At 37.6% G+C, this 121,091-nt stretch overlaps 3 protein-coding genes across 3 annotated transcripts; 1 reads left to right on the top strand and 2 right to left on the bottom strand.

Moving 5' to 3' along the window:
• Positions 1 to 2,353: 2,353 nt before the first annotated feature.
• CCDC73 (coiled-coil domain containing 73) lies at positions 2,354 to 101,610 on the top strand. The gene is given in 22 exon segments (XM_054067293.1): positions 2,354 to 2,392; positions 2,394 to 2,456; positions 2,682 to 2,776; positions 2,778 to 2,841; positions 45,971 to 46,117; positions 55,689 to 55,760; positions 58,905 to 58,976; positions 59,740 to 59,775; positions 61,581 to 61,655; positions 63,683 to 63,721; positions 71,173 to 71,308; positions 73,639 to 73,718; positions 80,797 to 80,925; positions 81,273 to 81,332; positions 83,863 to 83,967; positions 88,210 to 88,320; positions 89,428 to 89,559; positions 91,893 to 91,928; positions 93,545 to 93,713; positions 94,863 to 96,407; positions 98,507 to 98,640; positions 101,402 to 101,610. Coding segments are annotated over 22 exon segments (3,546 nt in total). The 3' UTR covers positions 101,609 to 101,610.
• On the bottom strand, positions 10,543 to 29,705 carry PRRG4 (proline rich and Gla domain 4). Its single transcript, XM_054067292.1, has 6 exons — positions 20,982 to 29,705; positions 19,786 to 19,901; positions 16,651 to 16,814; positions 15,332 to 15,380; positions 14,473 to 14,608; positions 10,543 to 13,757 (listed from the first exon to the last, which is right to left on the bottom strand). The coding sequence occupies exons 2-6, from the start codon at positions 19,889 to 19,891 to the stop codon at positions 13,532 to 13,534; spliced, it is 681 nt and encodes a 226-aa protein (XP_053923267.1). The 5' UTR covers positions 19,892 to 19,901; positions 20,982 to 29,705; the 3' UTR covers positions 10,543 to 13,531.
• An 822-nt stretch (positions 101,611 to 102,432) lies between the features above and the next one.
• Positions 102,433 to 118,345, bottom strand: EIF3M (eukaryotic translation initiation factor 3 subunit M). Its single transcript, XM_054067291.1, has 11 exons — positions 118,211 to 118,345; positions 115,908 to 116,040; positions 114,384 to 114,522; positions 113,880 to 114,003; positions 113,255 to 113,349; positions 108,923 to 109,006; positions 107,494 to 107,593; positions 106,986 to 107,067; positions 103,735 to 103,878; positions 103,118 to 103,178; positions 102,433 to 102,695 (listed from the first exon to the last, which is right to left on the bottom strand). The coding sequence occupies exons 1-11, from the start codon at positions 118,250 to 118,252 to the stop codon at positions 102,575 to 102,577; spliced, it is 1,125 nt and encodes a 374-aa protein (XP_053923266.1). The 5' UTR covers positions 118,253 to 118,345; the 3' UTR covers positions 102,433 to 102,574.
• Between the last annotated feature and the right edge of the window lie 2,746 nt (positions 118,346 to 121,091).

The raw sequence follows: 121,091 nt of genomic DNA, 5'->3' as shown, positions 1-121,091 counted from the left end.
ACTGTTAGAGCACCCTCCTCTCTACAATCTCCTTTCAGGTAGTTGTAGAGAGCAATAAGGTCACCCCTCAGCCTTGTCTTTTCAAGGCTAAACAACCCCAGTTCCCTCAGCCCTCGTAAGACTTTTCTCCAGCCCCTTCACCAGCTTCACTGCTGGGATGGGAAAGACCTTGGAGATCATGAAGCCCAACCATACCCATTCACCACTAAAACGGATCCCTGAGCACCAGATCTGCCCGTCTTTTAAACACCTCCTTGGATAGGGACTCAACCACATCTCTGCACAGCTGCTGCCAGTGCACAATAACCCTTTCAGCGAAGACTGTTTTTCTAATGTCCAATCTGAATCTTACCTGGCATAACTTTAGGCCATTCCTTCTCATCCCACCACTGGGAGAAGAGACCAACTCCCACCTCTCTACAACCTCCTTTCAGATAGTTGTAGACAGTGATAAGATCTCCCCTCAGCCTCCTTTTCTCCAGGCTAAACAGCCCCAGATCCTTCAGTTGCCATAACACTTGTTCTCCAGCCTCTTCACCAGCTTCATTGCCCTTCTCTGAACACACTCCAGCACCTCAACGTCCTTCTTGTAGTGAGGGGCCCAAAACTAAACAAATTATTCGAGGTGCGGTCTCACCAAAGTCAAGTACAGGGGCAGAATCACTTCCCTGGCCCTGCTGTTTCTTGTACAGGCCAGGATGCTAATACAAAAAATTCTCCAGTTTAGTCTGGAGAAGAGGAGGCTGAGGGTGTTAGCGTAGAGATTTCCAATAAGGGGAGGTCTTATCACTGTCTATAACTATCTGAAGGGAGGTTGTTGTGACGTGAGTGTTGGTCTCTTCTCCCAAGTGATAGGTGATAGGATGAGAGGGAATAGCCTCAAGTTGTGCTAGGGGAGGTTCAGATTGGACAACAGGCAAAATTTCTTCACCGAAATGGTTATCAAGCACTAGCACAGGCTGCCCAGGGAGGTGGGCCTCCATCCCTGGAGGTATTTAAAAGATGGGTAGATGAGGTGCTCAGGAATAGGATTTAGTAGTGGGCCAGTACAGTTGGAGTCTATGATCTCAAAGGTCTTTTCCACCCAAGCGATTCCATGATGATTCTATGGCTATGTTTCCCTCAGGGCAGCCCTGAGCCCTTGCTTTGCCGCTTTGAGCTCCTGCATGCTGGTGGCTTGGGTTGATCATTGGATGCTGTACAAAGTTAAATAATAATCTGTTGTGGTTTGAGTTAAAGTAGGATCAGTTCCTGACTAACTCAATCTCACCTAAGTAACTTCATTTACAGATTTGGTTTCTGAACAAGCACTGTCTTTTTAGCAAAACTAACCTTGAATTGACACCATAAGGCAAACTGAAGATCAGATACATCCTGGTAACACACAATTTGCTTTCAGAAAATGAAGTTACTTAGGCAAGACTGAGTTGGAGTCAAGAACTGATCCTACTTTAACTCACACCACAACATAATCATAGAATTGTAGAATGTCACGTTGGAAGGGACCTCAAGGATCATCTGGTCCAACCTTTTTAGGTGATTGATAGTTTAAATGAGGTGGCCCAGCAGCCTGTCAAGCTGAGCCTTAAAAGTGTCCAGTGCAGACTAATCTACCATTTCTCTGGGCAAGTTATTCCAATGTTTAACTGTTCTCGTGGTGAAAAAATTTCTTCTAGAATCCAATAGGAATCTTCCCCAGGAGCAGTTTATACCCACTACTCTTTTTCTTTCCACGTGACTCCTTGTAAAAAGTGTCTCCATCCTCTTGATAAACATCCTTTATGTACTGATACATGGGAATAAGGTCTCCTGTAAGCCTTCTCTTCTCAAGGCTGAACAAACACAGTTCTCTCAGCCTTACTTTGGTAGGTTTCCTAGTCCTCTGATCATTTTAGCGGCCTTTCTCTGGACCCTCTCCAGCCTGTCCACATCTTTTTTGTATAGCGGGGGCCAAAACTGAATGCACTACTCTAGGTGCATGGATTTGGGGTTTTTTTTTTTTCTTTTTGCAAGCTAAAGGCCTCTAATACATATTCAAATAGAGCTTTCCAAAAGATTTGGACATTTTCTATCAATAAGTCATTTCAAGTCTGGAGTCTAAATAGGCCATAAGTGGAACAGAGAATATTTAGGTATTTAGAGCAATCTAAGCCACCTGGTGCACAGACAGAAAATTCCTATATCTTTGGCTGCCTGCTTGTTAAAACAAAGTATGAGAGAAATGGGCACCAGCTGTGCAGAGCAGGGTAGGAGCAAAAGGGAGCTCTGTGTTAAGCAGGGTGGCTGTGGAAGAGCTGTGGTGTCTTGTTTTCCCTGCAGGTTGAAAGTACTCCGGCTGAGAGGAGTAGGAGGAATGTGCCTCAGAGGTAAAGGTGAGGAATAGGCACGTGAAACAGAAGGTTGCTGCACCTGAAGGCATTGCTCAGAAGAAAAAGAAGGTGTATGCTAATGAGTAAGTCAGTCTTTTGAAGATTCAGTTTGTAGTACTCCGGGCAATACTGAACCACACAGTGAAATGAATTTTGTAGTGAAACGCAAAGTTTAGAAACTTGACTGCAGCCAAACAGATTAGGTGCTAAAGAAAAAAAAGAATGAAGAAGTGGAGTGGTCTCTTAAATGAGAAAGCAGGAAGGTGGGAGGCTTTAGGAGGTAAAGCTAGGTTCTGCTTTTTTCATGTCTAGTTTCAAAAAGCAGCAAAGCCAACTATAGGAAGAAATGCAGCCTTGGATCAGGAGAGAAAGGTAAGTGTGAAAGTCATCAGCACCGAAGAAACTGAGCGAGGCCAGGGCAGTGGGAGGAGGGAGAAGAAGAAAAGAAGCGCTAAAGCCAGAAACCAGCAGAGTGAGTTTTCCTTATGTTTGCATAAGTTAGCACCTGTATTGCTTGCAGCTGGAGGAGAGTATGTGGGGGGTGGGAGATTAGTCTTTCTCTGGGAGGCACAGAGGTTACTGTTTTACGTATGAACGAGACCCGATGACAGAAAATGACTCCAGTTTTATGCTAATGATGGAGCACTTACGCTGCTAATAGAATTGAAAGTAGCATTTCCAGCGGGCAAGGACCTACAGCTTTTATTTCCCCCGCAGGATCTCCGCTAATCTCCATTAGAATATTACACTTACAGTGCATTGTTTCCTTTAAGTGGTTCTGAGGGAAGGGCAATACATGGACCTAAGTGATACACGAATTTTATCTGTAGTGTTTGATTATCTAGAGCTAGAGCTCTGGTGTGGAGCTGCCATAAAAGTTTCTTGCCACAAATTTGAAGGAGGTATTAATAAATCGTAAAACTGCTAGTATTTTGTTTGATATTTCTCGAGTGATGGCAACATGAACTTTAAAGAGTACCATAATCTTGTGTATTTTCATTACAGGATATTTCCCTAAAGAAAAAGGTGAGTGTGTGTGTATCTGTTAATACTGTTAGATACGTGGCTATAAAATGATACTCCAGGAGAAATCACAAACAAGCACCAGGCCAGATATACAGGCAAGGAAACGGACACACAATTAATTATTTTAGAACACTAAATGAATAATTGTTGACATACCACAGATACAGTGTTTCCCTGAGCATTGTTGGAGTGTATCCTCTTTCTGGTATTCAAATAGTGAAATTGAGTGACACAGAAGTTGTGACAACTCCTGTGAAGTTGAATTTCTTTTACTTTGTTTTCACAGAGGCAGAGTAGATTGACAAATTCGTTGCTTATTTCTATACTCACCAGATAAAGTTAGTTTATGCAGTAGTTTACATTTCCTGTGTATACGATAAATCTACTTGTCCCAAGATCAGCTGGTGAGACTTCAGCAGTTTTCCCATTAAACTGATCCCTGCTGCTTGTTTTCATCCTCTGTCTAGTAAAACTAGCTTGAAGTTGTATCATTTTGTAACAACTCTCTAAAACACAAAACAATCTTTTCAAAGTGTGCTTTTGTAATATTATGGTGTCCATGATAAACAGCTTTTCTGAAATATGTCAGTGATAGAAAAAAATCCCGATAGATCCTGTTAATTATGTAAATTATTTTAATGTGTAGATTAAAGTGTACAAATTCACATGTGTATATAGAAGTCATATTGCTCATGTTCAGGATTCTGAATATTGAAAATATTTTTATTCTTCTGTTAGTAAAGAATATTTTAATTTCAAATGCAGCAATTACTTGCCGTTTAGGAACTGAGCTTTGGTGAAGTTGAACATCTTCCAAACTGTAGCTCATAACTGAGGAGTGTCCATAGGCAGCAATGTCATTGTATGTGGTTCTTTCTCAAGTCAAGAATTTGATGTAATATATTTTGGTAATATATTTTATTATTTTGTATTAGCTACAACTTGTCACTGTACTTAAGAGGAAAATCTAAATTACAGCAGTCTGTGCAGCTTGCCAGCCTGGGATAGCAATGATTTTTTGTTGCTCAGTTCTTTCCCTAGGTGAACGATCTCCACTTGATAAAATAACGGAACAAGTCCTTTATAGAGTCAAAAATGTCATGTAATCATTAGGAGACACATCTAAGTGCTTAAGGTAACCCTTTAATGGGAATCGTCTGCCTAAGGTCTGATGAGTGATCTTCAAAGCTGCAGCATGCACTGCTGCCTCCAGATGTGGCTGGTGTGGCAGGAGGGCTGGGCTGCCGCAGCTGCTCGCTGACAACCAAAGGGTAAGGCCTTGTTTTCCTCCCTTCCACCTTCCCTGCTCCACCCTCCTGCTCCTAGGGATGCACTCTGGCCACAAGGTGAACAGTAGATTCACTTCACTGGCAAAGGAACATTTACTTTTTTTTGCCAAAGGTAATTTTTCTGTAATTTTGCTGAGCTGAGTCAGCTTGCTTTGCATCAAATAAGTGCTGGCTCAGGGCAAGCTGTGGTGGTGTGCAGCCAGAGGCAGCTGGGAAGGGAAAGGAAATGACAGGCAAAAGCAGGGTACTTTTGATGATGAGGTGTTGACTTCGCCCATGGTGTATTCGGTATAGAAATCTCTGGAGTCTAGGAGCGCTTGAGGATATACCCCTCAACAGGCTTCTGTGCCCAGATGCCAGTTCAGCCAGAAGTAAGTCAGCTCTGTTGCAGAACTGTGTTAGCTAATATACACTGCCCCTTAGGGAAGCTTTCCTGTTTTCCTCTTTCTGTTTAAATAATGTAATTTTACACAATGCAATATTGCTTTTTGAGGTCTATCTTTAAACATAAATGGCAGTTTATATGATTGATCATAATTAAAACTAATATATCAGCCACAAATCCAGGGACAGAATGATGCTCCAGTTCACTCTTGGCATTGATTTATTTATTTGTAACAGACTGATTTATTTAGTAGGTTCTGTGTTGCTTACTGTGCTATTATTATTATTACACATTTTAACAGAAAAATGTCAGCCAGTTTTTGAGTTGAGTGTGATTGAGTATGTTGTATGTTGTACACGTAAAGAGTGGACAGGCAGAAGGCTTCGTGATGTGTTACAGTTTTATTAGTACCACAGATGTTAAATACCAGGATAGCACTGCTGAGGGTCCTTGTGCATGCAGTGGCGGGGTGTTATTGAGCGGGGTGATTCTTCATAGGGCCAGCAGTTGCTGCCTGTGCTTTGGCATCCTTTTTACTGCAGGTACAACAGACCTGGCTCTACAAGGCTTTTCCAATGTCTTTGTATCCCCATATGCCCTCTTCTTCCACAGAGGCCATTGCTGCTGTCTGTTGCCTTTCCATAAAACATGATGCTAAATCTTTCAGCTAAATCTGTTGGTTTTGCAGCAAAATTCTTGCTATGCTTCAGGGTGGATTTTGATGGGCTGAAAAAGTAGTGAAAGAGTAGTCCGTTGCACATGCTGGATCAGCAGCTTCAGCTGTTGTTGATTGAAGAAAGTAAAGGCCCAGAGTGTGGTTAAGGCTGCAAATCTGATATTACAGCTTGATTGTTGAAAATGGACAAAAAGGATTGTATTTCAGTTCATAATGGTACTTTATTTTGGAACTATCACAGTTTGCAGTGTCATAAATAGTTTGCTAACGTACACAAACATCTTGGTGGTTAGCTTTTGGTGGGAAACCATTTGTCAACAAAAGCTCTAGAAATACTTAAGAGTGTTGTGCCGAGAGCATGAATCTTCAGTTGTTTGAAAATAGTGTTTTGGAGCCTTGAGGACGTTGTTTTCTGAAAACTAATGCTTCAAAGATAAAACATAAAATAAATAATTTGAATGTGTCTGATCAGGAGAAGTTTGAGGAAGTTCAAGCCAAAGCTGAGCCAGGTTCTGATTTACTAACAAATTCTAAAAAGAGCACAAAATACCATTTGTGTGCAGTGTCTTTCTCTGTTGAACACTGATGGACAACTGGCATCTACTTACTGATGGTGGATGCAGCACCTTGGTTTGTGGGCTGCCAGGCTGGGGTGCCCTCACGAGCATCAATTGGTGGGTAGTTCAGCTATGGTACAGTAATAATATGAGGCTTCATTAGGCCTATTATTAATCACTGACCACTTTTTTTTTTTTTGGTTCTAATTGTGATTCTGAGCAAAGCAGAAAATTGCAGTCGCTTAACAGATTAGATTTTGCATTTTATTTGGCACATAGCCTCTTTAAACATAAAGCTAGACATTAAGAAATGTGTAAATAGGGAAGAAGGTGCTGCCTTTCAGAGACCACACTGGATCTTGGAGCCTTACAGCAAATTCTTTCTTAGCATTGCTTTACATATACAAGTCTGCACTGATTTGATAAAAAGCTTACGTGTATGTACAGACAAATGAAACAAAATCTTCAGAATTCATTCTACTGAACTAAAGTTGATCTACTAAACCACAGCACTTCTGACATGACAAGAGGTGACTGAGGAGGTAGGAAGCTGATTGAGGCAATGAGATGGAAGGCCTCATTTCCTTCACTTTACCAGTCCTCTTTCTGGTCATGTGTTCACACACCTTCCAAGGTGGAATCACTGGCACTTGTGTTGATTCAACTCGCCCTCACAAGAAAGCTGACTACATTTTTGCTGGATGATTGAAGAAGGGTTCTAGTACACCAGAACTAGCATAAGGCAAGTGGGAGAAACATACAATGACATGTAGAAAAAAGAAAACTTAAATAAAACCTTTGCACTTGAACAAACTCATGGTTTTAACAGGGAGTATTTTATTTTAACTCTTACAAAATATTTTGCTTTGTATCATATCTATAGTTGGAATTTAACATTAAATACTGGACGCTTAAGTATTCAGCACTTAGTTAGTAGTTACTGATTTTAGAGAAGTTAAACTGAAGCTGCTTGAAGAACTTGAGTGATTGCAGGTGTTTCTTATTTCCTAAATGAAGTAGACCCTATGTGAGAAATATAAAACCTGTTATAAGGCCTTTTCAAAATTTGCATTTAAGTGTACCAGTTTCTAGACCAAAATATTTTTCCTGGTCCTTTGAAGTCTGTCTGTTGCTTTCACGTGTGGGCTTCTAGAGGCTCCCAGAACTTAGGCACCAAGATGCCTGCGTCTGATGGCCCCTGCTCTTTCAGTGTTTCTGTAGTCTAGGTGCTGTGTGAAGAGCCCTGAGGACTCAAAAGCGGAAGGGAAAGGAGGAGCTAAAGGCCTTGCTGTCTCTGGGAAGAGACTAGGGAAGCTGTGCAAGAAGAGTGCTTTTCAGAGAATAGGAGGGAACCAAGTGCTTGGGAACCATGTCGAGGAAAGAAAAAAAAAAATAAGCAGCAGCAAACAGGTGAGTATGTGCAATAGCAGGTTATGAATAGACACAGAAAAAGGCATTCGAGGAGAAAAATATGTTCGAGAGCAAATTATAGCTAAAACGATAAGAAAAGGACAGAAGGAAATTAAAAGTTAAATGTAAAGCAAAAGTAGTTATTGTGGTTTTATGCATTTTCAACATGGACAAAATTTGCTGCGTCAAAACCAGACAAAATACACTTGCTCCTGTTCCATTCATTTCCATATAAACAATTAGTGTGTTTGCCAACATGAAGTTATGTAAAAGATAATAATGCATTTGTGGCAAAATGGAGGAATTGTGTCCACCTGGTGAAAAATTTGGTGAGGTTGCTCCCACAGGGGTCAACAGCAAACCGAATTGTGGTTTGAACACTAGTGGAATTACTGGTGCTTCCCTTGTGGGCACATCGTGGGATATGCTGTTCACAGCTGGAGCTAGTCTGTTACTGACATGTCAGTACTTTGCCAAATGAGTCAGGGTAGTTTTGACTTTCCAAAGTGAATGGACTGGCTTTCTATTAAATGGACATAAAGATTAAAAGTTAGATGGGAAATTGTATTAATCTGAGTTTTTGGCTAGCTTTTTTTAAAAAAAGTAAGTAATGTCAGGATGATATAGATTTGCTCAGTTTCCACAAAGTTTTCAGAATTGTTGAAATCCGGTAGATACAAGCTTCTTCTTTTGGTAGTTGTGAACTGTATGTTAAAGTCCTAATATTGTAACCAAATGACATAAAAGAGATTTTTCTGAAGAACTTTTCCCAAGACTTCTAATGAGAATGGAGCCTCTGTACCTCACCAGCTGTATGCCAAGTCTCGGTTCAGTTAACGAACTAAAAAGCTTAATTTGATATTAAAATATAGGAGGAGATTCTTGTATTCTTTGGGAGTTTTAACCAGCTAACTCAGCTTGTTTTGTGTGGTTGAGAGAAAAAGCACAAATCTGACTGTCTTCCAGTGGGCAAAGCGAGTGGCATAATTTAGTGTAATTTGCTGTACTGTAGTATTTGCTCTATCTAGCTGCCCTCAACTATCCTTCCAGCCTCTCTGCAGAAGTTTGTTCTTGTCACACAATGCGTACCCTCACTTCAGATTGAAATCACCATTCCCTTCAAGGAAGTTGTGTTCCCTGTGTTGCTTTTTCGTGACTGCTCTGGTCCTCTTGGCATGATCTTTTATGGCCACATTTTTGTTTTAAATCTTCTTACCAAAGGTCTGGTGAAAGTCAAGGAAGATGGAAGGGTACAACGCCTGATTCAGTTGGCTGGTTTGTCTTTAAAACTTCATTTCAGTGACTGCAGTTCATGGTTCAGAACCTCAGATGCTTAAGTGAACTACAGCAGTGAACTAGGAGGCTTCTGTCCAGAGTGGAAATTGCCCATGTTAAAAGAAAACAAACCATGATCCTTTTTCCCCTGTTGGTTTGTGCTGTAGGGCATGAAGAAGACTGCATGCTGTTACAAACTTCACTTAAAAGAAATAAAACTCAGCAGGGTTGTCAGAGGATTTTGACCTTTTTATCATGAGCTGAATTAGTATTTTATCTTGTCGCTACAATTAACCTGCATAAATGCTTATTTGAAAATGGTTTTGCAAAATAATACAGAGACTAGCAGAGTTTGAAACGTTGCTTCCCTGTCACCAACAAGATGACAGCGTTTAACATCAAAGTTAGCATGAAAACATAAGTAGAAGGAAATATGTTCATAAGATTTGGAAACAAGAACTGTTTTCACAGTTCAGAAATGTCTGGCAACAGTTGAAAGTTACCACCACAATAAAAAGCAAGGTATTTGTGAAGATGTGCTTAAGATTTTTGAGAGGAAAATACATTCAAGTTCTTGACTGTAGAAATGATAGAGGAGTTTGTATGTGATAGGAATTAATTGAAAGACATTTACAGTATAGAAAGAGCAGGCTTGAAGTGTTTGAAACCCCAAGTTTAAAGCCATTTTTCCTTCTCGTTCTCTGCAGCACACGGAACAAGTGTGAATAGCAGCAATAAAACTTTTATCAGCAGATAATACTGTAGAGAAAAGTGTGTTGGGTTTTTGTTTGTTTGTTTTTATAAGACTTAAATGAACTCATACTGCTGATCAAAGGATTCAAACAGTGTGGCTAATAACCTACTGGTAATTAATGTGATTTATTCACAGCTGGTAGTCTGAGGAAAGACAAGGAATTTTGCTATGCCTTCCAAATTTCAAACATACTCTTTGAGGGCAGATCAGCCTCAAACATTCTAGTTAATGTAAGCAGGTATCATTAGAACAATAGAATGCTCTAAATCAGGTTTGGCAACAGCATTGTGGTAAATAATTTGGCAGGGCATTGTATTTTTATTACCCAAAGTGATTGGTTATTTCATTTGTGTCTCCAATCCCAATTCAGCTGAAGCCAATAAAAAGCTTGCCATAGGCTTTGATAGGATCAGAATCAAATCCTTCATGAGTCATGTTTTCATGAACTGTGGTGAGGAAGTGCGCTTCCATGTGGTACTTTGATTTTGCTCTGCTAATGAATTCACAAAAAACTCCCAACAATCTCCCTTCCTCCTCCTGCTTCCCAAAAAAACCCCACAACCACATAATACTTTTAATAGGTATTAATCAGAGGATTTGATTAATCAAATAGTAGGCTTTCTTATTTCACTGATGAAAAAAATAGGTTGTTTTTCAGTTGACAGAACCAGAGCCCACTTTTCTGACCCTTAGTTATTTGCTGTAACTAATAAACTGTCCTGATTTATAAAACGTTGTGTGCTGTAAGCTCCTATAATGCTGGAAGGGCAACTCGGGAAGTTTTTGAAAAATTGTTCAAGGGAAGGGCTAGCAGTGCGCAGTGTGACATGTTCAAACCTGTTCCGAGAGAAACAATGTAAGTGCTATGTAATTTTTCCCAGTGCTTTGTTGGGACACTTCTGTTTTCAACTGCCACAGTAGATCTCTGTTAATTCACTTAAAATCCACTGACTTTCCTACTGGCTCTTGAAAGACAGACTGGAAATCAAAACACTGATGATTTACATTTGTACACAAAACAGATGAAACTTGCTGCTGCTTTGCTCCTCAAAAACTACTTCCTCCTCCTTCTCCTCCCACCTAAGGACACTTTACATTTGCTGCTTTCCATATTCTATTAACACCTGCATTTTCAAAGGAAAACGTAACGTTTGGAAATGTGGCAATGCTTCTGAATTCACAAGTCATCACCATTGTCTGCCTCTTGTTCATTTTTCCTCTGCTAATCCTGTGGAATCATAAATTCTAAAAAGAGACAAGATACAAGGTAAGAGTGTCTTGGGCCAGGAGTCAATGTCTGAAGGAAGAAAACCAAACTTGACCCAAACAACTGCCATTGAAGGGAATTTTCTCCTTTCACAGCAAGAGGTAAGTTTACCTTATGTTTCACTAATTGTTAAAAGTTTGCTCCTTATTTATGATGAGCAGAATGTGTCTTGCAAATTATGTTACATGCAACCAGTATTTGAATGTCAATCACTGCATATTTTTAGTATCTTCAAGGTCTAACATGAAGATTCTTTGAATAGATTTATAGTGTTTGTGTGCTTTACTGCCCAGAGCTACAGCATTGATAATACTGATAACAATTATACCATCTTAAGGTTTTTTTATTAATTATGAAAGTCAAGATTTTTCCTTGCATTGTGTGGAATCATTTACAAATGATTTATAGGAATAGTAGAAGAATAAAATTTCAAGTGATTAACTAGGTTTCGATACAGTTTCTGTAGTTTTTTTGAAAACATGACTTTTCCAGATGCCTACATCACTGTAGTAACAGGAAAGAATCTCCAGACTTTCACTAGCCCTGTGAAATCCCTCTCCTGGAAAGTGCTTATATCAGTCCCATTTAAATTCGTTATTTTTGAGGACAAATCTAGAGAAGAGAGTGATCCAGAGCTCAAGATACATAGTAACAAATCTTAAAAATTGTTAGCTAAATGAGAAGGAAATGTGGGAGAAGTTTTTTCAAGCTTATGATTCTATAGCTTCATCATGACTGTTGGTTAGTAACAGTGATGCCACACAAATAATTAATTTCAGTCTTATAGAACAGTAACCTCCAAGAACTTCAAACTGCTTTTACAAGCAGGGCAAAAGTGAATTGGACCTATGCCAACACGGGGGTTCTCCCATCTCTCAACAAGAAGAAAGCTCCAAAGTTTGTGACTAGCCAAAAGCCGAATCTGACGCTGGAGGTTTAGGAATAAGAACAGAGGCCTGTGTCCACTGATGTCAGCCAGGTTGTATGTCTTTTCCAAGGGGCAAGACCTCCTTGTGTAGCATTTTCAAAGTACTCTATATTCCAAGATTTTGGAGTATTTTCTCCTTTCCAAAAGCATTTACAGACTACAAATCTCAGGGCTTTCCTTGCATCTCACTCAATAGCACTGTAGGTTCTAGCATGTTAAAAACATAACATTCAGTGAAACATTAAATATCCAGCCTTTGTAATATAAAGTGCACTTTAGGTCCAAATTAAAATACCACTTGCTCCTGTCAGCACCGGTCTAAGGGGGCAGTGTGTGTATATTTTGTTGCTTCTTAAAAACCTTCACTGCACGTGTCCAACTATCTTCCTACTGTAATACAAGAGAACACCAGCCTAACATGTTGTCCAAGACCCTCTCATATGGCTTCCTGCAGGTATGGGAAGCCTTTTCCATTAGAGCCATGTGACTAGTAGGTAAAGGGACAGCCAGTATTGGTCTGACTTGCTCAGCAAGACCTGTAGGCTGTATTCTGCTTGAGATTGATAGTTTAGTAAGTTGTACAGTTAAGGGTGGCTACAACTGAAGATACAGATATTCTGTTGATACAATTAACTAGTAACTGTGAAATTCTTGACTGTTGCTTTGTGGATACCATTTATTTATCAAATATGATGCTTCATCCTACTAAAAGTCTCATTTTGTCATCACAGTAGGGTAAATACATACTTCTGCAAAGTGCTTCTGTGGGGTAGTTTGCCCTTTGATTCCACAAGCTAAGTGTCTTTTCCAACATGTAAGTTCTTAAGCTGTAAGAGAAACACTAGCTATGAAACCTAGGTACCTTTTACAAGGGACAAATCTCTAGCTATCTGCTTAACATCCCCCAACGCAGAGCACTTGTTCAGTGCTAAATACCAGGTCAAAGTGAGTATCAAAACCATTTGATAAAAGTATCCATTGTCTGAATGTGTAATGTGCTGTGTAATTAGTAGTTCCTTTTAATCCAAAATCATAATCACAAAAATACAACAGATCTAGTAGTCTGTTAACCAACACTGTCTAAAACACCAGTGTAATCCAGAAGCAGTAACATCATACATTTAAAAGATGAAACAAGGAAATCATTTTCATATTCAAATCTATTAGTAGAACAAATAGAAAACTCACGTAGCAATGAAGTGAATATCTCAAATAACAAAGTAGACTTCTTGCAGTGGTTTAAAGTATTAATAGTCACAAAAATGGTTAGTGTTAATAAAACCAATTATAATACTGTTCCTTCTAAAGAAAAACAAGATTAAACTATTAATGAAACATCAATAGTACAATGAGATGGGTCAAAGTGTACATGGAAGAGGGTGGCAGTATGAGATGTACTCTTGTGCTAAGAATACTCCTGGAGCTTTTGCAACCGATCATTTCTTTTCCCAAATGGGATTTTCACTTGTTCCTAGTTGTGCTAAAGATGTTTCCCATTTTTGTAAACTGTCTTGCAATATGCAAGGTAGCACACACTTTTTAAAAAAGTATGGTATGCGTCAGTAATCCCCCTTCGCCCAGAAGGAGGTTTGTGACTAAGGGGCAGGGAGTGACATAGACTTCCTAAACATCCGCCCTTTCGGTGGCCCTGGATAAGGGGGTGGTGGCACATCATGTTGTCCATTTGAAGTAACTGCTTGCTCATACGTTGGTAGTCCTGAATCGTCAGTTCTGAGGGGAAGTGGGTGTAAAGAAAACTCTTCATGCCTTCTGAAGATGTTAGATGAATTGCGTCTTCTATTTCTTACATAATCCAAGTACCTAAACAAAGATGACAGCATTGTAAGCGGCAGCTTCTGTTTTACAGGGCAGAAAGAAACCCAAAAAGCCAACCAAATGACCACACAAAAAAACCCCACCAAACTAAAACAAGCCACCTACCAAAAAACACTTGCCTTCAATGCTCAAAAAGACCAGAAGCCAAATATTCTTTCCAAACTACAGAGGAAGAATAGCTCAGTAAAGTGAAATTTGAAAGGAAGAGGAAGCACAGAATTCTCTTGTGTTCTCTTCCTCTTTAAATGAAGGATAAAGGAACAAGCAGGACTGGAGAATTGATACAGAAGCATTTTCTCCAACATACTTCATCTCACATCTGAGGTAGACTACCTGCCACAAAGAGCATACACTCTGCTTTAAAGATACACAGAACACACTACACTTTCCATTGCAGGCCTCGAAGTAGTAAAATGATTCCATCCTTTTAGTAAGGATATTTTGGAATCAAGAACACACACAAAAACCCCCAGAAGTACATGAGCTATGCAAGTGTTGTTTCATGGTTTTGTGTTACTAACTTCAGTATAACTACTGCTAGTGCTCACCTAACTTTCCCCCCAGGAAAGTAAGAACTAGAACTCCCATTGGATTCTCTAAGAATACAATTAGACCAACCCTCTGTGATTTTTAAATTCTGCTCTCAAGCAAGAGTTTGTTCTGGTGTTTGGGGTTTTTTTTAAGCAGTGAAATTCCTTACCCTGGTGGTTGCCTTGATTTGCATCTGCTTTTGCAGCAGTAGAAGACAAGCAGTACAATTATAACTAACAGTACTCCAGCAGCAACTAGACTGACGAGAAGTCCTGTAACGTTAATCTTTTGTAGTGTCTCATCACCTGAAGATAAAACATTGGTTATTGTCATTCTGTGTTCTTGCCATTTATATAGTATAAATAACTGTGAAATACTAATTTTGCTGTGCTGTAAGTCCATTCCTTCCAACAAATGTCTATCTTGCTGTGAGAAGCCATAAGATCTTTCCAACACAATCCAACAGTATCATTCACATTCAGCTTAAAGCAACAGTGAGTAGATACTCCCTTTGCTGTACATGAAACTGTTGAGATGTCTGTATTTTAATACCTTCCAAATATTACTTCATGTACTTGTGACCTTCATCGAGGCTGCAGATGTTTCCTCAAGTCATACTGACCATAAAACATCTGGTTTAAGACTACTCTGAACCTGAATCAGTGTTACATTAACTATTAAACATATTGGGGCGGTGGGCGGGACAGGCAGCAAACAACCAAACCACAGAAAACAGCCACAGAATTACTGCAAAGTTCACTGATTGTGTAATAAACTAAAGAAATAGAAAACAAATTTCATATTGGCTTTATCTACAAACTTACAATGGATCCCACTGCGAGTAAGATGCTTCGGTGAGTATGTTATTGTATCAGATAATACAATATACTTGCACAGTTCACAGTGAATTTCAGTAAAAAGATCAATTCTGGTTTTGCTAACTAAGTGCACAGTGTATTTTTAAGAGCATACTATTATTACAAACATAACATACTGCAATATAAGAAAACAATAAAAAGATGACCTACCTATTTTTATTTTAGGGCCTTTAGTTGAATATTCTTTCCAAAACTCCATCTACAAAAACCACAAAGGATCAGATTTATAGGAGATACGTAATTGGCAGGCTTATTGACATTTTTTTTTTAATACGGTACTGTGGGCAAAAATTAACAAGGGCATAAACAGAAGCAATGCTCACTGAAGGATTTGCTCTTGCTTGTCCCACCGTATTTTTCTCATGCATTCTAGTTTGCATAAAAATTACAATTTCACAAAGAAGACAATGCCAGCTGGTGAAAGAGAAATGTGCATTTAACTTTGTAATGCTACCTCATTTCTGCCTGATCACTGTGGAAGTTAGCATGTATTCTGACACTAACAAGTGCTTACAATTAATCTTTGTAAATCCCTACAGAAGAGTATTAATGAGGCAAAGTCAAGTTCTTAAGAATCAGACATTTGCATGAGCAGTATTTGAATTGGTATCAGCTAGGAAACATAATGGGATTCATATAAGAGAAAAAACTTTATGCTGCATGACTGTTATGCATTAAATGTGTTTAGCTATAATTTCTACTTTTGCTACCGAGCAAAAGACTCCATCAAGATTCTGATTTACCATACTCAGCTTTTTCTTATGAAAATGCTAGCAACGTCAAACTAACATTTCCGCCTTCAGAACAGGAGTGTGCTCCTTGCTCTTTCTGCAGGTTAGTGCAGAGCACACTTAGAATCACAAAGAGATTCTTGCTGTGTGCAGCAAGAGTCGGTTTTGAGACCATCATCATGTTCCATTATTAGGCTGAAAGTTTTCTTGTGTATTTTTCTCTTTTTTTATATCAGGTTTCTCCCCAACTGTATATAACTAGTAATTTAGAAAATAATGCTGTAGGAATACACAGCAATAGCTGGACTGTAGATTTGCTCCATGCTCCTCCTTTCTAAGAAAACACTTCTTTGATGTGACACAAGTACACAATCAGCCAATTAATACACAGAGCATGTGGAACACATTCAGAGTGGATGTTGAGAAGTTACTAAAAAACCCAATGAGATTCTGAAAACACATACAGGTATATCCACAAGCGCTCCTTCTGAAGTTTCACTTGTATTTGTTTGCAGAATTGGAGCCCTTATCTAAAGTCCTTAGGCAATAGTACGTATTCAGACGTTTCCACTGTTTATCAAGAGCAATAACCCCATGTAATCAGGCCTCTGCTCTTACAGTAAAATAAGCACTCATCTTATACTAAGTGCTGTTTTCAGAAGGGCTACAGGGTTTAGATACAACAATAATCTAGTCAATAACCTCCTTCAATACATTAAATTCAGTTTGAACAGCTACCGTTTTAACAGGGTCTTCAAATACTTCTCTTGCTTCTTCATAACTGCACAGCTCTTCAAGGCATTCTCTTTCCAGGTTATCTGCTGTGAATGCTTCAAAATCAAATCTGTTATTCAGAAGGTGTCGTCCAATGAATGAATTGGCCTCCTTTTCTGATGTGAACACTAATGAAAAGAAATTAAGTAGATTTAAAATAAGTTAGGAAAGCTATATTTAGTATTTTAAAGGAATGTTTAATTTCCTAAAGGAGCACATTGAAACAACGTCTTCCCATAGGGTCTCCCAACCACATACAGGAAAATGAACCATCAAAGTCTCCTCAAATGTCATCTTTGCTGCTAACTTTTCTAACTACTCAACATAAACATATTTTTGTTTCTCATAAAGCATTTCAGCTATTCCCTGTCCTCGCCAAGAGAATTTGATTCTCATGACAGCTCTTGTTCAAGTTTTGATGTTACCCCTTCCAGGATGTGGGCATCAGTTATTTACTGGGGCTCTTAAGAGCAAAGCAATAGTTGCATAAATTCAGTCAGATCCAAATCCAGCAGGACACTGACCTACTGGAGGAAGGAAGCAAGAAGGGAAAAAAGAAGAAAAAAAAAAGTCTTTGTTCTAAAGAATCCTCATTTATCAATATTCTGGTATCTGTGAATTCCAGATTTTGTTTATGGAATTTGGATTTTACGTCATGGCAGCACAGTCCTATTCATTTTACATTTGTTTTCTTTTAATAATTGTGGGAGGGACGGCTGGCATATTGCCAAGTTTATTTGTTTTAAATTAGTCCCTGATAGGCATTTTACTGACAACAGGCACTTCTGAAGACATTTAATTCTTCTCTGCTTTTGTGCTTATTACAGGCTCCATGAGGCCTCATGGACTAAGTTGTGAGGGGAGATTCCAGAAGAGTTAGTGAAATTACAGAAGGCTTTGGAATACAGGAATGCATTTTCTCACCAGGCGTTTTCCATAGTCAAGTTTTAGCCTGCTCTTGCTACAGCTTCCTTAAAAAAAAGAAAATCCTCATATGACAGAACTAGTTTTCTGGCTTAGTTTTCAGTGAAAGTCTAATCTATACTCAAAGAAATTCAGACTATTTGGTTAAGCAAAATGACTAGAGGATTATTTTTGCAACTATAATGCAGAAACAGCATTGTTACATACAAAGCCAGACAGCTAAAAAAGGAGATGAAGTTCAGAATAACATTATTCAGCTACAAATTAGCTCTGTGTTCTTGTTAGCTTGTTTGGCTAGATTATTACATCATTCAGGAATTTTTACCCTAATAGTTACTGTTAGATCTTCCAATGATATCTCAACACAGTTTGCTCTCTGAAAACTAAGGAAACTACAGTGTAACTTGCATATTCATTGTTTATATCTTTAATATTATAGTATATTGAAGGAATATTACAGTATATACTTATATATTTTATGTTTCATTACAGTAGATATTGAAGGAACCACAAATGGGCACACATTTGTGTAGGAAGGGAAATCTGTTAAAGTAATTGCAGGAAAGTCTATATCTAAGGGTAACCAGAGGGAAGGACTAACCCAGAAGCAAAACCCCCACAGATGGAAATGGAAAAGAATTAAATAGGGAAAAAAAAAAAATCAATATCTTGCTTGAGTGCGAACTGTGAGAATAACTTCAATCTTCTGAAACAGAGATTTTAATTTTTGCTCAAAACTATTTCATTCCTTACCATGGAAGTAGTATTTGCTATACTTCTGAATTAACTTAGGTAAAATAATTGATACATTTTAATTAACATGGAATGCATAAGCAAGCTGCCTAGAGCCTGGGAGCCCTAATTGTCAGAGGTACATGCTCCTTTTCTCTTTTGAAGAGTATTTATCCATCTATCTGCACTTTTTTAACTTCGTAGGACATGGTCAAAATGCACTGCTCTCCATTTCAGCAGTTATTACTTACAACCTGGTAATTAAGTTAGTTCTGGAGACTGAAATATGGATTTGAATTCTCTCCTATATGTGAGAGAACTGAATGCAGTCCTTAGGCCATGGCTCAAGAAAATAGTAAATCCCATTCTGGAATGCCTACCGTTTAATTAAAAATGCATCCATGTAGAGTGCTGAATAAAATAACTGCTGATAAAAAAATGCTAGGAAGATGCTGAAGGGGTCACCTCTCCATGCAGGTACCCCCGTACTCTGGGCAGCTCTTCTCCTTACTAAATTACTGGATAAAGAGTGGGCCCCCTCTCTTTCCACCTCAGTCTTTAAATGAGGAGTGATCTGGGCCTTTTGTCAGGTGAGGGTTCTGTGCCAGGAACTCACAGGAAAGAGGCAGCCTGACGTTTTATGCCCCAGAGCAATATGTATGGATTTTAATGAATAACCCGTCCCAAGCATTTTCTGCCAGCCAGGTTTTCTGCTCAACACATTGCCCTGAAGGAGCCTTCTGCTCAAGGTGATGATTTTTTAAAGTCTGTCTTAAGGTTTCAGCACTCCTTATCCACTGAAGAGACTGAACAACTAAGTTACAAATGCCTTTTTGAAGCCTTGAAGCTTTTAAGCATCACACAGCTTAGCACGGCAGTCTTGAGTCCTTTTGGGAAAGTTCATTTGGTTTTACCTCAATTCCTCTTCACTTCCCTCCCTCTGCTGCAGTAGCAGCACTATGTTTACCTTTCAGGGCAGTGTGATCTCAATCTGGCATTGAAAAAACCACCAATCTCAAAAAACAATTAAATACACCTTTTCAAATACAAAACAATTTCAGTTCTACAAGTAAAACTGTGATGTGCTCAGATTGTACCAAAGCTGTGTTAATACAGATCCCAGACTATTGGAATGTTGATGTTACTTAGAGGATTCTGGTTATATTGATGACAATATTCCTAGAGAAAGCTCAGCTGTCCCAAACTGCACTTACTACTGGATCTGATAAATACTTATTATTGACACTCAAGTCGATTATCAGTCATTTTGGCAAAAGATATCCAAATGTTCTAGAATTAGCCATAAAACAGCTTAATTTTTAAAATATTTAAGTTAAGAAAAGACCCAAAACATTTAATTACGTAAAACGATTTCTCAGCTGAAGCGAAGTTAGGTAGAGTTTTATTTTAGAAAGGATAAAATCATATTAAAAAATAAGTTACCATCTTTCTGTTCAGGTTGCTTCAAGTTATCTAATCTCCCTGTGCAGTGAGGAAACGCAAACACCATCCCATGCAGTTGACACAGCAGGACCAAGGCGGCAAACATGGTGTGGTATCTGTCAGACAGAAACCAACCTGGGTTAGACAAGAAGTGACGATGCAATCTCCTGAAATGTCACTGATGAGCCCTAAATGAATCATAGAATGGTTTGGTCTGGAAGGGATGTTAAAGATCACCCAGTTCCAACCCCCTGCGATGGGCAGGCACACCTCCCACTGGATCAGGCTGCCCAAGGCCCCATCCAACCCGGCCTTGAACACCTCCAGGGATGGGGCAGCCACAACTTCCCTGGGCAACCTGTGCCATCACTCTCATAGTGAAGAAATTCCTCCTTATGTCGAGTCTAAATCTGCCCCTCTCCAGTTTATACCCATTCCCCCTCGTCCTACCACTACAAGCCTTTGTAAACAGCCCCTCCCCAACTTTCGTGCAGCCCCTTCAGGTACAGGAAGTCGTTCTAAGGTCTCCCCGGAGCCTTCTCTTCTCCAGGGGGAACAACCCCAACAGTCTAAGCCTGTCAAAAATTTCCGAGGGGGAAGAACACCCGTCAATGCAGTCACCTAACGCAACAGGAATACCTGTAGCTACACGCAGCTGCGCTAATGGATCCCTGGAAGGGAGAACGGGCTCGGAACTGGTCCGGCGTGCCGGGCTGGGTTGCAGCACGCCGCCCATGCAGCAGCCGGGGAGGAGGGCGCATTCCGCCTCTCCCGGGGAAGCAGCCGGGACAGCCGGCAAAGGAACGGGCAAAGATCGCACTCGAGGTGCTGCGGGTTCGCTCGGGAGCTCCGGGCAGGGATGCGAGAGTTCCCCCACAGGAACTGGCGTGCAGGAACCTTTCAGCCGGGCAAAAGCCGCTGCCAGGCTCCCCACGCCCAGAGGAGAGCCTGCATTCCCCTGCCCGGCCTGACTGTAGGCGATAAGAATGAAACAAGACCTGAATTCTTCCGAAAGAGACGCCCAGCCCCGAGAGAAACACGATCGCCGCCGGCCGCTACCACCCGAGGGCACCGGGGGAGCCGCCGGGACCCCCGATCCGACGCGGCCCGGTTGTGGGACCCTCTGGGACTGGACAAGGGGGGACCTCGATGGGGGGAAGAGGAGCCGCTTTGCGCTTAGCCCCGCGCGTCCCTACCTGCCCGGAGACCGGCTGGCGGGGCAGCGTCCCGCGGGGCTCCGGCAGCTCCTGCCGCTCCTGCTGCTGCTCCGGCAGCTCCTGCCCCTACGCCTGCCGCTGCTGCCGCTCCTGCTCCGGCAGCTCCTGCCCCTGCGCCTGCCGCTCCTGCTGCTGCTCCGGCGGCTCCTGCACCTACGCCTACGCCTGCCCCAGCTGGTGCCGCTGCTGCCCCGCTGCTTCCTGGAGAGGGCGCGGCTGAGTGGCAGGGCTGTACCTGGGCTGTACCTTGGCTGCGCCTCAGCCGCGCCCGCCCGGGCTCCGCGGGGCAGCGGGCGGAGCCGAGGCGGTTCCACCCCAGAAACCTGCTCTTTCTCCTCAGCTCCTCGCCAGGATCGCCGTGAGGTGGAGGTAGCCGTCCTTTCGTCTTTTGGGAACACCTTTTATTGTTAAACCTTTAAACTGTTAAAGGGCTTTCCGCCGCCACCCCCGGGTTAATCGCCACCCAAACCTGGTTTGGGTGTTTACAAAGCCCCTGGACACCCGCTGAGCAGGAGCTGCAGAAGGGGTGTCTCCGTGACAGCCACCTGCTCGCTGGCCGCTCATCCACACCTAATTCTTTGTCTAACAGCAAACAGGAGTATTTTGCCTCCACCAAGATTTTCTAGCTGGGCAGCCAACCACAGGGGGAAAGGACCAGCATGGGGTTTACACAAGTGAAAACTCTGGTGGGTTTATTGTTTTTTTTTTTAACCAGTGAAGACAAATCTTAACGTAAACCTTAAGCTTTAAGGCTGGAGACTGGTAGATGTGCTTCCCTGGTCTCCACTGCTCTGGGGTCTCCTTCACTCTCCTCCCCAGTGAGAGGAGCAGCCTACGTGGAAGCTGGGTTCAAGCACATTGATCTGTGGCTGGTTTGGCTCCTCCAAGGGACAAGAGAGGAGCACCTAAGTGCTTCACATTTACTTTAGTAGTATTTCCCCAAACCGTGTGTGGTGTTTAGCAAGGACAAGAAGTAGTACTTAGAAAGCCTTATAAAAGGTAAGGCTGAGAGTGCATTTTACTGTGTACTGGTAACATTAAATGTTGGAAGAATTGTGGGATGGGTTGGGTTAAAACCCACATGTCAAATAAACTCTTGAGACACACAAGTGGAATCATTTTGTTACCAGGAAACCCAGGGACTGAGCGTGATCTGTGTCTGTGTTAGCACGTTTCCTCTAGCGATTCTGGATTGCGTTATTTATTTAAGTGCTTGTATATACGGAAGCGGGAAAGAGTGGAATGATAATGCTGGTGGAACTGATCAGATGTTCCCCAGGGAAAAACAAAAACTTCTGATGCGTGAAATAAGGAGAACTGTTTGGAGGTTTGATGACCGTAGTTAAATATTAATATTTACTTTATGACATAAACATACCAGGGTTAAGAGGTGCTGGATGAATATGTAACTTACAGGCGGGGGTGGCTCTAATGGTTTTTAGCTGGTGGAGATACCAACGAACTTTTGTAGTATGACTGTGTATGTGCCTATAACACAGTGAGGGTAACAATATCGTGTAAGAAAAGAGCAGAGCAGTTTAGGTTGTTTATTATCTAGATAATGCTAAGGACGTGAGAATGCTTGCTTGCTGCACATTGGAAAACAGGAGAAACTGCCACTACTTCATAAAGCACCTGAGAGCTTCCTCCTGTGCGCCTCTGCCCAGCCCTCACCCTGAGTTCTTGCCTGCCTCTGAGGATGGTGTCAACCAGCAGAATGGCTGAAAGAGACAGTGCAAGGGCATGAGTGCACAGGAACTCTGGTGCGTTTAAGCGTAAGTAAAATGCCTGCATGTGTGTGTGGAAACTTTTTATGTGTCATAACAACTTCGTATGAGGAACTTCTGTTGTACAAGCAACAGGTAAATCTCCATTGTGTTATGCCACCACTACGTATCATTATTAAGAGAGAAGAAAAAACGTTCTAGAAATGCTTATGTGTGTCATCTGGAGAGTGGAGGTGGAGCCTGCTGTCCTCGCAACAGTGACCCTTGTGCCCAGCCCTGTCTGCAGCAGAGGAGAAGGCGCCAGGCGTGGACTGGGAAACAGATCAGCCCCATCCAACCTCTTGGCTGGACATCACCCCTCCTCTGAAGGTGAAAGAGTAATGCAGTAGAACTCTGGCAGGAAAGGCCCTCAGATCTTTAACACTCACTGGTGGTTACTCAAATGTTTTTCCCTGTGTGGATCTTGGCAGAAAATTTGTGTCTTCTCTCTCTCTGTGCATGGGTGTAGTGGAGGTTCTTCAAAACCATACCACACAAAACATAAACACTAAGCATTATTTATTACTGAGAGATAACAATAAAAGCTTAAGTTGTTATACACCAGAAAACAGGAAAAGGTGGTCTTCACCTTGGAAAAGGCTCTCACTTTCTCCTATGTGCCCCTCTCTGAGCTCAGGCTGCATTCTCACGTGCATCTCTGGGATCTTGAGGATTGTCCGTGAAATCCTCAAGGAGGGCTAATATACAGGTACACAGATGTGTGAAAACTCTGTAACAGGTTTATATGTTAATCTTTACAGACAGATGAGTGAGAAACTAGTAACAGCAAAAGTTGTAACAAGTATACATGACTCCTCTAGTTCCTCCTTTTGTTAATGTGGTAAATATTTCTTGTTTTATGCCGTCCTTACTACAAAGTCCAACAACAAAGATGGACTCAGCGAGTTTATCGCCACCCCCCATCAGGTGCGGATTGACCCCATTATTGCCAAGGGAGGAGCCACCCGTGTTTCTGAACCGTAGGTGAATTTTGCTGTCCAAAACCAAAGACTGAAGTTTGCTGTTTAAAGCAGCATTATGGCAGGAGGTGTGAAGATGACAGCAGTCTACGCAGTTCATGCTAATTATTACATAAGGAAATATTAAAATGTTAAGAGTCTTAAATTGCATGTTATAAATTTGTCCCCTGAAATTCTCATGTTTGTTAACTAAATTTCTGTCCAGGAAGCTTGATTTAGAGATAATGCTTTTTCACTAAAGGTAATCTTTCATAACTTAGATTTTAATGATTGGCTTTGTACAGTTAATGTCAAAGGGCCTTCGTTATCAGATTCAGCAACAACCATCTCAAATGAGTGAACCGTATCAGAATCTCGGATAACCCTGTTGTCCTTTTCCACATAGCAGATACTGTGGAGAAGGGTTATTTTAGACCAGGTCATATCTGAAAAAGACAATTACTTTCTTGGGTACCCCTTGGTGTCCCTTAGACCTTTCTGAAGGAATGAATGCCTGGTTTTCCAGCTATATTGGTTGCTCTAAGAAAAGACGATAAATAATATTATGTTGTTTGACAAACTGTTGTCGATTAAATCTTTAATTGGAATCAAGATTATGATTGTAATAGTGCTACAACAGAAATTAAAAGTTTATTTTAAATATGCTTAAATTTCTGATTACACACAACACTGTGTTTTTAGTTAACCTCTCACTTTGATTCTATGATTCTTGTTTACTTCTTCCAGTGGAGCTGTAGTGATTTTTCTAATTAAAAAACCTGCTGGCACCAGAAAAAACATGAAATAATAAGTTTTTTCATAGCAAAATAATCAGGATTTTAAGGACAGGTTTGTAGATCAATGTCAGTTGTTAAATTTCAGAATGAGGGAGATTTTTTTTCCTAAAGATCTTCGAGGAAAAAAGGCCTGCACCTAATTAGAATATTTAGTTATTAACCACTAAGCTGTTGAGATGATTTTTACTGCTCAGAAATAATGGTATCCGCTTATAATAGCAGAAGTAACCATACATCCAACTAAGAAAGTTTGGTTTTGTCAGTCCTTAGGGGAAAGTTATTCAATAAAAAATGCTTACAGAGGGTCAATAAAAGCCCTGCAGGGCTGAATTTCACACATGCTCATCTCTGTATTCAAATTTTGAAAGAGAAAGGAAATGTTACCAGTGCTGGTGGGGAAGCAAACACCCACTCTGATTTCAGTAACAGGTCTGGTGCTCCAGCTGGTGAGCGCTGTCAGCTCCCACTGAAGGCATCGGGAATGCTGCTCATCTAATAGGATTAAAATTCTGCATTGTCAGTTGCTCAAAATATTTTTAGATGCAGCAAGTTTAATAAGGCCAAACTTTTTTTGTCATTGGAAGGACGAGCGTGTTGGGAGGCTTGTGCGGACATGTGCTGATGTGAGGATTCCACAAACGGTCTGTGGAAAACTGTCAGCGTAAATTAGCTTTTTAAAACAATGTCCTCCCAAATATACACAAGGTAAAAAAAATCATGTCAAAACTGTCTAACACCGTGATGAAAATCTGCTTCTGGCTTTCCTTGATAGAGTTTTGTCTTATTTCAGTGAGATTCTTTTTGAATAACAAAATCATCCTGTTTGGGTTTTGTACTTAAGGTCCTTAAGCGAGAACAAAATTTTTTGGTCTCAGGGTATGCGTGTGTGAATCTCATGGATGTGTACAAATATTTGAAGGGAGGATGTAAAGCTGATGGAGCCAGCCTTTTTTCAGGGGTGCCCAGTGACAGGACAAGGGGCAATGGGCACAAACTGAGACACAGGAGGTACCTCCTGAACATAAGGAAATGCTCTTACTGTGAGGGTAACTGGCACAAGTTGCCCAGGGAGGCTGTGGAGTCTCCGTCCTTGTAGATATCCAAAACCCATCTGGACGTGGGCTGGGCCACTGGCTGCTGGTGGGGGTATTGGACCAGATGACCAACCTGCAGAGGTCCCTTCCAACCTCAATTGCCCTCTGATTCTAGGGTACTGTCTGCTTATAATAGAGCAAAAGCCTTGTTGTTTCAATCTCATCTCAGCTTTCTAAGATCCGAGGTTAATATTTAGCTCCTTAACTACTTCTTTTGCATTGTATTTTTTTTTTGTCTCAGTAACACATTTCTCTGTACAATTGACATCTTGGACTTAAATGATTTCTTTTTCTTGTTCACACTAGAGGGAGCTCTCTGGCCTTTCAGTTTACTCCTATAGTTCTGCTTTCATTTATAATTCCGGGTGTTCTTGCAGAGAATTCATTATCAAAGTATGCAAAACAAATGTGTCTCAAAAATGTATCATTTTCTAACAAAACTGAGCTGTTCAATTATAGGTGAAATAATGTAACACCAGATCGGCCCCTCTGGCAGTTTTAATTTTGCTCAGCTGTGGCAGCGATGCAGGCTTCTGACATGCATAAATGCAATAGATATTGATGTTTCTGTTATGCTTGGCATTTATTTTGGTATCTGTGGAGATATATTTGTAAACTTTGTATTTGTTGCTGTGATACAGTCAGTTTCTGTTTGGTATGTATTTGGTTGATCCACAAGGAATTTGTGCTTGTGGGAGGGTTGCCTGAAGACTTAAGGTGAGAAAGGAATTTTTAAGAAGTTTTCTTTAGACATGTAATCTTAAAAATTCCATTTATTTCCACTGGTGAGTAGAAGCCAGCTTTAATTGGATGAGGTGCTTATTTTAGATGCTTTTATCTAAGCAGATGTAATGGTTGTTAGGGTTGACAATAGATCAAATTTTTACTGTTTTTCATGATTACTGATTTTATAGACAGTGCTGTTAACGTGTATTTTTTCCCTGCATAATTTGCCATTCTTTTTATTTTTATTACAGTTTCTAGAAAATAGTCTAGCAGATTAGAACCAGATAATGAGCCAAGTGAATTTTATTGAATTTGAGGAAGCAATTGGAGAGTGTTCAGGTTTTTAGTCCAAATGAGAGAAAGCCACATGTGTGAGGATAAGCCAGTGCAGCTCTGTTGATGATGCAGTTATTCTTTGCTATTGCCTAAAACCTGACACTAAAAACATTTATAGACTTTTGCTATAGAAGCAAAGATTTTTGTGGAAATGTTATTCAGATCAGTGCTGACAAGCTGCCTAAAAAGTCTCCCTGCCTAAGAAAATTCATAGAAAATTCAGGTAAGCAGTCTCTCCAAAGAGAGGAGGAATTTGCGTGACATAGAGGATTGCAGGGCCCTCAACAACCTCCTCCATGAACACATGAGGCATTCAAAACAGTAATAGTGGTAAAAGCCTATTGGACTTTCAATTTTGGTAAATGATTGGAAGACACTATTGGAGGGGGCTCCACTCTGTGCTATTTCAATTATGGGGTAGATCCTAGATTTTCTTCCCTAAGGAAGAGAATTTTTGGTGATAGTTCCTTTGATCATTTCACCATTGACTTATTTCCTCAAGGCAGTTGAGATTTTGTCTGCTACTAAGTATCTATGCAGACTTCCTCTTGTTCTGCTTCTTTAAGTTCCTCTATAAGGGGGAGAAGGAGTTGAAGTTTGTTTTTACTTCTCTATGATTAATGTTAGATTGTTCCTCTGGGCAAAGACTGCATCTTATTTTATCTTTGCAAATTAAGGTTAATATGTTAACAAAGATGCTTTGTGGACTCAGATTTTGTTTTTTAAACTAGCTACTAATCAAACAATAAATTATCTAAGCAAGGGAAGAACTCGTTCAGCTTCTTCCTCTCAGTTGCATTTCGCAACTTAATTGTTGGCGGTTTTGAAAGAGAAGAACTATTCCAGTGGACTGGAATAAACACGTAGATTGAATCATGATGTGTGAATGCTTTTGAAACAGTCTTGCTTTTGTTCAATGTAAACTTTGCGTATTTAATTCCTGTGCTCTTGTGTGTCTATAATTAAGTTATTTGTTTGAACAACCAAACAAGAATGTCCTCTTAACTTCCTAGTAAGATCAGCTAATTTTCCCCCCATTGATTAATTGCTTACTTGTATTCCACTTTTTCTTCTTCTCTTACAATTTGAATAATGAGCATAATCTTATTATAAAAAATCATTGGAATTCTATTTACATAAATGAAGATATATAAAAAGGAGGTAACTTGAGGAACTTCTGCAAAAATTAATCGCCTTCACCACCTAGGACATTTTGTATCTTTGATGTGTAACTTGGGCAATAATTTTGTGTTTGGATTTTTGAACCTAGGAAAAAATATTATAAGCTTTAAAATAAATAATATTTTCAGGTTGAAAATAATTTTTGAATTCTAAGTGACTATTCAGGACATTTCCCTTAAAGGACATTGTTTTTCAAGAATTGCAAAGGTAGTTTGGCCCTCTTCATTTGTGGTTTTTATTTAAAAGATAAATTACACAACAAGGTTTTTTTGGTAATCAAGACTGTCAAACAGTTATAGGTCTTAACTAACTTTGAGAGATTGGTGGCTTTCACCTGGGAATTAGCGGTAGAGGTTAGAGTACGAGTTTGGGTTTATAGTACCTGCAGTGCAATTTCAGAAATACGGTTGTCTTATGACTGGTTTAAGAATAATACAGTAACTCGTGAAAGATGGTAAAAGTTGAAAAGTCAGCCAGTTAAGTTTAAAAACTAAAAATTATGAAATTAAAATAACCTGTGTCTATATTAATGTAATTTTGGACATGATTACTTATTTGTGCATGGAGACAGAGGTCCCATAAAATAGCATGGGCTTTTAATTGTCATTGACCGAGGGATGAGAAATTGTATTTTCTCTTTAATGCATTTGAGGTACTTGAGGAAAATTAAGTTGTAGGAGGCTCTGTCATGAATTTTCTTACTCTTTTGAGCCCTTAGGCCAGAAGTGCGTGAAGGACTTGACACTTGTAAAGGACTGGCAAATCTAACTTTCCTGACATTATAAATTCTTGGATCCACTGTGGTATTCTTGTATTCAGTCCAGAGCTTATGCTTGGCCAAAGCATGCTGTTTGCAAAGGTACCTGGCACTCATCTGAAGATACCAGGAGATGGAAAAATCACTGTTGTCATTGGTAGATTTTTCACCCTGACACTTAAATGTCGAAGTTCTTTAGAAAAATGTTTATGATTTATTTTTTCGGTAAGAAAGATTTTGGATAAAATTGCTGTGCTATTTATGCAATAGAAGGCTAAATAAAAATTCCATTGGCGTAAGCTCAATTTGAGGGGATTGACTTTGCATAGGAGAATGTAAATGAAGGAATATAATGATGCAATGATGGAAATACACCTTATGAAACACATTTATAATACAGAAATAAAAATATTGAGTGCATAGGAAGTAACTTTGATATGCTTTGTGAATTCCTGACTACCAATGTATCCAGGCACCTCAAGGTGCTTTGCTTCATTCTTCAAACTAAGAGGATGATGCTTTTAAAAACGTTTGTTTCCTGTTAAAGCAATCAAAAAACCCCGCATTTTATACGAATGAAAGCATAGACACTTACGGGCATGTAAAAAGCTGCAAGAACATAGGTACAAAAATAACACAGTCAGAGTAGGAAGAACCAAAGACTAAACAATATGCTCTTTTAAGTAATACTACAAAAATTCTTTAGAAAAACTATTTTCAGATACTCTTTTCTATAGACAACTTTATTATATTGGGTTTATAGGACCAATTTTTTTTCAATGTTTTTATAACATCAGAAAATGAACCAAAAAATACCCCACATGTGCTACCAAACTGCTTTGAAAATGCCTGTTTAGGATTAATTTAGAGAATTCTTTCAACCAAAAAGTATGTGTACATATTTATCACTTTAATAAAGATATATTCAATTAATTTTGAAAACCAGAGTAGAAAATTAATTTCCCTCCCACAGACTTAATGAAGAAATAAAGAAACTAATTTCCCATTGCTGTTAAAGGGGTGATCCACTCCTTCACATATTAAGAAATTAATGTAACACATCCAGTTAGCCAGAGTCCCTGATTCTTCCCCTCCCCCTTAGTCTCTTACACCAGCTTATTTTGTATAATAGTTTTGAAAAACAAAATTGAAAGGTATTTAAGTCTTTTTATGTCTTTCAGATGTCATTATGTGCTAATTTTAGGTCTGATGCTGTTCCTAATAAAATAATCTGTTGAGTTTGACAGTACTTGCTAGTTTTGGTTTTCTTTTAAGAATAACACAAAAAATGCATGTTTAAAATAAAAACCCTACACACCCCACACTCTTTAAAAAAAGCCAGAAAAGTGTTAAGGAAGAATTGTGACTAATTTTATATACATTTGTAGCATTTGTGGAAGTCATCCTTTTTGTTTGAGTTAAATACAGAAGAAAGGTATTTTCTTTCTTTTATTTAAAAATTGTTTTGAATCTGATACCATTTCTTATGCTAGGAATATATGTGAGCAGAGTTTTATAATGGAAAAAACAAGTGAACCTGTTATTTTAAGGTCTTGGAAATGGGGTATTTGAGAAACGCTCAGAATTGCACAACTAGAAATTATTTTCTTGTCTTAAGATGGGCTTTATTTCACATACATAAGCAGCTTGATTTTTTTGCTTTTAATTTATTATTTTTTAAACAGCACTTCCTGCACAGGTGAGGCACTGGCTGACAGTGCACTTGGTGTGTGTGCAGTTTTATGTCCTTAACGTAATGAAGAAAACTGAGGCGGTTTAATTTTTAAAAAAGGGGAAGGATGGGGGACACTCAGATTAAGGTCTTGGAATTGTTATTTGTAGCAGACATTTTGGGGGGTTAATCTTTTTTTGATGCTGAGTGTTCAGTGTTGATTGTGTACATAACTAACTTGTGAATAGTAGCCTTAATAGCAAAAAGTGAAAGGTAAGTATACACTTAATTGATTCTTTGGTCAGGACTGCTTCCGCAACAAGTGGAACATCTGAGCTTTATTAGCCATCACTGGTTGGTTGTTCTGTGTGAATGTGGCATATTTCAGAAAATGGGGAGGTATCCAGAGCACGAAGCAATGAAAATACAGATGCTCTAAAGACAATGAGACCTAACACATAAAGCTTTTTGGAACGACTTCAGATGTTAGAATCTGAAAGGATTTCAAAATCAAAGATAGGAGGCGAAAGCCATTCCTCAGGTGTGCAGGGATTATGGAAAAAAATGGATCTCCCTCCTTTGCATCCACCTGCCCGTCCCCTGGTTTGAGCAAAAGTAACAGAAATAGTATAGGAAGACGTGCAGACTCATTTAATGTGCAAGGAAGAGAAGTGGGTGTCTGGTGCTGAGCTTGGCAGAAGGCAGGAGTCCCAAATTCCTGTGAATTAGGGGCCCGAGCACAAGGCAGGGGTCTTAGAGCAAGCTGGGCTGCCTCTTTGCCCAAGGCAAGGCACTGCTGCCTGAGGGGCAGCATCTCAGTGTTCCCCTCACCCTGTGCAGGGAGAGATGTCCACCGACACCTGCCAGCGCCAGAGCAAGCCCTTGTGCAGCAGCAGCAGGAACTTTCAGCTCTGAGAGCTGGCAGTTGCTGAAGAAACCTCCTGTTTCAGGGAGCCTGGCCACATGTACCACTGAACTCCTCCAGGGATCCCAAAGGGTGTGTCTCCCATCCTAGTGTCGTGACATGCCAGTAAGAGTTAGTCTGGGTGCAAAAATGAATTTGCCGTGGTGAAAGAGTTAGCAGAGGGATAACTACATGAAGGTCCTTGCACCAGACAAAGGTGTGCCTAGGCAGTAATCCATTAATTTGATTCATCTGGGCTGTCTTGATAGGACGATGTACTGTATCCGGAGTAACTGCGGTACCTGCAGACACAGCCTCAGTTTTACAGACCCAAAATGAGAACAGAGGTTAAATTCAACCCTCTTTGGTCAATTCTGAGCAAATAATTACTTCCTTGTGTACCAAACCAAAGGAAGTGGTGGCTTTTTGACTCTTACTTTCTTCTTTAAAGACAAACATTTATTCTGTCTGTTAATTAACATTTTCTTTTATGTTGGCTTCCATTCCATGTGCAACATAATATCTCAGTAGTTATATTTTATCATCTGAAAGAACCACTGACTCCAATAGAAATGCTCTATGAGAAGAGTAGTGTGTCTTTCAGAACTGTATTCCTGGTTTTGCTCTGTTGTTGTTTTGATATTTGTATTCAGCTGTATTACTTATTTTCAAAAATTAATCCAAGTGGTTAGTTATTTAAATGACTCTGGTAGATCTTGTTTGCAGTATTTCCCTCTTTTTTTTTCTTTTTTTTCAAGTGTTTCAGTATTTTCTTCTGTAGATACATTTCTTGTAAACTCACTTTACTTGGTTGAAAACAATCAAAAAAGACTGATGCTGAATTAAAAAGCAGCAGTCTAACTGCAATAATTAATAACTTGGAGGAACATGCAAAAAAAATGGTTGGGGACAGATGTTCTGTTGTGGTTCTGAGAGCTTGACAAAAAAATGTGAAAGGCCGAAGAATAGTCTGCTTGCTGTAGTCCATCTGGAGCAGAATATTCCTTCCAGATGCATTAGTCTGATCATATTAAAGATTTATGAAAAGATTATTATGAATGAAACCATCAAATAAAGCTTTGTAAGCACAAGCCAAACCAGAGGAGTGTTCCCATTTTCCCCTCTTGGACATCATCATAGTTAATTTACTCATAGAACATGCTAGACCAAGCTATAGTCCAGATTATTTTATGCTGCTTCCATACTGGGAATATAAATCTTCAATTTCAATAATCTTCAATAATTACTATTTTCTGTAAGAATTTGTGTTTCCATGCTCTAGTTGCAAAATAATATGAAGTGAAAACACAAAGGGAATGTTTTCACTTCAGTGTCTCATGTTCAAATTACCTCAGAAGTAAAAGGATATGAGTACATAAGGAACTCAAAAAAATTGAACAAACACAAACAAAAAATCCACCCCAAACCCCACAAGACAAACTGATGTAACTGCAAATATTACTTCCTAGAAATATAATGTCATGGATTCCAGAACTGCTAAATAAATGTCACATTACTATTTAATGAAATATCTCAAGTTAATAGTGTTGTCAGTTCTAATTATAAATTAACTGAGTTTGGTTTAAGCCTAGCAATAGCATCTGCTGAGAGAGAAAAGGCATTTGTAGAAACATAGCATTTGATTGGCATATTTCATTATCAAGTATACATGGTATTTAAAAGATGTGCCCTGATCTTATGTAGGTATTCACATTAAAGATGGCTGCAGATTTGAGATAACATCCGAAGATTAGTTATATAAAGACTTTGTTAGAAGCCAGGTATTGCTGAAATGATAAACTAAAGTACAAAAACGTTATTTTAAAAATAATTTGGTTTTTCTTCAGAATGGGATTTTTAAAGTATAAATTTATATGATTAACACTATCAGAATTCCTTGTGAAAACCATTAGAGCAATGCTGAAGGTTTGCTTAGTGTGTTAATCTACTTAGATTGCCAAATGTATTTGAAAGATTGGAGTGCTGTGCTGAATTGCAAACACCATGATTTCCAGCAGCCACCAGGGCCAATATATACTAATCTGGCGTTCATTTGCAGCACTGTCTATAAGCTTCAGTATGAAGGTCAGTCTTCTGCTCTCTTCGGTTTTTAGCCTTCCAGCTGTGGCCTTGACAGGAATAAATCTCGTGTTACTGGTGACAGTCCAAATTATGTCCCAGTCTAGTAGATCTAGATTACATATTTCCAAACTTCTGCAAAGGAATGCTTTCGGAATTGTACTTTGGAAAATATTACATTTCCAGGTATCATTGTTTCAAATAAATATTTTAGGTTTTGCCAAGTAAATCATAGGATTTCAGGGTAAAAAACCCAACTCATTCCACAGTGACTATGTTATCTTTCCATAAAATGTTATTTATGTGTAACATAAAATACATGTAACTATTTGCTATGAGCTTTATTGAAGGACACTTGCACTATACAATTTACAGAAATGATGCTTTCATGGAAGTTCATGCTGTTGTTGAATACAGTAATCCACATGAAATGCAAACAGTTTGGAGTAAAAAACAAATACTTTTTTGTACATTTATATTTGAAAATTAGGTTGCAGAAGAAAATAATTGAAAAGGCTTCCTGTGTTACTTTCAAATTTGTGTTTTGTTTTGTTTTCTTTTTAGGTAGGACGTGTATTTCTGCAAGTCACTTTAGATCGTTTTATTCCCCTTGTCCAGGAAACAAAATAGTTACTGGAAACTTAAGTCTCATGTTCATTATCCCATTTCTTTTAGCCTCTTTCAAGTCTGATCAAGCAAAAGTAATGGACTCTAATAGCCAGATGACTTCAGCTCGCATTCAATGTTAAATGTAAATACTCAATAAATAAGTTCCTGCATAACTTCGCATTGTAGTGCTTATTTTCACATTATACGCCTATCATGGCTCGCCTGCGTTGTATGACTTTGCTTTTTGCCCTTTCTTGCTCTTATATCTGGGTTTCTTCCATACAGCAATTCAGCATTGATTTATTAATGATATGTAGATAGTTATAAAAATGAATGTTTTGCAGAGAGCTACTTAACTGGTAAATTCATAAACTAAAGTTGCTACACAAGTAATGAAAACCAGCATAGCTTATGGGTTTTTTTATATATAAATATATATACACATACACCAAGCACATATTATCACTTATCCAATTTAAAAAAAACCCCAACTATATACGTTAAACTTGAGTGGTTTGTAAACACTAATTTTGACATAAAGTTTTCCCTTCTTCATGTGTTCTAAGAAAGTTGGGCTTTGTGCCTCCCAAAATCACCTCCTCTTTAGTATCGGGTGTGCTTTAACAAGCAGTTAAATGATATGGTTTAAACAAAGTCAAGAAGATAAATCTAATTTATTGTACCAGGAAAAACACTGTTTGAGGGGAAACCAGTACAAACTTGTGGTGAAGCACTCCTGTGCTTCAGAACTACATAGTGGCATGTACAAGGTAAGGAAAAAAGTACCAGATACGCCTTTAAAGAACAAATCATGTTCCCTTTCACAGTGAATTTAGGTGCATTGTCAGCAGAGTGAGTGGTGTGGGGTGCGTATCCTGCATTTCTGTGTTTTGGGAGTGAGCCGGGCACACAACCCTCTGCCCAAGGGTGCCTGGTCCTCTCCTCTTGTTCCTGCTTTCCTCTCCTTCCCCTTGTCCCTTCTCCCTGTTTCTTTGCCTTCTCCACCTTTGCCTTCTCCCCCTTTGCCTCAGGGGGAGCCTGGGCTAGGGGCGAGGGCCTGGGAGCGCAGCTGCCTTCAGGGAGGTTTGCATTTGGGCCTGACAGGGATCAACCTTTCTGCTCTCGGGTATTTAACGCGTGCTCAGCGGGCGCTGCCCTCCCCGCGCCAGAAGGCTCCGCCCGCCCTGAGGGGGCGCTGTGGGCGGTGAAGGGCGGGCAGGGAGGCAAGGGCTTGCAAGAGGCCCAGGCTGCCTGCCCTGGTGTTTATTACGGACGACTTAGCTTCGTCTTTTTCACAGGGATTTGCTTATGGAATGTCCCATCCAGAGCCTGGAAATCCTTATTTAAGTTTCTAGCCAGCCCACTCGCCTGTCAGCGCGAGAACAGTTTGACTGTGCTACAGGTCTGTGAGGAAAACGTGTTGGTATCCAGCGAATCTTTTCTGTCAGTGCCTGCTTTCCAAGTCTGTTCTGTATCCAAACGGTCAGGAGTTTGTATCCAAGAGTGTCTCCTTTTCCCCTGTGTCTCTCCTCACACTTGTTACCTTCACTTGGTTTATTGGATGCTCATTGGGTTGTTCGTGGCTGCCTCCCAGCCCATTTCAGCCTCCAGGCAATGACACAGAAGGGTTCCTGGTTTGGTGTCTTTTCTGGTTTAGTCTCCTCTCTCAGCCCAATGCCTGTGGTGTGTCACAAAAGCTGAAAAAAATAAGTAGACATGTAGCCAACAGCAGAGTGCATCAAGTTGAAAACTTATCCTCAGCAGGAAAGCTTAGTTCTTGTCTTTTGCTTAGGAATTTGACCGTAAAACTTCCACATTTACTGACTCTTACTCTTAAGAGCTCAGTCATATCCTCTCTCACATTCATGGTAAAGGCGAATATGAAGAAAACTCTAAAAATCATAGAATCAGGGAATAGTTTGGGTTGGAAAGGACCTTAAAGGTCATTTATTTCCAACTCCCCTGCCATGGGCAGGGACACCTCCCACCAGGTCAGGCTGCCATCTTCGGTATATTTGTGTCATCTTAAAAGTGTTGCTGTTTTGGTTTCTTACGCCTTTTGCATTCAAGTTTTTATCACTATGCCATGCAATTATGGTCTTCTATGGCATCTTTATGGAAGCATTATGTGTTCTGTTCTGCCAAACTTCTGTACCTCTTAAGCATGTACTACATTGGGTACCCAAAGAGGGGGAAGACCATCCACCTTTTTTTCTGCAGTCTCTGGTGCTCTGGAGCTGTGAGGTGCTGTGGTGTGAGGAGGAGACATAAAACTCTGTGTTCTGGTATAAGACAGCTCCTTGCCTTCTCCTGACGTTCCTCACCTCATAGAATCATAGAATAGTTTGGGTTGGAAGGGACCTTAAAGATCATCCAGTTCCAATCCCCCTGCTGGGAGCTGTTCCAAACCAGGTGCTGCAGAGTCGTCCTTAAACTAACCTGTAGCAGGATGCACGTACATAGGATTAGGAACTTGTTCTAATGATGACACAGGATTTTTTTTCACTGATACCTACATTGCCTGTGATGCTCAGTCAGAAAAGAAACAATTTTCTTGTCATATTGTGCACCACTGAGGTTATTTTCTTTACCACAGAGATCCCAAAATATTAGTAATGTTAGTGTAAGTTCTGTTGAGGAATGGTTTGTAGAGAAGAAAGTGGTATTTCTTGTCAGACACATTTAAAATAAGAGAGAATAAAAGAAACCCCAGACCAATCTTCAGGCAAAACAGTTCTTTCTGCATATAAAATAGATAATTCCAACATGTTGGAAAGAAGTTAATATCAGTAGTGCCTGAACTTGCTGAAGCAGGAGATTGCATCTGCACCTTCTGCTGCTGTATCCCTAATCTTCTGGATTAAATTTAGCCAAGAGCACAATTTATTCTCTTTAATCAGACTGTCATGTAAGAAACACTCCACTGTTTGACATGGTTCTGAATGATGCGTCCATAGCAGACAGCCTTCTTTCACTGATAAAACTGAACACCAGAGATCTTTAGGTGGTCTCTCACATATGGGTATGGTTTTCTTCAGTACTTTCCTTAGTGTAAATCTGTATAATGTTAATATATTATTTTGGACTGATCCCTTGCTTGATGGTACTGAATCTAATTACTTCCTTGTTTTACACTTGGTATGGTTATTTTACAACTATAACTACAAATAAGTAGCTAATACCATATTGGAAGGTTTGACTATATGATCTTAAAGGTCTTTTCCAACCTAAGCGATTCTGTGATTTTGCATACATTTACACTTTCTGCAGAAAGTGAGTGACAAGTTGCAAATGAGTTCCAAAAGCTGAAGTTGTTACTTGCTTTGTGCTGCCAGAGTACTTTTGCTGGATGATGAAGTTGTTTGGAGCTCCAATGGTATGGTTTCTGATACCTTAGTCCTTACACAAACATGCTTTTAGGAAATGATTTAGTTTTTATTCCATGGCTTTAGCTGTAATTGTGGTGCATTAAGTACGAAGACAGAATAGTTCAATAGGTTGTCGACTAGGTGGCAGTATGGTGTTTAAAACGAAGGTAAACTGCTTTTTTTGCTCACTGAAAGACCTCTAGATTTTTCTCTGTGTGTGAAATTTGGGTAAACCTGGGTAAACTCTTGAATAATTAATGGCCTAATACTAATAAGTAACAGGATGCAGAGTAAACCTTGAAAAATGTTTGGATTGAAAGGTTAGGGAGAGTGAGAATTTAGTCTGACATACAAACATGTAGTAAGTAGATACACATTTTTACAGTCTTAATTAGAGTGAAATTGCTTTCTCGTCTTCTCTTAATTTGAACTGAATTGAAGAAAAACAATTTTTTCTGATTTCTTAATAATCTTTTTTTTATTTGTGGTTGAAACAAATCTGTTATTGTCTATCTTACCATAGTATTGTCCTATAAAATACAGATTAAATACACCATGTAATTATTTTTTATTACAGCAGGTAAGGATCCTGAACATGTATTTGTGTTTGCTAGACCTGCTAACCAACTTGTATGATATGGAAACTTTAAATGACCTGTTTTTTTGAAAACGCCTGGGCTGGTTAGTGAAAGATTATGCACTTTAATCAAAAGAGTTTGAAGTACTGAAGGTATTCTCTTGTAATGGGGAAAAAATGCACAAGATGAGCAGTTCTAATCTCTTAAACTTCATCCGAAAATCAACAGGTAACTAACACAGAGTTTGGAATAACTGACAAAATACGCTTAAAAATGTCTCCCTTCAAGTTACGTTTACTACAGCTCTGTATTTGATGCAGTAATCTTTACTGCATTATTATCTAAAATCCTGAATTGGAGCACTGTGATAATTGCTTGAAACATCTGCTTTCCCATCAAAATAAAGTATTGCAGATGGAATAAAAAAAGACTCTTAGAGACACTTTCCCATATGCTTTCTGGGTCATCAGTTTGGTCTTCTCAGGAATGTTGTTCAGCTTCCCTTCATTTTTTTGTTGTCATACGATGAGTACACATACAGCACTTAGCTGTTACATTTAGATGGGTTTGAAACACAATAAAGATGTTAACCATATCACCATATTTAATAAAAACTCACTTATCCGTACTCCCTAACAGTAGCTTCACTAACATGTTGAAACAGAGTTGGAAATGCAGTGTCTTACAGAATAGCATATAAAAACTTTTAGGTAAACAAGGAAAATGAAACAAACAACCCAGACCCACTACTTCTTGACCCAAGAAAACCTGAGGGTTCTAGCAGCTGGGAGTTCTTTGTTCAATACCTTCCCCACAATTTTATTAAAACATGAAATTTTGAAGAGATGTGTCACCAACCAGACTGTCTCAGATCACTAGTATCTAATAATTATTTTTCAGCAAAGGTTCTAAGGCATGTTTTTAAGCACAATTGTGCTCTTTTAAGGACATAACGTTGGTCCCCTTCCTGCAAAGAACACAATACTTCCCTGGGTTTTGACGAAGGCAACTTTAGAACAACTGTAGGGCCTCCAGAATGAAAATCTTTATGCTTATCTTGAATTTAAACAAATGCTATTGAATTTAGGCTGGAAGCTTCTAATACCATAGATAAGGATGTAAGACTAGGACTACCTTTTCTCTGGAAAACAAGAAATAATACCAAGTTCACAAATTTGTTCCTTGGGTAAAATGTGGGATATCTACTATATGGAATAAATCTGTTATTTTAAATCTTCAGCTGTTAGGGCAGCACAGAACAACATCTTCTCTTTCTTTAGTAGCAGGCTATATATTATATTCAGTGTTTCAGAATTTCTGTCATGAGCCCTCTAGACAATTCTGTCCTGTGTTGTTAAGGTAACGTAGTAAAAGTGTAACCTCTCGTTTTAGGAAAGAGCATGAACAAGGGTAGATAGAGTAGATACAGCAAAGTATTATTGATCCATATACAGAAACAGAGAATATTCTTCTGCAAAACCTTTAAGAAGCAATCTGGTTCCACCAGTCTTCAAAGCCGTATATAGATTGCATGCTGATGGTAATGTTGTACTTGATGCTTACACTATAAAAAAGCAACACATGATCCAAATTAGTGCTGTGGGCTAATTTAAAAATCCTGTAGTTGGAAGGTCAAGGAAAATTACTGTTCCTTTCCATTTAGTAGAAAAATGTTACAACTGGACTTTTCTGTATTATTGATGGACTAGTGAGGTGGCAGGACCCTTTGCCTGTCCTGAGACAACTGTTCTTAGACTAAGTGTATGTTCACCAAACTGACATTTCTGTAATATATATGAACAAAATGATTCTATGGAATTTTAGTAGATATTTATTTTGAATTAAAATTAGTATAAAGGGGTCCTTTAAAATAAATATTTTGACATTACTACCTGATTTGCTGTAAAATTCTAATAAATCATACGATCTTCTGTATTCAAAAGCCACAAGTCTGCCCTATCCTTCCTCTAAATGATTTTTGGTTTAAGACAACTACAACTCCCCCAAATAGTCTATATTTATTTTCTTCTGGTTTTAGTAAAGGCTCAAGGTTTTGGTATTTTCAAGAATAACATAATTCTTTGTAAAAGAAACCCAATATACTGGTCTATTAATCTTGTCTTTTAGAAACCAGTATTCTAACAAGATTGGAAACTCACTTCAGTTTTAAAAAGGTCGGGAATTTTTGAAGAGTTAACTTCAAAAGCTTTAGAAGACTGGATGAAATACTGTGTTGTGTAATGCTATGATTTTTAGATCATTGTGATACCAGCTGACCATGAGTAGATGAATATTGTTAACAGAACTGTAGAGGTTAATCATTAAAATATGAGTTGTGTGGTGGATTATCTCCTAGGAAGGAAATATTTATTGTTAAACACCACCCCGTTGTATGCAGAGACAGCATTTCTGCAATTGCTAGAGGTGATGCTTTCTTTCTCATAACCTGCATTTTTGTGTAATGTTCAGGTTATTTGCTTTGTTTGATTTGTATGTGTGAATGAGCCGTTCTCAGGTAGAAACCAGAACGGTTCCTCAAAGACACAATTTGAAAGAAAACAAAATAGAGAATGAAAACAACACAGATCGTTCAAGAGTGTGTGTTGCATCTGCTATGTGTTAACACCTCATGGGCACCACTGCCAGCCCTCTGGGACCTGAAAGGAGCTCCTGTCATGGTAACTTGCCCACATAGCTTTGTCAAAGCTCAAAGGAGTTGTGCCTTCTGGACCTGTACAGATGAGTTGTGGGTAGGCAAATCCAGTGTGTTGGTTGGATGAGAATGGTGTCTGTTGTATTCAAAACTAGCTGTTTTTCCTAAAAGGACAGTGTATATTCCTGTTGGAAAGTGTGGGATGGAGAAGTATTATAAGCTTCTATTAAAAATTAAAAATAACTTATTTTTCTATAAATGTCTAAATTGAAATAAATTTTAACACTATAAAACATAGCCCTACAGTATTTTCCAGCCTATAAAAGTTTTAAAATAAGTAACCCTACCTACAGAAAATCTCTGAATCCAAACTAGAAATAAAAAAAGCCAGTTGTGATGGGGTGGTTGCTGTCTTCAGATTTTTCAGTTTTAATCCAAATGAGCCCAAGAACTTTAAAATGCTGAAACTCTCTTGATCCAGTAAGACTGGTGTTAACCCACTTAAACATTTACATGATGGATTCTTAAAAAATCAGTGGTTCTTACAATGTACCTTATTTCAGATTTCTTGGTTGTTGTCTCTAAATAGACAATGTACCAAGTGGTCTCATATTCCCAATTTGATGGCACTGCCTGGGAGGAACCCCATTGGCTTTATGCAACCAAGGTGTGAGACAGACGTTGTGGTTGGAATCTGGAAAATGAACACCTGCTTTTTAATCTAGTTCTTTGTGGTGAGCTCTTCCTATTATAATTATGGATTCTGGGCTCTTATGCTTCTGTTTTTAGTTCTCTCCAATAAAAGCAGATGTTTGAACAGTATAAAAAAGACATTTCCTTGGAAAGTGAAAATGTATCATTTTATTATTATCTTGCTTTTTATCTTGCTTTTTATGAACCAGACAGTGCCTCTATATGTATTTTGGTCTTTAAAAGTAACCTTATCCTGTGTGGTGTGGTTATTTATTATATTTATTTGTAATACTAATGAGATCTTTTATAAAATTCAGTCATACTATGCCTTTTTTGCATATCAGTATTTTTTAAAGATTTTGATGTAAAAGTGGACAGCATTATGTACTCTTCGGTTTAACATGACAAAAATGGAGCATACTTGTTAAACTGTGAACTGACTTGACAGTTCCACCACATCACTTGAAAATCAACATCTTGAAAATAAGGTAACTGAAAATATTTAGATTTAAATTCTAGCCCTTAACTAGACATAACTGTATGTACATGGGTGTATTATGTATCTAGATTAATTTATTTTGTTTGGATAAACTCTTGTGCTTTTTTTCACAGACGGTCACAAAATCTTTTCTTGCAGCTACAATGTCAGTTATAGTGGGCTGCATCTGAAACATAGGGGTGGTAGAGTTGATTCTTATAACTTCTCCATCTGCATCTTACGGGGATGCCCATGTTTTTACTGCCATCCCTTTGACCAGAAGCTATTAGACTTCAGCAGGTAAAGTTTCTCCACTGCTGCTTTCATTCCTGTGTTTCACCAAGCACGGAATTTGCAATTGCACTGCAGTGGACCTTTTTTGGAGGCAGAAATTGCCAACGCTTCACAACTAAAGGTCTGATTTTCTTAAGGCAGATCCCTTGTCTATTTCTTGCTTGTATGTAAGTGCCTATAGACAAATGAAAATCAATATTTATCAAGAATGATACCTGCTTAAGAAATCATTCAACCTAATTTGAAATGATATAAATTACACTGTTTCTAAAAAGTCACTCAAGGTGTTGCTAAAATGTACTTGAACGAGGTTTTGTATAAAAAACTATAGAATTCTGCACACATGCAATATTAAAATGTGTTAAATCAAGTAGTAGGAGGAAAGTATTTCAAAATAGTTTTTTAAAGATATTGCTATCAGTTGCACTTCTGGCATTCGAGTGTTTTAGTTAATATCAAAACCTACAGTTGTTATTGTGGTAAAATGATAGTGTGAAATTGATGCTGTTATACTATAACAATAAGGACGTGACTCATGTATTTTATGTACACATGCATTCAACTGTAGTGACAAATGGCTTCATGCTGTGTGATTAAATGCATATTAGCATTTGCCCTAGGCATTTGATTATTACCATCTTTACTTCATTACATTACCACACTGTATGGCCATATAATTTATAAGATAATACAGACATCACTTTGTTGCTGATAGGAATTATTCTGTTTTATGGATGGTGTCCTTTAATTTTGCCTTTCATGGATTATAAAATTGGTTAATATCTGCTGAAGTGAATCACTGGAGAAGCAAATAAAGATGTTGGCCTCGGGTCACAATGTCATTTGTGATACTGGCAAAATCTTACAGCCTCATTTATCCCTGTACATGATTGATAACACCATGGGTTAAATGGAGAAAGCTTTGCTTCCATTAAAGGATCATCATGAATGAAGACCTCCCACTTAAAAGTCAGGCGTGATGAGAAGACAAGAGACTATCTACAGGTCAAATTAAATAACTTAAATAATTTAAGTGGAATGACAGTGTAATTTGTTCATTCTGTGTTATTACCCTGACCCCTATCAGGCTTATAGGCTAACTTACTTTCTAGTGTAGGGTATTTAAGATGTAATTTTTAATAAGTGCTTTTCAAAGATATAAAGCCTTTTACGGCACTTAAAATTGTGTTAAAATGGATTTTATAATGTGCTTTTTAAAAAGTAATTTTTGTCCTTATTTTGTTAAACATAAAACAAGTAATAGGAAAACAAATGTAGTAAATGCTTCAAATTAGGAACTTGAATAATTTTTACTTTAACTTTTAGAATGTTCCCATGTATGCTCTGTTATTTGTCAGAATACCTGTAAAATAATTTTTTAGAAAAATAATCGTTAAAGTAAAAATACATCTCCTTGGGAATATATCTGATTACATGTGTATTTTCTTGTATTTACTGTGTCAAAGGACATTTATTATTATACATCTTTACTGTATCTCTAGACAGGTGTATTAATGTGTGATATTGAAAGCAGGTATTTTATCAGTATGGTAGATATTTTGAAATCTTCTGTGACTTTATTATTTTATTTTGCATATTTTTGTTTCTAGTCAAGCATAGCATAAACTGTTCAGGCAGGTAACTAAGTTCTTTGATCTCTCTGTGATGTAGGAGACCACAGAGGTGTCTTGCACTCAGCTCAGAGGAAGAAGAGAGGGAGCGTGCATGACAGATACTGTACCTTGCAGTTTGCAACAGCAGACTGTGAAGCAAGTTGTTGCAGTCTTAGAAAAAGCACTCTGAGTACAAATTTCCCATGAGCAAATAGTACTTGCACAATGAAGGGACAGATGAAGGCTCAATGAGCTTCACTCAGAAAAGACTTTATCCTTACTCATTGCATTAGACGGGTGAAGTCTTTTTTGTCAAGTGCTCCTACTGCGATCAGTGAGCTGAGAGAAAGCCTGTGGATGCCTGAGGCCCATTTTGTTCCATCCGTTGGACTACAGCATTGGTTTGAAAATACGCCTCCATGAAAATAATTCTCACATTGCTTCTGTGATGAGAAAGAAAATTGCAAGCCCTAGTGTTTATCGGTTAATATACATTCTTCTACTGGTTGACTTGAATAGATGTTATTTCATTACTGAAGTGCACCTTGTAGGATGAAGCCCAGAGTCAGACCATCCTTCTTCTCTGTCAAGGTTTTCACAAGCACTGTTATTTTTTGCCCTTATTGACACAGGGTATCAGGATTCTCCATTTGGTAACAGATGTCTTGTAGAAATCCAAAGCTGTAGAATCCCCCAACTCCAAAGCTGTAATGTCATTTGAGAGCAATAGAATTGGAGCATGCACCATGTCTTAACATTATATTTGCAAAATCTTGCCCTTCGGATCAGAACATAGCATCATTAAAAGTGAAATCAAATGGCTCCTTGCCTAGTCTATTGTGCGTGATATTAGCATTTTTTAGTAGTTTTGTAGCTATGATGATCTCTCAACACTTGATATGCTATGAAAAGTTTTGTTTGTAGTAGTGCTTCATGAATTAGTGGTACAATATTTGTCAGTAAGGAAACAATTTTGAAAACTTGGGTGAAAGAAAGAAATTTTTAATGTGCTTTTGGGAGGTTCTGACTTCATAAATCCTAAATTATTTGGCTAAAAAAAAAAAAAAGTAGTTTGGGGTTTTTTGTCCTCGTGCTTTACTTGAAGAATAAAACCCAAACAACCTAGGACTAAACTGTGTCTAAAATGTATGCAGACTGGCTGCACAGTGCCTGATTTGTGTTGGCACATTGACACAACAAATTTGTTGCCTGAAGTGGTACATGTTTGTACATTGTTCTTACTCAGACTTTTATTTGCTGCCTTTTTGGAAGTCTTTTAAACGTGCACACTTTGACACTGACAAAAGAACTTATGTAAATATTTTGTACTGGACAGTTCAGTATTAGTCACATGTTTTAAGATGGAATAAAAAAATCAGCCTGATTTTTTCTGGTTTTAGCAAAAGCTTTCTTTCAGTAACTTGGAATAACTGTTGTGGTTGGGCAACTGAGCCAGGCATCAATCTGTTATCCATGACCAAGCAGCTTAAATTTGATCTATGTTAGGGTTTTATTTAGACAACAGCAGAAAAAGTGGTGAGCCCTGATTTGTAGTTGTTATGGCCCCGTGATAGAGACCAGGTCTCTGTTCTTGCAGGAATTCCTTCCTAAGGGTTCTGTGGCAGTGGCCAGGTCAGTCATAACTCCTGTGCTCTATCCCTACCTCTGTAATTCTTAGTACAGAAACACACAGGTCTCTGGGAAGGGATGGCATTCTGTATTCTCATAGAATAGTGGAAATTCAGTCTCAAATATTAAAAAGAAATAATTTGGAAAGTACAGTTGGAATATGTACAGTTACCTTTTTGTAAATTAAATGCTCACTAAGTTTTGTAATCATCTCTGATGTGATTATACAAAAACACTCTGTCCCTACAGAGACACATGGATCTTCTTGTTTGAAGATCTTTCATCTTAGGGGAACAGAACCAAAAAGCTTTCTTATTAAAATTCAGAAGCAGCAACCATGGCTACTTTCAGTTCATAATTTCAAGCCTCTCTGAAGGTCTTTAAAATTGGTGTGCCTGTGATTTTTGTAATCTCAAGGTAGATAGTGTTCTACTCTTCCGTGGCCTGATGTGTCTGTTGCAGTACCTTCGTGCCAGTGCTGGGCAGTAGCTCTGGAGAAGAACCAACTGCACTACTTCGTTTTTCATGCTTATCACAATCTTTGTTTAAAACTAAGCTCAAGCCAAAAATAAAGAGGAAAAACAAATGAATGTGGTGAATAAAGCTGTTTGTTTTCTTTTGCAATATTGCACACTAATTTAAAATGAAAATATTGTTAATAGCACAGTGGCTGTAACTAGTAGTTTTGCAAAGAGAATTTGCTTCTTCATTTGTAAGTTTTGTGGCTTGAATATCCTCTTAAAGATAAACTGGAGAGGAAATATGCATTTTTGTTTTACAGAAACAAGTTCCAAGAATGGATGAAGATTTTAAAATGGAGGCTCTTGACTCTACTCTTCAAAGTCCATCAGAGACATTGCTTTCAATTCGACTGTTAGACTTCAAAACAAGTTTATTGGAGGCAATAGAAGAACTGCGTATAAGAAGGGTAAATGTGCTTATATTGCTTTATAGCGTTTCTTTGTCTTATTTCTATCTCCTTGTATTGAATCACCGAAAATGCTGCACCTATGTGTAAACTTCATGCTGTATTTTAAGTAATTCACCACTTGAGATTTTTTTTCAAGTATCATAGGTTTAAGCAGTGTCTGTATTAGAAAGATCTCTGTAGGCAGCACAAAGACAGCAGGATTGCATGGCAATGAATTTGGCTTGCTATAATAATGTACAAAGCTGCTACAGCTGATCACCAGGCTATTGACAAAAATTATCTACATTACATTTTTTTTATTTCATTATAGTGCTTCTCTTTACAAGCAGCCTTTGATAAACAAAGGAGAGAAAAAATCCAAGTCATCACCAAGTCCATAAATCTTTCTTATTTAATAGATTGATTTGCCATTTGCTAGAAAAGCAGTAGGTTTGACTTATTTTTCCCTGTTTACTTGTGCTTTTCAGAATTACCTAAGAGGGCAAATAGCTATTGTGATAACCAAATCCACATTATTTCACCATTTTTTAATTGCTGAACTGTTAAGCTGGAGCCCTACAATAAAAGCATGATAGTATTGGGGGGTGGAGAAGGTGTTTTGTTTTTGAAATATGAGTTGAATAATCTTGTTTCAGCACTGTTGAAGGCAGCTCTATTTTGCTATGGTTAATTTTTCCAGTTATATTTTTCTGATTACTTTTTTGGTTGTATGTATGTAAATGATTGTTTCTACTTCTCACCTTAATGTCTCTTACTGTTGTATTTTTGAAAGAGCTGAAGTATATCTTTCTGCATTTGATGAATTTGACCTGTTCAAAAGATGTGTATTATTACTTTAAAAAATATTAGTATTGATGACATGCTTGATTTATGTTTATTTTGATCTAAGTTAAATGCTCTAATCCTCTCTTTAAAACCCATAAACTAAAGAACGACTGCCATAAAAAAAATTGAAGGCAAAAGCTGCGTAATCCTACATTCTTGTATCCTTAGACTTTTGTCACGTTGGAAGCGTTTTAATCTAGTCTAATTATTTTTGTATTAAAAATTGAAGTCTGAAGAATTTAACTTTGATAATAATTATTGGAGTGTACTTTTCCTCATAAAATCTGCTAGCTAAATTCCATTTGCATTGTTAACTTTACATTTTCATGTACTTGGTCAGAGCCTAAAATGTTTAAATTAGGCTATGGAGTGCCATGGAGTTTCATCTTTTGAGATTTTTTGGTTTGTCTTTCTTGTATCTACAATGCTAAAGAGTAAAGGACTCTGATTTTGTGATCGGTTGACTATGGAAGGTGAGCATTATTTTGGCTTAAAGGTGATTTTAGTTTCAGAAGTGATACTGATGTCAAGAGCCAATTCTATAGCTAAGACATGGCCCTCACTTTCTAAAATATTCTTACCTTCCTTCACCATGAGAAAAAAACCCATAGCTGGCTGTAGTTCCAAATCTAAGTAATTTAAATTACAAAAAAAGTTAATCACCTTACAGATAGTAAATATGAAAGCTTAAAGTATCCTTGCATGCTTTTTTGTTACTTGCTTTGCTTTGACAATCAGATCAGGAATGACTGCTTAGAACATTTGAAAATTGTAACATAGAACATTAATATTTGGAACAAGCAAGGGTTATAAAATAAGATGGCTGTGCATAGCACCATTCATTTTTTTTTTTTTAAGTAGAGTTCTGTATGGATGTTTTTGCTCAAAAAATAATGCTATGAAATCTTCTCCTGATTTTAGCTCTGAATCTCTTACAAATCAAACCACCACAGGGTTATCCTGTCAATTTATAATCAGCCCAGAGAAAAACGTAATGCAGAGACGAAAGCACAGCACTAGCTTGGAGAATTATAGTGCTTGTCTTCACTGTGGTAATTTTTCCATGAACAAGAAAAATACATACTAATTTAAACTGTATCATCTGCTAAATAAGAAAGTCAAGTCAGAGTTAAAGCTCTGCTGTTTTCTTACTATTTTTTCCACTTCTTTTCCGAGTTGCTCATGAGGCTCACAGGAGACTGAGAGCCAGATGGAGTCAGTATAGCCAAGTATGGTGGGCTTTACTCTCAGTTTTAGTCTTTGACCTGTGGCTTGACCTCAGATGAGATATTTTGCTTCTGTTTCTCTTCCCATTATTGGTCTTGCTTGTCACTTCGACAGGAGTCTCTTCAGGACAGGAACTATCATGTATTTTGAGTTTAATAAATTGCTTTGAATGGTTGGTTGCCTGCAGTGTAATTTAAAATTCATAAAAATAAATTTCTGATGAAATTACCTTGTATGAGGTTAGATAAATAAAAATTAAAACAATTAAGTATTAAAATATTTTGAGATTTGATACAATTCATACTATTTTAAAGTAGAAATTTAATATTTAAAAAACATTTAAATAAATTCATTGAGTTATTTCAGAACATCTGTCTGGTTTTCACTTTTCTTGGTTAAACATATAGGTGTAGTTAAAAATAACTTAGAGGAGTTTCTCATAATTCTGATTTTTTTTCTTGAAGTCACTGTTCTGCTATTTTACAGATTAAGTCCTAGTTAATGGTAGCTTTGCATGTTTATTTTGGAGAATATATTACTTAAGTTATATTATATAAAGCTTTTCTTTATTCCTTTAGCTGTTTGTAGAGTCTTTACTCAATATGGACTGACTTAATATGAATAAGGAAGTAATTAAAAGCTATGAAACATTATATTACTCTTTCCTCTTGCCCCCTGGGGATTACTTCACACCCCAATAGTTTGAATGTCCTTTTATTTTTTTGTCAGTTTAGCTTTCTCACTCATCAAGCTCCGAACAACTCAGTCATTGTTTTGTGGTGAATATCTCATTTGCTTTGTTCCAAAGCCTGTCAACCTTGTTCTGCAATCAGCTGATTTCATTTTGTTGAGTAATATGAGACAATCCTTTGTTTTAGGGATAAATATAATTGATTTTGACAATGTAAAGTTGCGGCGTAGTAGGTCAAATTGGAAGTCTTTAATGCTTCCTGAAGTATAGTACATATAGGAGAACTAACATTAGGTTTAAAGATAATGTTTACAAGGACAAGAAAGCACCTGTGTTGTGTATTGAACTATTTTCTTCCTTGTACTAGCTATAGAAAAACATTCGTAGCCAGAAAAGCTTGTAAACAGAAGAAATCAAGGAAGTTCTTCTTTACTTCCATAGAAGTGTATTCTAATACCCTAGGGATTTATATCTTTTGGGCAGCAGTTGAAGCAGGGGAGGTGTTGAGTTGAATTCAAGAAAGATAGGTTTTAGTGATTTTTAAAATTTTACTCACATTTTTCTTTGGTGCAAAGGACAAGTTGCAGTGACTGGACCTGATTCCACCTGTTGAGGCTCTTTTTGATGCTGACTGGGATATCACAAAGTCTGGCTAATACTGTAGATTGTCATTTGTGCCTTGCGTTTATTATATTTTATACTTTTCTTTTTAGTAAAAAATACAAGGAGTAAATTCTGCTCTTTTCTTTTGGATCAGTTATCATCTTGATATAACTTAGTAGTGCTTATTTTTGAACTGAAATACTTTCCTTAATTTTTTTTTCCAGCTCCCAAATTTTCTCGCATTTCCCACAAAGTAATTTTTTTTTACCATAAAAGAAAACTGTGTGGTATTAAAGAATATTAGAGTTGCAAAAGGCATTGGGATTATCCATAAAAAAAATTATATGTTCAGATATTTTAATATTTTAAATAGGGCTTTTAAGTATTTCTTTTTAAAATCCTGAAAGCCAATCTCCACCCCGTAATTTTGTAAATTGAAGCCATATTGACTTTTTGTTATTGGTAGTTACCATCCTATTTACTGTCAAGCACTATATGGAACATCTCCCTTGCCTGAGCTAAAAGAATGTGTTGACATAGCAGGCAGTATTAGAATCAGCCACTGGAAGTGAGGAGGAGACGTCTGATTTGCCAGGAAATTTCATATTTGTGCTCACAGCATGGGAGTGTAGGGCCTCAGGACTTCTTGTGGACAGGGCTGTTTTTGAAAGGGCAGTTGGTTCTATCATTTTGCTGCTGTTGTCTATAGAGTCTCCTTCTTTGCCCCTAATGCTCTTTCTCCCTCTTTTCCCTGTTCTTTTCCTAGTTTCTGTCCCTTTTTGTCTTCTGTTCTACCTTCTGCTTCGATACAAATTAGAGCTCCCTTTTTGCTTACCAACTTTCATGCTGACAGTGAGCAGGCACTGAGAAAGAAAACACAAGGATATTTACTAACTTATTTGCAAAGCGAGAGAAATCCTGAGTCATGTCTGTTGTCATGACATGTCATGACATGAATGTTATGGCTCCCACAACACCTTGGGTTTTTTCTAGTTGCTGTTCTCAGAAGCTGTAGCTCACACTAGTTCTGCAGAGCACTATGTGCTCTTCCTTTCAGATAGTTTTGAGCAAGTCATCTCAGTTCCTCTTACTCTACCTTTGTTGTGCTTTGGCTGTTCCAGTCCAAGTTCTTCAGCACAGTGGCCGAAGTTTTCTTAGAGGAAGGACACAAAGGATCTTTGCTCACCCCTATCTATTCTCTCCCATTCCTGAAATACCCTACAGCTTCCTGGCCACTATGAAAGGGGTGGCACTGTACAGTGTAGCACCACCTAGCACGTTATAGCTCAGGATACCTGATTTCAGAATGGAAGAGATGTACATGACTGTGCAGAGCTAAATTATCTATTTGGCAGTGTTTCGCAGATGAGATCGGCAAGCGGACTTCAGTATTGAGAGGAAAACTGAAAGTGGCAGAATAAGGCTGCTATTTGCTGAACATTAAAAAAACAAGTATGTGGCTATAAAAGAAAAGCAGTCCTAGAGTTTATGGATCTCATGGCTGTGATGTACCCAATGTTGTTATTCAAACCAATATGCAGTGTTGAGCTTGTAACACCTGTGTTAGCAAATAATGTGGATTTTGGTTAGGAACTGATAAATGTAAACATTATATTTAGATAGAGGAGATTTATTTAAATATAGAACAATTGCAGTCTATGTGGTGGAAGTAGGACAGAGCAATGAAAAATTTCCAAGGAAAAGAAGTGGTTGGTACACATTTCTGTTTCTCTGATTATGAAAAAGGAAATATTTTGAGAATAAATCCCAAATATATGGTTATTAAAGGTTTTGGTTAACTGTTGTAATTATTAAGATCTAAAAATGATGTATCAGGAACTAAAGTTAGAATAAAGCTGTTATAGATATTTTCTCTCCTTTTAACATTTGTCCTGGGAACAAAACTTAAGAAGGATATATAAAAGTTATACTGGACTGTTTAGTTCAGGAAAGGTATTCTAATTATAGTATGAAACAACTTGAAACTATAGTTTCTGAGAGTACTGTTTGATTGACCTGCATGAGAAATTGGATGTGCAATTTTGTAGGAGGTAGATTATGAGTTTGAAAAAGATAATAAAAGTACCTAGCAGCAGTTTTGGCTGCTTGGACATGAGCCAGCTGTACTCTGTTCCTAAATCTGTTCAGGGTCAAGAATTGAGGGGGCTTGACCAATCCACAGCCCATCTTGTAAAACTACAGCCTGAAGCAAGCAGTTTAAAGAAGGCTTGACACTTTGTAAAGGTTATAACAAGTAAATAAACCAGCAAATTACTCCTCTTTTATTGTTATGGTAGTCTTTTTTTATAAAAACACTTAAATCCATGTAGTCCTAAGGCATCTAATAAAAAACGAACACTTTTAAGGTTTTGTGGGTTTTTGATACCTCCTCAAAGTTATATAGATTATTATTCTCCGAAGTGCAACAAAAATGTTTTTGTTTTATTAAACAGCTGGTGGAACTTCTGAAAAAAAAGTGCTTCACAAGTTTTAAAAGCTTTCAATTTCAAGTGGGTAAACTGTATATGTTCTTTGAAAGAAGTAAAAATGATAGATATGGCTTATAATTGCTAGCGATTCTGCACGTGAACATTTTTAGCATGTAATTGTAATTTTCAGGTTAAGTGTTTATGCTGTTGGGTTTTTTCAACAGTAGTTACATATATACACTTTTTTGATAGCTTCTAGGTTTTCCTTTATAATTTCGGAGTAAGTTGGAAGGGCGTTGTTCACTTAGAACTTTGGTTCTTATCCTCTTTAGTATTCAAAGCAAAGGGCTCAATTAAAGTGGAATTTAATGCAGTTTTCAAACATGTATTATTACACTTATTTAATTAAGTGTTAAGCGCTCAGTGTGGATGTGGAAGTTAACAATTATAAATACCTTAGCTTTTAAAATCCTGTTTCTTGGAACAATTGTAAAATTTTAAACCAAGTACTGGCACAAAAATCTGAGTATTTTCTTTTCAGTGTCCTAATTACGTTTAAAATACTTACACATTTAAAAATGGAAATGGTTTATATGCTTCATTACAGACAATCTGCCAGTTCCATTGCTTATAAAATCTTTTTGGGTTTGTACAAAAATTACTTATTTTTATATACACCAAAGGCTTGGTTTCATTTAGGTAACTGTTGCATTTTGGGAAGCCCAGTCTGTTTGAAGTTTTCTTTGTCAACATTCTGTTGTGCTAGTATCTGCTGTATTGCTCCCCTTTAAAATACTGCATTCTTTTCCATTTATTTAATGGTAAGTTTAGTGCAGAGAGATGCTCGTTGATCCCCAACAACCATTGAAATTACCAATATATTTGCGATATATTTCAGTGAGGTTAGAATCACAGTGCATGTGTTAAACTTTATCTCTGTTACCACTTTATCTTCATAGCTGTATTTCTTTTCTGATGCTGGTTGCAGTTTGAAGTTTGTTTTATAACTGCTCTACACTTGAGCTTTCAGCTTATAAGAAATACACCAAACTAGACAAGTTTACAAAGAAAAGGATAGTTATATGCATAGGTCTTGAAGAAATGCAGGAATCAATGTGATTAGTTTACATGTTTCAAAATACATACATGAAAAATTACCTAATATGTTATAAAAGAGCATATTAGGACTCAATTGTGCAGGCACTTGAAGTATTCCGGGGACAGTTTTACTGTCAATTATGCTGACCGAAGTCCACGTTATATCTCCTGCAGCAACGTGTTATTGTTGCTTCTGTTGCACTGGTATCTATTCTTGGGTATCTGTGAGGTAAATGATCACCTCCTTCTACCTGTTTAGTTCTGCACTGGATCAAAATTCTGGTTTTGTCTCTGAAACACCCTTACGTACGCTAGTGCCTGCACAGGAGAGTGCTGGAAATGGCATAGTCTGGACTTGGGGAAGAATACTACTTGCAGTGCATTTTGATTCGTTTAGGAATATACTGTGTTTAAGGGTCAGATTTTGTAATCCTTACTTCTTTCTTTTTTGAATACAGCTTTCACTAGTAATATATCATTAATGGCATTTGTTGCTTAATGATGTAAATTGCTTAAGATTACGCTTCTATAAGAAGCTGTAAGTCAACCTTATTTGTTTTTATCACTCTGGGGAACTTAGTGGGATGTAGTTTCTTTCAGTACTTCTAGATTAGTATCAGAAAACATATCCATTGCAACTCTGAAGTACTATTGATTAAGGCAGAACTAGGAAGTATTGTTAATCTTTTCAATTCTCCTAATTATTTTTTTTTAACGTAAGGCATATGAAATATTTCAATCCCTTCTCCATCTCTATTCTGCTGCTACATATCAGAGAAGCAAAAGCTAGCAAGAGGAAGAACTTTTCTCTGGTTCTTTGTGAGCCAAATTTTAATTCTAAGTGCATGTTCAATATTTTATACGTAAAATTCACTTGAGTGTTGAGGCATATTTTCAGATCCCACAAAGTAACTCTTGAAATCCTTAGGAGTAGCCTCCTGTGGATAGAAGTGTGTGTTATTTCTGTCCACATGTGTGCCTGTAAACTGCCTGTTAATCAAGGAAGTCAGTTTTGACCCTAAAACCTATCAAAGATGTCAACGTCAAAAAACTGTTTTAAATCACCTTAGGACATATTTTGCTGTTTTATTTCTATTGACAGTACAGTGGGACTATGGATCAAATGTTATACTAAGTGAGAAAGGGTTGCAAAATCTTCTTTAAAACAGTTTTGTGCAAATTGTTGAAGTGTTTTAAATGTCTTTGTATTAAAAACTTGGTATTCCCATTTGTACTGGGTTTAGGAAAGATTTGCATTTCTTAAAGATGCAGCATACTTTATTCTTCATAGCCAAAACATTTATATTATCTGCTTAACTGTGGAAGGACGAAGAACCTCAGTTTGCTCTTCCACTCTTTCAGAAAATGTATTGCTTCCTTCAGAGGTGATTTTTCCACCTCTATGGTAAGTAATAGTTGTTTGTGGTGTTGTAACTCAGTAGAATTTTACTTAAAACTTGATATCAAGAGAAAAATCTTTTTGAGGCATGCTTTTAATTTTCTACTAGAGAGAACCATAAATGGCTTTTTTTTTTTTTTTTTTTTTTAGCTATCACTTTATCCTGTCGGATTATAGCCACTTTTGCAGTGGTCTGGGCTGTTGAGTCATTTCAAGAGTGCTTATATTTTCATTAATTCAGAATGCAGATTTTAAACTGGAGTGGGGAAGTTGAACTCAGAAAAGCATAAGCATAAAGGTGCAAATAATATATCAAAATACTGTAATTCAGTGAGCACAGTCTGAGTATTGGGAGAACTCTTTCACACAGTCAGTTTGGCCCTTGTTGGAGTGTGCCCAAAACAAGACCTCAATAAATGTTACTAGTGCACCAATTCATCAAAGAGAAGTCAGTCTTACCTTAATGTGGTTGCTCCTTCAAGGTGGTAATGTGGTTGCTCTTTCAAGGTGATCATCTGTGTGCAGAGAAAAGGCAGGAAGTTAGCCTTTTGAAGCTCGGAACAAAACATTAGTGTAACTTTCTAAGTCTTTAAAGGATATTATTTTGACTGTATGCAATAACAGGACAGCAGGGAATTGCTTATGATATACATCAAGACCCTAAATACTGTTCTTGGAAGAAGTCATGACTGATCAGGGAACCAGTTGTTCTTCCTTCGAGTATTGTATTTGTAAAGGAAGACCGGTGCTCATAAAAACTTGACTCAAAAGGGAAGGTGATTCCAGTTAGGGAAATTTAAATTTAATACCAGAATATTTCAGGAAAATTCTGATAAATTTTTAGCAACTCTGATTATCAGCAGATCAGTCTCATTTATTATCACATTTTGATTCTTGACAAAATGTTTCTGCAAGTACAGGAGGTGTAGTACACCTTCCTGTTACTAGCCCACCTTCTGGATTGTGAACGAAACTTCAGATTCCTCTGATTTTCCGGTATCTCATCTTATCAAAGGTATGTGTTGATTATCTGTGACTTCTGTTTAACTTCTTACATTCATCTGTGCATTTGAGTCAGTTGTTTATACTGCAAATTTTCTGACCAAAACACCAGGGCTCATCTGCTGTTTTACCACATTCAGAGCTTTTGTTTCCTTTTTTGCTATGCAGTGTGTAGGCCCATTCTGTTCTGTGTAGTGGATTGTAAAGGAAGGAGAATATGACTACACAATTTATATTATTATTTGATTTGCTGGTAGTCTGTTATATAAATTTGGTTTTTTTGTTTTTAATTAGGAAACAGAGATTAATTATGAAGATCAAATAAGTAAAATTGTCATAGAGAAACAGGAACTCGAATGGCAGAAGGTAACTTTCCTACATGGTTTTAGCATTTTAGCTGCTGGATTTTTTTTTCATATGGATTGTGATATGGTACAATTACTGTTTTTAAGGCTATTGTCATTTCTAATAGTAGAACGTGGTACCAATAGTTTATTGCTGAGCCATGAACTTTTGTAGTTTTTATATTGATTTGGATTGCACCCAATCTGGAAATCTGATTAACAAGAGAGTGCCATTATAATCTTTGGCATGACTGGAAATCTTCAGTCAAAAGGGATATAAATACTGAAGCAATAAGACATTTAGCTTAACGTGAGGCAAGTTGACACGTTAGTGTGGGGGAAGCTACACAGCAGCTTCTCTGTATTATGCTTGTCTTTGACAAGTGCAAGTACCAGCACAGTTGTACAAACAATATCACTTGCAATGTTTTGGAGGTGACAATTTTTCCAAAGAATTATTTGAAACAACAACTTCTATGTTAGACCTACTCAAAAGAGGTTTGCCAGCTTTTAAATGCTCAGAATTAAATTTTCAGTAAAATAAATCTAACATTCTTCTTAGGGTTAGGGCTCCTGAGGTTATGCTTTCATAGGAAATCCATTCCCCTCTCTAACACAATCAAGCCTATGACCCCTGTCACTAGGTCACAAGATAAAAGGCTCCACTCTGTATATTTTACGATCACAGAAAAAACAATAATTTCAGCTCTATCCTTGATCTTGGGATATTTAACATCTTAGTAGTAAAGGAAGACTATTTCATCTTGGAGTTCATCCTAACCATCTTAAATTAATAATCCTAACTATGTGCTTTTTTTTCTGCAAGATATATATGTGCACACAGAAACAGGAAACATTTTATATTTGTAAAAGCAACAGTGCTTTCAGTTTCTAACCCTTTTTGCTTTTCTTAACCTAGCATTGCAGTCCTTAATAACCTGGGTTTAAAAGGGATGGTTTCCATACATGCTGAGACCTTAACAGCAATTTAATTTAGTGTTAATAAAAAGATGGAACTTGCAGGCAGTTAGGTGAACTCTCTTTTTTTCTTGCACTTTGCATTTAACATTGGCATATGGCAAACCTAATGTAAACAATGAGTTGTAGATTTTAGGAATTTCATGTAAGCACATATGTACAGTTCTGGAACTTCAAAGGAAAAAGCTCATATGAGTTTCCAGTTCTGGAGATTCCAGTAAGATAAAAATGCTAAGTATGACATTTAAATTGAATTTGTGACCTGGTGGTTTCTGAACGCAGAATCACATTGACCTCAATAGTAGTTCACTAGGTGACAGCTTCCCCTGGCTTATCAAATGTTCTGTTGTATTTTCTCCTTCAGTCAACATTTCTGTGTTTTAGTATGTGTTTTCTTTTACCTTAAATTGAGCAAGCTAGTTTAAAATAAAGACATGACTTGAACTATGTTTCTGGTTTAATATTAAAATTTTAAAGCAGATCTTTTTCTACATTTTATGAATACTGTTGCTGCTAAAAAAAACATGCTCGAGTAGGGAAAACAGAATAACTCGAGACAAAATTCCTTTAAATGTGATGACTATACTCATTATGCTTACTATAACATCACAATATCAAAGGTGACTTTGCTTATATTTTTAAAAAGTAACTTTCTTTACTTTCCATGCACCATATTCATGGTATGTGTGGAAAATTTATTCCAAAACTGAATTTCTGAGAAACTTATATATAATAATTTTATTTAATAGTCACAGCTATGAGATCTGTTAGGAAGTAAATACTTGTAGAAACTTCCCAGTCTCTCTTTTGTAGTAAAATACATTACTTACATACATACAGTACAAGGAAGACAGATTATGAAGAGCTCAGTAATGCTTATTTCCAGTTATCAATTACATCAGTGATAGAACTGTATAAAGGATGACTGTTTGTGAAACCAAACTTATATCTATATAAATCATAATATAATATTGGTTTGAATGCCTATAACCTAAATCTATAATCCTAAATCTAAAAAGTCTCAATTTAATTGACAGTACTGCGGATATAAAATTTTATTCCTGTGATAAGTAGGAATCGTCCACTGAGAACAGCTGATCTGCTCTCACTGCAGTACTGTTTCTGGCTTTCCAGCAGTCTTGGCACACCCTTTACCCACCAGAGAACCTGGGTCTTTGAAGACAGTTTTAAGTGACTTTTGTTTTCACATTTTGGAATATTTGTCCATGTAGTATTGTTTGTTAGACGCAAATCAAAACTTCCTCTACCTATCTTACAAGGAATTAATGAGTATGCACATGAATATGAAACACCTTACCTTCTCAGACTCTTGTCTTGTATCAAAAGGCAACAGCTATCACTTGTGAACCTCAAAAAACAACACCAGTTTGCTAGAGAAAAGTAGTGATTTTGGAACCACTTTATGTCTGTATGACTCTCAGTTAAGACAGGAGAAGAAATTAGACTTCTTGTGTGAAACAAATGATCAATTTATTTTCTCCCAGTCATTCTTTTTTATATTCTCAATTTTTATGTTTTTCATGTAGTCATTACTTAATAATTTCCTACTTCACACTAATATTTCTTAGCTAAACACTCATCTGTATTTTTCATGTGATTTGTTAAATGACTAAAATTTGACTAAAATCAGAAAAACAGATCATTATTTTTTAAATGGGATTCTATTTTTATTAATGGAGATTATAATTAAAATTCTGTTATAACTACTTGGATCTTTGGAAGTAATGAAATATTTCACAAGTATCCCATAATACATAGCCTATTAATGTAAATTATTCCCATAATGAACTATTCCCTTTCTTAAAAACGCCTCCTTATTTATAACTACCTGGAACTGTGTCAAGATGCTGTCTTAAAATTGCAGTGGGTGTTGGATTGCTTCTGCAGGTTGATAGGATGGGCAAGAGTTGCTTGTGGAAGTCCTAGCAACAACAAATCTGAATTCATCAAGTGAGAATTGTTACCTGCTATGAATTAAAAAGAAGCCACTACCAAAAAGAGGATTACCATTTAACAAGTGTCTCTTTATAGACTTCATGTTCTGTTTTTAATCAGTCATGTCTTTCTAAAAACATTTAACAAGGAATCAGGTTTTTTCTTGAAATACTATATATATGTTTTCCTGTAAGTTAATATCTAAAACACACCTGTTATTTCACATGAGCAGGAAACACTGCAGCATCAGATGGACACATTGCACCAACAAAACAAAGAAGCTATGGCAGCTTATAAAAAACAGGTATCAAAATAAAGACTTCTAGCTTTGACTATAAGATTTTAAAATATGATGGTATAATAGCAAATTATCAGTTAGTATTAAAATACTTTTCTGTGGATTACAAAATGTTAGAATATAGAGCTTGAGGCAATCAGATCTTTTTCTTTCTCCCAAACACAGTATAATGCCTGTATTTTGACATCTCTTCCCAGTAAATCAGTCTCCCTGGGTTTTTTCATTTTTATTTTTACAAAAATTCCTAGAGAAGATAATGCTTCTTTTAATCTTTTTATTTTTGCAAGGGAGAGTGGTGGTGGTCTCCTCTCTCCAAGATGGCATCTGCAAACTTAGATTCATAAGCCACGGTAAAGGGTCTGCCACTTAACTTACTCTGTTCAGCTTCAGAAAGTGTGTTTCAGTCTTTCAAATCAGGGTTGTGGATTTTTTCTCTTTAATGTATACTCAATAAACCTGAGTGCTGAAATAGCTTGCAGAAAGCAGTCTTAGGAGCTGAAACTGTTGCACATGGTGATGAAGAGTTTATCACGGATGTTGCATCGCAGTCAGATCACACAAAAAAGAAATTGAGAAGCCACTAGGTTTTTCTTTCTTGAAAAAATTTATGAGTCACAAGCTTACTGCTTGTTACAGAAAAATAACAGGACGTACACTATGCAGGGTAATAGAACTACTTTGTCTTGTCAAGTTGCATGAATAAAATTAATCCTACGTGTTATATTGATTTGGCTTTTCTTTTTTTTTGTTAATGCCACTGACAATCAAGTTACAGGCAAGGATGTTTACCATGGAAGAAGAAAAGGTACTCTGTTACAATTACCTGTTATTTGTCTCAAGTGAAGCATGTGAGCAAACAATAATGCTACATAACTTACAGAAAATGTTTAAGTACAATTGAATTATTTTTCTTGTTAGGGCCTTTGCAGAAGAAATTTCATTATAACCTTTTATACTTTCTTTCTTTTTAATAGCGTGTGGAATTTTTTAATTATTTGTGAAATGTCACTTTAAAAATCTGCTTATGCTAAAAATCAATTGGAGAATAAGTCATCTTTGATAGTTTATTTTAGGGGTTTGGGAGAAAATGTCATGAGACTTTTTCACGTTCTAGTGAAAAAAATAACAGTTGTAACTCGTTCAGTAAATCGAGATTTTTATTTACCTCAGCTGCATTCCTAAGGAACTTGAGCTAAATTAAAGAGACATATACCTAAGCCTGAATTTCTAAGATTATTCTTAACTAAATGAGTTTTTATACCAAGCTAAGTGCCTTCTTCCTCGTCTGAATAAGGGATTTGCATTTGGCATACTAGGAACCTGTTTCAGAGAGTGAAGCCAATGAATGTCTACATATAGACTTTTATTGTTTCACTTAACTTTCACAATGATAAGAGTGGATGAGTATGCTATATGAGTATTCCATGAGAACTTGCACAGAAATTTGGAAACAGCTGAAATTGGTGGCAAAGTATATTGTTGTTTGCGTTTTTATTATCTGGTTGAGTTATTTTCTTGCTTGTATTCAGAGTTTTTTCTCATTAGGGGATCCTGTTTGTCCACACATACCTACATAATAGACCTTGATTTGTACTTCCAATGACAGCTATTGTTTCAGAGTTAAATTGTGTGATGATTTTCTTTTTTAATCTAAATACTTCAATTGAATCAAAATAGTAGTTTGCTTTATACCAAAGCAATTGAAAGAATAAATTAAGCTGTAATGTTTCAGAACAGAGTTTGAATAGAAAGTTGAATTTTTGCTCCAATTTATATTACATGTACTTTTACTCAGCAAGGTGGTTTAAGGAGATTGCACAGCCAGCACTTGTGTTCCATTTATTAGAAAGAAATGGAACACAAGGAGTGGTTGGTTGGATGTAGTTGTTTTGTCTGACATGTTCTCTAATATCTAGATTCTGCTCTCCATTGTATGGATTGCAGCCCAAGATTTCTACCTAATTTATTTCCACTGAAGATCTTTGACTTTAGTCATGTGCATGTATATGTGTGTATATATATGCACACACATGCATATTTTAAAAAAAAATCAAATGTGCTTGTATGTACTAATTAATGAAGGCTCAGCTTGACAGGGTTCTGGGCCATCCCATATAAACTATATATTACCTAAAAGATTGGACCAGATGATCCTTGAGGTCCTATCGAACCTGGTGCTCCGTGGTTCTGTGATTCAGTGTTTGTGGACTGGAAAAGCTGAGAAAGTTGTTTCTCTGAAGATGCTGTTACAAGTGGATAAGAAAATGGATTTATCTGATACCTTCTTTCTTATTTAGTGTCTGTCTTCTAAACTACAGTAACTTATTAATTCTGCCTTTCTGTCAGGCTTGCCTCTCCCAGAGTAGAGAATTAAAAAACTTACTGACTAGTCATAAGTGGTGAAAATATACTGTTGTGTTGTCAGTTTTCTTTTAAGAGCAATATATATGTGTGGTTTAAAATTATTAGCCTAATTTTCACCTGGTTTCACCAATGAATGTTTCTGTCATAGCTGCGAAGTGCTTTATTTTAGTAACATTCTTGTTGATCAATTCTTGTTGTAAATGCATTTATTCTGCCCAAATCCTGAAGTACAGCTTTTGTTGAAAGGGAAAATATCAAATCGCTGTAGAAACAAAAGAAAAAGAAATTGATGGACTGAAAGAAGCATTGAAAGCATTACAGGTAAACTCTTACTTTTGTTAAATAACTTTCTTGGTATGCAAGGGTCTTGGTTTTTCACTGATAAGAAGATAGGTTATTTTAAGAGAGTCTGTAAGGCCGTCTCATTTAATCTTTCTAGTACATGTACACCTCACCCTCTAACACTGAGTTTCTGTTCTGGTCTTCAGTGTGAAGACTACTGTAAGTTAGCCTTCCAGCAGAAGTTGTTCTGCTCCAGGAAAACTGCAGACTCATTAGAAGACCAGATAGCATGTGAAATGTGTTTTTGTGTCATTTTAATAATCTTCCTCTTCCTTTCTGTTCTTGTCTTCATGCTTCTCACGTATCTGGAAACTCTGGTTTTGGACTCCTCAACAGAAATAATTTTCATATTCAGCCTCCAACTCACTTGGTTTTTATTCCTTTCTTTTGTTTCACTTAGCGGTTTCTGTATTTACCACTTAATACATGGCTCTCTAATGCCGTTGTTCAGTAAAAGTGAAATTGTTGGATAAAAGCACAATTTACTCTGGTGCCACTTGGTGTTATTTCTGTGTTGTATTTTATATTGTTATGTGGTGTTGGAGCAATTGTGGCTGTGATTCAGTTACTTGAAATAAAGTAAGGCATAGGGACATAACTAGTATTTAGTTTTCTTCTAAAGACCAAGGCAGGTGTATTGAAAATGGATTAAAATAGTAGAACTGTGAAGGATTTTGTACAACACAGAAGAGAATTAGCATTGTAATGCATTGACAGGTTTCAAGTATTAGCAGGAACTAATTATCTTTCCACCTAAAACTGAGCAAGAGAATAATTAGTTCTTTTGAAAACAAAATGGCTGTGACGGATTATTAGCCACGATTTTGCAACATGTTTGGTTCTTACTAACATTCTCTTATAATGGGATGCATTTACTTGATATCAGACTGTTTAATCACTAGTTAACACTGATGGTAGTTAAGGAGCAAAAGAAGTTTATTCCCATGGCTGGCCACCTATGCAATAGCTGTAAAGGATTTTGTTGCCTTGTTCAAACTTAGTATAGCACAGATGATGTAGAATATCCCTCCATGGTCTGCTGAACATAATATGTGGGCAGCAAAGCTATGAAAGATTCCACTGGCCTTTCCTTTGTAAGATAAAATAGAAGAAAGTCTAACATTAAATGTTTAATGTTCACAGCTCAAACGTTTGTGTAACAGCGTAGTTTAGATCTAGGAAATTCTGCTGTTACTTGAGGAAGTGGGAGGTCACAGTATACCTGTGGACCCAGAAAAATTGGTTGGAAATCAGCCTGAAATAAGAGCGAGGAATTTCTATTTTGATTCTGTAGTCCTCTCTATCCAGAGAGTCAGAATTCTGCCTTAAAATGATTGTTCTCTAGTCTTAGCGTTTTTCTAGAAATATTTTGTGTAGAAGATTTACACACATGGGGTTCTTTGACATTTCTGTTTTTTCTAGATATTGTCAATGTTTCTTTAAATGTTCTAAGAGAAATGGGGAGTGCAGCTCTTGCAATTGAAAGAGTTATGCTAGTGAAAATTTTCTGATGTTAATGATGTATGGAAAAGTGTTTATGAATTCAAATGTCAGTATAACATGTTTTGGTTGCCACCATTCAGAGTATATACCCAGATATTTTTTCCAACAGGGAACATGCTTATATTCCTCTAGGACCTGAGGGAATACTTGCTCTTCAATCTCTGTTTTCTTCTCTCTCTAAGAGTCTAGTTTACAGACTGCAGTCCATGTACATATTATTTTTATGATACAGGCCAGAAAACAAGGGTTTATGCATTTTCAAAATTCTTCTAGTAACAAATCAGCGTAAAGCATTTTTACATAATTTAGATAATTTAGATATTGAAGTGCAATTATGTAACGTGATCTAATGATAAAAGAAATAGTGTCATCATTAATTCAAAACCAGTGTAACTGTATTAGATTGGCAATAAATGCAATTAAGTCTTAGGTATCAGAATACTTACATAAGCAGGTTGTTGTTAGGAAAAATGTAACTAAAATTTAACTTTTTTGTTTTACAGATTTCGAAGTACACTTTACAAAAGAAACTGAATGAAATGGTAAGAAATTAATAAAAGTAAAAAAAATAAGGAACTGTTTTTATGAAAAGAAAATGTCTGCTTAGGGTATAATGTGAATACTAACCAACTCTAGTAATTAACTGATGTGTGATATTTATTGCAAATAACCAAAAGATGTGATATCAGCTTTGAATCTGAAAAACTTTCAAATACAAAGTTTTTAGGTTTTTATAGTTTGATAACTACTGTTTATCCAGTAGCTTTTTTCTTCCTGAATAAAGTAGAATTAGTACATTTGTCCTCTTTCTACATTAGTGAAGATTTTTTACAGCGTGCATTTTGCATAATGTAATTGTATAACCCTTATAGTTACTTATAAGATCTAGCATGTTCCTCTCAAAGAATAGAGAATTTAATGTAGTTCTTAGGATTTTTTTTTTTTTAAGAAAAGCTAGTAATGTTTTTCCTCTCACTCTTTTTCACTCCTCAGAATTACTTCTTAACATCAGTTCCCCTGAACAGTTTAGATTTCTCCCAGTCCGGCTTACTCCCTTTGACACAGAGAATAAATTCATATAGAGTGACAGCATAGTTGCTCTGAACCCTGTTGTCTGTTTTAGGAAGTGAAAGAGTGAGCGCAGAAACATTGCTAAGCTTGATTGAATAAATGCTGTGAAAATTCTGCTGCTGCTCAACTGGAAAGAATAAAGATAATATTGTCAGACCATTACAAACTGTGATTTTAATTAAGAAGCTCAAAAAAATAGAGTCCAGTTTAGCTTTAAGTACCATGACATTTGTACTGAAAGTCATCTTCAACGCTACAGTGGTTTTACACAAAATATGGTGAAATTGAATAATGTGCCCTCTGACCTGGGAGATAAGGCTACAAGTTAAAGATCAAAGGCAACATAAAATGTATTTTGTCCTACTTCACTTTTAACTGGTACTTAGTCTTAAAATACATCTAATCTAAAAATGTGTTTAAAATATACAAAATTATTGAACTTACATTTAGGTCATTTCAATATTACATTTCTTTTATAACGTGCAAGCTCAGTCTTCCATATGAATGAGACTATTTAAATCACAACACTTTTTCTCGAAGAAGGAAATATATACGTGCTGGGTTTTTTTTCTTATAACCTTTCCCAATAATTGATTATTTGAATATTTTTAAAACATTGAGGCTAGAATTCCTCTTTGTGTGTAGGACTAAACATAGTATATGGCTTGGCCATATTTATATGAAGAGATGAAAACAAAACAAGTACAAAATAAACAGAAGTGAATTCTTTCCTACGACTTTATGCAGCAGCAGGCTAATACAGACAGTTGTAGACTGGATCAAACTTTACCGACATTACTCCTTGAGTGTTGCACTGAGTAAATGGTACCTTCTAGGGATCAAAGTAGTAGTAGCCCATTTAGACCCTCATGGTTATCACAAAAGGCAAAACGTTTATAAGTAAAATGGGTGAAATTTCAAACCATTAATTTATTTGAGACCCATTTCTATTTCTATTTAAAGTTTGTTAAAGACCAATTAGATCATGCCCTGGCATGAAAGTAAGCAGATGTGCTGTTTAGTTTCTATGTGGCACCTTAGAAACTGTGCCAGTCAGTGAAGTAGCTTTTGTATGTGCTGCGGATTGAGCATGCCTTTTTCATGTAGCATTTTATTCTGGTTTTTTCCCCTTATTTCTGTTCTTTTAGTATGCTAATATATTGCACATACACCATAATTTAACATGCTACCCAGTTAAGTTTATGTAAAAATGTAGTGATGATATAATTGTTATTACATCTGCTAGAATTTTCGCAGAATTGCAGATGACCTGAGTTGGAAGGGACCCACAAGGATCATTGAGTCCAACTCCTACCCCTGCATAGGACAACCCCAGCATTTACACCATGTGTCTGAATACATTGCCTGAATGCTTGGTGGCTTGACTTTCTTGTCAGGCTTGGTGCCATGACTGCTTCTCTGGGGAGCTGTTCTAGGGCTCCACCACCCTCAGGGTAAAGAACCTTTTCCTAATATCCAAACTAAACCTCCCCTGACACATCTTCCTGCCATTCCCTTAGGTCCTATCATTGGTCACCAGAGAGAAGAGATCAGCTCCTCCTCCTTTCCTTGTGAGGAAGCAGTAAACTGCTAGGAAGTCACCAGTCAGTCTTCTCTTCTCCAGGCTGAACAGACCAAGTGTATTCAGCCACTCCCTCAGTTTTGAAATAGTGGAAGTTTTTGTTTCCTATTGAAAGACTGTATAGAGACAGAGAAATAGAGACTTTATTTTTCTTCCATCTTTCCTTTGTTTCCACAGTAAGTGTTGATTATTGTGTGCAGCGTAGTCAGTTTGCACCTTTCTGCATGTGGATAGGAGCGCTCATGCAATCAGGAGGCTACAGGATGATTAATGCTAGGGTCTGATAGAATAAGCTTGAGTGTGGGTTCTTTTTCGTGCTGCTGAAATAAGGTAAAATAATGGAGAAGAATGGCCTTGGTCAGGTCTTGGTTTATGCTTTTCATTTCCTTGGTCTTCATGCATTTCCTGGCCGATGATACAATGTAGAAGGCAAGAACTCTCATTGTAGAATACAAGCTGATGCTGGGTTGAAAATAAAACCCTGAAACATTTTTCATCTGTTCGTGTGTTGCTTTGAGAACTGGAATTATCTGATCCTAGGCATGTCTGAGAGTGAGCATTTAGAGTTATTTGTCTTTTGCAGTACCTAAATCTTAAATAGATATCATGATGCTAAAATGTAAAAAACCCCTCAGGAACGAGATTAAGGCCAGTGTGGCTTGCTTGGTTTAGAGACCAAAACTCGTGTTGCAGAGTTGTAGTCAATGAGGAGACATCACTGCCTATGAGGTAGTGATTCAGTGCATCAGTATTAATGAGTAAAGCAGATGGGTTTACTGGCCCTCTGAACGACCACTAATTAGTCTAGTTTCACTTGCTGACTGTGTTTTATACTGGTAAACTGAGTGTTTGTGAGGCCATATAGTGAAGCTGCAGTCAAGTGATATGAAATGATCTAGGTTCATTAAACTCTACTACCCTTCGAAAGAGAGAAGCTGCTTCCAAATAACCCCTTTTGTTCCCAGCAGACAGTCTCCTGAGCTGTGCCCAGGATCTGCTTACATGAGTGCTACTTTGCACAGGCCAAAATGCCCGGGACACTTTAATGACAGGACAGGCATTTCCTGAGAGCTTCCCTGCCACCATTTGGTTTCCTTATACAGATGTAGTTGCCAAATGAATGAAAAATAAATTCCTGTAAAAAGTTAAATAAATGTAATTTTAAAAGTTATTTTGTTCTTAATAATATAAGGTAGGAATTTTATTGTTATTTCCTTTCCACGTTATGTAGGAATTTGCCTGTAATTATACTATGTTGTTTAAAAATATAGTGAGAAGGCAGTGATACAGTATAAATCAGAAATAATTATTTTTAAGTAGAAAAATGGTTGACTAAAGGACTACTGTGGAAAAAAAAAATCCCGTTTTGAAGGTTTACAGTTGGTAACCCTTTGCATAATTTTCACATGAACTTGCCTTGGATCTCCATGCCCTTACAACTCCTTTGTTTCTCTGACACTTTCACCTCCCAATTACCACCTTCTGCTTCACTGACTAACTCTGACTAGTGACTCAATTTCCAGAATATCTTTGAGATATGAGCCATTCCCTCTTTGTCTTCCTCCAGTCACCTACCTGACCCAGAGCTATTTCTCTGGTCTAGTTCCACCAAGAAATCATTGTGCCTCAACAAACCATATGGCCACAATCAGTTCCACTCCCCATCCCAGCTTATCTTTATTACTGGTGGAGGGCAGGGCAATAATTCCTGTTCTTGCAGTATCAGACGTTAAGAAGGAGAACAAGATTTTGTGACTCTTACTCCACCTCCAGGGTCATACCCTCCCTGTCCTGCAGTATCTCCTAGTGTTTCTTGATTGTCTTCTATGGAAGAATGTTTTAAGACCTTTTAACTATGAGCAGCAGAATCACATACTCAGGCTTTTATTTTACCATTGCAGTAAGCCTGGAGAGCAGATTGCCATAAAAAATCATACGCGGGCAATTGGTAAGCTCTTAATAAAACACTTAAGTAAGACAATCCATTTTATTACCGGAAAGAGCCCTGGGTTACTAACAAAGCACGTTTCTACTTTTCTAGTGAGAAGGAGGAACTAACGCTATCTTGGTGACTTAAGAAAGGAATTGGGAGAACACTGAGAAAAATCCATATAAAAGAAAGTGCAAGAAAACTTAGATCTTGCCACAGATAGTACGAGTCTCAAATTAGCAATGCCTCCCTGTTCATCGATCTCTTACAATAAATACACCTGAATTACTATCAGGAAAAACAAATATAAATGTTCCTTTTTATTTTTTTTGCTATAAATCCACATCGTAGCATTAGTTAAGCACAATTCTTCAGTAGTTTACTTCTGATTAGGATAAAGAGAAAGTATGTAAACATTCCCAACTTACTTCACTTGCAGTGATTCTGTAAGTGGTGATGTTTCTTTACCAGTGCTTCCATTATGACTTTCCATTTGCTGTAGTGTGTTTAATTTCATACCTTATAAAACATGATAAATTTGTATTGTATATCTGGTATTGCTAGCCTTATGTTGGTCATTTCTTTTGATTACTTACAGCTTTTATTATCCTCTGATGCTTCGTCCTGTATTGCATTTGTTACAGTGTGGAAGTGGAGCCTTACGGAAGCCAAGCAGACCGGGCCAGCTTCATTCTTGTGTAATTTTGAATTTACACACAGGAATGAATTTGGCCCAATTCATTTTAATTGCTTTGTTGCTGTAGATTAGAAATAGATTAGATGTCTAAATAAACGGATATCTTTTCTGAAGAATTAATTTAACCCACTCTCTTCAGGGAAAATTAATTCTAAAATTGACCACATAGTACCTACAAATACAGTATAAGAAGGAATGCAAAAACCATGGTGTGTGTGAAATAAAGGATAACAAATATTTATTTTTTTTTTAAATTGGGGCATCATAGACTCCTGTGGACATTTTTTTCAATCACCCCCTCACAACACAAGAGAGAAATTAGTAAAATTCATGAAACTTATATGTATTTTACTTAATTACCTTGTGGGATTAATTGCAACAAGATATTACTTAGGCTAAGATTTTAATAGAAGAAAAAAAGAAGTCTTACATGCTTACAAAAGCAGTTAGAACCACCACCCATACAGATACATAATCTTAAAGTAGTATTGAATTTATCATATTTCAAGACACTGTAGCTGCTAATCGATATTGAGGAATTAATAATTATTCATTCGAGTTTACTTACATTTTTCTGGGAAGCATAGGATATTAATCTGCATTTGAGCACCAATCTAAATGAAAGTCACCACTATTCTTTAGAAGTAGTTGATACACTTCTGATTTTTAGCAAGTATGCTAAAATTCTTTTATCTAAGTTTGTCAAATACACGAATACTTTCCCAGTTGTTCTTGCACTGTGTCATTTTTAACAGTCCCAGAACTGGAATGGATGCGGCTGGCTAGCATTTCTGGAGGTGGCTTAGTCTGACCCTGCCCTGCTCAAAGCAGGGTTGCTTAGAGCCAGTTGCACAGGGCCATGTCCAGTAAGGTTTTGAATATCTCAGCAGGTGGAGACTCCATAGCCTGTCTATGCAGCCTGTTTCAATGTTTGACCACTCATAATTGGTCATACAATTGGTGGTCATACAATTGGTAAATACACCCTCAAGTGTAACTGAGGTTTCTTGTATTTCACTTCGTGTCAGCTTTTTGGTCCCACTAAGAGGAGCCTGGCTGCATCTTCTTTATTTCCCCTGCTGTCTACACACGTTGATAAGATCCTCCCTCAGTCACCTCTTCTCCAGGCTTGGACAATCCCAGGTCCACTCCCTTAGCCTCTCCTCACGTCACATGCTCAAACCCCTTGATTATCATAGCGGCCCTATACTTTGAACAGTGCTGTATTGGCCAAACCTCAATATTTTTGTTTGAGTTTGTATTGTAATATGGCTTACAAAGTTTTCCTTGTTGAGTAAGACCAAGTTATGCTGGAAAGCATTTAGGACCATAAGAGGAAGATAGTGCTTTGACTACTGGTTTTAGAAAGAAGACTGAACACCGTTTGCATAATAGATTGCTTTTTTAAAGTAACAGAAGAGAATAAATGTCTGTAGGCCTTATTTTCATGATGTGTATGCAGGCACTGTTGCCAAAGTTAAAGGAGCTCCTACTTTTACCCGTCTCTAGCCACTTACTCATTTCTGCCTTGTGCCTCTCTATGAAGGTGCTGTGGCAACTGGTTATGGGCACTGTGATTTAAGCTGTCTGGAATTTTTAAAAAGGCCCCATATTTTGTTGTATTGTTGCAATCTGGGAGCGTGGTATACTCATATTAATGTACAGTAGGGACAAATAAGCAGCTGGGACAATGAGGTACAAACATTGAGCTGCTGAAGCCACTGTATTGATTTGAAACTGCAGCCAAAGCCATGGGCAGGAAAGAGATAGCTCATGTGGGGTGGGTACTGCGTTAATGTGCATGAACATCCTACATCAACAGAATAAGAGAATGCAGTGCTATGCTAAGTGGTATAGCGCAGCCATCCTATAGCGCAGGATGACAAGTATAAACCACAGGCAGCATTAGCACGTTAGGCTGTGTTCACAATACAATGGCAGATTAAATAACATGCTTATGTTATGTAACAGAGGAAAACTTGAAATCAGGATTTGAAAACAGTTAAAACAGTTCTGCAGACGTATACATGAAAGTTCTCATAAGTAGAAGGGACAACATGCAAAAATATGTTGAAGTACTTTTTTTGATAATCTAACATACAGGTGAAGGTCTTTGGAATGAGATCATAGAATCACAAGATGGTTTGGTTGGACCTTAAAGATCACCCAGTTCCGACTCCCCTGCCATGGACAGTAACGCCTCCCAGTGGATCAGGCTGCTCAGGGCCCCATCCAACCTGGCCTTGAACACCTCCAGGGATGGGGCATCCACAGCTTCCCTGGGCAACCTGTGCCAGTGTCTCACCACCCTCACTGTGAAGAATTTCTTCTTAATGTCTAATCTAAATCTTCCCCCTTCCAATGTAAAGCCATTCCCTGTGGTCCTATCACTCCATGCCCCTGTAAAAAAGTCCCTCCCCAGCTTTCTTGTACTCCCCCTTCAGGTGCTGGAAGGCTTCTGTAAAGGTCTCCCTGGAGCCTTCTCTTCTCTGGGCTGAACAACCCCAACTCTCAGCCTGTCCACATAGCAGAGGTGCTTCAGCCCTCTGATCATCTGGAAACAGGTAATTATGTTTCAGTTATGAAACAGTCAACTGAGGTATTTGGGGAATTACTTTGAATTTAGGCTATTGTGTTAAAAAGCATTTGGAGAGTTGGTTTATAAATGCTAGTAACTGTCATTAAGTAGGTGCTTCATTTATATTTCTAACAGGATCAAAAATTACAGATGCACTTAACAGCAAAAGAGGAGCATCACAAGAAACTGAATGAAGTTGAGAGGTGTTATGCTACTATTGCATGTCAGTTTGGAATCGTAAAAGGTGTTCACGGAAAACTAGAGCATAATGGTATGTATGTCTTAAATGTCCTCCAATATATGGTTTTGCTGTATTTTGGAAAAATCAAATATACCGACTGACAATTCCTATACCTCAGTAGCTTCCCCGGTGTTTCTATGACCATGCCAGGTTAAGTAGCACAGGCCCTGTGCTTCCTCTGCTCTTTGCTGATACACTGCTGCGGTTGTGTGCGTGACCAGATAGTAAATTATATTGAGGAGCTGATTTGTGCACAAAACAGCCCACCAGCAGACCTACGCCTTCCAGAAAAATAAAAAATCATGCTTAATTTGGATCAGCTTCGCATTGCCATTCAGCGTAATCAATATAAACAGTTGTACCAGCTCAAATGAGGGGGTGAAAGTCAAGGAATTAGCAAAAAGGGGAAAGTAAATGCTAGTTAAAGTAGGTTTGATGTTGGGAAATGGACAGAAAACAGTAATGAAATAACAAAAATTCTTTTGTTGTACAGAAATACAACATCTTGAAACCAATTCAGTATATAAATAGGGTGGTGTGAATAATTTTATGCAGTTGTGTTACATAAATTCTGACTATTATGACTATTCAAGCTTTATAAATCTGTACCTCGTCCCTGTTCATATGTTGAAACATAAATAATTACTATTCTATATACTTTTATTTTATATAAAAATACAATTCTTGTCTATACAATAATAAAGCTGATAACCTCTGGTAATAAAAATACCTAATTTGAATTAAGTTTGTACCTATTTATTTGAGAGAGAAAACCTTGTTTGTCATAACGAAGTGATAAATTTCTATGCAAATATCACAGTGTACGTGTAGAATATGGAGCTGTGTATTGTTTTGTGTGCCTGCAGTTTTCATCCGTATAAATGCATACATAGGACATAAATAAAAATGAGTATTACTTTTTAATGAAAGGGAGAAGTACTTCTATAAATCAAGAAAAAAAAAAGATACATTTATCAGCAGTTCTGAGTGAACCTGTAGAAAAGATTAAACATGTTACTAACTGCTTCTGTTCAAGAAGCCTATCTATCCACCAGTTTAACTCCATTGTATCTTTTACTGCAGAGAGAATTCCCTTTGCATTGCAGTATGTAAGATGTGCAGTAACACTTGTAGGTAACTTGTAAATTCTGAGCAAGAAACTGCAGTCAATGGAAAAGTCAGGCAGAAAGTATATGAGCCATTTCTTATGCAAATTGTTTACATTTATAAACGATTCTCTATCTGCTGTATTAAAGCAGTATGTAGGAAAACAAGAAAGTGGAAATTGATGTGTTATAGTACTGTATAAGGAAAATACCACAATTTATAACAAAATTAAAAAAATATTTCCTAACCAACATCTCACTATAAATATTTCAAAATTAGAGAGTGAACACATGACTGTTGTTGAAAGATAGGAGAGAGTTTTACCAGTTTTTGCCTGCTTGCTTGCTTTTGTGTTTTTTTCACCAAGTTGTATCAGAAGATATTTGTTACTTTCTTCATTATTTTCTTTTGTGAATCAAAATTGCTTATTCTATTGTAAGGCTGTTGTCCTTCATTCCCCGTGATGCTTAACATCTTTAACAGAAAAGAAAAAGAACTAGGAGGAAATAAAGAGGAATCAGGAAATAGAAAAGGTTGAAGAGAGACCTCAGAGGATCAAAATCCTAAGATTGAATAGAGGTGACTGAAAAAGTACAGGGGCCCGTGAATATCTTCAGCTTTTCATAGTGAAACTTTTCATAGTGAAACTTCAAGCAATTTCGTAGAGGTATCTTGGCCTCAGTAAAGACTAAGAGAAAATTCCCTTCCATTTCAAAAGGGACAGAGCTTATTCTTAGTGTTTTCCTCTCCATAATCCTCTGCTGTTTGCAGTCTTCCATGTCCTATATGCATATAAGTCTGTACATCTATTAACTCAGTTATTTGAGTATTCTGTGGTTCATTATGTTCTGTGTTCCTCTAAAATTAAACTAATCAGAAAATTACAAGCAAAAGCCTTAGTTAAAAAAACAAAACTAACATTAAGACTTAATGGAGAAGCGATCCTAATAAAGTGACACCAAATGACACTAAAAATTAAATTATAATATTTTTTTTAAAAAGCAAATGAACTTACATAGAAGTCTTAACTCATTGTTTGAGGTATAGAACAATTGATTCCACCTGATGTAATCCTCCAGTGTAGTACCACACTATCCAGAAACAGTAGTTGAATCACATTTTCAGTCATGATCTCCTTTCCATGAAGATGTTTAATTATTTTAAAAATTAAATACACATACATTGCAGTTATAAATCAAATATTTATTCCAATCTGGAAGTATATGTTAACATGTTTTAACTTCTGTTTAAAGTACAGGAAGCAATACAGCTCAATAATAAGCTAACATCAGTGAATAAAAGGCAAGAGACCGAAATAAGTAATCTGAAGGAAGTAAGTATAGTAAGCATTTCTGAATGTGTAAGTGGGATTCTTCAGGACTTCTACAAGCTGCTGTAGTATTTGTAGAAGTAGTGGACAAGCAGCAGAACTCTTCTTTCTCCTGAGTAATGACTAAATTAGTCTTATGCTCCTGTGTTATGCACAGATACTTCAGATGAATGCCAATTAAACTTTGAGCAGCTCTGAAAGGTGCCTGTAACCTGGGGATTTTTATTTACCTCTATAGAGTCCTACTTATTTCTTGTTAATTATTAGCAACCTCTCTTCTTCCTGTGCTGCGTTGTCATTACTTCTCCAATCTGATATGGAAAGGTAGCAGTGGGGTTTTCAGTTTAGTCAGAGAGGTAGAACATGAAGAGTCATTGCCCTAGACATCAGCTGGTGTCTTGAATATAGAATAAAAAGTGTAACTGAGTCTCCATCAGCAACGAGACAGTTCTGTGACAGTGCAACTGAGACATTAGGTAATAGTGGGACTATGGACAAAGATGCTGTCTGACTTTCCATCATCTTCCAGCGGTCCTGGCTGACTGGGGAAGTTCCACTAGACTGGAGGCTGGCTAATGTTGTGCCCAAGAAGGGTTGCAGGGAGGATCCAGGGAACTACAGGCCTGTCAGTCTGACCTCAGTGCCAGGGAAAGTCATGGAACACGTAATCTTGAGTGCTATCATGAAGCACATGCAAGAGAACCGGGTGATCAGGCCCAGTCAACATGGGTTTACAAAAGGCAGATCTTGCCAAACTAACCTGATCACCTTCTATGACAAAATGACTCAACTACTGGATGGGGGAAAGGCTGTGGATGTAGTCTTCTTGGACTTCGGTAAAGCCTTTGACACAGTTTCTCACAGCATTCTGCTTCAGAAACTGTCTGCCTCTGGCCTGGACAGGCGCACACTCTCCTGGGTTGAAAACTGGTTGGATGGCCGGGCCCAGAGAGTGGTGGTCAATGGAGTTAACTCCAGCTGGAGGCCAGTCACAAGTGGGGTTCCTCAGGGCTCGGTACTGGGTCCAGCCCTGTTCAATGTCTTTATCAATGACCTGGATGAAGGCATTGAGTGCACCCTCAGCAAGTTTGCGGATGACACTAAGCTGGGAGGATGTGTGGATCTGCTGGAGGGTAGGGAGGCTCTGCAAAGGGATCTGAACAGGCTGGACCACTGGGCTGAGGCCAGTGGCATGAGGTTCAACAAGGCCAAATGCCAGGTCCTGCACTTGGGGCACAACAACCCTATGCAGGGCTACAGACTGGGGGAAGAGTCGCTGGAGAGCTGTAGAGAAGAGAAGGACTTGAGGGGAATGGTTGACAGCCGACTGAACATGAGCCAGCAGTGTGCCCAGGTGGCCAAGAAGGCCAATGGCATCTTGGCTTGTATCAGAAACGGTGTGACCAGCAGGTCCAGGGAGGTGATTCTCCCTCTGTGCTCGGCACTGGTGAGACCGCACCTTGAGTACTGTGTTCAGTTCTGGGCCCCTCACCACAAGAAGGATGTTGAGGCTCTGGAGCGTGTCCAAAGAAGAGCAACGAAGCTGGTGAGGGGGCTGGAGAACAAGTCTTGTGAGGAGCGGCTGAGAGAGCTGGGGTTGTTTAGCCTAGAGAAGAGGAGGCTGAGGGGAGACCTTATTACTCTCTACAACTACCTGAAAGGAGGTTGTGGAGAGGAAGGAGCTGGCCTCTTCTCCCAAGTAACTGAGGACAGGACAAGAGGGAATGGCCTGAAGCTCCGCCAGGGGAAGTTCAGGCTGGATATCAGAAAAAAATTCTTTACAGAAAGAGTCATTGGGCACTGGAACAGGCTGCCCAGGGAGGTGGTTGAGTCACCTTCCCTGGAGGTGTTTGAGGAACGGGTTGATGAAGTGCTTAGGGACATGGTTTAAGGGAGTGTTAGGAATGGTTGGACTCGATGATCCAGTGGGTCCTTTCCAACCTGGTGATTCTATGATTCTATGACCACTAAGCTCTTTTCTGCTCACATCTATTCAGAAGTAACTATTCACCAGGTATGTTTCAGACTTGCAGTCTTAAACATATGTGATAGTGGGAAGAATAGTTATCTTTTCCTTTTGCGCCATTTCTTAAGTGCTGACAGGAGATGAGGAAAGGGACCCTCTGAAATCAAAATTGTCCTGTAAACTCAGTATCTTTCCATACCACATCTTTTTCATATCTCCTTATCTTTCTGTTCTGTTATGTTTTTTCCCCTTTGATTCTCTGAGGATTTTATGTAGGGAACAAATGCATGTTTGCTTTTGGCATAATGTTAATCCCCAGCTGTAATAATTTGTAAATGAGGAGAAGGGGCTATGACCATTTTATATTTGAGTTAAACTGATCAGATATTGGATGTTTACCTACCATGACCTTTGTTTGCCTGAAAAAGGAGATTTGAAGGTACAGAATTACTTGAAAACTCTTCCTTAATCTAGTGTTGGGTTTTGTTCTTAAGAGCACACAGCATCTTTATCATTAAGGTTCTCTGGAGTATGATGTCTGTAGAAGCCTGACATAAAATTATATTTTAACTTGAAAGAGAGACTTATAAATGGTAAAGATTTTTTAATTTGTTTAGTGCTTTACCTTCTCTAGTGCTTTACTTAGTTTTTGGATTTATTACATGAAGATATTTTAGCCACTAAAAAGACTAATCATGAATTCAATCTAGATTTGTTTAGTTATAGACTAGACTGTAACATGGTAAACCTCGGTGTCAAAAAGGTAGCTTTTGAAGTGACTGTTTGATCTCAATGATTTCAGAACTCTTATCATCATAAAAACAGACTGAGAAACACACTAACAGTAAGACAGAAAACTAAAAAAATTTCTCAAATTAATTTCTAAATCACAGTTGGGTTTTATGGAATTTAGAATTTTTTATTTAGCTACACAATTCAAATTACAGGTTATATATTTTTTATATTTTATATAAAACCTATATATATTTATCTTATATATTTGATGGATGGAAGAGCAACAGAAAATTATTGAAGTTGTTAGTGGTGATAACTTTCCTCTACAGAAAAGCCGTATTTGTTAGAATGCTGATGTCATCATTGTTATGAAGGTCTGAGGACAACTTCGTCTTGTGTTGATTTGGTACACTACAACTGTACAATACCATTTTTTAAAAGGAATTCCTTTTTTAAAGGAATTGTATTTTTTTAATGTCAAAAAAAGACATGCAGCTAAGAGGCAGCACATCTTTACTGTAATATATTATAGATATCAAAATCTAGAAGTTCTAGGAATTTTTAAGCATCACGATAAATTAGATTTTTGCTTTTGGTTAAGAAACCAAGAATAATTCTTTGAGGGTACATCATTAGAGAGATAATAAAAGGAAAATGTTTAAGAAAATTTTACATATTGAAATTTCTAACAGAGGTGTGCAAGATAAGCTGAGAGTTATTTATGTGCTCCAGTAATCAAACATTGCTTGTTCCATTTTTTTAAGCTGTACTCTTGATTTGTAAGGTCACCAGAGATGAATTTTAAATAAAATACTGTTAGATAAGCAGATAAAGGGGCCAACTGAAACTTAACCTGGCTTTCTCAGTTCACCAGGAAATGCCTTTATCCTGGTTATTTTTTAATTTCTTTGAGGTTGGTTAGTATTTGACTATCCCATTCTGAATCTCAGTGGAAAACTGAACTGGAATTTAAATGCCTAGCCTTTTCTCATTCACATAGTGCTTCACAGCAATGATTTATTCTGCAAAAAAGTAGGCATTTGTTTATTTGTATATATAGCTTTATTAATAGAAGCTGTATATAATTGAAAGACATGCATTTGTCCTCAAAACGCAGAATTTCTGTGACAAAACCCAGTTAAAAATTATTGTGAAAAATACAGCCCATTTTTCAATATTCCCTATTTCAACAGTTTGCTTATAAAACATTTTTTGAAAGTTGTGTGGTGAGAGAGTGCATATCTGAACGATAATGTAATGGCATTTGTTCTGTTTGTGAAGGGCTCTGGGTTCACCTTTTGGGTTAGTCTGTAAGAGAACAGAGAATTGGTGCTCGGACCTAGTAAGAAGTGCCCTGAGATGGTGTAGTTTCATTATGGTTACTTTGTTCTTAGCTTAACCCTTGCAAAAGTGATCTTAAAGCAGTCTTCTGTTTTCCCTTGTTGTGGACTGTGTCTGTAGAGCTGCAGAGATACAAAGCAAGGAGAAAACTTTGATATCTAGAGGAGTTTGGAAGAGGAATTACCACGCTGGTTTCACTTGCTGCACAGCTCAAAGAAGTCATATCTACAGCACAAGTTGGGAAAACGTATAAAGCTGGGTTTATCCCCCCTGGAGACTTGACTGACCTCTAACCCAGTTTGTGGGTTCTTCCCTCTGTAGCCTTAGTGCTGGAGTGGGAGCGACTATCCTTACTACCAAAATCTTGATTTGACTGTCAGATTTCATCACAGCCATTCCTTTGACTCTGACCAGGATGATCTCACACATTTGTTCTTAATGGGAATATGAAGTTAATGAATACTATTCAGCATTTAGGGGTAAAAGTAAACTAGTGAAGCTATGAAAATACTTGCATTGAAATCTGACCAAGAAAAGCAGCAGAATGAAACAAACCTTTAAAAAAACGGCTGTGCTGCTCAAGGCCTGAAACATAACGAGAGTTGCACTGAGCTAGGAAGAGAGCAAAAAGATATAGTTGTAATTTTGGATACACTTAAAGCTTGCATAAGATACCAGCACAGTCTTGGGTGGTGGTTACATCTGCCGGCGCTGGCTGCCTTTCTAGTCCCCTACCACCACTTCATGCTGGCATGTGTATTTGTGTGGTCTGGAGGGAAATTAGAATGAAAAATTTGTATGGATCAAAACTACACTTTACCAAAAAAAGGGAGTAAGTTTTAGCTTAGATCAACTGCCAAAAGGCAAATACATTTAAGGAAAAAGGACTGTTTCTTTTGTGGCGATCCTGACTTACACTGGCCTGAAGTGTTCCTGAAGTTATGTCCCTAGGCATTGGCTGCTAGAAACACATCAAAGGAATAGGTTTAAAGCCTTATCATTCTTTTTTTAGCATTCCCCCAAAACTGATAAAATTATTTTCCAGATTCAATTTAATTTATAGAGTTGGAAATACTAAAGTGATCTTATTAATTACAAAAGTTACTAGAAAAATAAGCAAAAACTCTGAGGGTGAATTTTTAATTTCAGAGTACAGAAAAATGTACATACCTTATGTATAATATTATTTTATATTATTTTCACAGCTACATAGTTTGTGTTTTCACTCACCATGGAAAAGTTTCCCATTATTTTTGGTGATCTGGTTTGTATTGATTCCTTTTAGGGTTCTGTTGGATTTCGGTGGTTGGGGTTTTGTATAGTTTGTTTGTTTGGGTTTTTTTCCTGCCTACAGCTTTGGTAGATTAGCAGATCTAAGTTTGGTTCCAGATCGATTATACGCATCTACCTGCTAAATAGAAAGAAGAAAATCTAGTCACCTTTTCTGCTGCAAGGACGTGATTTACTTAGTACAACTTGTTCTTTCCCCATGACAAAATAAGTAGTATGATTTTTCTGCACACAATAAACTCTTGAGTTTTGGAAAATATATATATTAGCAGATCCATAGTGGCTTTTGCACCTGCTTGTGTAGCACACAACCTGTGAGCTGTGTTCAGTATACCATTAATCTAGCTCTCTGTAAAGATTGGCATAGGGCACCTTTTCACTTTTACAAAGTTAAAACTGCTTGCCACTTCAATGTAGGAACTCTCCTTGCATATTTCATTACAGAGCCTTTTAGTAAAAATAGTACAATTCATACATGTTTTTACTGCAAAAGATGGAAAAAAACTTACTAGGTTACAAAATGTCAGAATTCTAAAGCATTGCCGTCTTTGGGTTCTGAAATTGATTCTGCAGTTGCACTTAGTACTTACTACATTGTTTTAGATTTATTTATGGCTAAGATACATGAGAAATAAAGCCTCTAGCAAAAAAATGATTTATTTACAAGTAGTACCTATACTTGTATTTCCTGTAAAACTTTGTATTTGTGAATTTCAGCTGCAAAGTAATCTTCCCTTTTTCTTTTGTACTGTTATATGATTTTGTCCAGAACAGTTAAACCATTGGTCTGTGATAAGATGGAATTCCAGTTTTGTGAGGAAAAGTTAAACAGACCAAACTTAGTTGTTAGATAAAACTATAACCATTCTGAATGCTTGGTTCACCACTATGGCATCATGAAGAATTCTTGATACTATCTGTGAACAGCATTCATAACCTCTGCTATTTGTCTGAGTAAACGTCAGAACGCTCAAGGAGAGAGCGATATTAAACAGACTACCTTGTACCAGAATGGGAGGGGTGGGGGAGAACAGAGCACAATATTTATGACTCCAGGAACTATAAGTTGTAATTTAATGAGATCAAAGCATTTGCTGTTTATTTGCTGCAGTAGGAGCTTGGAATAAACTGGTTAGAAAACAGATACCAAAAAAACCCAGGATATTTAAAAGATTATCAAGACTATAAAATCAAAGGCATATTTTAGATGAAAATCATGTTGTAGAAGCCTTTAATATAAAATTAATTTAGCATTCTCCTGAGATTAAGTAATTGTTTCAGGAAAAGCAAAGATCCTCCAAATTTATAGCCAGTTCCTGTTTTTACCAGATAGTCACTGTTCTTCCTTTTTTCCTCCTGATTCCCAGGAACATACACAGTATTTCTAATAGGTACTTTATTTCTATTGTATATCTCAGTGTAGGAGGCTTTACCAATACCAACTTAATGTCCACTTCTACTATACTTCTTGGAAGAGAAATAACAAAATGCTTAAGTATTATAAATACTTCAAACTGTAAAACTAGCCCAATAACATTTTACCTCTGGAAATAAACTGCTAGCCACGTGTGACCAGTTTAAAATTTGGCAAGTCAGTCTTATGACTTTCAGTTCGTCTAATTTATTCTGTTGTTTCCATACATTATTTAAAGGTAGGGCATGACTCAGGATAGTTTAAAAGATTTGTCTTTGTTTTGAATTGCAATGCCAATAGCGGATGAACTATTTATACGTGTTTCCTGTTTTAAGGAACTGAAGAAAGTAACTATGGACTTGATAAGGTCCAAGGTCACATCTCAGTACAAGGCGGGAGAAGAAAACATCAATCTTGCAGCAAAGGAAAAACAGTTTCAAGAACTGCAACAAAAAATCAGAATGGTATTTGGGAATTTAAACAAATTAATTTTTTGGTTAATATTTTCTGTTCTTCATTCAGCAAACATTGTGGCAATGATCTCTGTCATGCATTCAGATCAGCGATGCCTTCCTACTAACCACATATACAATATAACAAAATCATTTTCAGAACAACCTTTCCTATGGAAGTAAATATATTATGAATAGAACTATAATTTTATAGTAAAAAAAATGGATGACAAGACATTCCAAAATCATTCAGTTTCTTTAAATAGCCTCATGACGATATCACATTGATAACAATATTACTGAAGAAAATAGACAGTAATTTTAAATGCCTCTTACTGTTCTTCATGGTTTTTTTTAAGGAAACAGCAGTTAGTAAAAAAGTTCAAGAAGAAAATACTCACATTAAAGAAGAAAAGCTGGTGAGCTGTTAATATACCTTTGCTATTTAAAATTTACCTAAGAATATGTGCACTGTATTTTAGATTTAAGTTTCTTAAATGATTTCACCAAGCTATTAAATGTAATTAAATCAACTTGTTAACTTTTCAGAAATATTTTAATACTAACTTAAATGGGATCTTACTCCTCAGATTTTAGAAAGTGTATTACCAGAACAAATTACATTATTTGACACCTAGTTCCAAATCTTGCCCTTTTTCTTTGAATTCAGATGGGAGAAATTTGGTATATCCACCAATACGTACCGGTTCAGTACAAATAAGCAATAAGGTTTGCATAATATGCTTGTTCTTCTGCTTTGTGGTTGCCAGCAGCTTACTATAATACTGCTGGTATTGGAACGACATGTCAATCGTATACAAAGGAAATGATGTTCCATTCATACAGAATATATACATAAAGAATATGAAGCTATACCTATACAGAGCTGAACAGAGTTAAGACTGTCTTCTATTGCAAACTCAGATATGTTCCAGATTTGTTTTTACTTAAACAGCTGCAGAATTTTCACTCTGTAGTTCATTAAAACAAACATGTCAGAGAAGTGTAGCATTCTTTTTCTCAGAGAGGGACAAAAGTGGTTACTTGTTTGTAGACCTACTGAGCACTCATCGGAGGCTAATCCAGCAGTACTCTTCCAATCTGTAAAAGCCCATTTGTACTTTGAATTTGCTTTTTAAACCTGCTTGCCAATAAACACAGAAAAAAAAAAGAAACATAGAGTCATAGAATAATAGAATGGTTTGTGTTGGAAGGGACCTTAAAGATTATCCATCCAGTTCCAACCCCTCTACCATGGGCAGGGACACCTTACACTGGATTAGGTTGCTCAAAGCCTCATCCAACCTGGTCTTGAACATACTCAGACCTCATTATTCCCGTAGCCCTGAATGCACTAAAAGCATTTATGTGGAGATGCTTGTAGGATAATTCATATGCATATTCAATATGTATTATGTGAGAGAAGAACTCTGTTTTGTTTCTTTATTTTGTTCTGTGTGAATTGCTCAGGGTTGGTTTGTTGGCTTTTAATATACAGAGAGTTCTGGAATAAATCTGGGGAGGGCTCTAATATAGAGATTAACTTCATGTTTTCTTCAAAAACTTAGGTTAGAAGACCTTGATTTCTGTATTATAAAGCACTACAAATTCACTATTTTATTAACTGAAGATATTGGCCTCAGTAGTTTTTGGACTATGGTCAAATATATTATCTAAATTACAGCTGATTTACACTGAATTTACACTAATTTACACTGTATGCAGAGAAGCAATCCTATCTAGTTGAGTGAACACTGTACCAGATTTAAAAGATATGGCCAGCTCTGCTCCTGACCAGTCAGATGGCACTGGGCAAGTCATTCCACATTTCTGTGGTTCAGTTTTATAGATGTAAAATTGAAAAAAAGATAAATTAGGCTTCAATGTAAAAATGCTATTTTTCTCTGCATGAGAGTACACATATATGAAAAGGAATCAGAGTACACCTAAAATGACTGCATTTTTAGCAGACAGTTCTATCTGTGTTTATGATAGAACCAAAACCAGATAAATTTGAAAGCTCTTCGTAACTTTTTTTTTTAATACTACTTTCCTTTCTCAATATATTTTGAAGCGACTGAGCACATTTAAGACTCTTTTCTACCTGAAACTCAGGGTTTTTTTTTCCTGTGCAGGTTGTCCCTTAGTAACTGCTGTTCTGGTCTTCAGGGAGCCGAGACTGGCTTGGCTTGATCATTCCCTCTGTCTTTGACTCTTTGGAAATGTGTATAGTGTTGTGAAATACTGAAACTCTGTCTCCATTCCATCCATGTTTTCAGCTAACTGCAGGAAATTTAATGGCAGGACCTGTGGGTTTGTCAATCTATATCACCACTTATTTTTCTTGAAGTAACAATATAGCTTTGATGAAAGTACTACAAGAATTCAGATAGTGACAGCAAAATCAGATGTACTTGCACTATATGATGCAAAATTGATGTGTGTTAGTTCACATATATTAGGATTTAATTTAAGTGATACAGAATAATAAGGACTGTCCATTAATGGAAGTCATTACTTACTTGTCATATAATTTCCTGGGATTTTCCATAGTTTCCAGAAGTATAATATAGTACTAGAAAATTACTCTATTAGAGTAATTGAACTTACAGTGGAGTTTGAATTGATACATTTCATTCAGATTTGCACTGAAGTACACTTAAAGCATTAACAAATTGTTCACTTTGCTTATAAGAAAATTCCCTGAAAAAGAATAAGTACATTATTTTCTCCAAGGCAAAAGGCCAGAACAACTTACGAGTTGTTCTGATTTCTTCCTACAAGTCCTTCGACAGTGTCGATGTTAGAATACATTTTTATATACGTAATTTTGTAACACTGGCAGAATCAAAAGTAAGTATGTTAATCTAAAGGACATAAATTATCTACTTTTTAAACTTCAGAAAGAAAATCTTATTCACTCTATCTTAATTTGTTTGCTTTAATAAGGAAATTCTGAGCTCTCTACATTGTGTGCAGGAGCTGCTTCAGCGCATAACCCAAACAAATGTTAGAATGGAAAGTGAATTAAATGCACTGAAAGAAGAGTATCAGGTCAGATTTTTCTTGATTAGACAAGCTGCTACTATCTGTTATGTATTTTTTAAGTACAGGGCTGTTAAAGACATCTGTATGCTTTTCAGAACTTTTGACCTCACTTCCATCGCTCCCTCAGCTCCTTAACTGTCAGCATGAACCTTGAAACGCAGTCTATGGTTTCCCTCTTTTAATTCTCCCCCTAAAGTAAATCATGGTTGCCATTCTTATCAGCCATTTCTGGAGAGTAAAGCAGGAATATATTGAAGGTTGCTTTCAAGTATTTTGAAGTAAAATGATTTTATGACTTTTGTTTCTTCTAATTTTCGTGTAGCTATAAATATCTTTCCTGGAAAATACTTCAAATTTCAGATCTTCACAACCAGAGCTTGTCTCCAGTTTTGTTAGAGCAGAGGGACTAAAAAAGAGCACATCTGTACCCATTTCTTGTTGTGTTGTCTGGTGTGTTAATGGGGTGGTAAGTAGTCACGCTGCAGAGTGTGGAGTTGCAGTGTTCCTCAGTCCCTCTTTGAGCATGTAGAAATGGCTCAGAACAGTTTAGAATCTAAATGACATTAGCAGGTCAGATTGGCTGGTAGTGCACTAAAAATGAAGGTCCTATCTGTTCTGGACAGATGTGCCATGCAGAGTTCAGGTACAACCATTAATTGCACTATTAATAACTATGGTCTTCTATTTGGCCAAACATAACCACAACCATTCCATTCTTTGCTTGGCCTGTGAGGTCAAAGTTTTGAACTAGGATCTCGGTTAATTTCAAAGTAAACTTCCTCTGTGCACCTACACGTCTGTTTCTAAGTAAATGCTTCTATGCTAAATTGAAATCAGTTTTACTTCACATAAGCCTTTACTTTGTCTTTTAATAGATGTAAGCAGTTTGCTTTCTGTTACAACATAAGTATATGAATTTTGCATTTTGATGAAACAAGTAAGATTAAAGATGAGTTATGTTCTCCATCAGAAACTATCTAGAATTTCACCAGGGATTCAAGTACCTGCTTTGTAGTACTGGATAAAGCTGTAGTGATTGTAAGGAGTCACTGATTTCAGATGTTCAGGTTCAGTTCATTATGAATCTTCAGAGTTCTCCAATACCTTTCACATATATTGGCTCTTTAAAACAAAAAATAAATGACAAAGCGCAGTTTAGGGAGAAAAGGTTTGTGGTTTTCTTAGCATGTTTTAAACTTTTGACCAAGATTAATTTGGCAATTCTAGAGCCAAGGGACTGTTAAAGTAGCACAATTTACTGCAACCTCAGTTCTTTATACCTTGGGTCCAGTGCTGGAGTACTTGCTATTCATACAATACTGATGTCTGTTAAACTAAGGCAGTGCAATTTTTTTTTTTAAGACAATTGAAATTACTCTCTAAAGTAAGCTAGAAGCTTGAGGTAATTGTTATATAACCTTACTGATGATGACTTTCAGGATACAGGCCGTCCTTTAGGATCTTTGTGTCTGGATTATTGAATACCAAGTGTATTCTAAAAATGCTTTTTCTGATTGTGTTTCTGAGCTGTTGTTTACCATCTCAGATAAAGTTTACAGTATGCCTTAAAGCTCCAGCTATAACTATGAATGGTACCTGTGAAACTTATCTTTGAGGATTCCACATAAATATCTACAAGTCTAAGAAAAGTATAGCTTGTTTTCTGGTTGTTAAGGTATGAATTGAGTAAAAATCTCTGTTTTGCAGCCTGTACAGGCCAGAAATTTATTTCTGTTTGCAATTATGGTAATTGTGATTAGAGAACCTGCTTTGATTTGGGTCCTGTTTATATTAGACATTAGGAAGGTATTAATGTTTTCTTTTTTTTCTAACAATAGGACAAACTATTTCTAGTTATGAAAACTTCAGTGTAAGCTTCAAGAGTAATTTCTTGCAGGCACAAGTACTTTAGATGAAATTAGTGTTACAAGACATCAATAACTAACAAGAGGCTCTTGATTGAACCTTTGAAAGCTCCGTTGACTATTCAAGGAATCTTCAATGCTTTGTTTGATGTAAATATTCTTTCTTAGCCTTTTCTGTGGCACTTAAGATTTGATCTCAGGTGCATTCATGCTCTCAAGCATTCACGTTTGAGATGTTCTCCCTTGAGAATGGAAATTAAAGAATTTATAAGGTTTATATAAGAAAATATGAGTGACAGGCTTTCAAGAGATCACATCTGGGAACATAGAAGTGGCTAGACGTTTTAATAGATGTACTTTTTTTGTAAACCTGATAAATACATGCATAAAATGCAGTGATTCCCTTAAACAGCATGGTGTAAATACAATGCTACGTTAAAGGTGAATGTCACATGTTCTCTCCTTCTGTTTAAACAGTAGTCAAAAATACTGTTGCTTTTTATAGCTACTTTTTTTTTTTGCAAACAGTTTGATACAATTACCGGAATATTCCAGGGAATGAGACAACTTATAAAACAGGGAGACAAATATATAACTTTCATGCCAATTAGAGAGCTCTTGCTTTCAACTTTGTTAATTCTAGAATTGCAATATGATGAATGGGGTCTGAAGGTCATGTATTATTCCTATGCTGTATCCTACTTCCCTGTTGAATTTGAGGATCATTCTCATCAAGAAAAAGCATTTCTTCAGAATAACAAAAAAATGGAAGGGGTGATTGTACAGACCCATGGAAATATTTTCCTTCCTATACTCACAAAAAATTACTGCATATTTTTAAGCCTGAGGTTAAGGAATACTTAAACATGCAAGGTAACATTGAAGAAGGATCATACTGTCCCTTCTCATTCTGTGTATGCATACTCAGTGCTAGGATACCGAAGTCCTTAAGAGTTCAGAAAAACAAGTCATAATTCTTTAACAGATGACAGATTACTTGAGAATGCAAGGAATTCAGGTATTCCACTCTCTGTACAACTGGCTTTAACATATGACCAGTTCTATCAATCTGCTACTCCTGGTATTTTGCTGTAAGAGCTATGCTGTGAAAACTGTTCTGTTCCATCACAGGGAGGTTGCACTTGAGAGACAAGCAAAAGAATCCTTGGAGTTTAGGGCAGGTTTATCAGAGAGGAGGTCTTATACTCCTAGTATATAGAAACAGATGAAAGGTACTACAGCAGAGTATGATTATTCACACAATACATTGAATTGTCCCATGTTTTTAACTGTATAATCTCTCAGAGAAGACCTATTATATGTTTGTGCACAACTTTTCCCATGTGTGAAAAAATGCAAAGTAGTCTGAATTTTCCTAGTGTTAATACATGCAAAATACATTTGTATTAATAGTGTAGCTAAATTAACGTAGGCGTTTAAAAATTGATGCTAATTGAATCAAGAAGTAGACTTATTTTTAGTTAAAAGATTAAGTAAAAAGGAATTGGTTTTGAATAATGCCTCCATATCTTAACAATTTGAAGTGGACTTTCAAAGAAGCTCAGCAGAATCATAAATATGCAGCTGGTCATACAGCTACAGGCATGTTATGTTATGTTTACATTATCAAATATATTTGTGTCATCTATATAATAGATAATGGATGCAGTAAGTCCTTTGTCTTCCTTATTGTTTGCTATAAAAATGTGGCAGGATAAAAAATCCCAACAGTACCTGAGATAAGTGTGAAGCTACTTTTGATTTATACAAGACTGCTTTAATTTAGCACAGTAAAGCTGAAAGAGGTAACCCAAAAATGTTGCAAGTACAATTACAATAGTATAAAACTTAATATTACTGTTATTTTAATGCACTCCTATTTCAGGGATCTAATAAAAATAAAGTAAAGGATAATCAGATATATACTTCATGTTCAGTAGATATGTTTTAGAATTTGAAGTTTATATAGTTTATAGAATAGGCTAATAAACAATTCAGTACAGAAGAACTGATCAGAAAAATAAAAATACTTTCTTTTGAGTATTCAGTAGTTTTTTCTTTAAGTACATTTCATAATTCTCATCTCTAGACTTTATATTACTTTTTCAGCACATTAAAACTTATGCAGTGAAACTGAATAATGGCAAGTGTTTTTATACCCTTTTATAGCCATTTCTTTTTTCATAACCTCCCCCTGCTTCCTGTTAGCTAAACTATAAGCACCTTTCTGTTAATTTATGAAAATTATTGTTGAGATAGCACATTATCACTGATCTGCATGGCACTTCCAGCATGTTAGAAGCAAAGGTCCAAGCAACATAAAACACATCAAAATTCATTAATGCGGTATTGATTATTTTTTGGATAATTAATTTTATTGCAGACCCTTGAAAGAGATAATGAGCTGCAAAGGGAGAAGGCAAAGGAAAATGAAGAAAAGTTCCTTAATCTTCAGAATGAGCACGAGAAAGCACTAAGAACTTGGAGAAAAGATGTAGGTTTATTAAATTAAATGTTTGAGTATTAAAAGGGTTTTGAAATAGTCATCAAGCACTTCAGGTAATTCCTAAAAGCCAAGAAAATATTGCAGAAATAATACAATAAAATCAATAAATTTCTTTTCCAGTCATGGAGATTCTTCTAGAAAGGAATATTTTTAAAAGGTAGATTTTGGAGAAATGTTGACTTCTGTGTTCTGAAAGGTCAGGGCACTTCCTGCAGTTATATAAATCAAGAGCCAGGGTATTAGGTGTTACCTTGAATTTAGCAGAAAATATTCCAGAACAACACACTTGTTATTACCTAGACATGAAGCTGATACAGTTTTCAATTTACATTGAATTTTATGTATTTTTCAGAAAATTTGTGATGTTTTACATAACGTTAAATATTTTGAGAACTGCAGCATTTCTGGGCTGCACCCTGAAAAAACCATCAATGAACTGTCCTATAGTAAAAAACGAATGTAAACCCACATAGGCTGAAGCGACACAAACTAAAGGTAATTCTGTAGGGCTGTATGCCCAGAAAAAAGCAACCTACCAACCTCAAACTGAATCAGGTAGAGCTGTTGAAGGTTGGCATTACAGCAGAGGTCCTGATTTGACAGGAATTATTCAACATTATTCAGTTGTGAGGTGAAAGGAAATTAAAAAAGGTAACCTAAACAGTAATTTGTCTTCAATATTTACCATTCTTTCTACTACTTTATTATACTTAAAGGATACTTCAGTAATTATTTAATCCAAAATAATTGGCAAAATATTGTAGCTGTGAAAACTCTCTGCAATAAATATATGCATGTTTACAAGTAAGAAAGATTAATACTTCTTCAGTAAGATAAGATCTGTTTCGAGTGTGGAAATATAAATATCTTTTTTTTTTTAAGTAAATGGTGAGAAAAACCCAGTTAATAAAAAGTATAGCCTCTAATGGAAATGTGGTTAAGATTTTGGGTTGAATGAAAAGGCTCAAAATTATCTTACTTTGTACAAAGAAATTCCTTAGCGTTGTTGATACCCCTGTAAAATAATGGTTTACATATTTGAACATGCAGTAAGGATCTGTGTTTGTGTACTCTGCATACCCTCAATTATTACAGGAGGAAAATATGAAAAGAGAGATAGAGGCTATTAAAAATGAGCTGAATTCCCTTAAAGGAGTTCATAGACATCTTGAAGATTATCTTCCTCCACAGGGAAATGAGCATTCTGAACAAGTGGAAAATCTGCAGGTAAGTGTCTTTAAGAGCTGCAGTACCTTTCATTTCCTGTAAAAATATTACAGAGAGAGTCATGACACTTTTTCTACTCTGGCTGTCATGTCCAGTGATCATCCTTTGACACTGCCAACCCTAAAAATTTACCTGATGTGATAAGGAATCCAAGATCCCATTGAAACTTACTGTACCTGAAGAATGTTCCCCTTCCTTCCAGAGGGGCACTTATATTTTAGAAACTTGAGATGTTCATTACCTCAGTAGTAAATTTATATGTGATAGCAATTATCTTAAATAAGCAATCTTTACTAAATCTTATTTCACAAACATACTTTACATAGGTGTTTCTCAAAGATTGTGGCAAACTCATTGACTTCGTATGTATAGATGTTTCCTGGAAATGTAGAAGTATGTTGACATCTACTCAGAGGAATTAATTTCAGCCTCTGTAACATGAGACAGATCAGAAGAATCACTTTATCAACATATAAATTATCTAAGGTCTTCAGTGTTGCTTAAAAAAAACACTTAGCATCTTTAATAATCATCAAAGGCATAGAAAGCTCAACAAGTAATGAATACAGGAGGTAAAAGACTTTTATGCAGTACAGGTTGACCTGGAATTAAGCTTATATTGCTGGGTGAACCAAATCCATGTTCAGTTCATATCAAGAGCACGTATGAGAAGTCAAAAACAAATGGTTTAAGCACATGCAGATGGTCTTTTGGAGCAAAGAAAGAGTATGTAGCCCTGCAGCTGTGTTATCCCTTACTTAAACTGAATTGCAAATTTATATTCCAGTCTTTGATAAGATTGAAAAAATGAGAGGAGTCATAGGCTACAAGAAAAACTTCCTGTGCACAACGACTGTATTCTGTTGTTGAGTATTCGTTATATAATTTTTCCATTAGTTTTTGCATCCTAACTAATGATTTATCCTTCAAAGGGAAAATTCAGTTTGCTTTTTGTATCAGGAAAGTATTAATAGGAAGACACTAGGAGTGCAAAGATGGATTTTTTTTTTTTGAACTAGCCTATGAATTGTCAGTAAAATGACAAACTATAATAATATTTTAGAATTTGAAAGAACTGAAAATCAATTTCTTCAAAATATGTGTATGTGTTTATAGCTCACAAACATACCTATTTGAATATATTCACACACATATCTGCTAGTGTGTGCTTAATAATGCACTGGAAGTGAGACTTGAAATAAGTACCTGTTGCGCCAAAGCTATGTGAATTGTATAATGCAAATTGTGTAAGTGCTAGAGATCATTGTTTCTTTGAATGAAAATTAAATATGAATTATGTTTAGGATGCCAAATCAAATCGCACAATCAGTCTTTCATGATTAACAGTACTCATGCTTTCCATGATAACCCCATGTGTTTGCAAATAGATAAGCTTCAAGCTTATCTTATATGCTCATAAATGAAAAAAAAAAAAAAGTCTGAGATGTCTTCTAAATATATATCTTACACTATCTGGTGGCAAATTGCCATACCACTTTGTGTTGAGTGATCGTAAGATTTAAAAAGCCTAGGCTGAAGCAAAGGCTGAGCCAAATCTCCAGTGGAACACTGCCAAGAAATTACAGGAGCTGCAGCAGAGCACATTGATTACTCTAATTTGTGGAATTTCACCTTATATCAGTAATGAGTCAGTGCCTAGTAAAGCATAAAAGGGCAAGGTGTTGGCTATGATTTGGATCTTGACTATGGCTCCAAGTGTTCCAAGGAAATATGCATATACTTATTTTTACACCTAGTGCAATCTGAAATCCCTGCAATTCTTTGTGGGGCATGAGATTTAGAATGTATAAACTCCTCCGTAGTGATCACCTGTGGAACAGTAATTAAACAAAGGCCTTTTTTCAAGAAAGGTACAATGTCAGACCTCATTACAGACTCAAATTGCAATTTAGTTTAACTTTACCATGGTTCACATTTAGTGTGATATACTTTCTAATACAGCTGTGTACCATTATAGGATAGGGCTACACCAGCAATGGGTTATTGTGATTCTTTTGTGTGTATATGTATAGGGAGAATGTTTTGAATTTCATAGCATGAAATATTCCATTGAGGGAAAGGTCATCTTAGCTATATCTTAGGTGTATGTATGTTGCTTAGTTAGATTTTACTAAATCAGAGGTAAAAAAATAAAATCCAGGTTTGATGCTCTTGATATGTACGCAGTTTATGCGTCTTGGACCAATTTTTGAAGGGCTGAATGGCCACTTGAAGTTACAGGAAACAAGGTTTATTCAACCCATCTGAAAATGTGGAAAGGAATTGTGTAACCCTCCTCCCTTTCTAAGAGCTCTTTATTATGTTTGTTTCAGATGCATTCAGCAGTTCAGTCTGTACCACAAACTGTGGTAAGTTCCACTGTAGTAGGTGCTTTATACCTATACACAAGAGTAACATGCACAGTTATATTGTGGTGGTTGGTGTGTCTATCTAAAGAAACAGCTCCTAGAAGCAAGAGTATAGAATAGATGATGATGATGATGATTTGGTGTTTCTGTGTAAAGAAACAGCTCCTAGAAGCGAGTTTAGAAAAGATGATGATGATGGTGATTATTTTTATAAAGCTTTCATAAAAGAAAAAGGAAATTTCTCCTATTTGTATTTGAAAAGGTTAGCTTGAAAATGTGGTGCCAAGGCTGCATGTAGCCTAGAAGCAAAATTAATTAAAAACTTAGAAAAAAAGAAATATAATATTTACAGTTTCCAAATCAGAATGACAGAGAAGATGATAATAAAACATGAGGAAAAGAGAAAGAAATTCCAGTTGAGACTTCAAATTGAAGGTGGAGTATTTGGCAGAGGAGAACTACTTTTAGGACTCTCCTCCATTCACCATTACTCCTCCCTCCCCCAAACCAGCAAAGCTGGGAGCATCTGTGACCTGCAGAAAATTGTTTCCTGTAGACTGGTATTCTACATCACCTACTATGCCACCATTGCTATAATTCCATTCCTTACCAGTGTTGTCTCTGCGCCTCCCTCCATTTTGCAATATACCTTGTGCTCCCCACACATCTGATACCCAAGGACAGCACGTGTAACTCCCAACTCCCTCCCACATCCCAGCCTTCCTTTTGCAACACATCCAGTCACCCAAGTATTGTCAGCTTTTTATGGACCCCTCCTTCCTCTCCCTACTTTTACATCCTATCTTTAGGGCAAGAACCAGCACATGCTCCTGCCTTCAGCTGCCAAAGAGCTGCTGCTGATAAAGGATCCATCTTTTTTTCTTTTTCCTTTTATATTTAGTGTTTTTTTATTACAGTGTTTTCTTCACTATTCAGCTCCCAGTTTGCACAGAACTTTATCAAATGCAGTTTTCAAAAATAAAGACAAATACAGCTACAGTATTATACCAGTGACTTAAACTTTAAGTAGACACATCTTTCAGGCTCCAACTCCTGTTGAATTTGCATCAAATTCAGGTTAAAAAGCCATCTGGGAGGGAATGAGGAACTGACAAACAGAAACTGGAAATTCATAAACCTTATTTCCCTATAAAATGAAATTAAAAATCCTAGGTGGTTAGGAAAAAAATAGTGTTAATATGTGTGCATACACATGTGTTTGGGTGCAATTAGCAATCATGCAGCTTTTTCTGCATGTAATTAGTGAGCAGGTTGCTGATTTAGCCAGCAGAGAGAGGGACTAATCCAGTCAGCCCATGTTCCTTCCTCTGAGAAAGTCTGTCAATCTGTGTAACTTTTCTCTGTGGACTGTAATATAGCAGGACCTAATTTCTTTCCAACTGTTCCAGGATATTAGTCTGATTTTCTTCACCACTTACTTTAATTTTCTATACCTCAAGTGAATTATCTTGGTTCCCATGAGAATTGCAAAAATAATTTTAAATCTAAGTCTTGAACTTTAAATCTAATCTAAAAATCTTTAAATCTAATCTTTAAATCTAATGACTGTACTAAATTATTAGAACATGAGTAATCTTTTGTCTTTCTTATGCTAGACTGGTCAAGAACACTCAAAAGACAGTGAAGTACAGGCTATTCAGACAGAAAATGAGTGTATGCAAACTATAATAAGAAAAGACTGTCATTTTGGACATGATGAAGAAACTGAAGTAAAAACCACAATGGACAACTCTTTAAGCACTGAGGAATTACAGACAGAACAAAGTAATTACATTGCATGGATAATAGAGATAAGTAGTATTGTTGAAGAAAGGATAAACATTTACAGATACTGTATATGACAAGAGAATGCTTGAATCCTGAATCAAATGCTCTTGTACTAATAACAGTAAAATTCTTGGTGTAAGTAGTGCTCATCTATGATAAATTCACAAAGTTCTGAATGAAAGGACAGTGCTTCTAGTGGCTGCCCTGGGTCATTCAGTAAGATCTGTGTGCTTTAACCCCTCAAGCTGCTCTGATACTCTTTCTGCAGGCCAGTTCAAGAAGTGAACAGGGGTTAGGAAGAACTGTAATGTGTATAGAAATGGTTGGAAGCAAAACCAATGACTTCCCCTTTCCTCAAAAACTAAATTTTAAAAGGCTGAAAGCGAGTGGTTGCACTGCACAGGACAATGAAAGTCCGCTCACGTGGATAATCATAATACTTAAGTAATACATAATACAAAGTACTTCGCAACTCCAGAAAGTTTTTAAAGCCATCTAAGGGAAAGGGACTTAGTCCCTAACATGCGGTCTCTAAAATAAAACAAACACAAGTGGAAATTTAAAAGTTTGTTAAGGGCAAAGTGACTGCTTTAAAGGATCAATGTTCACAGCCTTCAAATGTGTCTTTCAGAAAATGCCTTTCTGATATTGAAATGGTTGTTATTCCTCACTGGCCCACTACCGTCAAGCTTTGTTTGGTTTTGTTTCCCATTTAGCTAAAAATGCCACTTTCAAAAGTAAAGATAAATAGAGTTGCAGTAGTAGCCAGCAGCTTAAACTTTATGTAGACACACAATAGTTGATTAAGTATGCCTTAGAATTTCATAATGAAGACCCCTTTCAAAAATAAGACTGACAGATAGCAGTTGAGAAGTATTTCAACTATAAAGCATATCTAAAATCCACAGAATGATAATGCATTTTCTGTTTGAACAGTTTATAAATATTTTACAAGTTACCGTAATGCAATACTTATCTTCAGTTAACTTTTTGATAGACTTGTGTGTATCGTGTAAAAATAAGAAAAATCAGTATCAATACTAATCTTGAATTTATCTCTATGGATATTTCTAAACTGTAAAAATAAAGCAGTACTTAACTGCTGGGTTTTCTATCACTAACTAGACAATGCACTTACTCCAACAGATTTAAAAGTTCTTGAAAACAGTTCTAAGGATGAAATTAATGTTGCTAGCCCTTGCGAAGAAAAGCAAAGGGAGGCTCCTCCCAAGAATACCCTCTGCACAGATATCGATTTAATTACCCAAGGACAGACCTCAGAAATACATGTCGCTGAGTGCAAAGAAGCAGAAAATCTAGGAGCAACATGTAGAACGTTACTGGAGGAAAACCACGCAGATTTAGAACAAATGCTACAGGACAGCACTGAGCTGTTGGCAGCATGTCATACACCAACAAGAAAGGTCTTTTCAGACAGTACTGACACTGCAGGTGTCTACAGGAAAAATGCAAGTCAGGAGACAGACTCTAGCAAGCAAGAATTGTGCAATACTACAGGTGGATCAATTTGTACTGAGGCAGGTAAACAGTCAAATACCATACAACACAACCAAAGCATCCTGACACCTGAAGCACCCAAACCCAAGCCGGAAGCAGTTCTGTGCACGGAGAAGAAAGCTGTGTGTGAGAGAAATGCAGATGACCATGCAGCTAAGGAACTAAGTTTCAGCATCCTATCTTGTACTCAAGAAAATTCACAAATGGGATACCAAAACTGTAGCTTGCTGGACAGTGACAATTATTCAGGTAATGGATTACATAAAACAGAAAAAAACTTGTTAAATCAAAGTGGTTTACATAGAGATATATTTCCTTTTAAACAGACACATGTAGATGCTGAAGACAGAAACTACGATGACAATGCCAGAAACAGAAACAGTGCGCTGAGGAGTACTGGTGTTTCAGCAACTGAAGCTCAGAATCTACCAGCTGTTTATTGTGATAATGCAAGCAGTGATGATGCCATGAAAGAACACAGTGATAATACGCCTCTCTTAGGTACTTTCAATTTATGTCCCCGCAAAACAGAAAAAGGAAGAAATGTGGATGACATGCAGCCTGAACAAGACAGTACTGAACAAACAGGGAATGATAGAAATACATGTACTTTGAACACTGAAGCCGTATCTCTTGCAAAGGCTGATGGTCTTGAAATAATTGCTCATAAAAAAGCCCCAACAGATGGAATTAGTACAGATAAACTAATTCCATATAAAAAAGTTAATGATGATATTCAGGTACACTCCATCAAAAATGGGCATTCCCTGGAGATTAATAATTCAACAAATAGCCTATTGTTAAAAGAGAAAAAAGACTTACTGAACACTACAGTTCCAGGAAGGAAGTTTGCTGAGGGTCACCTGAAAGAATCATGCTCTTTACCCATGAGAACATCTGCAAATTTAGTAAACAGAAGTGGAAGGTCATCCTTTGATCTTTCAACCTCAGATAAAAAAGCTGAGAAAACTCCAGTATACTTAAATTTTTTAGACCTCACTTCTTGTTCGAGAGTAAATCAAATGAGAGGTCAAGCAACATGGTCTTCAGCTTCCAAGGAAGCTTCCCTTTTGAAAGAGAAACTGCCATGCTTAGTGGAAAATACAAAGGTTATTTCAAAAACACAGTGTCAGAATCTGGGTGAAATTGTCAACAGAAAAGAAACAGGACTAGGTAAGAAAAATAAACATTTACGTTTTGAAGCATACACTGAATAGAGTTAGAAAAACTGTCAAAATGTGAACTTTCTGTATCTATGTTTAGTGTAGTATTAGAAAAAGGCAAATCTTGTCACATTTTTGTTACATGGTAAAAAAAATTGAAACTTGACATTTCTGCATTCACTTATATTACAAATACAACTAAACAGCTTTTGTTTGTTAAATTATATAATGAAATAAACTTTTTCTTCTTTTTCCCTTTGAAAAAAGCAGTGCAATGACAAACTGAATTTTTAAAGGCATTTCTAACCTTCCTGTTAGAGTGCACACTGTCTCGGGGCTCTGCATATATCTGAAAAGCACTGAGCAGCATTCCTTTCTGAAAAGAAAGCTTGCATGCAGATTTTAGTTTTGATGCATGTTATAAGCTTAAAAAAGCAGATGATCTCTTATTCTCTGGAAGAAATAAAAGCCCCTGCTTTTGTAGAAAAACAGAGCTTTCGTGCTCAGATGTTTTTCAAAAGAGTGAGATTCACATCACAGAAACCCTTTGTCTATTTGAGGTTTTGTTGATGTAGCGTTTTGAGCTTTGCCCCTTGAACATAGAAAGAGCAGAGTGGACTCCAGTCTCTCAGTTCTATGGCCAAGGGCAGTAAGACAGAAAAACAGCAGTATGGTTTCTTTATATTTTTTTGATGTTATGAATTTAGGTTTATAGGTAATTTTGTTTCTGTGGTTGGTCTCTTGCCCATGTATATTTGTACACAGACGCACGATTTTTTGAAGTTAGTTTCAGAAAGGTCTTTGTCCCGAAAAGAATAGTGGTGGTAGCAAGGTAGCAGATCCCTGATCTCAGATGGTACATTTTTAAGGTACTTTTAATGTGAATTTTGATACCTGTTTCAAGAAAACAAATGCATGGGGTTTTTATGTCCTGCATGCACCTTCTCTGTAAGAATAGACAGCACTACCTTCTTCCACGTGCTCCTTTGTGGTAGGTATTTTGATAAAACTCTTAATTGCCCAAATGAGTTGCCCAGTGACCAGCAGAATAACCAGACCTCTTGAATTCTAGCAAAACTTCACAAACTTTCAGAGTGGGTCCCAGATGCGCCTCTCACTCTCAACATGCTGCCTAATTTAGACAGGTCCCTACATCAGCATGCTGAGCCCTCTGAGTCCTGCACCTCTTTTGAAGACCAGAGAACCACACTGCCAGGGCACCCAAGAGTCAGTTAACTGCTGTGGTACTTGGCGCTGCAACTTCCAAGATTTATTGTGGTTGGGTTGCATTTTGCTTTATTTTCCCAAATGGCAAACCTGGAGTGGAACCCGTGGGGTCCCTAAACTTTTGGGGTTTTTTTACTTACTGAAGCACAAACAGTTTGGCCATACGGGAGACCTAGAGGTGAAGAACATTGCTGTGAGAGATGAGTAAGCCTGTGTGAGGGAACTCCTTTTACTGCCTACACACAGTGCAATTTACTCTTTATACAACTCTGCATCCCAGGGAGCGGCCGCTCCACATCAGTGAATGGAGGAACAAACTGGGAATGGACAAGATCTTCCTTGCAAACTCTTAAGAAACAAACACAGAATTGTAACAGTTCTCCTCTTCCTCCAAGCACAATGCTTTCCTGAAGCATTGGTTATAGCAAGACTATGTATTTAAAATGTTCTTTGTCTAAAAACCTTTGCTTTAGAATGGTGTTTTATTACAAGTCACCCTGGAATATACTGTCAGGATGGCAGTAATTATGTATTATTGCTATTATGTGAGTTGTAAAGCAATAATGTTTGAAAAAATATAATCGGTTAGAATATTCAGAATATAGGTATTTTCTATATATCACAATTTTGTTATTAACTTAATATGTGAAAATTACATAAAATGTTTTTAATCGGAGTAGCAATATACCTCATCTTTAGAGACAAAATAGGTGCAGAAGCATGTAAACAGAAAAAATGAAAACACCTACAACAGAGATTCAGTGATTTAAAACAAAAATATTTCATCTTTTAAGATCAGAGGTAAACCAGAAGTTTAGTTACTTTACAATAAGTGCCTAGAGACTAAATTTCAGTTGTTACCATTTCCTTTTTGTCAATCAGGTTCTACCAGTTTTAACAGAGCTGCCGACACTTTGAATACCTCAAGTATCCACCGCGACCCCCAGGGAGACCCTAGTGAAGAATGGAATGCTATAGCAAAGACTTTTTATGATTCTTCTTTTCCCACAGAACATGTAAGTCAATTAAAAATATTGCGGACCAGACCTCAGTGAGCTAATTCCACAGATATTTGTACAACTGTACGCATCTGGATACTTTAAGACTGAGTCAATCTCCAAAATAATATCAAAAGGGCAACAAGGCACCATTTTTCACAATTAAGGTTGATAGAAAGCAGCAGGAAAAAGTCACAGCATATGAATCAAACAGATGCTAAACAGTCTGTTTGGGAGGGGAGGAAGAGGGTAGTTCATTGTGTACCCTAATAAAAATCATCACCTACAGTAAAAGTAGGAGTTAAAAAAAAAAAAAAGAGAGAGAGAAAAAAAAAGTAGCATATAAAGGCATAAAAACATTGTTTCCTTTATTACTTGAAAGGAACCTTTTATTTAAAAGAATCTGTGAAAGACTAAAAATTCATCATATCTATAAATGAAAGCCTATCTGTTTATTCTGTGCTGCAGTTATGTGATACCATATTTAGTTACCTTACTATGTAGCAAGCTGACATTACACAAACATGTAAAAGCAGAGAATTAAACAGAAACCTATTGTTTCCCTGTAAGACAACTTCATTCAGGATGACACCACCAGTGGCTCATACTGCATTTTTCTAGACCGCAGAGCTGGAGCAACTAGAACTGCAGGGTCAGGATTTGACCCAATGCTAAATGCATTATTCAAAAGTGATACAATAATTTACAACTGCAGTTGACCTTCCTTTATAGAAGTTCTAGAGGCATTTCTTGGGGAGCTTTGGTTACCTTATTTGGATGAATTTTGAGGTCAGGGTGGATAGTATTTTCAAGTAACAAAATTGCCTGACTTCAGTGAACTTAATCAGCTCTCAATGTCATTAGCACTCACATTATTTGAAATTCAGAAGTAAAACCTGATGTTTTAAGTTACTCCAACTCCCATTCCATTGGGAATGACGAGGTGGATTTTTCACCCAGCGCAGTGGTGGTATTATCTGTGTCTCTTGCTTCCACTCACTGAGGTGGAGCCAGGAATTGAGTGAACTACAATAACCAATCTACAGCTAATACAAAGCTGTATTTCATTATCTGATTGTGGTTATATCTACTTTGTCACCTGCGAACTAAAGCCCTTTATGTACTGGCTAAGTAAAAGCCAAGACAGACAAGAACAGAGTGCCTTGCGGGTTTAACCTAAAATTTTTCCAAATACTTAATCTATGAAATCTTAGCCTGGGCTGTTGCAGACCACTCCCTCCCTTCTGTGTTGGTGTCAGTCCAATACTTTCTGTCTTCAAATTTGTCATTTTTATGACCAATAGAAAAAAGGTGTTGGGAGATTAAAAATAGGCTCAGCAGTGTTTTTCGCTGCTCAGCTTATTTGTTTTGACTAACATGTATGACTGTAAGTTGTATTTTATGATGAAAATGCTAAGGCCTTTGACAGCTGAGACTACTTTTTTAAAACTTTTCTAAACCACTGTCACAGAACTGCATTAGAAATGCTGTATGTATTAACCGACTGCAGTTACTTCTTCAAAGAGTTCTAACTGCTTATTATCTTCAGTAAAATCCAAGTAACGTGGCAATGCTTTATTTCACTGGAAAATTTCACTTCCGTATGTGGAAGAGCCAAATGACAGCTTTTCTCTTGGCTTATTAGTACAGGGCAGATGCAGCCCTGTGCGCTATTCCTCAGAGATTTTGACTAGCGGCTTGCAATGAAGTACGATCTGTTTCTTTCTAAGGCCTTGGGAAAGAGCATGGGAGAGTGTATGCATACAGGCACTAGAATTAAGAGGTTGAAAACTTCATTGCTTGAATGAAGAGGTTACTTCCTTACATGGAGATTACAGTCATTATTGACCTTAAGTATTAGTGTCTTCAGCTGCACAGCAGTAATGTTACAGATGCAACAGGCACAAAGTTTATCGTTCATATTTTGAACTTCAAGTAATTCTTGTGCACCAGAGAGGGAAAGTTTTAGCCCAGAATTCATGTACTAAAATAAAGGCCAGCTCGATAAAGACTTTGTAGCTTACGGTTGGTTGGGACACAGTTGACCAATATTAAAAAATAATTGAGTGGAAGGGGAAGGCCTCATCTTGCGATCCCTGTAAACGAAATACCCCAGCATGCAACCAAAGCATTAGATGCCACATTACAGCTCCCCAAGAATCACTGCAGCACTGGCTCTGTGGTGGTATGCACTAGGCTCAGGCACGTGGCTGCTGCTGCCAGCCTCCCAGAGCCACACAATCTTGGATTACAAGTGGAAAACTCATCATTCAAGCAGAAATCTGTTTTCTCCTGTGAAGCCATGTGTTTGATTTGGATAGAGAAGAAATACCTATCAAATAGTAGGTAAAACTATTTGAAGAACAAAGGTATCTTACACAAAAAAACAGTGTAGTACAGACCTTGCATTAATGATGTTTGCTTTCTAATATATACTGCAAAGCAGAGAGGGAGTTAACACTATAAACCTCATGATTTTGGGTTTTGTTAATCAAATGCTTCCATAGCAATAGAAATGTCAATTGCAACATTAAACTGTTTAATTAAACTATTTATTTTGATAATCTGCATTCTAGTACAAGGTTGTCTCTGTTTTTTTAATCATACTCTTCTGTACTAAGCAAGTCTTACGTACTTGAAATTAAACTTATTTTTTCCAATTTACCCATGTTTCTCTTCACATTTCCTCTCTTGCTTAATGGTCAGTAAAATCAAACAATTTGAACCTTTGTACTTGAATTTCACTGGATTATTAACTGCTAAGTTTGTTTTCTGTCAGGTGAAAGAAGGGGTTACTGCTTTACAGCATGAGCAGAGGTCTCACCTAAATGTAACTCCAGCAAGAAGTGAAAGTGCACTCAAAGATGAGGAGAGCTCCTCTACCCATACCTCCATTATACAAAACCAAATAGACCAACTTGAGAGATTCCTGAATGTGGAGAGATTTCATTCAGCAAGAAAAAGAAAACATGAAGGTGACCAGTGAAGATCAGTGGCAGGAGATAAAACGCATGTCTTTTAGGCACAGATAAAAGTCACTTACACAAACCAGATTTGCAGAGGTATTCCTATAGAATACAGTGTATACATGCACTGTGCTTTCATGTTTAATACCGCACATAGATTTTTTTTCTTATGTTCAAAAATGGATACAATCCCTCCTAATAATGCTAGCTCTCCGTTTCTGCAATCAAATCCAAGTTATTACAGGGTTTGCTCTAAGTTAAAAAGTTCACATGTTTAAGTTTTAATATCCAGTACATAAAATTAAACAATTACTTAGAGTAACCTTCTCCTGCGCCTGAGAAGTTTTGACTGAAATACTTCAATTTGGTTTCTCTGTCAGACTGCTCGCTCAGTTTTCAAGCAAAATCGGCTGCAACTGTTTGAAAATAGAATGTTTTCTGCATTTACAACAACTTGGAGCAATTTTAAGTTGCAGAAAAATCTTCTGCTTACCTTTACCGCATTATTTAAACATATCTGTTGCAGTTGATTCTGTATCACTAAGGTGTCTTTTCAATACTAAAGCATCAGGTATGATTTACAGAGATAAGGCAGCAGATCTTGCTTCATAAAGCTTCACTTCTGACTGGTTCACATTTTTCTTCCCTTAGGATATAAGGAAAATTCTCTTTTAATTTATAATTACTTGTGCTTATCTCTTTCTCCTGATCTCCCTCCTTTCCTTCCCACACCTCTTGCAAAGAAAGAACTTCATGTTGTAAACTTAAAACAAGCATAACCAATGTTACCATTTGTTGTTGCAAGTTATGTAAGACAATCAACAGAAGATATTTTCCCACGTTGGTTTTATTGCGCTTTTTGTGTTGCAATTTAGAATATTTATCTTTCTTTAAACCAATTGTGTACATTTTGGAAACATTCACAAATTGTCAAAGTTTTGAATAAATTTCATCTCTAATGACATTACTAGGTTAAAAAAATTTTTTTAGGTGTCTGAGAGACTGAGGAGACTGTTTTTCACTTGATTCAAATTTTGTTTCCAGGTGTTTAGAGTGTCATACAATTGCTGCCATTGCTGCTTTCCAAAAGTCCGATGTGTGCTGTGACTAGAAAAGTAAAACAAAATTGGAAGATGATTACTAGGTGTCACGCTTACTGAAAATTTCCTTATGACATTACTTTCACAAATGAAGAGGATTTTTTTTTTTTAATTTTCTGTATTTAAAAGGCCACACTTTACCAGTTAAAGAATTCTGTAGCCTTCCCAAATATTTAAAGCAACAGTCATTAGTATTCTTGTCACTATTAGGTCATTAAATGAAATGTGCTGGAAAATAGGACTCTTTCATTAAATAAGCTAATCACATTCAGTGTGAGCTTTAATAAAATTATGATAAATAGCAACTATTTAACTACCAGCAACTGATGGGAACAATACCTTGCTTCTAGTTAAAATATTCTACAAATATAAGTGAAATAATTAGAACACACGAAGTTCTGCAAAATGCTATGGAGATTTAAGTCTTACCTGACAACTACTTTCCTCTGTGTCTGATCTATTTTGCAGTACACCATCTTTGTCTTTACAGCTGCAAAAAAGCAATGCTGTTTTGAACAATATTTTCAACATAGTGCAAAGGTATTAAACTGCATAAAAACTGTTCAAAATTAGAGCAGTATAAACACAAAACCACAGCAGTTCATTCGGTATTGTTTTGCTGTTGGTTTTAGCAGCTTAGTAGGCAGAAAAGCAAAGGGATGTAACAAGATGAAGGTCATGCATGAATCCTATTGTTTGATGCAATCTATTAAAGCAATATCCTGTACAGTTTTTACGAACTTCTCTCCCCTACAAATACATCCTGTTTCAGCGACAGCAAACAAAACCAGATGACAAATTAAACCTGCAGACAATTTATTAGTTCTGTAAAGAATTACACGAAATACAGTTCCCACCATTAAAACGAAAAACACTGTTTAAAAGACCAGCCAGCTATGTCTCCAAGCTGGAAGTTTTGCAGGTACATTGTGTAACAAACAAAAATAAAAAAATTCATATTTTCCTGAATATTTAACATTACCTTAAAAGACAATAAAAGGTTCGGTTCATTAGCATTGCGTAAGGTATGGTACCACGGTTCTTACCATCAATAACAAATGCTTCTACATCATCAGCTCCAATCTGAAGTTCCTGTTGCATTGTGTCAAACGATATTTCTTTATTCTCTACCGCCATTCCCATGAATGTAAGTAGCCTCATTTTTGCCATATTGTGTTCATGCAACAAGCCTGTGTAAAAGTGTTGATAGTTTATGGATATGAATTATACTTCAATAATTCATTGATTTGTTTTTCACGTTCCTTTTACTGTGTATGCTTCCAATAATTTAGAATTTATTTCACAACAAGAAAATATTCCACCTGCCCTTATCACCATTTTTGAGGTAAAACATTAATTCCTGCTCCTTGTGTTTTGCTAAAATAGCTGTCTCAGTTGTGAATTCATCAAGACTCTTTTGTTGTCAGTAAAAGGTAACAAATATCTACAAAAATGAAGCATCAAGAATTTTCGAAACAGTAAAAACACCACCTTAACATGAAGGTGAAGTGATTTTTTCAGTTGCATCTTCTGGAAAAACAGCAGTGCAACAAGTGGAAAATGACTGGTAATGTCAAAACCTTAAAGCCTCACGTACTTGCTTGAAAATAAACCTCAGTAATGGCTGAGCAACATAACATGTTTGTGCCAGAAGAATGCGTTTTGGTGCTGGATTAATTGTTCATAAGACAGAAAGAGCACCCCGAGTCAAATGTGTGCTTACAGCATCTAGCAGGACAGAAAAGTGCTCTTCAAGAATAAAGGCAGATACTGGAAGTTAGGTTAGGTCTGTTATAGGACTCTGAGAGTGGCAACATGAGGAAGTGAGCTGAGGGCTGGTACATCTAAATTAGAGACTGATTTCCTGACAAACACACCCAGGTCAACCAAGTTAAACCACTCGGATGAACCAAGGCACTTCTTAATCCAAGTGCTGTGAGGAATCAACTGAGATTTAGCAGAAGTTTCTTTAAAACGAAAGTGAATCATTTTGCTTTGGAATGACATTACAAACATTCACATTGCTTCAGTAAATATTTAAGTTTGGAATTTATAACATCCATACACTAATAAAGAAGCACATTAGTGCAGGACATCATGTTGCGTTAATTAGCTATAATTATGATGCAGGTTCCCTATTTGGCACCGATTCAACAAAAATGTGATCACCATAATTCATACGAATGAGGAGCACCAGCAACTATACCTAACTGGGTTTAATGGAACTCTACAAGCATCGAGAAATCAATTATCACACATTAACCCTAATTAACAAATGCAAATGAGATGCTGATTAACTTTCCGAAAAAGACTGCTGATAATACCAGATTAAATGTGGACATGTTAGGGCGAGTGAGTTGACACAGACAATGCTACTGCTGGCCTAAGTTGTCAGCATTAATAAAACAACAAATTGTAACAAACTGATGCCACCTGTAGGAGCCTTCCCTGCACAGCTTCCATAGACCAGCTTTAATTAGTGCTGACCCAGGAAAGGTTAGAACCAAAGGTGATGCTGTACCATCACTGAAGTCCTGTTATTAATATCCTTGATATTAAGGCACAATGTCTTAGCAAGTTGGTTAAAAAAATAATCTTTACAGCACGGTTAAAAATGTGTTTATTTTGGGAACAGTTCACGGGTGGTGTGAAGAATTTTTGAATGCCTCATCAAGTAGTTGTATTGCTTTCCATATCAAACTGCCCTGTTTTTTCAAAGGCACAGCTGAAACACGGGAACCAAGTTCCTGGCACTCTGGGCTGCACTGCCTCAGAATCTCCACCTTGTCCATTGTTCAAAGACATGAGCACACCATAAAGTAGGTAAGAAATCAAGATAACTGGAAGCAAGGCTGTCTTTCAAAACAGTTACAGATATTTAAGGATTTTACTAAGATTATGTGACTCCTATGTGACAGTGCGCACACTGTTACATTCACAGAGGTAAACACAGACACAGGGAGGCAAAGCAAAAGAAAATGTAACTATTTTATATCACACGATTAATACTACGTGTATGTGTACGTAACCTTCCATAAATTCATTCAAACATTAGCATAACAGCATTTTCAGCAAGTACTTCTGGGGACAAATAAGTGACACGAGTTGCTTCAATACATAAAAGTCATTACAATACAAAATCCATGTTCCCCTAAGAAAGAAAAGCATAAGATGTCCACACATCTGATGTTCAAATAGGTATCTGGCAAAAGATATGCTTATCCTATATACGTGTTTACCAACTACCAAAAACTTGCAGCTAGTTCTAGCCACAAAAAAAATCCACACTGAGTATTAAAATGATGGAAATAGCAAAGTACCAGCATTGTAAAGCTTTGAATGTAATTATTCTCAGAACTATACCACACTCCATTAAACAAAATAATGCATGTGTTAAAAGGCTGCACGAAACTCTGTTTTAACAAAACTACATCTTTCCTCAAATGCATTCAGCCAGTGCTCAAGTGTCATTTCAAAATCAAAGTTATAAAAAAAAAAAAATCTGATTTTTATGGAAACATTTATTCATTACCAATATGTCAAAACCTTAATGCAGTAATAAAAAAAACTGCATCATTGAGCAATTTCTGCATTGTCACTGACCCCTGTCCTAAAAAGCTAGAATATAAAAAATGTAATTTTAATGCATGCAATAGCTTATGAACCAGTGCTCCTTTGAAACAGTCAATTACACATCAACGGGGGAGTGTCAAAGTGTTAATTACTACTCCTTTTTTCCACAGTGTGTAAATAAAGAGGGTGCTGACATTAACATTCCATCACATTGCTTCATGTGATGAAACAAATTAACTGGGACAGACTGTGGCTTGCTAGGTCTAATGCATCAGCACATGCAGACACACACACACACGCACGCACATCTGCATGTTTTATCTTACTGTTCAGGAGAAGTATTTGCTGTTATAAAGTTAATCATAAAATAATTGTAAGAGATTTATACAAGCTGCTGGCTTAATCAATAAAGCTGTGATCTCTGGCCTAGCTTAGAGTATCAATGCATTAAAACTCCCTTCCTGAAAGTCTTAAGAGAAAAGAAGTGGGGAAAACCACAGTTCTCTTCCAAGCCCATCAACAAGCTTGTCCTAGTAGAACAAGCCACAGTTAGATGGTCCATTTATGATCTAATAGAAGGTAGAGTCTACAAACTCTAATCCATTATTTAAAATTCCTATTAAATTACCTTGGCTTCAATATATGGGTTCAAACTGAAGCTCTTTCCAGCTTCCATACCTTAATCCACATAAATAGTCAGAAACATAATGATCTGGAAACTTACCAAGGGAGTCAATGAAGTCTTTGTTGTTCTGATAAAACTTGACATAGGACGCTAGTTTAGCACTTACAAAAATTGTCAAAAGCTAGAAGATGGAAAACAAATATAAGAACAGTTTCAATATTATCTATGCTTACCTCCCTGCAGACTGGACAGATACAAAAGCTATTGGTATTGAACAGGAAAATAAACCATTAAGAATTAAAAATCTGTGTTCTGTCAATAGCGGAGGGCAATCTGCGCTGGGCTTACTTCCTTTTCTCAGCCTTGAAAGGCCGTATTGCTACAGAACTCACCTAAAGGCAGGGTTTGTAATTCAGTTTCTGAAACTTGTACAGGCAAGCATTTCACATGTAATATTACAATGTTTTAATTCTAAAAGCATTAAAAGAAATAGCACATTGCAGGTCAGTACTACTGACACAGCTACTCTAATGAATTTCAAAAGACACTAATGATACAAGGCACTCTACAGGCAGCAAACCATCTTGCTAAAAACAAAGTTACTTACATCATGAATAAGTTCTCCTTCCAAAAATTTGACTGGTTTTAAGGCAAGAAGATGATCAAAGAGGAAGGTATTTGGATCCTTCAATGCTCGTACAATACATCTAATTAGAAAAGGAAAATGCTTATTTTTACAGCCGTACATATTTTAATGAGTGAGTGCAACTCACATTGTTGTTCTTTGCTTTCTAGGAAACATCCAAGGGTTTTCAACTCTTGTTAAATGTAAGACATGTTATATTCCAATTTTAACTTTCATTTTACCAACGGAAAAAACAACGAACAGAAAACATTAATTAATTTGCCCAGTATCACAAATTATCTTAGGCAGGTAGTAAGACTACAAATCATCCTACTGTTTCCAGCTATGCATTTATTTCCATCCCTGCCTTCTTTCCTAGGAGTACTTTTACCTTCCTCCTAAAACTTCATAGAATTAAGTTGTTTAGGAAGATTGATTAAACCTGAATACATGACACAAAACAGAGAAACCCCCAATACCAAACACTGCAAGGCCTATGATTTATCAGTTGCAGCTCTAGACTATAAACATTCCTAAAGCATTTCTAGAACTCTAGATGAAAGCTTTTGTTCAGTGGTACATTTTGCTCTGACGGCCAGATAACATACACCTCACAGAACGTAGGGTCTGCAGAGACGCGGCAACCCTAGGCAGCCGTGTTCTTTCAGATGCAAAAGGCTTCAGATTGCTGCAGGGCAGTCAATGACATTTCCATTCATGCACAGACACTCTTAATTTTCAAAATGAGTCATCCTCATTTTCCTCCATGCTCAAATATAAATGACTCCTTTGAGTACTGGTTGTACACACCTGGCAGCACTACATAACTTTTAAAAATCTAATTTCTGAGAAGAATCACAATAGGTAGAATGTCAAAATACAAGCTTTACTCATTTTGGTCACTGGGAAAAATACACTGCTAAGAATCAATTTACTCTCAGCTTATCCAACAGGTTATTTCTGTGCAGTTCACATCCTTAGTACTTGCTCACAGGAAAGAGAGCAAGGATTTCTTTTCAACAGAAAGTGTTATTTGAAAAGAACACTCCAAGTCAGAAAAATCAAACAATCGGGAAATAAAAAATATGAAAGAAAGGATGTCAATGCAAATTTTGGATGCCCAGTTGATGTAAATAAAGTCCTTACCCAAGGCTGATCTCACTCTCAGCAGCGACCAGAAACACACCAGCGCACTCACGCAATGGAATAAACCTCACTCTGCCTAGGAACAACCAACCCTGCAGCAGACTGCACAGATAAAACCTTGACACAGTCATCCATGTTGCAGGAAAGAGGCTGTGGCAGGGCCCTTGCCTGCCAGGCCACTGCATACTCTTAATAGTGAAGTGATCAACATAACTCGACGACTGAAAAAAAGCTACTTTTGAGAAAGCCGGGAAGTCAGTGTTACCTGTGAGCATCAACTCTCGCCTGGGAAGCGTTGTCCTCTGTGTAACTCCCCAGGAGTTCCACCATTACTTTTGCTGCATTGTCACTATAGAAGAAAAATAAAGTTACCTAAGGCTTGCTGAAAAAATAGTCCAAACCAGACACTCAAATATTTAAATAATTCCATTATGATGTTATAGGTCAAATTAAATTACACTTGAAAAAGATGTAGATGATCTATTTTAATTCTACTGGAGAGAACAAATTACCTAGATGTATTCTTTCAATTCTTGTTCTACAAAATGTTTATCTTCACCCTTCATTTCATTCTCTTAAATTGATAAATTACCAGCTGGTTATGGAAAAAGCTTTCTGAGCAAGGAACAGCTTTATATGGTTCACTAGAACACTTCTCTTATGCACATCTGGATTTAATCACTGCAGAATAAGTAGCACTGCAAAGTTTATTTCAAATGTAAAATGGCATATCTTAAAGGATATTTATAGTCAGGAAAATGACTGTATAAAAGCTGCTTTTTCTTCTTTTGCATATTCTCTCTTCAAGTATTCAGAGCGAGCACTGCACATTTTATTCACGATGTCAAGCCGCCTGCAATGAGATTGTCTTAGGCTGCTCTGAAGCAAGCAGGCAGCTTCCAGCATTGCTCCAACAGAGAGCTTTTAGAAAAGCAATGCATTCTAAGAAAACGGAGTAAAGCTACAGCCTCATTTACCCAGATTATTTCATAAACAGCTCACCAATGTACTGCAAACCAACTCCAAGATCGTTACTGTCTCATTTTAACAGATTTCTGATTTATTTTCACTAACAGTTCACACCACTCATGAGGCCAGCAACCCTGATGCGTTTTACAACTCATTTTCAGCTGCAACAATTTTCCCCCTGTGGTCTAACAGGCCTACAAAATTTTCTTTAAAAGAAAAAATTGTTCAAGAATAAAGTTTAACTTCCCTTGAATTACTTAATGGCATAAATTGAACCGGGAAGGAGCAAATCTCCCAGTACATGTTGTGATACAGGTGTAACCCGTAGTGCAGCACAGGTCTGAAAGGTTTTTATAGTACAATGACACTGTGCTAACAAGGGAATTTATTTTAAATCTCACACTATTACCATTTGACAACTTCTCTATAGGGTGAGGTTTTGTGCTCCTAGAAAATAGATTTTTTTAAAAAGTGGAAAAGGAGTGGAATCTTTCACTTTCTAGGAAACACCAGAATGTGACAAGACAATTCCTGCCAAACTTTCTGTGCTAAATTCTTGTGAGCCTCAGCAAATATGGCAGGCCTTTTAATCTTACTAATTCTATTTGGTCTCTGATTATCACCATAAATTAGGCTGTTTAAAGGAGTAATATAGATCACTATTTTACCAAAACTCATTATTAAATGCGTATCTCACCTAAGATGCAAATGTGAACATTTTTTCTAGCTTGCACAAGTACCCTTGGCTCCACTTGCCAGTCTAGATGCGTAACTTGACAAAAAGCCAGTGAGATTTGAAGAGTGATGGCAGATAAAAGAAAGGAAAAAATAGAGAGTATTCTGAGACTTAGTAAGATGGTGGAATCAAGTCCCCCTACATTACATGTTATTAAATGAAATTAAAATTAAATGAAATAAATACTTAGCAGGTGCCTAACACACTGAGCTTTTTGCTACGGGTATGAGTAACCAGACTTGCCAGACCTGCTTCAACATAAGCTTGGGCAGGACTAATCCCACCCGGAGTCCTGCCAGGTCAGTGGCAGAGAGCAGCTGTGAGCTGCATCAGGCTGGCGCCTGGCAGTGCCTCATGGCTGAACTCAAGTCTCTGGCTGCGTCCAAACCATACATGCCTGTAAAACTCCATCTATAACTGGAAAAGAAAACAGACTGTGTTACCTTGCAGTTCCATACCAACACCGCTTGGAAAATGCAGAAGACTGAAGTGGCTCTCTGCAGAGAGAGACTCTGCAGAGAGAAACTCTACTGCAGAACCTTTACGGCACAAAACGTAAGCAGTGGAGAAAAAACTAATCTCTCACAAAGCTCAGCTACCAAGTACGGACCACAGAAAGAAGACACATCAGTCATCTGTTTTGCAGCCACCACTACCCAATCTTTCTTCAGCTGATCATGGAAAAGACAAAAACCTTCCTTCTAACCATTTTGATCATCAGAAAAAAGAAAGTTCAACCAGAAACTGACTGGAAAAGATCTGATAAAACAAGCTTTCACTTAATCATTGCAGGAAAATGAACACTAGAGATAACATATGCATGACTGACTTTTCACAAGCTACAAATCTGTCCACTACCCACTTGTCCATTGGGGAACAATCTACTGGCTATGGAAAACCATCTCTTCCTCTGCATCGAGTGATGTTAAAATATAAAACAAAAAAAAATAGTTATACTCAATTGTTTTAACAAGGAATACTTTTCCCTTTATTATAAACCAACATGGTAAGCAATGTACGATTTCGATTACTTTTTTTCAGTTCCACTTATCTTCCCATATTGCTAGACAGAACAACATTCCTGAGTGCTAAAGCTGGAATGCTGCTGTGAGTTTCCCATACTATTGCAAATACTGCCCACTGATCCAGGAGAGTGAACCAGGTCAAAGGTGCTAGGGTCACTTCTTGTTTTCCTTTCTGGAGAGAAGTGTAAGTGCTCTGAAAAATTGCTCCATTCAGTGCAAAGCTCGCTGCACTCAGGACAGCAAGTGCAGGAATCATATATTACAAGGTTTGTGAACGTTTTTAGTGCCTAAGCTAAAGATATCACCTACTATTAGTATTTAAAAACCGTTTGGCAGCAAGGTTACTGGTTTAATCCACAGATTTGATAACAAGACTATACAAAAATAGTCAGCAATTAAGTATGGGAATTAAGCTAGTTGAAAACTGTCAATAAATCAATAGGATGAGAAATGCTTAAAAGAGTAGGAGCATTACAGAGTATCAGCGTAATATTTCTGAAACAAAGTAAGCACTAACCCATGCGTAATATCTCTGATTACAATCGTGAAATTATTTTGACCATCTAAAATCTGTCACGCAGGACTATAAATGCAAAAGCATTTTAATGTTACTAACAGGAATAGGAATTCCCAATAATGCTGTAGCTTATGGTGTAACTACTCCACGAGAATTAATCATCCCTAAACTGAGGTCAGATAAAAATGATCCTGCTATGCCGACGCAGCATTTCCAGGCTACAATCTCACCAGGCCAGAATAAGCCAACTCTCCTGACAGAAGAAACTCTTCCCCCTACGACAGCTACACATTTGCCTTTTTTAATCCCTAGCGCTCAGTCCAATCACCGTGCAGTGGCACAAGTGCCTACAGCAGGACGCACACACAGGCACTGGGAGCTGCAGGGCACAGGACAAGAATGGTGGGAACAGGACAGAAATCCTTCCTTCTGCAGCACGGCAAGGTTATGCAAATGGAGAAAAGTAAGTGCAGTTCTGCTCTCAGTGTAAGGCAGCTGTGCAAAGGTCCTGACACTGCTCACCATGAAAATTAACAAAAGTTGAGAAAACTAAGTCAGAAAAAAAAGTGAAAGAGAGAGGTGGAGGGGAAGCAACACAAATGCACCACACACATCCCAAACCACAGCAGGGACATTTTAAATAGGCTGAAACTATTGTGGAACTACATGCTGAAACTACTTCTGGACCCCAGCCCATCTCTACAGCCCTGGCCAATGCAGTCAATAGACCGTATCACATCTGTAAGATAAATTGATGACAGCTCTCAGTTAAGACATACATTACTTTACAGGCACAATACACACAGGCTTACTTTACAAGCCAGAAGACACTGGTCTGCCAAGTTTGTTAGATCTAAGATGCTTCTCACAATCTAGAATAATAACTTTAAATGGCCAAGCAGGTATTCTGTGGACATTAATTTCCATGACTAGTGGAAGGCTGTCCTACAGGTACTGTTTACATAAAGCCTGATTCTGTTAACTGTGATTGATAAGCCTCCCATCGTCATTTAGTAAGAGATAGCACTACCATGCACTAAAATGTCAAAAGTGCAATTAAATAATAAACTTGGCATAATGCTACAATGCTCAAAGATTAATATTTACAGAAAGGAATAGTTTTAGTTTAGGAGTCTGTCATTTGCAACTAATTCACTACTAAATCTAATGTTCTTGGAAACACTCGTTTACTATAAGTGCTTAAAAATATAAAAAAGAAAAAAAATGTGTATTTGGATTATCAGTATAGATTAATTTTAAAAGTACCATGAGAAATAGTTTCCCTATAGATCACTTGCAATACAACAACATAAAACACAGTCTCTAGTATCTCAAACTTGTCTTTTGTACCTTTTTTTGCAGTCTACTAGGACATCATAGAGCAGTCTCAGGAGAGTGTGCTTTTTCTCTGTGCCAAGATTCCAGTCAGAAATCCATTTTCGGACCTAGGTAGAATACAAGTGAGAAAGAAGCATCGGGGAAAAGACTAAAATTAAACTAAAAAATATTTCTCATTTTCTCTCAAGCAGATAAGGACTGAAAAGACCTCACACAGAGATTCCCTCTTTTAGTCCTCTGGCTCTCCATGCAGAACCTGGAAGTTCTCCCATGAAAAGCCTAAAGTCTTTGCTCTCCATGTTACTTCCTAAATAAGAGTACATGATTCTACAATAATACACTCTAGTTCCAGAGCAAGGGACAAGAACTCGATTCCTCACTCCTGATCAAAGCTTCTCCCTTTCATTACTACTGCAGGAAACAAACAGACTCTTCTAACTACACTCAGCATCAGAAACAGAAAATAAACAACAACTTGATTTAAATTCTGTAGACAGTCCTCCAAAAGACAACGAACTCTGTAGTCTGCATTTCTTATTTCATTAGGCTCCAGTAGTTTATAACAGAGATGGTCTGCAGCAACTCTGACCAACATGATTAATACAAAGGCCATAACTTGAAGCATCACATTAATTACCTGGTCTAGTTCAGTTGGAATGTACTGGATGGCACCACAGGAGGAGGCCACTTTAAGAAGGCTGCAGTACACCGTGTATCTCACAGGAGTGTTCTTGTCCATACCATGGAAGAGATTGCTCAGTCTAAACCACAAACAACAAACATCTGAGTTAGAGGCTTAAAAAAACATTAGTGGAATGCACATAAATATTTCCATTAAGATGCGTGCAAAGCACCTCATAGCACCTTACGTCTGTGATGACTTGTAATGGTTTCCAGGTTTGTAAACAGTTTTTAGCAAAGCAGCTTTTAATGTTGTAATACCCAAACAAAGACAGTACGTGGGTACTTCTATTTTATGATACAGAAAAGGTCATAAAAAAAAAAGAGCGCTTCCTGCAACAGAGAGATATCTTGAGACACCTCACAGCTGATTTAAAGATGTGCAAGATAATCCTTCCTCTACAGAGGTTAATATCTTTGCAAGATACCATTGCTTCACGTTCCTCTGTACAATACTTACAGCTGCAATCGAAGAGATGGGCGCTCTCCTTCCCGAAATTTTACTAACTTCTCACACAGGCTTTCAATCAGCGCTTCTTGTTTCTCAGGTTCCAGGATAAGCAGCAAAGAGACTACGCTGTTCATCACGCTCTCAACATCTGCACAAAACAAAACACGCAGCTGTTGAAAACTGCCAGCAGCAATCCTCAGCAGCTATTTAGTGCTGGAGAGCCACTTCTGCTATGTATGATTATTTTGCATCAGCAAGAACTGTAAAAGAGAGAAAATGCCAAGATAACCAATCCAGGTATTCATCAGAATGTACCAGGGATTTGGCTCACGTGGTCTTTCACCAACACATCCCTATGTAAAGCAAGAATTACCACTCTAAGGTGAAAACACAATTTGCTGCTTGTGATCATGTTTGCTCTAAATCTTCTTTTCACACGTAAAAGAAGTCAGGTGAACCTCAGGTTTTGGTCATAGAAAACCAGTCATTTCCTCCTGCACATCCAGAAAACTGCCCCACGGTTCCAAAGGGGGGATACCAATACCTGCTGCTCAAGTACAGTTGAAAAATTTCACCAGGAGCACAAGGGATACCCAGACAACAGGAAAATGCCCACAAGAAGTACATTTAGAAGCCTTGCCAGCTCCTGTCTTAAGCATGATATTCTGTCATTGCCAAACAGAACCAGACAGGTTTTGTGTTTTCTATTCACAGTTATGTGAGAAATAAGAACAAAATTAATTACATAGGTAAAACATTTATTCCTCAAAATAACACCTGAACACCAAAAAGCAGAGCAATAAGTTTCTCCGGTGTTTCATACTCATTTGCCTACAGTAAAAGGCAACGTGAAAAATAATCTCGTGAAAAGTACTCCTTCTTAGAAGGACCATGCATTCTTCAAACACCACATTTTATTTATGTTAGCAATTGACTTCTTACATATGAAAGTTCTAAATTCAATTTGTGTATTGGGGCAGAGCAAAGCAGACACAGAAAGATCACTTAAGGCTCCTGCAGCATTATCAGTATCATTAAAACACGTTGGTGCAGTTTCTAAGGATCTACAGCCCTAACTCACAGTTACAGACTACTGAAAAACCTAGTGTTTTCAGACAATTATAATCAATGTTTAGGCCTTAACACTTCTACTTACAGATCTCTAGCCCTTAATTTGTCATTACTTTAACTTTTCCCAATCTGCAGCATCACAGCTGTTAATTAACCATAAATCTTATTTTTATCATACTTCTTTTTCGGGGAGAAAGACTGTTTTACATACAACTCATAACAGGCACAGTCTAGCTCAATTTCTGGCTTCTTCAAAGGGCGCTGGATGTTCAGAGAAGGGAGGGGCAGAGTACATGCAAATTTTACATGGCAACAATGGAAATGAGTACTTCCAGTTTTAGAAAGATGTACGTGTAAATAAGCAAGCCATACAACATACCTCTAAATCCTGCCCACTGATACTGTTTGGAAGCACTGACAGAGATCGGTTTAGCAAAACCAACAAGACTTAAAGGTGCAAACCTTTGTCATCTTCTCTCAGGCACACATCACAAACTTCAATAATCTGTGCCAAGTCCACATGAAGGCCACATTCAGCATTTTCTTCGGAGATCTCTGCTCCTTTGGATTTCAGGTAAGCTCGAAGTTCTGCAGCCTTAAAAAAAATAAAAAGACAACATACACAAAACAAAACAGCTGTTTTGAGAACAACACAGTATTTAAATTTCTTAGAGGCTGCCACTCACTCAGACTTCCCCTCACTTCTCCCGACCATACAGTTCCCCACGACGCTCCCTCTCCTCCTCTGAAAGGTACAGCCCAAATAGTGACTCGGTGTAAGGTGCTGCACGTGCTACAGCTGCTTTGCCAGGAGCTGAACAGATCACACACTGTTCAGCTTCCTCCAAGTACGAGCATGTCACTTCCAACCAGTTAAAGGGCAGCTTTCTTCTCATGAATCTTATTATGAATCTTCTTCCTATGAATTGTTCATTATCTTTTGCTCCCTTTGAAAACTTCAGGCAAAACAACAGATTCAGTTAGTCACTTCTTCACCAGAAAAGAAAAAGGGCATAAACAAAACCACTTTCAAGAAGTCAGAACAGTACACACAAGCTAGAGGCAGTTCCCAATACGGTGGCATGGGCTGCCTTACCTTGTTAGGATTTAAACCTCTACTAAGGGAACCTCTTTCCCCTAGAGACAGGCCTATGCATTAACTTCACAACTTATGGTTTTGGCAGCAGACCCATAAGCCTCCAGAAACCATCTGTAGGAGGCTATACAACTTTTGGCACAAGGGAACTCTTACTGGGATGCTACTGTGACACCAAGTTCAATGTCAATACGGTACCATAAGACACAGCTAAATGCTCTAGGACCCTTCACTCTACTGAAGACATTTCAGACTCACTACTTGACAAGGGTGTGTTAGACATTATGGCAAGTGAAAACTGAACTGAAGAGTAGTAGTTGTACATGCATATTTCTGATCATGTAAAATATAGCACTTAAAAGCCACTGGGCACAATAAACCCTAAAATTCAAAGAAAAAAAAAAAAAAGTGACTAAAAGACAAAATTTAGTTTCCATGCCTAGGGTAGCGCGAATCCTGTAAACCCAAGATGCAGACATAGCGCTTCAGCTCTCACTCAAACTAGTTTTCCTCTACTAAAAAATGCAACTGAGGAGAGACCATAGAACCACAGAATTATAGAATGGTTTGACTCAGGAGGAACCTTAAAGATGATCTAATTCCAACTCTCCTGCAATAGGCAGGGACACCTCCCACCAGACCAGGCTGCCCAAGGCTCCATCCAACTTGGCCTTGAATGTCTCCAGGGATGGGGCATCTGCAACTTCCCTATGCAAACTGTTCCAGTGCCTCACCACCCTCATGTGAAGAATTTCCTCCTGTCTAGTCTAAATCTGCCCCTCTCCAGTTTATACCCATTGCCCCTAGTCCTATCACTACAAACCTTTGTAAACAGGCCCTCCACAGTTTTCTTGGAAGCACTTTTTAGGTACTAGAAGGTTGCTATAAGATCTCCTCAGAGCCTTCTTTTCTCCAGGCTGAATAAGCCCAGCTCCCTCAGCCTGTCCTTGTACAGGAGGTGCTTCAGCCCTCGGATCACCCTTGTAGGCCTCCTCTGGACCCCGTTCCAACACTTCCATATCCTTCTTATGTTGAGGATTCCAGAATCAGACAGAACACTGCAGGTGACATCTCACAAAAGAGGAATAGAGGGGCAGAACCCCCTCTCTCGCCCTGCTGGCCACACTTCTTTTGCTGCAGCCCAGAACACGGTTGGCCTTCTAGGCTGCAAGTGCTCACTGCCGGCTCATGTGGAGCTTCTCATTCACCAGCACCCCCAAGTCCTTCTCTGCAGGGCTGCTCTCAAGCGCATCATCCCCCATCCTGTACTGAAATCGCGGATCGCCCCGACCCAGGTGCAGGACCTTGCACTTGGCCTTGTTGAACCCTATGATGCCCACCCAGGCCCAGTTCTCCAGCCTGTTCAGGCCCCTATGGATGACATCCTAAAGCATTCGGGAAGAGAACTTTGAAGAAAAAACTGCAAGCACAGACTGGCCTTTACCCCACCGGTTAAATAGCCCGAGCACAGAGCCCGAGGGAACTCCCTGCGAGCCGGGCGCGGCACGGCACGGCGCGGCGCGGCTCGGCAGCACGGGCGGGTGGCCCGGCGAGGGGCGGCCCGCTGACACCGACACCGGTCCCCGCTCCGCCCGCCAGACCCGCCGCCCCGCTGGGCCCGGGCCCCGGTTCCGCGGCCGCCCCCGCCCGCCCAGCCCGGACTGCTGACCTGATCCTCCTCGGTGATATCGATAAAAGCCGGGACGCTCATGGCGGCTCAGGCTCCCGCGGCCGTCCCGAGCACGCCGCCCGCACCGGAAAGGCTGAGCGCCTTCCGGTGCCGCGCACCGCCCACTTCCCCTTCCCCGCGGATGGGCGGGGCCGGCTGCTGGCCTGGGGGAGGAGGGGAGGGCGGAGCGAGCTGGGAATGAGCACGCCCACTAGTCGATATACCACGCCCCTTCCTCCTGGCCACGCCCACCGGCCGAGCTGAAGCTAATCCCAGGCTGCCCAACCTTGCCCCGGCTCCACCCTCGCTGCAGCCGCCCCCTCCCCTCCCGCTCTCCGTCTCCCAGCGGGGCGCGCGGCCGCGGGCTGAGGCAGTGACAGAGGCACAGAGTGACTGAGTTGCGGGGAACCCACAAGGATCATGGAATCACAGAATAGTTTGGGTTCCAGGTCCAAATCCCTTGCCATGGGCAGGGACACCTCCCAGTTGATCAGGCTGCTCAGATCTGGCTTTGAACACCTCCAGGGATGGGGCATCCACAGCACAGCTCCCTGGGCAACCTGTGCCAGTGCCTCACCTCTCTCATGGTGCAGAAATTCCTCCTTACGAGTATTCTGAATCTGCCCCTCTCCAGTTTATACCAATTGCTGCCAGTCCTATCACTGCAAGCCTTCGTAAACAGCCCCTCCCCTGCTTTCCTGGAGCCCCTTCAGGTGCTGGAAGTTCACTATAAGGTCTCCTCTGAGCCTTCTCTTCTCTAGGCTGAACAACCCCAACTCTCTCAGCCTGTCCTCGTATGAGAGGTGCTGCAGCCCTCTGATCATCCTTGTAGCCTTCCTCTGGACCTGTTCCAACAGCTCTATATCCTTCTTATGTTGGGGGTTCCAGAACTGAACACAATACTCCTGTGGGGCCTCATGGGAACAGAGTAGAGGAGTAGAATCCCTTTTCTTGGCCTGCTGGCCATGCTTCTTTTGGTGCAGCCCAAGATATGGTTGGCTTTCTAGGCTATGAGCACACATTGCTGGCTGGAGTCTAACCCCTATCCCTTCATCAGACAACTCCAAAATTCGCACTGTGTCTAAGGACCTTGTCCAAATGCTTCTTCAAATAACTTATGCTTGGTGCCATGACTGCTTCCCTGGGGAGCTGTTCCAGTGCTCCACCACCCTCTGGAGGAAGAACCTTTTCCTAATATCCAACCTAAACCTGCCCTGGCACATCTTCCTGTCATTCCCTTGTGTCCTGTCACTGGTCACCAGAGAGAGGAGATCAGCTTCTCCTCCTTCCCTTGTGAGGAAGCAATAAACTACTATGAGGTCCCCACTCAGATTCCTCCAGGCTGAACAGACCAAGTGACTTCAGCTGCTGCTCATACAATTTCCTCTCTAGACCTTTCGCCAACTTTGTGGCCCTCCTTTGGACACTCTCCAGTAGCTTTAGATCCTTTTTCTACTGCAGAACACAAAACCACACACAATACTCGTGGTGGCACCACAGCAGTGCATTCCTGCCCCAAGGGGTTCCCCTGTACCCAGGGTTCACCTCACAGTGCCCAGCAGGCAGTGCCTCACATCAGGGCATCCTAGGGCCCTTGTGCACCTGTGCCATGGGCACCCGCCCTGTGGAAAGAGGGAGATCTTTTTCCTCTCTCAACCTAAAAGGAGTATTTCCTGCTCATTCTCCTCCCCTTCAAAATGTAAGTTCTCACTTAGTCCTTTTTACTGGAAGAGTTTAAATAATAGACTTGGTTTGGGTGTGTTAGGATTAAAACATGGTCCGAGAAAGGATGGAAGTTCCTACCCAGTTGCTGGTAATCATCTGCTTTGCTTGTCTTAATATCTTCATAGAATCATCATAGAATCATAGAATCACCAGGTTGGAAAGGACTCACTGGATCATCGAGTCCAACCATTCCTAACACTCACTTAAACCATGTCCCTAAGCACTTCATCAACCCGTTCCTTAAACATCTTAATGCTTCCGTTCCTTCGCTCATCTCAATATCTTTGCTCACACTCCAAGTAAAAGTAACAAACAATGACTTGATCCTATCAATGTATTGCATATTACTTTTAGGTAAAGTGTAAGACATTTCCAATTCACTGACTTTGGCAGACCAAGAGGGACATAGCTTGACTTTCCTGATGTTTCAAAGTAGAGGAAAAAAAGAGAACCTCAAGCATGCTTGTAGTTCCTTGTGTCATATGATCAGTGCTCACTGGATATAGATATTTAGAAAACACCAAGACACATTCACACCTATTTGGGTTAAATATTTTCAAAATACTTTAAATAAGTCTTTAGGCTTATCAGAGCTGGAGGATTTTGAGAGAAGACTTTGTGGATGGTGCTACATAACAGTACTGGCTAGATAGTAATTAACAGCTTTTCATTAATCTAAAAGTTGTCGAGTAATCCAAGATAAATATTTATTTGGAGAAACACATTCTGACAACCAGTAATGGAGTTTTGAAGTGCCAGGAAAAGAGAGCTGAGGTGTTTACTCTGCTCATGAGAAAGCTGAGGCTGATGCTTACATCAGAAGGTGTGAATCATCTTGTTGTACAGTGTTTTGTAAAGTCTTGTCCCTGTTGTGAAATAACTAAGTGAGATATCATTCACTGGGACTGGAGGTTTTATGCTTCAAGCATTTAAATAAATAATCTGCAGTCTGAAAAAAAATTGTATTAATTTATTGATCATACAATTGAGTGATTGAGTGCGTTCCTGGTGTGGATACTGTTTAGCAAAAAGAGCCATTGCTCTGCAGTCAGTGAAAGACTCATTTAGCCCTAATTTTACAAGTGAGATTTTAGCAATAAATACAGAAACACAAATAAAAAGTGGCCTTAACAGCAATATTTGATGTTCATGGTCG

The sequence above is a fragment of the Cuculus canorus genome, chromosome 5 (genome assembly GCF_017976375.1).
Source record: "Cuculus canorus isolate bCucCan1 chromosome 5, bCucCan1.pri, whole genome shotgun sequence".
Classification (NCBI taxonomy): domain Eukaryota; kingdom Metazoa; phylum Chordata; class Aves; order Cuculiformes; family Cuculidae; genus Cuculus; species Cuculus canorus.
The sequence above is the reverse complement of the archived record's forward strand: the minus strand, read 5'-3'. Positions and strand labels throughout refer to the sequence as shown.

What these genes read in the sequence shown, in the direction of transcription:
- PRRG4 (XM_054067292.1), bottom strand. Translation starts at nt 19,891, where the DNA reads ATGTTTGCCGCCTTGGTCCTGCTGTGTCAACTGCATGGGATGGTGTTT. An exon ending in GCAACCTGAACAGAAAGATG is followed by an intron (nt 16,815 to 19,785) that starts GTAACTTATTTT and finishes TCTTTTCATTAG; the next exon opens with TGTTCACATCAGAAAAGGAG. An exon ending in TTGAAGACCCTGTTAAAACG is followed by an intron (nt 15,381 to 16,650) that starts GTAGCTGTTCAA and finishes TGGTTTTTGTAG; the next exon opens with ATGGAGTTTTGGAAAGAATA.
- EIF3M (XM_054067291.1), bottom strand. Translation starts at nt 118,252, where the DNA reads ATGAGCGTCCCGGCTTTTATCGATATCACCGAGGAGGATCAG. An exon ending in CCTGAGAGAAGATGACAAAG is followed by an intron (nt 114,523 to 115,907) that starts GTTTGCACCTTT and finishes TGTTTTGTGCAG; the next exon opens with ATGTTGAGAGCGTGATGAAC. An exon ending in AGAAGCATTTGTTATTGATG is followed by an intron (nt 103,179 to 103,734) that starts GTAAGAACCGTG and finishes GCTTTTTTGCAG; the next exon opens with CTGTAAAGACAAAGATGGTG.